The sequence below is a fragment of the Sciurus carolinensis genome, chromosome 1 (genome assembly GCF_902686445.1).
Source record: "Sciurus carolinensis chromosome 1, mSciCar1.2, whole genome shotgun sequence".
In the NCBI taxonomy this organism is placed as follows: domain Eukaryota; kingdom Metazoa; phylum Chordata; class Mammalia; order Rodentia; family Sciuridae; genus Sciurus; species Sciurus carolinensis.
Genome location: NC_062213.1, coordinates 173,639,050 through 173,779,487, shown reverse-complemented (window position 1 = coordinate 173,779,487; position 140,438 = coordinate 173,639,050). Strand labels below are relative to the sequence as shown.

General features: G+C 49.0%; 5 protein-coding genes across 12 annotated transcripts; 1 reads left to right on the top strand and 4 right to left on the bottom strand.

The window, feature by feature from the left end:
- Window positions 1-35,328: 35,328 nt before the first annotated feature.
- On the top strand, window positions 35,329-41,182 carry Dmbx1 (diencephalon/mesencephalon homeobox 1). 2 transcript variants are annotated; one of them, XM_047524595.1, is made up of 4 exons: window positions 35,329-35,491; window positions 38,978-39,156; window positions 39,437-39,785; window positions 40,728-41,182. In XM_047524595.1, exons 1-4 carry the CDS (start codon window positions 35,338-35,340, stop codon window positions 41,180-41,182), a joined length of 1,137 nt encoding a protein of 378 aa, XP_047380551.1. In that variant the 5' UTR covers window positions 35,329-35,337. The 2 variants fall into 2 exon arrangements, with proteins under 2 accessions (XP_047380551.1, XP_047380544.1); XM_047524588.1 differs by having other exon boundaries at window positions 35,338-35,489; window positions 38,961-39,156.
- A 16,612-nt stretch (window positions 41,183-57,794) lies between these two features.
- On the bottom strand, window positions 57,795-67,720 carry Tmem275 (transmembrane protein 275). Of its 2 annotated transcripts, none has more exons than XM_047520951.1 (2): window positions 67,611-67,720; window positions 57,795-59,110 (listed from the first exon to the last, which is right to left on the bottom strand). In XM_047520951.1, exon 2 carries the CDS (start codon window positions 59,046-59,048, stop codon window positions 58,503-58,505), a length of 546 nt encoding a protein of 181 aa, XP_047376907.1. In that variant the 5' UTR covers window positions 59,049-59,110; window positions 67,611-67,720; the 3' UTR covers window positions 57,795-58,502. The 2 variants fall into 2 exon arrangements, with proteins under 2 accessions (XP_047376907.1, XP_047376904.1); XM_047520948.1 differs by lacking the exon at window positions 67,611-67,720 and adding an exon at window positions 67,063-67,580.
- Window positions 67,721-70,873: 3,153 nt separating this feature from the next.
- Window positions 70,874-73,779, bottom strand: Kncn (kinocilin). Its single transcript, XM_047539814.1, has 4 exons — window positions 73,629-73,779; window positions 72,527-72,595; window positions 71,806-71,880; window positions 70,874-70,953 (listed from the first exon to the last, which is right to left on the bottom strand). The coding sequence occupies exons 1-4, from the start codon at window positions 73,777-73,779 to the stop codon at window positions 70,874-70,876; spliced, it is 375 nt and encodes a 124-aa protein (XP_047395770.1).
- Window positions 73,780-79,731: 5,952 nt separating this feature from the next.
- Mknk1 (MAPK interacting serine/threonine kinase 1) lies at window positions 79,732-119,531 on the bottom strand. Of its 4 annotated transcripts, XM_047519662.1 has the most exons (14): window positions 119,436-119,531; window positions 110,747-110,893; window positions 104,114-104,219; window positions 101,896-101,997; window positions 99,620-99,717; window positions 96,766-96,845; window positions 95,164-95,237; window positions 92,934-93,038; window positions 89,547-89,602; window positions 85,955-86,050; window positions 84,239-84,433; window positions 83,449-83,613; window positions 82,209-82,252; window positions 79,732-81,092 (listed from the first exon to the last, which is right to left on the bottom strand). In XM_047519662.1, the coding sequence occupies exons 3-14, from the start codon at window positions 104,127-104,129 to the stop codon at window positions 80,858-80,860; spliced, it is 1,266 nt and encodes a 421-aa protein (XP_047375618.1). In that variant the 5' UTR covers window positions 104,130-104,219; window positions 110,747-110,893; window positions 119,436-119,531; the 3' UTR covers window positions 79,732-80,857. The 4 variants fall into 4 exon arrangements, with proteins under 4 accessions (XP_047375618.1, XP_047375632.1, XP_047375625.1 ...); XM_047519676.1 differs by lacking the exon at window positions 84,239-84,433; XM_047519669.1 differs by lacking the exon at window positions 104,114-104,219.
- A 2,512-nt stretch (window positions 119,532-122,043) lies between these two features.
- On the bottom strand, window positions 122,044-131,059 carry Mob3c (MOB kinase activator 3C). Of its 3 annotated transcripts, none has more exons than XM_047557545.1 (4): window positions 130,718-131,059; window positions 127,081-127,548; window positions 124,611-124,813; window positions 122,044-124,320 (listed from the first exon to the last, which is right to left on the bottom strand). In XM_047557545.1, the coding sequence occupies exons 2-4, from the start codon at window positions 127,496-127,498 to the stop codon at window positions 124,291-124,293; spliced, it is 651 nt and encodes a 216-aa protein (XP_047413501.1). In that variant the 5' UTR covers window positions 127,499-127,548; window positions 130,718-131,059; the 3' UTR covers window positions 122,044-124,290. The 3 variants fall into 3 exon arrangements, with proteins under 3 accessions (XP_047413501.1, XP_047413493.1, XP_047413510.1); XM_047557537.1 differs by having other exon boundaries at window positions 130,722-130,977; XM_047557554.1 differs by lacking the exon at window positions 130,718-131,059 and adding an exon at window positions 130,574-130,592.
- Window positions 131,060-140,438: the final 9,379 nt, after the last annotated feature.

The following is a 140,438-nucleotide window of genomic DNA, read 5'->3' as shown; positions in this document are numbered from 1 at the left end:
TCCACACGTGTGCTTACTTTCAGTGTATGTCCACAGTCTGTGTATGTTCATGGTAGCATGTATGTTTTTGGACAAGGTATATTTGTGGGCAGAGGTGTTTACCCTAGCCTCACACCCCTCACACAAGTATCACAGCTGCACAGTGAACATGCATTGACCACAGATAGACACACCCTAGATGGACACTATGATACACACACTCTTCACACACACTGAGCCCCGGAAAAAGGCACTCTGGACAGACAGTGGACACTGAATTGCTGTCAGGGTGTCAGAGGGCAATTGCTATGGCATGGAGGGCACCCCACCCCATGCTAGGTGGTGATGGAGTGACCCTATGGCTGACTGGGTTGGTGTGGAGAGGGAGTCAGGGTCAAGTAGTCTTTAGCAAGCAAAGCACTGACTGCTATCCTCAGCTCCTATACTCTGAGTGTGTGTGTGCCTGTGTGCACCACACCCAACTTTTGTTGTTACTGGAAAGTATGTGAGTAGTTATTTCCAGCATCTGGGGTCTACTCTGAGGGGTCTGGACTGACCCCAGGACCTTGGTCAGTGCTGAATGGCAGGGTAAAGATATGCTCTGGAACTGGGCATAGTGGTACCCTCCTGTAATCCCGGTGGCTTGGGAGGCTAAGGCAGGAGGATCAAAAGTTCAAAGCCAGCCTCAGCAGCTTACGAAGGCCCTAAACAACTTAGCGTCTCAAAGTAAAAAAATAAAAAGGGGCGGGAATGTGGCTCAGTGGCTAAGCACCCCTGGGTTCAATCTCCAGTACTAAAAAATAAAATAAAAATAAAATAAAGGAAAGGAAAAGAAAAGAAAAAATGTGCTGTGGGTTATTTTGTGATGCTGGGGACGGTGTGAAGATGTTCTCCCTATGCTGTCATAACCAAATCCTGGCCTTATGTGGGCCTGTTCCATTATAGGCCTTTTCTGTTTTGTCCTTTCTGGTTTCGAATCCCTGGGAGAAGATGAAGGAGTCCAACCAAGGAGAGGCAATCACACTAAATGCCCTTCTCCTGGCATTCCCCACCTATGGGACAGGACTTACCAGGCAGCTCCACCCCACGCCCATCAAGGCATTCAACCCCCCATGGTGCAATCTAGGATTGATTTCATGCTCAGGAAGGGTTCCCCTGGTTGCCAATGGGGTAGATCTGTTTAGATGGCTACAGGGAATGCTTGGTCGCAATTAATCAGTGGCTAGGCTACTGGAGGAGCCAGTGCGGGCAGGAGCCACACCTCCCAGGTCCACAAGGGGAGGGATTCTCACAGCCTGTGGGGCTAGAGAGAATAAGAAGGGAAAAGTCACCTTCCCACACACCCAGGGAGCCTCCAGGTAGAGACTCAGCAGCATCTCCATGGTTTGAGCTGGGCCCTGGGCCTCCTTCCCCCAGCCCTGCCCTGGTCTAAATCCTGCTGCACTATCTAATGGATATGTACCCTTGGGCAAGATATTTAGTGTCTCTCTGCCTCAGGCTTTATTTTTAAAATAGGAATAGAATAATGCCTTCCTCCTTGAATCTGTAGAATGGAAATGTAAAGCATGAGGCAGAGTGACTGGTACAGGGTACGTGCTTGAGTTCTGGGAAATGTTGTATGGTTACTATAGTTTGTAGTTTCCAACAGGCAGACTGCAGAAAGAATCCAAGAGCCACTGAGATCTTGACACCCTCCTCCTGCAAGTGAGGGAGGCTGGGAGAAGAGAGACCCTTAGGATCCACTACAATTTCACTCTCTCCATTCAGGCTTCTCTTGGAAGGAACCCAGAGCCAGAAGGGGTTGGCCTACCCTGAGGGAGGGAGCCTGTACTCCTTCCCCTCCCTTTCCCTCTAGCCCCCAGTACAGGGGAAGGGTGGGAGTAGGTGGGGAGAGAAGAGGCTGAATCTGAAGTGGCTTAGTGGCTCAGTTGTTTCAGGCCAGAAGCCATTACCTTCCTGGAGAGAGAAACCCATGGCCCATCTGAGGCTGGGGGCAGGGGCAAGCGGGTAGAGATTGAAGTGGGACTCCAGGTCTGCCGTAGGGCCTGCATGCCTTCTCCCTTCCTCTTCTCTGGTCAGGTGAAGAGGTAAAAGTCCCTGCCCTTCTCTAGTTTGGGCAGACTCTATTACTGGCCCTGGGCATGGGGGGCACAGGGCCAGCAAAGAAAGAGAGGTCCCTGCTTACTGCACCTCCATAGATGAATGTGCCTACTGTGCTAGGCCCCAAGCTTCTGTTTACTTTGTACCCTCGACACAGCTGGAAACCAGCAGGAACCTTTTCAAGAAAGTCATCCAATTATCTAGCCTGGGGGACACTACTTAGCAGTGGAAATGGGAAGGGTTCCATATGGGGGTGTACAGGAGGCAGACTGGAGGAAGGGGGGCTTGCGACCCTGCCTGCTGGCTTTGCATAGTAAGTGTGCTGTTTTATGAAGATTGCCTGCCTCTTGGGGGGGGGGGCGGGTTCAGAACTGCTAGTGATTGGGGGAGGGCTAAAGTCCCCCCACCCCCCAGGACACTGTGGCTGGGGTCAAGCCCAGGGAAAGTAACTGCCTACCACATTCCAGGTCCAGATCCCACCTGAGCTCAAGAGGACATTCTCCTGAGTCAGCCCCAAGACAGGTAAGGAAAGTCAGGGACAAGTTCAAACCCTGGGCTTGGGCTGTGTGCACATTCTTAACCAAGAATGGGATTGTATCCAGCAGGCTCCTTCATGGCCTGTGCACAGAGCATCCTGTGAAGGGCTTCTTTTACTTCATTAATAAAAGCCTCCCAGATCTTTGACAGGTGCTTTGGACCCTTTGAGGGTGGATGGAACAGGAGCTCTTTCCAACTGATGCCATCTCATGCCCTCCTGTCTCTTGTTCCCTAGGTCTCTGCTACTCTTGGTTTCTCTGCCTTTATTTCTATCTCTCAAGTTCTCCCCATGTCCAATTATCTGTGAATCTGTCTCTCACCCTGGATCTCTCCACATCTGTCTCTATTTCTCTGTGACTCTTTTTCTGGTTTCTCCTCATTTCTCTTTGTCTCTGAATCTTGGTGTTTCTCTGTATCTCTGACTCTGTCTCAAGGCTCAGTTCTCACCATTAGTAAGCCTCTGTGTGGGTCTATGTGGTCTTTATACTCAGGTTCCAAGACTGCTGTTGCTCAAGAGCTAAATGGGGAGGGGAAACTGGCCTGTCCCCAGGCTGGGAGGCAGAGATTCCTGGATGCCTAGTGTCCGCTCTGAGATGATTTATCCTCCAGAGTCTGCACTTATGCTCATTCTGGGTCAGGGGACACCTGAAGCCTTCAAAAGCTTAGTTTCCCCCTTCAGATTGTGTTTCAAAGTCAGGGCCTGTCTCTATTCAGACAGGTAGCCCATTTTTCTGTTCCCTTCCTCCTTTTCCTTTACCTCTATGCTGGGGGATTGGACCCAGGGTCTTGCACATAATAGGTGCTCTAACATTGAGCTATATCTCCAGTTCCTTGTTTTCCACCATTTTTTATCCCATGAGAAGCAGTATAGATAGTTTATAGAGTCACACAAACCCAAGTTCATGTTCTGGACTTGCTGTTTATAAGCTTTATGGCACTAAGTTATTTGATCTCTCCTAGCCATGGATAGCCTCCTCATCTGTAAAGTGAGGATAGATATTGTCCTTATTTTTCTGTATTGTAGTGAAGATAAAGTGAGATAATGACTGGGAATCACTTAACACAGGCTGACTCAAGAACTAGAAACTATTTTTATTGCATTTTCCCATTTCTTTATTTACAGAACTTAACACAATACTAGGCTCATAGGAGTCTTGTTGAATGAATGCCAATTTCTATATTGTCTATTTCCTTTCTTTCCTTCTGGTTCCATTTTCTTCCATCTTTTTCTATCCTCATGTCTTGGAGGAAATGGGTCATGAGAACCTCTTGTACACCCTTTATGTACCCAGCCTTGAGCCCAGCTCTGCAAATGGAGACAGGCTCTGTAAACAATAATGAGACCTAAATGTGGGGTTTGGCTCTACAAATAAGGATGATCTTTGTAAAGTCATGGGCTCTGAAAATGATAGTATGTTCGGCAAATTATCATGGGGTCTGTGACAGTATCAGACTCAGAAATTAGTGATGGGGTGTACTCTCCAGATGGTAATCAACTCTGCAAACACTTATGAGCTTTGCATATGATTTCAGACTCTGCAAACAATGAAAGGCCCTGAAACAGACATGAACCTTGTAAATAGGGACAGACTCTTCCAATGGTAATGGGCTTTGCAAACAATGATGGGAAATTGTGATGAGCTCTGAGAAATAAGAATTCTAAACTGTGAAGGATGAGAGGTCTCCCCTGTAAGTCCCTAAAGAGCAAAGATCTATTTTGGATTGTGGACAGCAAGAAACTCCTCCCTTCTCTTTCAGGCCCAACTAGAGCCCCTCTGTCCATTTATTCACTGGTGTTGAGTGTGTGCTGGGGGGTGGAGGATGTAACAGAGAAATGGGACAGAAAAGAAAGAGGCTGTGTCACTATTCTCAAGGCTTTGAGATGACAACATCTAAGTAGCCAAATAGAGGGCTTGTGTCCGGCATAGTAGCAAATCTGCCCTCCCACTGCCATATTTGGGAGGTAGAAGGTATCTTTCTACATGAGAGGCTCTCATAATGTTAAAAGAGTATTTAAGTCCCTGGGGCTCCTGGGGAAACTGAGAAGTCAGCTTTGCAAAACAAATCTTGTGGGCCCCAGCTGACCTTAAATTCTAGCTGACACCTGAATAGCTTGGTAGCAATTTAAATTCTCTGTTCTTTCCACATCTGTTCACATTAATAGAGGATACGCACACTTCTAAGAGCACGGGGCCCCGGGATCATAGAAGAAAGACTCTGTTCTAAGTTGGCTGTGAAAAAAAATGCTGAAAAAGAGATGTTGGTTGAAGGTAGGCATGGTGGGACATGCTTGTAATCCCAGTGGCTTAGGAGGCTAAGGCAGGAGGAGTCCATGTTCCAGGATAGCCTCAGCAACTTAATGAGGCCCTAAGCAACTTAGAGAGACCCTGTCTCAAAAAAAAAAAAAAAAAAAAAAAAAAAAAAAAAATTAAAAAGGACTGGAGGTGTGGCTCAGTGGCTCAGTGGTTAAGCGCCCCTGGGTGTAATCCCCAGTTCTGGGAGGAAAATGTTGATTGATATTAGGGTGGGGAAAACAATCAAGGAGCTGGAGATAGCCTCGGAAGAAGTGGTGGTATTAATGTACCAATGGAGGTGTGTACAGAACTGGGGTGTTGATAATGGTGCAGGTGATGGGCAAGTGACAGTAATAGTCAAAAAGGTGGCAATGCTTGCTGTCTGCTAGCTAATAGGAGATGGTCCAGCATAGTAGCAAGGAGCACAGCCTGGTTTTGTCTTTGGATTATGTCATTTGCTGGCTGTGTGATCTTAGGCAAATTATTTAAGTGTTCTGTGCTTAGTTTCCTCATCTGTAATATAGGGATACTAATGCCTACCTCCCAGAGTTGTTTTGAGAATAAAATGTTAGTCTCTGTAAGTCCTTAGAGTAGTGCACATAGTAAATGCTGTTAGTGACAACCACTGATACCACTGAGGAAGGCAAAAGAGGCGATGCTAATGGAGATGGTGTGATAAGGTTGATAAGGGTGAGAATAGGGATAGTAATAACAATGATTTGTTGAGCATGAACTACGTGCTCAACTTTGTTGAGTCCTGTGCTGTTCTAAGCACTTTATATGCAGTGACTTGTTTAATCATTGCAACCTATGAAGTAGTTAATATTGATCTCCATGCTAAAGGTGGCAAAATTAGGCCTAGAGGGGTTAAAATATGTCACTGAAATTAACCCAGCTAGGAACTGGTGGAGCTTCTGAGTCTGCTCTTAACCACTTGCCAGGTGGTGGTGATGATGGAGCTGGGGACGGTAAGGGTAAGTGCTGGGCACATGTGGAAGCAGGGTTGCAGGTGTTGGGAGTGGCAGTGGTGATGGCAGAGGGGAGGGATGGCAGGTAATGGGGAAGGGGAAGGTGATGGGACTTGTAGGGACAGTGAAGGCCTGTGGTAAGAATATCCATTGGCTGAACTCCCAGCAGGGCTTTGTAGTTGCTGAAGGGAGGCTCTGTCAAGTTTCTTGGGCTGGGAGTGAGAATTCCTGGCCTTCTTTTAGGTTCTGCTTTGAAAGCAGGACAGCAATGCCATCACTTTCTATCCAGCAGCTGAGGGCTTTAGGTCTCAGGCAGTGAAATGGGAAGGAAACAGATCTCAGGGGCACCGTGGGGGAGAGGTGTGGATTGGGACTTCCCATTTGTCCTCCACCCCTTCCTGGGATTTGGCATCCCCTGACCCCTTAACTATCCAGTCCCTATGCTCCCTGCCAGTGCCTGATCTGTGCTAATAGAGCAGACAGCAGCAGAGGTAAGCTGCCCATCTCATCCTGGAACTCTGCTGGCCTAGCTTCCCAGTGCTGGCTCTGGGCTGCCTCTCGCTTGCTGCTGCGCTGAGCGGAAGCCTTAATAGAGAATCCGCCTCTGCGCCGCCGCTCCCCGCCCGCCAGCCCGTCCCTATTATCAGCACCATCAACGGCGGCAAATGACACTCTCGGAATCTTGACTCCAATCTGATGCCTGGTCCCCGGGGCCGCGGAGAGGCGCAGGCTGGCCAGGCTGGGGGGCTGGGGAGGGGATGTGCAGTAATAGGATGTGGCCGAGGATGGTCTATTAGCAGCGCTGCAACTGCTGATGAGCCCCCTCCCTGGCCCCTTAGCGTCCCCATTCTCACTCAGTCAGTCACAGCAAGCGGCCTGGAAGGGGGTGCAGGGAGGGGGCATCTGTGGGGTGTGGGGATGGACTAGGTCCAGACACCAGGCTCTCTTGGGGGACATGGGGGTGGGAGGGGGAAGCTGGAGAATGCTTTCTTCTGACTACGTGTCTAGGAAGAAGCAGAGTAGGCCTGCAAGGGTTCTGTTTGGTGGGGAGGTGATTTTCCCTGTTTCTACCTGGGACCCTAGGTCTGGAAGGAGCCTCAAAGAACATCCCATTCAGGCTCCCTTCTTCAACCTCTTCTTGAACTCTCTCTGCTGTGGGACGTTCAAGACCTCCATCTGTCATCTGTCTCACTGCCAAGTGCTTCCTCATTTGGAGCCCTGATTAGTCTTTCTTGGTACCAAGGTACTGAGACCCCTTAAGGTCACTTACCTGCAACCAAGTCAACCTCAGTGTTTAGAGGTATGAGGTAGGCTTCAAGTAAGCTTCCCTTGGTTCTCACTGTTCCTCTTGGCCACAGAGCTTCTGGTCTGTGTGTAATGTATGTGGAAATAGGCTGAGGACAGATGGGTAAACCCACTACAGTTTAATGAAGAGGTAAGAGAATTTGTGAGAAAAACCTTGAGTGAGGACAGTGGGCTTACCCCCTCATCAAGGGTCCTTGTTGAGAAAAGGGGATGACAAAATTCCTCAGTAGTCTGGGAAAACCAATGCTTTGGAAAGTCATGTGTTTGGGACTGGGGAATCTAGGTATAGTCTAATCAAAATCCTCTCTAAATTGGGCACTGTGGTGCATACCCGTAATCCCAGCTACTTGGGAGGCTGAGGCAGGAGGACTGCAAGTTCAAGGCCAGCCTCAGCAACTTAGTGAGACCCTCAGCAATTTATGGAGACTGTCTTAAAACATAAAAATTTAAAAAGACCTGGGAGATAGTTCTGTGGGAAAGTGCCTCTGGGTTCAGTCCTTGGTGAACATCCCATCCCCACCAAAAAAATCCCTCCACCTACACATACAGAACACTAAGGGGATGGAAGAAAATGAGGCCTAGTAGAAAATGAGTTTGGGCCTGGCTGTATGCACAGCACACCTAGGAGGGGTTGGAAGGAAGGACTCTGTCCTGACCTGAAGGGTGCCTGGCAGGTTAGAAGCCTAAGCACTTGGGCTGGCCAGACAGTTCCCTCCTGGACTTTGCAACAGGAGAGAGGGGCTGGGTCTGCCTTAGCCAGGTCTCTGGGCCAGAGAGGAATGGGAGGGAGAGGCCACAGCCCCCTGAGGTCTGGGCCTCTGACCACGTCACTGAACTCAATCTGTTCTGCCCACTGCCTCCACCATGCCCCATAGTCCACAGGCCACAGACATCCAAGCTGCTTGCCTCTGCTGAGTGACTGCCCTCAGTGCCCCCAGCAGGGGCCTGGCCATCAGTCACAGGCTTGACAGTCCTCAGGGGTGGACATGCAGCCTCTTGGGCACGGCTGGATGTGGACCAGCAGATGGCAGGCAGCTGGGGACACCAACTTCTCACCTGTGCCCCTCTGGTCTGTTTTGTCTTCCTTCATCAGATCCCTCCTCCCAGCCCCTTCATCCCCAATCTCTGGGTCACAGACACTGTGCTGGCTCTGTCTTAGCCTCTTCCTGTGATAATCTCTTCTTTCCTTCCAACCCTTTGGGACCAAAAAGTCAGGATTTAGTCTGTGAAACCATCTTCCCAACAATTACCCCTGCCTCAGCCTGGCTATCTCCTTTTCCAGCTTATGGTGGAGAATTAGGGAACCTATGGCAGGATAGCGGTTTTTTTAAACCAACTAAGGAAATCTGGAAGTGAGAAGAGGAGGCCTTGTATCATTGAGGGATTAAATATCCTGGGGTTGTGGGGCAGGGGATGGGGGAGACTCTGGGGAGAGTGCAGTTCTTAGGATCTGACAGCAGGGGGAGCCCGATCCTTAGTGACGTATAGTTTTGTCTCTAGTCTCAGAATCCATAGCTGGAATTACCCAAAAGGGGTAAATGTGGAGTAAGTTGTGGGTGGGAACTTTAGGAGGCTCTCAGTAGGGGTAAGCCTTGTTCATCCCAGTCTCAAGTTGGCCCTGGATTGTTACTTTTTAAAGAATCTCTTATTTCAAAATAACTTTATCTGAAATCTTGCAAAAAGTTAAATGAGCTGGGGGCTTTAGACCCTTCGGGCAGGAGAGAGGAAGAAGGTGCTATGGTTCCTCTGGAGAGAGTCATCTCCACTGTCCTCAACCCTCATGAAGGTGGGCCATTTTGGGGAAGATAAAGGACAAGAGTCTTCCTGCAAGCCCCCGCTCATCTATAGGCAGTGTCCTTGACCCATAGAGCTCTCACACCCACACCAAATTAAGAAGAAAGCAAATCCAAGGCAAGCCACACTCAAGGCAGCCCCTGTAGACATCCTGTTGGTCATAGAGAAAGCTCAACCCATTTTATGTGACAGTTGTGACAATGTGGCAGTGGGTGCATTCATAAATAACATGTGCATGAGTGTGCACAGGTGTGTATATGTGTGTGTGTGTGTGTGAAATACAGAGTGAGAGTGTGCCTTCCCCCCATGCTTCAGAAGAAGCTGAACCTAGGGGTGAGGTCACCAAAACTATGTGGGACATGGACTCCAACCAGGTAGAATAGACCCCAGGGTCTGAACCACCACCTTCTTTGTCCTCAGTACCTGAAGGCTCACCATTAAAGTTTTGATCCTCAAGAATAAAGGTGCTGCCCCAGATTTGAATCATATCATCATTATTATATCTCTGTGATAGTTCAGCTTAATTTCCCAGAAAGGGCTTGGAGAGGACCCAGACATCTGGAAACAGAGGTTGACAAGGGAACTTTCTGAAGAAGACTGGACTTGATGGAGAGGAGTTTTCAAATACCCCTGGGACCTGGGGTAGGCAAGAAGGATGGCCTGGGACAGTCATTTCAGGGCACTCTGACAATTTCTTGTGCCTCCCAGTATACTGGGAACTAGAACTGAGATCCTCATCCTACCATATCCCTGCACCCCCAACCCCAAGCAGGCCACAGGAGGTTGGTAAATATCCTAATCAGATTAGTAGAGTGGAGGCAGCAGAGGCGATGGTGGGAAAATGCTCTGGGCTGGTTTGGCCCCCACCGCTCTCCTGGGAATCTAACCCTCTTGCCCTGCCCACTCCCTCCCCTGTAGACTCCAAAGCCATCCTGTTTCCTCAGTAGCCTCCGCTGGCCCCGGTGGCCCCTGCCACCTGGCTCTCTCTGGGTCTGGTGGAGATTGCTACAGCCTGGGTCTCCTCAGCCTAGGAGAGAGATGGTGGCAGAGAGCCTAGCCCTAGTGGGGCTGGGGGTGTAGCTTAGTGGTAGAGTGCTTGCCTGGATAACCCAGCCCTATTGACAACCTGTCCCTAGGAAACTAGCCTTCTGGGCTGCTTTTCTCAGACTGTTGTTCCCTCCAGGGACCCCTGCCCCTCCCTCTGGCCATGATGCTGCTCACCTGTGCTGTTGGAATGGTATGTCAGTATTCCAGGGTGGTCATGGGTAGAGGGAGTGTCTGGTGGAGGCCTGGATTTTTTTTTTTTTAATTATTTTGTTAGTTGTAGATGAACACAATGCCTTTATTTATTTTCATGTGGTGCTGAGGACCTGAACCCAGTGCCTCCAACGTGCTAGGCAAGTGTTCTCCTGCTGAGCTGTGGCTCCAGCCCCAGGCCTGGGTTTAATCAGGGTTGAGTCAGTCACTTCTCTTCTTAGCTCTCTGTATGGTCAGGCTGAGTACAGGGCTGGGCACACTGGGCACAGGGAAGTTTAATTAGATGGAATGGGGGAGGGGAAGAGTGAGCCAGAGGCGTCCTGAGGAAAGACTGGGCCACTGGGCAGCCTAAGAAGGAAAGGGTAGGAAAATAGGGGCTGGTGTTCTATGAGGTTGGATGTGGGGCACTGGGGCATGAAAGCTGGAAGGAGTGAGGTGGGGTTAAGGACTGGGGACCAAGAACCCAGAGAGGCAGATTGAGTGACAGGATTGGGAGTCTGGTGGGTGAGGCTGGAATGAGAAATGAGGAGCCAGAAGACTGGAGGCCAATGGGTTTGGGTCTGGAGTACACAGGAATGGGATGATATTGGGGATGGCTGGGGATTTAAGATGTTGAGGAATTTAGAAACTGGGAGTTAAGAACTGGAATGTGGGGGAGGTTGGGTATCCAGCCTAAGAAGAGGTTGAGGTGTTTGGGGCTGAGGAACTAGGGACCAGTGGAGCTGAACACTGGAAGTGGAAGTAGAGAAACAAGTCCTCCTGCATAGAGAGAGGTGTCCATGGGTGGACAGAAGGCAGTGCCCACAAGTCCCAGGCCAGGCTTCCCCACAACCCCTGTGGCCTAGCTGGGCCATGGGGGCGGGCAGCAGGCCTCTCCTTGTCGGGTTGTCAGAGCGGGTTAGGCTTGGGGAATTGGTTCTCTGGATCATCTCCTGGGAGCCAGCCCCTCCTGGCAGCTTTGTTTGGCGAAAGCGCAGGGATTAGCAGGGCTGCCCCCACACCACCTCCCGGCCGCCAGCTCCTGGCGCTTTCATCCCTGAAGGTCGCTAAAGCCGCAGTGCTTTGAGATTAGGCCCCACAAAGGGGCCCCTTGTGCTCCAGCCAAGCCTGGGGGCAGGGAGGGGAGGGGGTCCCAAGAACTCAGTGCAGGCCTAGCCCCTGAGACAAATCCTTCTCTCCCTCCCTGGTGCATCCCAAAGATTCCCCAGGCCAAAGGCAGAAGACCTCTCCCATCCCCCTGCCCCGAGCTCAAAGACTGTCCCCAGTGGAGCCCTACAAGGCCTAACCTGCCTCCCCTGCATGGTCAACATCCACCTGTGGTCATCTCAGAGTGGAGATGGATGGGGCAGTAGGACAGGGACGGTTGGTGGAAGGGGAGTGCTGGCCCAGGGTAGAGGTAGAAGTAGGTCTAGATATAGACAGAAAGCACATCAGTCCAACTGTTCATTGAGCAAACAAGAAGACCAGCCAGGGCTTACTGAGAGGAAGGGGTTTTTCCAGAATCACACCAAGTTGCTGGCACAGCTGAGGCAGGAATGTGGTGAGCCTCCTCTTCACCAGGTGTCTGAGCCCAGGCTGGCAGTCAGCGGGGTTCTGAATGGGGAGGGAGCAATTTTGGTTTTGTGTTTCCTACATAGACTACAGTGGTAATGGCATTTCATGTTTGGATTTCATGGGCCTGCCAAAAAGTGTTTTAAATGTGGGTTCCGCATAAGTTGCCAGCTATTAATTTTGCCATATAAGGGCATAGAGGGAACACTACCAACTGCTGTCAACATCATTTCCTAAAAGAAAGGATATTTTGTGCATCAAAAAACTAGCAGAGACATAATCCCAGAATAGAGAAGATAGAGCTTCAAATTGAATTGATGCAGCTTTATGAAAAATTTCCTACCAAAAACCTTATTTTATTTTTTAGTATTTGGGTGAAATGTCTCCTGGGGCAGGAGACCTTGAAGAGGGTGCCTGCCACAAGGGGCTGAGAATCCTAGAGGTCCTATGCATCTAGGTCTCCTGGGTTGAAACTCTGCCTACCCCTTCATGCCAGGACTGGATGGGTGGGGGTAGTTTTGGAGGTCTAGCATCTAGCACTGGAAAGGTGGGGGGAAGTGGTCTGGATACTAGACTGTTGGACCTTGCAGCTGGGACTGCAGATTTGGCCTTGGACTCCCCATTGCCAAAGAGACTTAGGAGGAGGGAGAACAGGCAGGCCTGACTGCGGTCGATAGAGGGAAATTTCTTCCTGTCCTCTTGCTCATAAAATGTTTGTGGCCAACATATTGCACAACATTCCCAGAGAGGCCACAAAAGGCAGTGCTGGGCTGGCAGGGTCAAATGGAGCTCATGGAACCCAGCCCCTTTAATCAGCCCCCAGCTGGGTCACCCCTGGGGCTGGTGATATGGAGAGCTCAGGGTAATTGGGGTGATGGTAGATATATGGGATTAGTAGGAGGAACATCAAAGGTGCTCAATAAGTCCTTTGTGAGAAAGTGTCCACAGGGAGGGGACTGCTAATGAGAGATAAAAACTGATAGTATTAGCTGATATTTATGTGGCATTTACCACCTATCAGGCACTGTGCTGAATTTTAACTCATTTAGTCTCTAGAACAACCCTAGGAAGTATGGCTATTTGATTACTTCTCCCATTTTACAATAAGAAAACTGAGGCACAGAGGTTAAGTGACTTGCTTAAGGTCATGACCAGTAATAGAGCCTGAATTTGAACCTAGGCAGTCTGGTTCCAGTGTCCATGCATTATTTACTATGGTTGCTATACTGCTGTACTGTGGTCCTAAGCAAGGTTTACCTCTGAGTTCCCACTGTTACCTGGTCATGCCCTCCCCACTGCAGGAGAGTTCCAAGGTTTTCCTGGGGTTTGAAGCCATCAAGAGGTGCTCATCATCTTATAGATGTGGGGTAGAAAGGAAGTGTACCCTTGTTTCATTGTGGTGACTTAAAAAAAATATGTCCAGAAATTCTCTGGTACATCTTTTGAGAAGTGGAGCTTAATTCTCTTCTTGATTGTGGGTTGGACTTAGTGACTTATAATGAATGGATGTGATGAGATGTCACTTTTGAGAATAGATCATAAAAGATCACAGTTTCTGTAAACTACCCCCTCTCCTGCTTCCCTTTCTTTCTGCCTTTCTCTCTCTCAGATCTCAGCCACCAAAGAAGAAGTCCAGGTTATCCTGCTGGAGAGATCATATGAAGGAGAACTGAGGCACCTCAGCTGACAGCTAGCATCAACTGCCAACCATGTGAGTAGGCCTTCCTAGAAGGAGCCCTCCTGCCCCAATCAAGGCTTGAGATGATGTAGCCCTGACCAATTGCTTGATTGCAACCTCGTAAGAGACTCGAGTCAGAACCACTCAGCTAAGCTGCTCTGAATTCCTGGCCCTCAGACACTGTGAGATAAATGTTTGTTGTAAGCCTCTAAATTTTGGGGTAACTTGTTAAGTAGCAATTGACAACCTGTACACTTGGCCAGTCTGGTGTGTATGTGTGTGAGTGTGCGTGTGTGTGTGTGTGTGTGTGTGTGTGTGTGTGTGTTGCTAGGGATTAAACCCAGTACCTCATGCATGCTAGGCAAGTGCTCTACCACTGAGCTACACCCCAGCACATTCGCTAGTCTCATTGTCTGGAATCTCACCATTAGAACTTCGCCCTATTGGTGGGCTAATTATTCTTTCCCCCACAAGTGTCCTCAACCCTGAGATAAATAACAACCAAGCTACAGATCCCATCTTCAGTCCATCTCCATTCCTTTCCTGTAGTGGCCACAGCTGCATTTGGGGGAACTCTCAGTATCTTCCAACCTCTTTTCAGAGGCTCTTAGCTGACCACTGATCCTGAAGTTAACAAAATGCAACTGTGCACATCTTATGTTAGAGTGTGTACCTGTAAGTACGTGAGAACATGGAGTGGGAGATACCTGTGTTAGTGGCCTTCATGTATGTGATAGTGGTCTTCATGTCACATGCATCTTTATACCTGTGCATTTGATTTGTGTTCTTGGTGGGAAGGGGTTTATGGGCAGCTCTATTTCTGAGTGTAGACATATGAGAAGGTGGTTGTTTGCATGATAGCTTTGTTAGGGTGGGGGCCCATGAGTTTCATTTATATATCTGTGTTTTCTGCTTCTAGAATATGTGTCTGGGTTTCCATGGGCAGGCATCAGCCCTGGGAGTGCCTGAGAATGGTTTACAAAGGGTTAAGGGAAACAGGCACCGCCATAACTCTTAATCATAGCTTTGCAAGCTTAGCCAGTGCCCCTGTTGAAAAATGTTTCAAAAAGCAAAATAAATGATCTTTTAGTTACAGAAGTATTGATTTTGCCCACATCTAGTAATAAAGAGCAAGTCACCTGTAGCTAAAACTCTTGTAAAATATATTTTATACTCTAATAGTCTGCAGATAGAGTCACCCGCTGAGCACAGATGACAAATCTCCCCAGCGCGGCCTGCGCCCCCCATATTTCACGTCAGGGACGCAGTGGTGGCGCAGGCAGCGACAGAGCTGGGCCTCCCCGCGGGTGAAGACGTGGCTTGGTTGGCCAGAAGAAAAGAAAAAAGCCAGGTTCCTGGAACATAGTCCATCCCCCTACCCCCGCCCTGGGCCCTCAACATCAACCTGGGTCTTGATGGAGGCTCAACTGCCCTGTAGACAGAGTACCCCTTAGAAGGAGGCTCTCAGAACATGGCCATGTCTCTTCCCACCACTCAGTTTCAGAGGTTAGTCTGGGAATGCTGAAGCTGAATTTAAGAGAAGTGGGTGGGGATCCTTCCTGGCTGGAAGGTCAGTTACCCTAGGTGTGCACAGGTGTGTCCACATTTGTGCCTTAGTTTGGCCTCTCCAAGGCTTCCATCTACACACAAAAGGACACATGTAATCCCCAAGGTACACATGCACAGGGTAATGCCCACACACACTCAGAGGGAAACACTTGACTTCCCCCAGGTATGCATATACACACATACCACACTTGGGCCTTATGCACACACAGTTATGCACTCAATAGCTCCCCTAGCACATATCCAGTCCATTCACACAGACTGGCCTTTCATCTAAAGAACCAGGCCACATCCACTGTACCCAGAGAATTCCTTCTAGAAATAAGCTTCTGTCTGAAAGGACCAAATAGTCACTCTGGTTTGGGGATTGGAATGTGTACCATACTTTTCTCCCTCATAATGAATGTATAGATACAGCCCCAAATGGACCCATGGCACATTTACCATTCCCCACTCCTCATTGCAGGTGGGAAGGGAGCTTAGTGGGAATACCCAGGTCTCCTGGCCTCCTTTACATCCCAGAGCAGAGCGGGGTGCAGGCAGAGCTGAAGCCCAGGCTTGGGAGACCACACAGGTGTCAGTCTCTCCTTTGCTTTTACCTGCTGTGTGACGGTGAGAAAATCTCTGTGCCTCTGTCTGCACCAGGTCCAACATGTTTCCTTGGCATCGTGGCCTCCTGCCAAAGAAGGGCCACTCAATTCACTGTCCCTAATCAGGGCAGCCTTGGAGAAGCCAGGATGACCTTCTACCTTCTTCACCTCTGCACCTTCTAGCAGGCACCCTGTCATAAACTCTACTGTGAAGGATCCGCTCCACAGCCCCCATTTGGCATTGGGTAAGTAGTGGGGTGGGATGCCACCCCAGCACACCCTCTCCACCCCACAGAAAGCTTATGGTAGGCGGGCAAAGTTGCCAGAAGAAAAACAGTATGCTCAAAAGCACTGTAGGAGAACACCCCCATTAACAGGGAATAAGTAGGGGTTTCCAAGTCCTGCTGGTGGGAGGGCAGGTGGAGGAGAGAGAAGAAGAGTAAGAGCAGAAGTGGGGAGACCTGCTGGGTGTAAAGAAGTTTCGGAGGAGGTGAGCAGATAGCACAGGTAGTCTGGAGATGGAGAAGGCCTGGAGCTGTGGTGGTGGCGGGGCGGGGCAGATCTGGAGAGCCGGAGGGGTGGGAGTGGGATGGAGCAGGTAGTAGCTTGAACTCGGGGAGGAAGGAACATGCAGGCAACTAACAGGGTGTGTGTGTGTGGGGGTGTTACTTTTGGGTGGTCGGAGGGAGCCAAGAGCATGCAGGGGCATCTTTGAGTGGTGAGGGGCAGTAGCCTGCAAGAAGAGGGGACGGAGCAGGTAGCTGCCCTGCGCTGGGATTGGCGGTGGGGGTGAGGGGGTGGGGAAGGCTCTTTAAGCGGCGGCCGCGCTAATAACCTGTCCAGGAGATGGCTCGTGGCAAATTGCTTTGTTAGTCTTGTCAGCGCGGCCGGGGCCGCCGTCAGCGCGCGCCATGGATCAAGATGATGAATCGCCGCGGACGGCGCAGATGCGGGCGGCCCGCGGCCGGGCCCCAGGGTAGGGGTGGGCGGCGGAGGGGGCCGCAGGGGGCCGGCCGCAGCCATTAACTCCCGAATTAGCTCTAAGCCGCCCACCACCCAGCCACTGCGCAGAGAGCGCCAGCCATGGGTCGGGAGCGGTCGAGGCTGGGGAGAGACTCGCGCCCCCACCCTGAACCTGGACCCAGGCCTCCCAACTCCTCCAGGGCTCCTGTGGACGCCGAGGAGAGTGGACTGCCCCGGAACGGCGTAGGAGGGACAAGGTCTCCAGTGCTTTCCGTACCGCAGCTAGGTGTTCTGGCTCTTGGAGAGTATCCCATGAAGCAGAGGGTGGGGAGGACGCCTGGAGAGTGGCCCCACGTAGATGTTCTCTCACCGATGCAACCCCTGCGCTGCGAGCTGCTAGAGAGGCTTGGAGTTCTCTCGTGTGTGTGTGTGTGTGTGTGTGTGTGTGTGTGTGTGTGTGTGTGTTGTGAGTGGGTAGGGGATTTGAGTTTGGCATTGCTACTTTAAACCTAGCTCAGAGACTAGAGATGGTGGGGCTGGGACCTGCTCTGGGACCACAGGGGGACTTGGGCCCTCACTTCCCAGATCTTTCAGGGAAGTGAACTGGGACCCAGTGTCCTTGAAGTTGGTAGGTCAACTGGCACCTGTGAACACACGTTTTTCTAAGTTCTTAAATTAACCCATCCACTCTTGATCCTCTTTAGAAACATCTCCCTCCCCAAACACACATAAACATACACACACACCTAGGAATTTATAAATACAATCCACATAAGCACAGACTCTGTTCACGTTTACATACATTTAAATGCACTCATACAAAACAGTTAAACAAATATGAATATATATATATATATATATTCATAAACACATAACACAAGATAATGAATTTGAGCAAATATACAAGCACATTCAGAAATGCACTATGGCCTTCTCTCCCTACCCAACAACCTAGGATAGTGTACTGGGGGTGGATCCACAGGGGAAGCCTTTCTCTTAAGCCCTTCGAAGCTGCCCAGGGAAGGTGGGTGGGGAGCTCCAGCAGCAGTCTTGAAGGCCCCGAACGATTTCCATTTCTTAGCTCCTGTCTAGACGGTGGCATTTTCAAAGTGGTTTTGTTAAACCAGTACAACCCACCCACATTGTGGCAAACAGCTTCCTACTACTGCCCCAGGCTTCCCTAAAGGACTTGTTCCCTATCCTACTCTCCTTTCCTCCTGGGCTTTCCATTCCAGCAATTGAGCTTGCCAGGGATTTTTGTGCCCACTTCTGCTGCCCTACTCCACCCCCACCCCACAGCCTAGGAATCCACAATCAACCCAGAATCTAGTCCCTGGGCCACAATGTCTGTGGAAGTCAGTAGGAATGGAATGTGAGTGCATGACAGCATATCTCTATCCATGATATCCCCCAGTATATCCTGTGTGTCCCTTCAAAGATGGGTCTGGCCTGGTAATATGGGTTTCTCCAGGTGTTCAGGAATCTGAGTCTTTATGGTACATATAATGAGGATCAGGGGCATACTGGCTACCCAGCCATCAGTCCTAGGATAGTTAGCACTGATGGGGGCCTTGGCAGAATGAGAAAAGAGGCAAGCAAGACTAAGAGCCTATGTGGCAGACAGGTTCCTTTCAAGAACAGGTGCCTAGTTGGATCTTACCCCCTGGGGTCTTCCACCAGATGACAAAATATGTCCTATCTGCAGTCACCTGTTCCCTAGTTTGGTCAGGTCTGGCCCACCCAGGCCCAGGAGTCATCACCCTTCAGTCTGTCCACTGACTCCTGTCCTGAGGTGGAGAATTAGGGAAGGATGGGCTGGAGTTGGGTCTCTGGGCAAAGAAAGATGATGCTTGCTTCTACTGGAAGATGGGCCCCTGTAGGAGCAAGATTCCTCTTGAGGGCAGGGCCCCCCCTCTCAGCAAACCTTCCTGGCACTACCAAGTAGGGATGGCCAGGACTACACCTATGCTACAAGAAAAAGACTGTAGGGTTCTATGCCCATGTCTGTGTGTGTGATCCAATGACTGTATGTGTGTGCGGAGGGCTACAGTATTCCAGAATGATCTGTGTTTGTGCTTGTGTGTGGTGGGCAGCTGAGTTTGAGGCGCAGTGTCCTTTCCATCATATCCCCAGCTGTGGAGTTCCAGTGACAGTCTTGATCATCTAAGCCAAAGAGGCAGGCTCCCCTCTCCTCTCCTCTCCTCTCCTCTCCTCTCCTCTCCTCTCCTCTCCTCTCTTCTCCTTCCTCTCCTCTCCTCTCCTCTCCTCTCCTCTCCTCTTCTCTCCCCTTCTGTCCTCTCCCCTCCCCTCCCCTTCCTTTCCCTCTCCACCCCTCCTGCACAGGGCCAGGATCCCTGAAGAGAAATTAAAAGGTTATTTAAAGCCCCCGCCTCCGCCTTTCTTGTCCCTTTAAATCGAGCCTAAACGGTTTTGCTTTGGCAGAAGAAATCTTTTCTGGAGCTTTGGGGGTGGGGGTGGGGGATCCTGGTGGGAGAGAAGGGTCTAAGCAGCCTAATCCTCTTACCGCCCCCTCCTCTTCCCTCCCCTCCCTTCTGAGTCCCCCTCCCAATCCCTGCTTGAGGCACCCAGCCCCTAACTGGCTGAAGATCGACCCCGACCCTCAAATCTGCTGGTGGCCCCTTCTGCCCTACCCAGCCCCAAATTCCTGACCCCCTCGACCTAGCCTAGGACATGAAAGTCTGCTGGCAGTATGACCAGCCCCCAAGAAAACAGCCCAGATCCCAGGAGTTTTGCTTATAGACCAGAGGGGTGCTAAAAGCAGGGATCAGCTGTCCTAGTCCCAAGTGTGAGACTTTGTGCCTACTCTGTGTTCAGCTCCTAGGATTATAACTAGGCTTGGGCTGAAAATTGCACAAGGATTCGTTAAACACACAAAAGAAATCCCACAGTTACACACGGTCTTGGGAGCATCATTCACAAGGATACACTCCACACGTAAATCACAGTCACAGCTATCAAGGCCAAAGGCAGGTTGCACGGTGTCTTAGAGCAGGGACCCACCCCACACCCATTTGACCAAGAGCCTCTCAGACCCCCCACACATTCGCATACACAGGGCCTCCCAGACTCGACACCCTCTGGCAGTGTGAGTGCAAACCTGCCCTCTTGGACACACCTCACACACCTTTTGCAAGGCCGTGTCTGGCCTGGCTGCAGAGCAGGCTCCAGAACGTCCTCTTCCTGTGAACCGGTTGCACCTGGAGGGAGCAGGGCGCTGACAGGAACCGGAGAACCCTAGTCCGGGATTTTTCCCACGTGGGCCACTGGTGTTTGTCTGCCTCCCTTCTCCCTCTGACAGGTGAGTGTACTGTATATGAGGTCGAGTAACAAGCCTTTACCCTCCCAACCTCTCCGAGGGGCATTGTGCTGCCAGACAGGTGACCGGCTGCCAGGAGCACCGCCCTATCTGGGCCAAACGTGGGCGGTGAGTTCAGAGTGCGGGTTGTAGGGTGGGGTGGTGGCGCTGGAGGCGACTGCGTTGCTGTGGGGTGGGACCGAGAGGGAGAATGTGTGTGTGTGCGCACAGCTCTGAACCAACCTTGAAGTGACAGTGGGGTGGGAGTCACTCAGGGCGACCCCATGGACACAGCAACACACTCCAGGGGTCAAGCTCACTGGGAGACCCGGGAGGGGGAGGTTTCTCAGGGCCTCTTCTAGCCCCAGGGATCCATTTGCGGCTTCTGCAGGCGGGAAAGAGGCAGAAATCCCGGGACAGAAGCCAGGCACTGTGCGGGAGGTGATGGACTTGCGGCCGGACCCACATATCCACCGAAGGTGGGACTACAGCCGCCTAGGCCAAGAGCTGCGCTGCAGCACCGGCGGGGCGGGGCGGGGGTGGGGGGTGGGAGCGGCGTGTGATTGGCAGCCATCCGGGCCATTAGGAAACGCGCGGGCCCGCTCAGGGCGCCCGGGAAACGCTGTTTAAAACTCCAGTCCTGGCCGCGGCGCGCGTAGATGGCAGCGGCGGCGGTGGCGCGGGCCGGGGAAACCAGGTGCGAGCGGGCGGGGCTGGCGCGGCAGAGCCGGGAGAGGCGTGGGGACGGCCCCGGCGGGGAGGACGCGGACAGTGAGCTCCGGGGACCGCGTTCCCTCTTAAGGTCCTGCAGTCCCAGACTCATTGGGAGGATCGGAAAGTTTGCAGGGGACCAGAGACGTGGAGACAGACATCGCAGGGACAAGAGGAAGTGGAAGGGCAGGCAGAAAGATAGTCTGGGGAAAGACAGGGAGATACACAGGGGGAGACTAAGGGAGTGACACCCAGAGCTGATAACCGAGTCAGAGAGCTAACAGCCCCGGGAGACAGAAAAAGCTCGAAATTCCTAGGCCAAAAGAGAGGGGAGCGAGCCGTGGGCAGAAAAGCGCCGAGGCGGAGACGGAAGCCTCGGCCCGCGGAGACGCAGGCACCCGCAGAGAACGCTTCGGATCCGTCACGGTTTTGCCTCATTTGGAAGATATTACTTCGCCCCTGGAAAAAAAAATAAATACAAAAAAGGTTTGGATATTAAACGGAGACAAATCCTTCTCAGTTTGGAAGGGGCGGCGGCGGGGAGGGGGTGGCTGGGGTAATGCGGAGCAGATGCGGCCCGGGGCGTCGCAGAGCCTGGGGCCCGGGGCTGGGGAGGGGGCGAGGCCCGCAGTCCAGGTCCCCGCAGGGGGAGCACAGGGACCGCCCACACCTCCCCAGTTTCGCTGTCTTCGCGGACCATGCGGTGCCTCGGGCGTTGCTGGTGATCCTGCTCTGGTCTCGCCCGCGCGGATCCCGCTCAAATTCGGCTGCCACCGAGGGTGGCTTCTTTCCCCGGATTGCGACTCTGCAAGAATTATCCAGTTGGGGTGGTTCGTCCTACTGATAGCCTCTGCCTTCTTACATGGGGCCTCGGGCTAGGGTCCTCCAGGTGGGTGTTTAGGGCACTGAGGCCTTAGTTCCCTGGAATTCGTTTTGCCTCCCGCGGCCTCAACGGGAGTGGGTCCAGCGAACTCCAGCGGAGAACGCAGGCTAGCCAGCCGCTCTCGCTGAGTTTGGGGGCAGGGAGTAAGGAGTTGGGGGGACTGCTAGGGTCTCTCCTTTCTGGGCCTCTCATAACGGGTGGCCATAACCCAGTCCTGGACGGCGACAGTCAAGGGTCCTAAAGGGATGTCCTGGGCATCCCTGGCTGAACTTCCTTGTTGGACTAGTGAGGACTGAGATCCTGCGCAGCAGCCGCGGTGATCTTGGCGGTGCATTTAGGGAGTTTGAGAGATACTTCCCCTCCGTCAAATTCTAACCTAATCTGGGACCCCAACTTCTCCTGGATTCTGGCCTAACTCCCGGTGCGAGGCTGTGGGTTCTTCAGGCTTGTGATTTGTTGGAGAAGGTAGTCCCAGATTGGGGCGGAGAGAATTCGAAGATCCGCGGCCTTTTCGCCTTCTATCGGAGTTTGGAATCCCCGAAAAGCCGGGAACTCGCGGGGTCTGGAGCACAGAGTCAGCGCAAGTTCTGCCGGGAGTCCAGGAAGGTCTTTTTCGTTTTAGAAGACGATGGAAATCCTGAGTCTGCTGGGCCGATGCTGGTTTTCTGGAAGCTGGTTGGGTTTGGGGACGTCGGGGAAACAGGGGCGCGTTAGTGACTTGATGGGCCTTGGGGGAAAGAGTCTCTTTATTCCGCTAAGGTTGTATGGGTCGCAACCGCGGACCTTGTGCAGGTTCCCATTTGCCGTCGCAAGTGCGGGTGTGGGTGATGGTGATGGAGGCAAGTGTCCTTTTCCCTGACTAATGCTCCTGATCTTGTGCGCTGCAGGCGGGTTGGCTGGGCCAGGCGACGTTTTAGAAAGTTCCGTGACCTATTCGTTTTAGATGGGGCGAAGTTGGGATTGTTTTCGATTTTTCGGCAATGCTCGTTTCACTTCTGTGCTTCTCCCAGGCTCCTCAGAAAGGGAAAGGCACTCTGGCCTAAGGATCAGTGAATTTAGTCCCCACTTTCCCTCTCCGCCAACCAGCTGTGCTTATGTATGTGTGTAGGCGGTCAGAAAAAATCGAATTTGCTGCCTAGTGAGAGCAAATTATCCAGATAATTGGCTCAAATTTCTCTCCTCTGTGGTTGGGGTAGACGCAGTCTTTGGACAAGAAGCTAAACATCGCTACTCAGGAAAGGGGTGAACACCTTACTCCACCCCCCCCCCCCCCCCCCCCCCCCCCCCCCGGCAGACCTTTGAGGGCGGGGAAGTCATGCAAGGAGGCGGGAACCTGTCTTTGACCTCACAGACCCCGTGTGGAAAGCGGAACAGAAGGACAAAAGTGGAAAAGAAGTGGAAACCCGCCCCGGGCGAAGGCCTCAGCGAGGGCGAGCACTACCGGCCTTGGGATGGGTTGTCTCGGAAGGCAGGCTCACACGTCATCTTCATGGGCAATGGGTGAGTGCCTCGGAGACCACTGCATCCTCCTTCCTTCCATACTGCATACTATCAATCCCTGTGGTCACCAAATTGAAGCCCGTTTCTCTGATCTAAGAAGACATAACTTGCTTTGGATTGGGTCTACAACATCCATACACGCACTGCAGATCTTGAGCAGGAAACAATTTCCACCTAACCCTTGGTAAGAAATCATCCTGGTTCTTGCTGCCAGTCCCCTGAAGGCCAGACTTCTATAGAGCGACTGTTGGGATTGGACCATTGAACCTCCCAGCTAGACTGTGGGTTCTGAGGGTAAGGGGGAGAACCAGAACTAGGGATGCAATCCCCCATCTCTGAACCAATTCAGTGCTGCCAAATGCAGGGGGAAGAGGGAGTCTAGATTGATTGCCACGCAGAGTCGGATTCATGGGTTAGTCAACCTAGCCATAGATAGCACATTTAGATATGCTCAGGTAAGGAGTCACACAGTCAGATCTGCTGGACATGCACTCACAAAACTCCTTGGTAGAGTTCACACAGGTTAAAATCAAACGGACACTCAATGATACCTCATTAGTCCGAGGTGAGGCAGCCCAAGGGTCGCTCGTGTACACTTTCGTCCAAACATCTGTGGTCCCTATTCTTGCCACCATCTCGGGACCCGCTTCTCACTCTCCGTGTCGGGTCTGGTCCAGGCTGAGGCAGCCTCCATCTCTCCCACGTTCCCATTCCCCGCCCCCCTTCAGCCCCTTCCTCACGGTCCCGCTCGGCCGCCCCGCGGTGCCCATGTAAATGACAGCAATAAATATCTAATCAAGGCCCGGGGCGACGCCGCCGCCGCCCGCCAAAGCCCATTACCGAACCGGCGGGCGAGGTAGGGAGGGGTGCTGGGGGGTGATTTCGGGCGGGTCTGTTCTGGCCTGCACATTCATTCTACACTGAGTACCCCTCATCTCTGACCTTGAGCGAATCTCAATTTCCCCTTCTGTAGGAAGGGCACCGAGCTGGGATTTCTCATATCTTGTCCGATCCTCTCTCCATCCAGCGGTCGCTCTGTTTTGAAACCCGTCGCTGTTTTGTAACCCGACGGTTCTTCTGACAATTTATTTGACTCGCGTCCCACTGCTGCCTGAGGGGCGGATATCCCAGTTTACAGACCCCTAATCCTAGCTCCGGTGGCTCTGGCTCCGACTCTTATTTGGACTTTAGCTGAGTTTTGGCCATCAAAGGAAAGAGTTCCTTGGATTCTTGAGCATCAGGCCGGAGCGCCTTCCCAGATAGGGTCACATCTTCCTACCTGTCCACCGCCCGCTGTAGGCGCTGCTTCAAAGTGTGCCCCAAGGTCACTGGAGCCTACAGGGTCTCGCGGCCCCTTCCAGACTCCATGATTCCAGACGCCAGGTTTTGTTTGCGTCCTCCCATACTATCTGTACGTCTGTCAACTGTGTGCACGGTACGGGGACCTCTTTCTACGTCCACGCCGCAGACCCTCCCTCCGAGGTCCTCTGGTCTCTTGAAGGACCTGACTTGGGGGACTGGAGCATCTTCGACACAGGGACTGTACAGTCTCTGTTGTGAGGCCGGCCTCCACCAGGGTCTGGACAAGCCCAGAGCGGCCCGTCTGGTCCCTGCAGGACTCCGGACCAAGGCAAACTCTGGGGGCTGAGCTGCCTGCTCTGTCTCTGGGAGAGATCGAAAATACCCTGGTGCCCGACCTACTCCTGCTTCGTCTCAGCTAAATCCAAGTCTCATTGGTCTTCCTCTCCTGCGCTCTAGCTGCCTCTACCGAAAAGGAAGCGGAGAATCAAGCAATTACCCCGACAGCTCTACCTCCAGCCTTACGCCGGAACCCTCCGCCTCCCTTGTCACCAACTCGCTTTCAAGAACCAACGCTGGACTGGATTCGAGAAAACAACGGCAAAAACCGGCCTCTCCCATCTTCTTTCCCTCCTCTGATTACATCTCACTGCTTTTCTTTTCTTTTCTTTTTTTAAAACTAACTTCAGCTGCCTGGTTTCTTTGCATCCCCAACATTAGGGACCTCGGAAAATCGAGAACTGTAGGAAAATCCAGGACTGTAGTAGGGGGGCCCTCCCTCGGTCTCGGCCCATTAGCCTGCGGGGGGCTAATTACCCCAATTAGCGGCTGATTTATAATTAATGGCTCGGACCGAGGGATAATTGGATGTTAATGGATAACAGTTTGTGTAGGGAGCTAAGCGCCAGGGTTTCTCAAGGGGGCAGCGGGGGCGGGATCTGTCTTGAGACAACCCTTATCCTGGAGATCTCTCTGTTGGCGCCCTCCTTCATTTCTGTTAGCTGAGAGAGAAGGTGAAAAATCTCCTTTAAGGAATTTACCAACTCTAGGTACCTGTTGTGGAGTCTAGCATCCCATTTGGTCTGACCCTGGTGAAGTCACACACCTCAAGCCCACCTGCCTACTCGCCTTCACTCCAATTCCAGGACCATTCTGGAGGTCTTCAGCTGAGCCTGAAGGAGGATGACAGATTCTTCTACCTCAATGGCCCATCCCTCCCATTATGGATCAGTGTGGGGCTAATGGTAGCAATGTGGGTGTCAATGCCTATATCAAATGCCACTGGGGGTAGCATGGTTAAGGTGATAGCAGTAACCAGGACCCAGTGTGGAACCAGGTCAGGACTCAGTCTGTGGCAAGTTCAGGGCCACAGCTATGGCCAGAAGGTGGCTTGGTTTCTGGTGGGAACACTGGGATTTCTTTGCTTGGTTAGGGCTTGTAGGCAAGGTGCAGAGGAGATGCTGGTCATTGATTCACTCAGTTCTGGGCTCTGCTGCTTTTCTTACATCTCTCAGAGCTAGTCTTTCCCTATCTAGGACATCTGACTATCTGCAATTACCCTTTAATCTGAGCTTCTCAAACTGGAGCTCATGACACTACCACAAAGTCTATCACATGACAAGGAGTGGCACCATCTTTAATTGTAGAATGTCTAATGGCTTCTATTCTGAGTACTGAGTATTGAGTACTGTCTGGGGAGCCAGACCCTGCCCTGGAGGGTCTGTGGGTTAAGAGCTCTAGAGGACACTGTGTTCATACTTTGGAGTTAGACTCCCTGGATTCCATCCTGGCTCATCTGCTTAGCTGTGTGACTTTGGGCAAGTGACTTTACCTCTGTGTCTCTCAGTTTGCTTATCTGTCAAATGAAAATTGTGAGGTTGTTGTGGGAATTAAATGAAGTACTGCTTGTCAGGTTTCTATGAGAATTGTTGGTAGAAATAGTTATTATTCTATTTCTGGCAAAGGGCAAGCTACAATTTGGTGAAATAGTGTTATAAAAATTTGAAGAAGTTACCTAACCCAACCTGGGGTACCAGGTGGAGGCTTCCTGGAGAAGGGGTTGCTTAATCCTAGTGTAAAGAATCATGGGTTCTCCAAGTGATGTCATGATGTGGTGACAATATTCCCAGAGAAGGAGGAAGCACATGGTAGCTTTGGAAGATCATGCTGCATTGGTGGGTGGGAGGCTGATGGTGAGGTGGATTAGGCGGGAGGAGGAAGATAATGAATTTGGATACCCGTCTTTCAAGAAAATTTGACTTTGAAGGTACCAGAGAACTGAGAGATGAGTTCATTTGTTTCAAATGGGGGCAATAGAAACAGGTTTAAATGTGCACTGACAGAGGCAATGGAGATAAACGTTGGCAACCCAAAGGAATGGGTGGATGTGTCCCAGATTCTTCAACTCTTAGACACCCAGAAACAAGCGATGCCACAATTGTAGCCATTAGCTTATTTAAGCATCTCTCTCTCTAGAGTGTCTGCTTGGCTATCTCCTGTGGTCTTGCTGGCCTTATTGACTCACTGAATTGTTGATACCCTGCCCCTCTGCAAAGTGGGGAGACATGACTTGGGGAATCTGACCCCTGGCAAGGGGAGGAAGAGGCTGATCCCTTGACTTTCTGCATTATTGAAGCCTGATATAGACTGGAAATTTTGGGGGTTTGGCAGTGACCCAAGAATGGATTTGGGGCTCATAGGACCCCTATAAAATAAATAGCATCTGAGAAGGAATAGTGGGGATATTCTCATGTCAACCTTCACCTAGATAGTATGCCTGAGAGTTCTTGGGCAGGAAGGGCAAGGCAGGGGTCTCCACATCCCTTACCTCGTATGCTCTTTGCTGATTACTGGCAACTCAAAACTAAGGACAGATGTGGAAGTGGAAGTGGGGACACTTAGTAAGTCAGGTTCAGCTAAGCAGGTGACTCACCTTCCTTGAGTGTCAACTCCTCATCTGTAAAATGCATCAAACTGGGGAAAGATGTTAATGAAGTTACGACCAGGCACAGGGCTTCTCTTAAAATCTTGGATCCAGTAGTGCAGAGCTGGGAGACTTCTAGGTTACCTTGTGCAGCTACCAATCAGGCACAAGTAGTTGGGCCCACCCACATGCACACATGAAGGAATCCCTCCCCTTCGCCTTTCTCACAGATGACTGGCCAGCCCTGGGTTACACACTTTTCATGATGGAAGCCTGTGCCCCTCTAGGGGCAGCCCAATGGGTTGATGTCATGTTAGAGGAAGTCATAGAAAGCAGGACGCTAGCCACAGTCACGTAGCAGCCTAGAGTTGGGGCAGGAGCCCTGGCCTGATGTTCCTGAGTTCATGTATTCACATTCTTATGTCTGCCTGAGTAAAGGTACTTTTGAACTCCAAACTACTAGGTAGGCCTATAGAGGTCCTTCTCTTCAGAGGGTCACTGTAGAAACTCCAGGGCTAAAAGGTAGAAGTATTTCTCAGGGAAGGAGGTCCAGGGCAACAGGTTACCCTCAGTCCTTCTTTCTGCCATTGACACCCTGGGCTTCCCTCACTGAGGCCTATCTCTTGGCCACATGCTGGACAATAAATACCAGATAGATCCTCAGAGACTAGATTCCCATCCTGCCTCTACCACTTATAGCTATGGGATGTTGGGGAGAGCACTTATCTTTCTGAATCTCAGTTTTCTAATCCATATATTGGAGATAATACTACTTAACTCCTGGAGTTGTACTGAAACTTACTGGGTGTGATATACAGAATGAATAGAACAGGACTTGACTCATGGCAAATGTCCAATGGAAGGTAGCCATTGTTGTTCATGAAGTGCTGTACCTCACCATGCCTTGAAAACAAACAAGGAGAGAAGTCACTCAGAGACTGTTGGCTTCTTCCTTTCCTGCTTTCTTTTCTTAAGCAAAGTTGTTCTGCCTTGTTCCTCACTGTATGGGAACAAGAAGAAACTGAAGGAGAACTAAAAGTTCAGAGAAGGAGAGGGTGATGGGATTGACCTGTGGGGTGACTGAGCTGGGTGTGACTGAAGGAAGTGTCCACTTTCCTTTTAATCAAAGACGCCTTGCATATGGTTTCCTGGCAGTGCTGCTGTTAATTTATAAAAAATGTCCCCTAATAAAATTCTGCTTGATTCTTCGATTGGCTGGGCATTAGGCCGCAGCCAGCAGCGACGCGGGGACATAACGGATGCATTTGCAGATTTGGAAAATTAAAGCCATCTATATGGCGCCTGTGGCGGGAGATCCGCCGATCTGCTTGCTTAATGAAATATAAAGATTCTTTTAACCAATGTAAGCACAATTCGACAGCTTGTGAAACGCGGCCGCGCCATGATGGATGGCTCTCCTGGCTCGCCAGGAATTGCGGGGCGGCACCTTTTAAATATATAATTGATTCTGTTTGGAATGTGCAGTGGGCTGAGCCCATGCAGGACTCGGCCTGGGGCCTGGAGTGCAGGATCCCTGTTTAGAGACTCCTGTAGGCCCTTTAGGGCTTCTGCCTGGGCAGCTTCTCTGTGGAGCCCACTAGCACTCAAAACTGGATGTGGATGGGGCTCCAGCTGCTGGGCCTGACTGAAGAATCTGGGGGTGGGGGATTAGGTTTAGGTTCTCCCTGTTGCTGGGAAAGAGCACACTGGGCAGGGGTCCCACAGCACAGGCACAGAGGAGGTGGGGAGACTGGAACTCTGAGTTTCCATTCTTCCCCATGGACCATTCTGGGCTGTGGTGGCCCTGCCTCCCTCATCATTTCTTGTACTAAAATTCTTTCTCATCCATTCAATATTTCTTATTTACTAAGCACCAAATGCATACTAGGTTCTGTGTCAGGTGTTTCAGAAATTAAAAAACAGATAAGACGAAACTATTTATTTTTTGTGTTGAGCATTCTATCTCCTTGCTTTTTTCTTTCTTTTCTATTTCCCTCTTGTTCTCTCTTAGACTCTGTTCAGGTATGGAAGCATGGCACTATGTTGACCCAGCAGCAGGGATTAGGGGCCACAGGAATTCCTAGGGTAACATTTAGTGTACATTCCTCCAATCACACACACACACACACACACACACACACACACACACACACACACTTATATTAGTACACATACATGGGTTGGCAGATATGCTTACTCACAGAGACATATAAAACAGACACAGATACACACACAAACACAGACAGATGCACATACATCAGCCCTGTGGTCAATCCCAGTAGGGCTGGATTCACAAATGTCCACACATTACCACTGAACATGCAAACATGCAACTGTGTGGTACCATATGTTTGGGAAGTAACATCTCCAGATAAGAGTTCCTCTGGCCTGAGACAAGACCTGGGGCCCTGAGGTCCTGCTGGAATGAGGAGGAGGAGTTGTGAGGCTGGGGAGACAGGAGCTCATCTGGGAACTCACACACAGCCTTGTCTCCTAGCACACAGGGGCATGGGAACGTGAGCATGTAGGCCAGGGGGAGTGTGCTTTTTCTTTTCTGTCTTCCTTTTGCCTGGGATCAAACCAGAGACCATACAAGAGGGGCAACAGGATATGCCACAGAGAGATTCTGCATCCTTGGGAATCCTTGGGAATCACTAACTGGTGGGAAGAACTTTACCCTCGGAAACCTGTTCTACCACTTCCTGACTACGTGGCTTTCAGTGGACTATTCAGTTGTTCTCACCTCCCATTTCTGCATCTGTAAGATGGGGATAATAGTTCCTACCTCTTATAGATTGGAAGGATTGATGGAGATGTCTGCCTCAGGAGAGGCACTTAATAAATAGTTAATATTAATTCATTCATCTGATCCTCATTTCCAGAGTCCTGCCTCTGTGCCAGACCCTGTGATCTGGGCTGGGAGTGGAGTGTCTGGAAATACATGAGGTACAGCTTCTGCCTTTAAGGGACTCTGTCTTGTTGGGGAGATAGAAGTATCTTCACAGTACTCAGATCCAGGGACTAGATCAGAAAATCCATGTATATTTGAGATATGGTTCAGTGGTAGAACACTTGCCTGGCATGTGAAAGCCCTGGTTTCTATCCCCAGCACTGGGAAAAATAAAGAAAATTTAAAAATCCATGAGGGGTGCTTAGTGTGATGTCTGGCACAGAGTGTGTTTGGCTGTTGTTACTTTGTCATTGTTGTCACTGTCATCATCATTTCTATGGCCTGAGTGCTTACTTATTTGGAGCCTGGAGAGGAGAGATGCTTGTCAGATGTGGTTGGGGCAGACCCCTTTTCTTTCCTGTCTTATTGGTGCATTATAATCATACACAATAGTGGGATTCATTATGCCATATTCATACATGCATATAATGGTATTTGATCAATCTCATTCCCCAGTACCTTCCCTTTCTCTCCCGTCCTCTCTCCTCCCCAGGTCTTTTTTTTTTTTTTTGGTATCACAGATTGAACCCAGGGGCACTTAACCACTGAGCCACATCCCCAGTCCTTTTTTGTATTTTATTTAGAGACAGGGTCTCACTGAGTTGCTTAGGGCCTCACCAAGTTGCTGAGGCTGGCTTTGAACTCTTGAACCTCCTGCCTCAGCCTCCTGAGCTGCTGGGATTACAGGCGTGCACCACCACACCAGTCCCAGGCTTTTTTTCTGAGGAGGAATCCTGAAAGGAGGCCTTCTGAAGAGGGAAGAGTTTGTCAGTTGAAGGGAAAGAAGGAGAAAGGAGAAAGGTGTTTCAGGTCAAGGGCCCAAAAGGAGAAAGGCATGGAGGTGACAAGAAGGGGTGGGTAGTCTGTTATTCCTGGTGCTGGGAAGAGGGAGAGCTTCAGGCCAGATGGAGAGGTGGGGAGGAAGCCAGGCTGGGAAGGTCTCCAGGGTGCTGCGATGCTCGTGGTGCTGTACAAGGTATCTATCTCTCTGGCTTTGCTTAATAAAGAAGTCTTGAGCATCAAAAACTGTGGGATCAGCAATTATTAAGTCAATTAAAATGTTACCACATTAACACGAGTGAGTTTTAAAGCAACGAAGCCCAAGTTTGGTGGGGGAGGGGCATTGCAGTCACAGGGCTAGGGAAGGGGATGGATAAAATTACTTCTAAATTCTGTTCTCCCTTCTGTACTGAAGCTCGTGACACCTTTTGGAGCCTGGCTCCATCTCCACATTTGTTGCAACACACAGAAAACCTTCACCTATCCTCCCTCGAAAAAAAGCAAGGAAAGAAAGGATATAAATGTGAAAATCGCCTTTAACATTTGAGGGTACAACCTTCCAGACTTTTCCTATGCATATTTATTCACACATTTCAAAAATGGGATCACATCATGCATACTGTTTTGTTACCTATTTCTTCCATTCAACAATACATTGTGAACATCAGCATATAAACATCATCGTTTTAAACTGTACCACCATGTTCCATTGTGGACATGACTGTTCCTTCATTTACTGAACTAATCCTCTCTTGATGGACAGTTAGCTTTCCAATTGTTTTCCATCATAAGAGGTGATGTGATAAATATTCCTATACATATATCTCTGCATGCTTGAGGGATAAATTTCTAGAAATGGAATTGTTAAGTCAAAGATGATACAGTCTCTGAAGGCTTTTCATGCAGGGAATAAAAACTCTTTCGTTAGCAGGGTAGGAAAAAGACTATTTCTCACTCCCCAAGATAACTTTGGGTAATGTGTTCTTCACATTTACTAATTTGATTGGTGGAAAGTATCTTACTATTTCCACTCTTCTTTCTTTGGTTATAAGTAAAGAGGAACTTTTAGTTATTTGCCAGTTGACTATTTGTTTTTCTTAAGTTAGCCCATTTTTTATTAAGATGACCATCTTTTTATTTCTATACTAGTGTTCTTCATATATTAAGTATATTCTTTTTAAATAAGTTTTTTAAAAATATTTTTCATAGTTGTATATGGACAGCATACCTTTATTTTATTTATTTATTTTTATGTGGTGCTGAGGTTCGAACCCAGTACCTCACACATGCTAGGCAAGCACTCTGCCACTGAGCTACAGCCCCAGCTTAGTTTTTAAAAATATTTTTAGTTGTAGGTGGACACAATACCTTTATTTATTTATTTATTTTTACATGGTGCTGAGAATTGAACCTAGCCTTACACAAGCTAGACAAACACTCTATCACTGAGCCACGATCCCAGCCCTTAAGTATATCATTTTTAAGTTGTTATCATGTTCCTTTTTTTTTTTTTTCTTTTTCTTTTTTTGGGGGGAAGAGGTGCAGTATGGAGGATTGAACCCAGGGTTGCTCAATCTGTGAGCTACATTCCCAGACCTTTTTATTTTTATACTGAGTCAAGCTCTCTCTAATGTGCCCAGGCTGACCTTGAACTTGTGATCCTCCCGCTTCAGACTCCTGAGCTGCTGGAAATACAGGTGTGTGTCACTGTGCCTGGCATTGTGCTCCTTTTGTTTGTTGGTTTGTTTTTAATCAGTTTGGCTATGTCATAGATGTGGTACATTTTTTTTTTTCAGATTTGCCTTTTAGCTTTGTTTATAGTATATTCTGTCATACAGATGTTAAAATGCTTGAGCTCACCATCTGAACCCGCCTTGTTAGATTTCTGCCTCCTGGATCATGTTTATGGTACGTACAGTGGGCTTCTGTAAGAGAATGTTGTTGGAAGGTGTCAGGTGTGGGTGCTGGCTCAAATCCCTAAATCTGTCAGTTCTAGACTCATAGCCATACTGAAATGTTGCTCATATTTCACACTTGCCATGTCCCTCCAAAACCTTGATTTTCATCCTGTCCCTCTCCATACCTGCTTTTTCTTCAATGTTCCCAAATTGGGAAAAGACCCAGCTTCACTCAGTGGCTCTACTCAAAAACGTGAGTTACTCTTTTTGCCGTCTTCTCATCATATCTTGTGTCTAATTTACAAGCAATCCCATCTGTGGTACTTCCAAACTATGTCCAGAACCTGACCTTTTCTTAACACATTCCACTGCAGGGAAGACAGCTTCTGCAATGGCCTGCTGGCTTGGTCTCTCCACTTTTCTCCTTTCTCTCTGCAGTCTATTCATACAGCAGCCAAAGTGAGCTTTTAAAAACAGATCATATATGTTAATCCCCTGTTCAAAACCTGCAAGGGGCTTCCCAACACACTCAGGATAAAATCCAAACTCCTTATGAATGGTCACCAAGCCCTCCAGCAAGGGGCCCCTCCTCTCCAACCTCACTGGCTCCACTCTCTTCCCCCTCACTATGCCCTAGCAACGCTAGTTTTCTTACTGTTCTGCACACACAGGCTCGTTCATGCCTTTGTCCTCACTATTCCTTCTGCCTGGAAGCCTTCCCCCAGAGCTCCTCATGGCTTTCTTCAAGTTTCTGCTCAAATGTCAGAAAGCCCTTCCCTGAACACATGTTTTCAGTAATCTCTCCTTTCCCTCTCCTCACTCTCTTTCCCTGCCTTATTTTATCTCAGAGCACTTATTCCTGTCTGACATTATTATATACATTTTTATTTATTATATATATCTCTTCCCTAGAATGTAAATTCCATGAAGTTAGGGACTTTGGTAGGTGGGTATTTAATAAATATTTGTTGAATGAATATGTGTACTATATGAACGTATGTGGTGTGATGCTTGTGTGTAGATGTATCTGCTGCCCGGTTAGGCCTCTATGAGAACGTGGAACTGTGGGGGTAATGATGTTAAGTTTGTGGGAATGAGAAGGAGGGCTTCTGTGAATGCATCACCAACAATGTCTGTGCAGGAAATGTGCATACTTGTCTGTGATGGTGTGTGTGTGCATGCTGTGGATGTTTGGTTATGTACACCTGTATCTACTTCAGTGAGGGTGGGGAGCTGAGATACCTGGACAAATTCTTTCTCTAATTGCCCCAGTCTTCTCCTTCTACCTCCCAGAAATAGGAAACACCAGTGTATTTTTGAGCAGCTGCTGACATGGGATCACATTCCAAAAATGACATATCATGATGATGCAGGGTGGGTGCTCAGATGAGGACCACAGTGTTCAGAGGGATCTGGGGCTGATGGGACCTGGGCAGCCTTGTACTGATCCAAAACATTTCAGCAGGAAGGATGTATTCTTCAATAAATGGACGATTTTTTTTTTTTTTTTTGTAATGGCCACAAAAGAATGAGTCTGCCTCAACGTGAATGGGGTAGTCCTTGGACAGATCTTAACATGCCACTGTTCTTTCTCTAAGCCTCAGTAGACTCATCTTGCAAATGAGGTTTATTGTTCTTGGCATGCTTACTTCTTGGAGATTTGGTGAGAATAAAGGAGGTAATGACAGTGAATATATAACAATCATATCAATCTGATCTTAAGTCTGTACAGCACATTAAGGGTCCCCCGACCACATATGCCAGGGATTGAACCCAGGGCCTGTGCATGCTAGGCAAGTGCTCTATCACTGAGCCACATCCCCAGTCCCAGACGTTAGTGTTTTAGTTCATTATCTCATTATAGCAAATGCCTCAATAGAAAATTCAACTCTGGACTTCGCTCCAGTGGGTCTTGATGGGTGTCAATTGAATAAATTTGTGTGTGAGTGAATCAATGAATGAGAAACGAGTAAGAGCAATTGAACAAAGAGATGGTTGCATAAAGTAGCAAATGGATTGGGAAATCACAAAAACTAACACTTTTGAGCACACCCAGTACACAAGGTCCATTGAAAAGGCTTCTCTTAATCCTTGCAGGAACCCCAGAAGACTGGTATTACTGTCAATCCCATTATGCAGATGGGTAAACTGAGGGTCAGAGAACTTAAATGATTTGCTCAAAGTCACAACATTCCCTAAGTGGCAGAGTTGAGATTCCAGCCCAGGCAGTCTGACTTTAGAGCCCAGGGTATTGAATCCTACTCTGGTTTTCTGCTGGGTGAGTCACTGAAAGAGTGGGTAAATGAAGGAGTAATGAAGTACAGGAGCCCTCGTGTGAGCAAGTCAAGCCACTTTCTGATGGGAGGGTAAAAGCTCTGAGGGATGACGTGGGCATCCAGGCTCTGGACTGTGAGTGGGTTCTGTCCCAAGGTAGTACCCAATGGCTCTGCCTCATGTCCTCTTTCCTTCTCCCCTGTCAGCAGGCGGATGCCACTATGCAGCACTATGGGGTGAACGGCTACTCACTGCACGCTATGAACTCACTCAGCGCCATGTACAACCTGCACCAGCAGGCAGCCCAGCAAGCCCAGCATGCCCCGGACTACCGGCCATCAGTGCACGCTCTTACACTGGCTGAGCGCCTGGCTGGTAAGGGCCCCGAAGACAGGACCATGGCTCAGACCCCTGTGAGCTTGGGGAGGAGTCTCTAGAAGATGAAGAGGGGAACACTGGGAAAGCCTGTTCGGGGTGGCTCAGGTCACAAGCTCCAGGTCATAAGCCTGACATGGTGGAGCAGGTTGTAATCCCAGTTACTGAGGAGGCTGAGGCAGGAAGATTGCAAGTTTGAGGCCAGCCTGAGCAATTTAGCAAGACCCTGTCTCAAAATAAAATAAAATTTTGCTGGGGGGCTGGGGTTGTAGCTCAGTGGCAGAGTGCTTGCCTAGCACATGTGAGGCATTGGATTTGGTCCTCAGCACCACATAAAAAAAAAAAAAAAAAAAAAAAAAAACATATATATATATATATATATATATATATATATATATAAAATAAAGGTATTGTGTCAAAAAACACATTGAAAAAAAAAGTGCTGGGAATATAGCTAAGAGGTAGAATGCTCCTGGGTTCAATCCCCAGTACCAAAACAAAACAAAACAACCCCCACCATGTTCAAAACAAAAAACCAAGAGCCCCAGGTCACTTGGCAGAAAGATGATAATTCAAAATGTGGGTGTTATGCTCAGTTTGGCAGCACTTATACAAAAATCTGTGCTTGTCTATCCAGAGCAGCCCATTTTCCCACACTGTGTTGGACCTGGTGCTGGCTGATGCCTTAAAAATCCCATGGTAAGCCTGTGCAAGAGGTATCCATTAGCTATCTTGCAGATGAAGAGACCAAGGTAGAAGGGTACTGGACTGTCCAGAGTAGCTGAAAAGCAGCTGAAAGTAGCTGAAGGAGGGCTAGAGTGCCCCATGGAAAGAGGTTATTACGTTTATGGAGACTGAGACTTAAAGAGGTTACATCTGGGCACGAGTGGGGTTGGAACATGATATTACAACAAAAAACGTGAGCTGTGGGATGAGAGACTTGCAGTCAGTGCAGGGTCTTCCTATTCACTTCTGTTCTCTGAGACTCAGTTTCCCCTGGGATGGTGACAGTGCCCATCCCATAGGATGGCTGAGAGATTATTTGAGATAACACATACAAGGTGTTCAGCAGAGCCTCAGCCATGCTCAGAAGTCTTTAGTGTCTAATACCCTAGGGAAGTACCAGGAGGGAGCCTACCTGCCCCCAATTCCTGGTTCAATTGATCGTTGCCCTGATTGCCTTTCAGTGGGTATAAGAGGGACACCTTGCCCATAGGTGAGGAGCTTGGTTTCCTAGGAGGCAATGTCGCTCACCCCATCCTGTCCCAGGCCAAACTTTGTTGAATCCATGTAAGCCTAGGCCTGGGCCAGGCAGTCCTCAGGGACTTTAGGGAACTCCTGGAGAGCAGGTGCCATGGGCCATGAGACAGTATGGCAGAAGGAGTACAGGAGGGAATGGTGGGGCAGTGCGGAGCTGCAGGACCCACCAGTGTAGTCAGGGTTTTCTGCAGACCAGGGGGCAGGCACCAGGCTTTTGAAAGGCACAGCAAAAAAGGCTGAGGAGGGCTGGGGTTGTGGTTCTGTGGTACAGCGCTTGCCTAGCATGTGTGAGGCACTAGGTTTGATCCTCAGCACCACATAAAAATAAATAAGGGTATTAAAAATATATCAGCTTGAAAAAAAAAAAACGGGCTGAAGATATGGTTCAGTGGTAGAGCACTTGCATAGCATGCAGGAGTTCCTGGGTTTGATCCCCAGCACTTCCAAAAAAAAAAAAAAAAAAAAATAGAAACAAACAAATAAATAAATGGCATGGCAAGGAGGGAGGACCAGCAGGAGTCAAGGCACAGAAATGGGATGGGGTCTGAGAACCCGATCCAGGTAGGAGTGCCAGCCTGGCAGGGAGGATGTGGTGGTGGCCAGTTCCATTTCTTTAGACCCTGCCAGTCCTCCAGGCAGGACTCAGAAGATAAAATGGAGACTCCTTCTCTAGATCATCATGGAGTATCAGTGCTCGGGGTGGGGATATGGGTATGGCCCCCACTATGGTTGTTTAGAGTGAATTCCCTATGCTCAGCCTGGTGGTAACATCAGCTCCTGACAGTGTTCTGGGTCCCAAGGGCCAGAGCACAAAGAGAAGGAGTCAGGACAGAGGCTTCTGTCTCTGGTAAGGGCGAGGGACTGAGGTATTCAGCCCACCTCCCAATTCTCGAAGTCTTAAGAAGGAGGGAACGAGTTCCAGGCAGGCCTTTATATGAAGGCTGCACCTTCCAGCACGGAGTTCCATCTGTGGGGTAGAAAGTCTGGCCTCCCCTTGCCTACCCTACCCTTCGTAGCCAGAAGTAGGACAACGAACTGTTGTTCCCCTACTAGGGTGGGGATGACTAAATAGTCCCCAACACTCTGCTGTCCTAGGGTGACTAGCATGAGTTTAGGGCTTAGTCTAGAAAAGGACTTGACTTGTAAGGGATTGGGCTCCATTTAAACAGAAGTAACATTCCCAAGTCTGGGGCTTTCTGGACACCAGGTTGCCTTGTTCCCACTTAGGATGTTGTGGATGACTTCCCAATCCCTGGACTGGAAGGGGAGGAACTCTGCAGCCCTGTGCAGAGGTGGACACAACTCAGGTTCCCTTCAGCATACACAGGGCAGGATGCACCTGGGTGTGATGGGAGACAGAGGGGAGAGGCTCTAATTAAGCAGAAGACTGGAGGCTGGACACCAGCCCTAGGAAGACACTAACCTGGGTAGTTTTTGTGAACCAGACATGTGAGCGGGACTATAGTCCACTATAGAACCGATAGCCCACCAGCCTGTCTCTCCTCCAAGATTATGGTGTTGGAGTGCAGTCTCTTAGTTTTCCTGTCCATGAGGAGGCAGTCAGAATGGTCAAGACTGGCTTCTAAGGTCCCTGCCAAACTAGGCTGTCTGGTCAGGGAAGTAAGAGCAGGAACCTCTGGCCTTGCCACCAGAGACAAATGTGTCAACTGGAGGATGAGATTGAATGCAGAGGACAGAGAATGGCGTTCTCACCCAGTGAGACCTCCCTAACTAGACCTTGAGATGAATACCAGCTGACAGCCTGGCTTCTCATGCTCTGATGTCATAGAAGCCTTAGTATCCAAAATTTAAGGGCCATGGGGTAGTAGGACCACTGTGGTGTGGATTTTCAGATTATCAGCATCATGTAATTTCAAAATATTAAAGTATTCTGGGACTTTAAGAATTTTAGGGCAATACCCCCCTACCCATCCCCAGTGTCATTCAGATAAGGAAGATCCTGCTCAATTACTGCTTAACAGACATTCTTGGAGCTGAGTTGACCTCTGTGGTCCTGATAGTAGATAATGGGATGGAGAGATTTTGAAAATTTAGCCAGTGGAAAGGGGATGGATAAGTTCCAAGGGCAAAGGGCCAGTGTCCAGCTCTGACAGCTGCCTGGGTAACAGCAGCTGGAGTGGGTCAGAGAAGGCTAAGATTCAAAACCTATTTCCCATAATTAAATGGGCCCCCTCTCCTTGCCCTCCAACGGCTGTACATTTCAAGACATCATCTTGGAGGCCCGTTATGGCTCCCAGCACCGCAAACAGCGTCGCAGCCGCACAGCGTTCACAGCTCAGCAGTTGGAGGCCCTGGAAAAGACCTTCCAGAAGACTCATTACCCAGATGTGGTGATGCGTGAGAGGCTGGCCATGTGCACCAACCTGCCTGAGGCCCGGGTGCAGGTAGGGCCCAGCTCCCTGAACTAGTTCTTACAGATAAGCTCTAGTTCATCTGTCTGGCCCCTCATTGTCCAGGAGCCAGCACTTGCTCAGGCAGCGCTGGGGTGCAGCTGTTACCTCCATTGATGTCTTCATTGATAGGAGGAGCAATTTGGAAGGGATGGAGGGGGTGGGTTTCCTAGAGGTGTGGGAACAGTGTTATTACCTACATCCTGAACACCCTGCTCTCAACAACCCCATTTCTTTCCTCCTCACCTCTGATTGCTCCTCTCCCTGTCCCCAGGTATGGTTCAAGAACCGCAGGGCCAAGTTTCGCAAGAAGCAGCGCAGCCTGCAGAAAGAACAGCTCCAGAAGCAGAAGGAGGCTGAGGGCTCCCACGGGGAAGGCAAGACAGAGGCCCCAGCCCCAGACACCCAGCTGGAGATGGACCAGCCCTCCAGCCTGCCCAGTGGTGACGCCCCTGCTGAGCTTCACCTGAGCCTGTCTGAGCAGTCAGCCAGTGAGTCGGCCCCTGAGGATCAGCCAGACCGTGAGGAAGATCCCAGAGCTGGGACCGAGGATCCCAAAGCTGAGAAGAGCCCTGGGGCTGAGACCAAGGGGCTGGGCTGCAAGAGGGGCAGCCCCAAGGCAGGTGAGGCTTGGGAGATGCCGAGGTGTGCTGGGACCCCAGCTCAGGCAGAACAGCCAGGTCCAGGCTGACAGAAGCTTAGGTATATGACATGGGTCAGAGTAGGGGACAGTCAACAACTGGCACTCAGGGGCATGACCAATTAGAAAGAACTGGCCATAGCAGGCCTGTGCCAGATGTTCACTGTTTAGTTGCTGAGTCATGGGAAGGTCTACATGGTTTGGGGAGGAGGGGCAGGAGCCAGGGTGAAGCACTTAGGGAGCTCAGGGCAAGCATTTGGAGTACTCTAGTATTTTAACAACCAGCACAGATGTGCTAGTGCATATTGGGTGAATACCATATGGGACTGGGATTCCCACATGCATCAGAGACGTCTCTCCGGATTCCCTTTTATTTTAGGCCTTGGTTCCATGTTCTTTCAGCTCAGAGATTCTTTTAGCTCTAGTTCCTTAGCGACTCTTGTGGAAGAGGCACCTGCTGAGAGGGTCTCTAGGACGGATCCTTTCAGGACTGGGCATCCCCTTCCCATCTCTTTCCCACAGAGCTGCCCTGGGCTGAAGCCTCCCAGCCCTAACTGTGTTTATGGGAACAGAGCTCTGACCTGAGGCATATCTCAGACTTGGACCCCAAGCTCAGGCAGGGAGACCATAAAGACTGTGAGCTGAGTGCTGGGGGGAGGGGATGGGAGCTGAGGACAGAAGGGAAGGGAGGTGCCGGGGCTCCCCAAGGATTCAGACATGGGAGCCTGGTCTGGAACACTGGAGGTTCCCCAGGTTCCTAGGGTTCCTAGCAACACTTCTGGGGTGCCCTGGTTGAGATGGGATGGTTATGGTTTCACCCAAAGCCTGTCTTGCTAGTGCCAAGGGGATAGGAAGCCAAGGGAACCCCTACTGTTAGGCCAATCCCCTGGTCCTGAGTACTTGGTTCTTGGTTCTCTGCTTGCAGATTCCCCAGGCAGCCTGGCCATCGCTCCTGCAGCCCCAGGGGGTGGCCTTCTGGGCCCCTCCCACTCCTACTCCTCCTCCCCGCTGAGCCTCTTCCGTCTGCAGGAGCAGTTTCGCCAGCACATGGCGGCCACTAACAACCTGGTGCACTACTCGTCCTTTGAAGTGGGGGGTCCAGCTCCTGCTGCTGCTGCCGCCGCCGCTGCTGCAGTGCCCTACCTGGGCGTCAACATGGCCCCTCTGGGCTCCCTGCACTGCCAGTCCTACTACCAGTCCCTATCAGCAGCTGCTGCTGCCCACCAGGGTGTGTGGGGATCCCCACTGCTGCCTGCGCCCCCAGCAGGCCTGGCACCTGCCTCGGCGGCCCTGAACAGTAAAACCACAAGTATCGAGAACCTGCGACTCAGGGCCAAGCAGCACGCGGCCTCCCTGGGACTCGATACGCTGCCCAACTGACTGTCTGACCTCCAACCCATCCAGGGGTCTTGGGTGCCTCCCTCCCAACCCCATGGTTATCCCCAGAAGGCTCTCAGGAGTTAATTTTGGGAGCCCAGGAATCCTGGGACCTGGAGGTCTCTCCCTGTTCCCCTTCCACAGAGCCCCAGGTAAAAGCTACATCCCTCTGCATGGCCCTGCTTGGACCCCATGGAGGCCAAATGGGGAGGCTGTGAGAGGCTGGCTAGAGCCCTTCCTCAGTATGGCCTCCTCCTTCCCTTCCCTCCCTTTCTGCCCCCTAGTCAGTTGATGTGTGGAATGTGAGATATAAATATAAATATATAAAGCTATATTTTCAGGCACTGCCTGCCCCAGGTCCCCTGTCCCCTCCCATCTCTTCTCTACTGCCACCCTTGCCTCCACCTGCAGCTTCTGTACTCCAGCCTTCCCTCCTCTCTCCCTTCCTTGGACCCTCCCTTGACCTCTCTGTCCCTGCCCCTCTGTCTCACCCCCCTGGTGCTGGCTGTGTTGGTGCCATCAGTTCTCAAGCTGTGTCATGTGGTCTTTTTAGTTTTAGTGATTCTGCTTCTTCCCTGCCTGCCCCTGTCTCCTTCTTCCACCTGTACCCACTCTAGGCAGCGATTCCATTCCATGCCCAAAGAGGTAACAAGGCCTTAGCTGGAGATCTTGGAGTGGCAGGCAGGAGGTGGCCCTGGCCTCACAAACCTCCTCCCCATGTCTGTCATCTGGAAGGCTGCAAGAGCCACTTTCTCTTCTCTCTTCTCAGTTTGGAGGTCCCACCCAGGTCTAGGAGGAGGGAGTAGAGACAGTATTCAGCCCGGGTAGGCAGTTGAATAGCCAACATCCTGAGGATCCTCCAGGGCCAGAGGCCTGGTGTCAGTAGGGCTCGCCAGGGCTCTGGAATTCTCTTCGGTAAGACTGTCCCTGATCAGAGGGTGGTGTTGGGGAGGAGTGCTCTAAGAGAAAACAGGGCTGGTACTTCTCTCTCACAATCCCAACTTTCACATTCAGCAGTTTCTGTCCCTTCTGGGAGTCCATCTGAGCCAGGAAGGTTGGACTTGAGCTCCTGGTCACAGTGAATGCAAACCACACAGCAACACATAGTCTCAGGCTTCTGTTGATGCCTGTCCCAGAGCCAACTATGAAAGTAGTTCTGTCCAGCTAGTCACTGGCATGGTAAGGTATGTTCCTGTTTATGGCCGGGCCACCCAGCTCAGCTGACTTCCTCTCACAACAGCAGTGTGAGCTTGGGCAAGCCTGGAACTTCTCTGGTACCATTTCCCTGTCTGAATTAGATGATCCAGAAGATCCTGTCCTGCTCCAACATTCTCCATTCTGTGCTCACAATCTTGCGTGGCAGAAGTTCTTAGTTAAATTTAACAATAACATCCACAACAAAAAGCTCTCAGAAGCATCTTGAATTAGAAAATTACTGTTACCTTGTTGTGGAGCAATGAGTATAGTATGCACAAACCTCTCTGTGAACACTGCCTCAGATTTCCAGCAGTGTACCCAGTCCCTTCTAGTTTAGATGATCTGGACTTTTAAAAAATTTGTTCTTTTTAGATATACATGACAGTGGATGATCTGGATTTGATCCTGCTTTTCTTGAGTTCCAGTGCCAGCCTCTAGGGTCAGTCATGCCCATGGTCAGGGAGAGGGGGACGAGTTAAACAGATTCCTGGTGGTGATTCCCAAACCTTTTGTGATTCCTTCATCCCTGCTTAGAGGTTTAAAGGGTTTGTCAAGTTCCATAGCTTATCTCCCCTGCCTCCAGTGGGTGCCCTGGTAGGTTGGCTTGCAGAGTGGTCAGTGCCCACTATCTTTGGGAGGTCAGTCTGGAATGGGGCAAATGGAGAAGGCTTTGGACAGGAAAAAGTGAGAAGAGTGGTAGGCTGGGCCCGGAAAATCATTTGAATGAAACAGGAAAAGTGAAACTAAGTGGATCATGGCACGGGAAGTCTTCATGACAGGTGGGCCCAACGGGACTGGAATCTGGGCTAAAGACCCCCACCTCCCTGTGACAAGTAACAAGGTAGGCAATTGAGAGATTCTGGGAAAGGGGTGTCTTGCTGGGATTTGGAATTTGGAAAGTGAATCCAAACCCATGAGAGTATCAGAGGAGAAGAGACAAGTCAGGGGAATGGGAGGTTGGCAAAGAAGAGTCAAGAGGTGGTTTTTGGGTTGTGCCCACAGCCCATCAATTGTCCTTTGTGGTCAACTCCAGGAAGTTCTGTTTTTGAAACAAACACAAATCTCTTCTGGACCGGGCATGGGGGCTGAAGCTTTTTGTCTGTCCTTGGATGCAAGTGACTGTCATTGTGCTTTGGAATCCAGCAGCCCTCGATGTCAACACCTCCTCCAGGAAGCTTCCCCTGACCTCCTAAGGGCAAGTCCACCTGGAGTTATGTTCTGACTCCGGGAGACTGGGCCCACCCTAGGCTCATCCCAGCTCTTTGTTAATACTTCTCTCAATTCAGTTGACCCAAACCCACAAGCCCAGAAAAGTCAGGGAAGTTACATGTGGGATCTCAAGTTTAGGGCACCAGTCTCAGAAAGCAGGTGGAGCGCAAGCAGAGGGTGTCCTGATAGTGGGTAAACCTGTGTGTCCCAAGGAGTCAAAGGGCACAAGCTTGGGTGGACCCCCCCCCCCCCACCAGGCCTGTGGGGCTAACCTGAGGATCAAGAGCCTGAGGCTCAAGCCCTGATTGTCCCTTCCAGGAAAGCCTAATTCCTCTCTGCTCACCCCTATTTGTGGTCTCCCTTTTCCTGTTTCCTCACTCTCCCAGAGTGTGGTCTGGGGGCCTGGGTCCCCACCTCAACTCCAAGGCTGGCAGACTATACAGACTGCTTTCCAAACCAGCTGTTTTGTGATCATTTGTGCTTAGAGGTTGTACCAGCCCATGGCAAAAACACTGTGTACTGTATTTATTTATTCTGTTAGTTGAAGAAACAAGACTCAAACTACTTCCTTGCCCCTGCCCTGTCCCCTGCGTAGTGCAGCATGACGCTCTGTTCCGTGTATCCGTCTGTCTGTTGGTCTTACTTCCTGTGACATTGTGACCTGTTCCTTGTCCTACTTGGCTAATAAAAGAGAACCTGGCAGCACAGCTCCTGATCCATGTTCATTCCCAGAGTTGCTTGCAGGGGTGCCAGGCATTTCTAGAGGTCTGTCCAGGGCCTCTCTACTACCAGTAGGGAGGGCATACAGGCCTACCTCCTGATGACTGGCCACTTCCACGTTGGCCTTGCAGTTCTCACCATGGCCCCTACCAATCTGCAACCGGTGTGCCAATCTGGAGAGGTCACGGGGGGCGGGGGGGCAAGGATGGGGGAGAACTGTGTTCTCTGGGCTGCTTGTACCTCACCCAAGCACAGGTGGCAGGGTAGGGGGGTGGGCAGGGGACATCTGGGAATATTCAGGGTAGCCTAGGGGGATGGAGAAATCTTCATCCCTTCTGGGGCATTTCAAGTAAAAGAGGACCAGAGATAACCACCACTCAGCCCTCCTCTTCTCTGTCCGACTCCCTCTCCCTGGTTCCCCAGTATCTGCACAAGTTCCCCCCTCCTGCCCTGCTATCAGAGGGTGGGGTAAGCACCTGGTTGGGACTTGTGGGATTGAGGGCCTCTCTGAGGCCTTCCTGGTAGAAGAACCCCAGCCAGCTTGAGTAGTAGTCAAGGAGCTGTCTCCTGGGCTTCCCAGGGGCGGGTCCTGACCTCCCCACTTCCCAGGTCGCTGTGACTCCAGGAGAGCATTCCTTTCTCCCCAGTGGGACTGAGGATTAGGGCGGGGAGCATCCCCCTTCACCTGACTCCCCGCCCCCCTGGGAGGGGCTGACGGATCAAATTTCTGCCCCAGATCTTCAACTGCTCCCTCCCTCCTCTGCCCAGAGCCATCTCAAGTCTCCTACATACCTCAGCCTTGAGGGACACAACTTCCCTGGCATGGAGGGTGCCCTGATAACACCGCAATTCAAATCCCTCCTTCACTCAGCATTGACTGAGTAACCGCGGCATGCCTGGCCCTGTGCTGGGCCCTGGCATTGAAACAAGTAAGAAAAATATGCCCTGACCATTACAATATAGGGTGATTTGGGGTTCACAAGACTGGGCACTGTGGGAGCACAAACAGGGGTCCCTAGCTCAGCCTGGGAAGGGCAGAAAGGTCTCTTGGGAAGGAGACTGACCCGAGTCCCAGAGGGCAGGGTGTCCTGGGAGGGACTGACTCATCACATTCAAATTGCAGGTCAGTCACTGAGTCCCTGAGCCCTGGAAAAGCAATGAGCCTGTCTGGTAGGGCCAGAGGACAGTGGGGGTGGTGTCAGCAAAAGAGTATAGAATGGGGCCAGGACGGGGTGGGGGTGTTGGAAGTTATGCAGTGGGGAGTGGAGCAATCGGATGTGTATTTTAATAACTATGCCCCCCACCCCATCCCCATCCCCCGCCCCTGCTTTTGTTGCATGGTTGTTTGTGCAAAGGAGCTGGTGGCAGGGAAACAGGGGAGAACGCTGGTGAGAGGAAGGTGGCATCTTCTGGACTTGGTGGGGGGAGGGGATGGGGCCACACTGATGAGAGATTTAAGAGGCAAAATCACCATTGTGACTGCAGGATGGGAGACGTCAAGGGTGCTCCCTAATCTCTGGCTAAGCTACAAGGTAGATGGAGCCCTCTACTCTGTTGAGGCTGGGGTGAGTCTCTGGGAATGCTCCTGAGCTCAGGTGTTCTGTCTTGTTTGTTGCATTTGAGGAGTCTTTGATTTATTCAAGGGAAGATGTTGAGTCTGTCTCTGCTGTGGTATCGACTTAATTTGACACATATTTACATAGCACTTTCTCTTTGCCTGCTACCTTATAAATAAGTCATTTAATCTTCATGCAACTCTATGAGATAGGCACTGTTATTATCTCCATTTGACAGATGGGGAAACAGAGGCAGGGTGGTAAAATAGCTTGGCTCAAACCACACTAGTAATGGGTCAACAAAGGTATGGGCTTAGCTAACCTTGGAAACCATGCTCTTGAACTTGGTGGTTGTCAACAGTGACATGGCAAATGAAGCCACATTACTAGATGAGATCACACAGAGAGAGAAGCTTGAGGTTGGGACCTCCAGGAAATGCTGGCTGTGACACAAAGAGCATTTCACTGATGGAGTTAGGGCAAGTCAATTACCACTTACTGTTTACTGTGGGCCCCTCTCAGTGGTCCTCAGTTTTCTCTTCTGTTGAATGGGAACCATTAACTATGTCCAGCTTGCTTCCTGGGAGGCTCAAGTCAGATAAAGAGGAGATGTGGTTGGGGGAGGCCTAGAAGGTGAGTAGTAATGTGCCCAGCATGCAGCAAGTACCCAGGCAGCCCATGGTGAAATGGAAAGGCAGGAGGGCTCTCCAAATCTTCTCCTCCTTTAACTAGGCATTGGCCTCATGGTCTCTCAGCCTGGGGGGTCTGGTTCCTTAGCTGCCCTTAGGGACACCTGCTGAAAGTCCCTGGGGGATGGACCTCTTTAGGGCTGGCACCCCCTCCCCATCTCTTTCCCACAGGGCTGCCCTGAGCTGGAGCCCCCCACCCCTAATCTCTCATTCTCCTTTTGCTTCTGGGAAAGCCGATTAGGAGGCCTCCTGCCCGCCCCCCTGACAAGTTTGTCTGAACTTCCAACAAAGGCCTTCAGAGACTGCAGAGGGAGGGCTCCTGCACCCAGGAACCTGACACCACTGGCCAGGATCACCCCAGCAGCCTAGGAGGCGGCTCTGTGGCTCTGCCCACCCTATGACTGTCAGGAATGTGCCTCTAAGGGGACCTGTCCCACAAAGACCTGGGGGCCCAGGCTGGGGCAGGCTCGGGACCTCTTCACCTGGTAGCCCTTCATATCAGGGAAGGTGGCAGGGGCCATGGCCTAGGAGGGCAGGTGAGGATATATATATACATTCTCACAAACACTGACACACTCCTGATCACACACATGCACAATCCCCGTCCCTTTACAACGCACATACTGTCTTTCATCCACATGGGACATGCTGACTTCTGCACTAGACCACAAGTCCCAGGGTATCTGTCTTCCTGTCTCTCACACTCATGCACACACCCTACAAACTGTCAGACACGCAGCCCGCCACCTGCCACCTGGATGCTCCCCACCTGCCCCACCCCACACATGCATTCTTCCTGGCTTACTCACACCCCAGACAGCTAACCCAAGGCTCAGACTCACCTCTCTAGACAGGCCTCTCAAGAGGCAGGCCACCTGTGGCCTGACAGATACTCCGTGATTGCTGCCCTGTGCTTGTGAAGATATTGGTCCAAGGGCCACATAGGGTCCACTGCCACTTGAACACTCAGTGCCACTCCCATTTATCCATCTGGATGTGCTTCCCTGAGCCCAGCACCTCATACATTGTCCCTTCCCTGCCAGGGCCATCTTCATGGGCCCCACCAAGGTTTGCACAGGGTCCTGGGTTCAGAGGGTCCCATAATATTCTGAGGCCACCATCTTGAAATCTTTCATTTTTTTAACAAGGGGCCCCAAATTTCCACTTTGCACTGGGCCTCACAAATTGTGTAGCTGGTCCCACTCCCCATCATAGTCTCTTTCATCGCAGTCTCCCTCAGGCTACTCACTAGGCCTTTCTGTGACTTTCTAGAGAGCCCTGAGCTTGTCTCTCCTAACTCAGTGCCAACATTTCCTCTTCTGGCTGGGGCATCCCTCTCCAGTCCAACACTCACCAGACAGCTGAGTGTGAAGGTTCAGGGAACCACTAAGAGCATACTATACTTCTGCATACCTCCTCCTAGTGTTACTGTGGGGCTCCATATCCTATCTGTAAAATGGAACTAATGATAGTACCTACATCAGTGTTCTTTGTCACCATTAAATGAGATAACATCTATAAAACACTTAGCACAAGCTTGGCCTTTAGTAAATACTCAATAAATGATTGTTTGGTTCGGTTTGGTTTGGTTTGATACTGGAGATTGAACCCAGGGGCACTTTACTACTGAGCTACATCCAGAGTTTATTTTTTTTATTTGGAGACAGGGTCTTGCTAAATTACTTAAGTCCTTGCTAAATTGCTGAGGCTGGCCTTATACTTGCAATTCTCGTGCCTCAGCCTCCTGAGTCTCTGGGATTACATGTGTGTGCCACCACGCTGGCTCAATAAATGCTTGTTATTAGTGTTATTATTACACTCTTACAAGTGCTAACAAACAAAAATAGATTCAGCAAGTAAAACAGAGATTCCTGAAATAATTGCCTGTATGTAAGTGTAAAGTAGGGGTTGAATGAGAAGCACAAATGCCTCTGGACTCAAAGGGATTATAGCAGATGGGAGAGGCCACCTGAGGTTAGGTAGGATCAGGGAACAATCTAGGGCAAGTCACAGCTCTACTGGGGGCCAGACTTGGAGCTCTGGATGGGACCAGGGCAGAACTCAATTTGGGGCAGGACTGGGCTCCTCCCAGGGTTGATGTCAAGTCTGTTTCGTTTCTAGCACTGACTCAGAGCGGTCACTTAATAAGCTTCCATGCTTCTATGAGCCTGTTTCATCATCTGTAAAATGGGAAGATCTTCGCCGACCTTGTGGGAATTGAGTGAGCTAATAATGGAAATGAGGGATTAAGCCACTGCTGCCACTAATGACTTCAAGCCTGGCCCCCAGGGTCTCCTCTCCCTTCCAGGCCCAGGAGGGAGGCTGTGCAGCCCTTGCCCTCCTCCAGCTGCGGGACACTGCCACCTCAGCCTGGGATCCTTTCCAAGAGGAGTATGGAGATTTCACAAAGCCCTTTGAACAACAAAGGCCATAGGAGCGGTATTTCCTCCAGGAGGCCGACCGCCCAGTGGCTCCTTTATCTTGGCAACCAGGCTTGAAGAGCTGTTCTTGGAAAGAACTTGTGTGGGGCGTGTTTGGGTGTGTTTGAGTGTGAGCGTGTGTGCACAAAGCTGCTCTTTGTTGCTGTCTCCACCTGAGCATGCCGATAGACTTGTAAGCCTAGGTCCTTCACAGGTCACTCCATCCATCCCCAGGCCTCCATACAGCATGTGCTGGGGGGGAGTGGACACATTCTTTTTTACCAAGAGAGCCTCCAGAAGGAAAGAAACCCAGGAAACAGGAGCCACAATGCTTCAGAAGAATCCAGGTTAGCTGAGGTGAACACTTGACAACAGGGAAGAGATGCAAGGGGGTTTCCATTCTTTTAGAAGGGGCAGGGCATGCCTTAGCCGTGGGCCTCTCCCTGGAACACACAGCCCTCTGTGAGTAGGGCCCACGTGATGGTGTGAAAGGCTTCCCTCATTCAGGTTTTCCTTTAGTCTGCCCTTGACTGGACACCTAGAGAGACTGTGCAACCAGCAATCTTTGAGCTGTCTCTTAGACTGAGCTATTGGAAGTGTCCCTTTCTGGGCCTCAGTGCCTGTTTTAAGTCAGACTTGAACTTTGACAGCTTCTAACCCTGACTTAAGACCATGGCCTAGGTTGGTAGGAAGCTGCAGATATCCATCAGGACCTTGTACAGCTGGGCCTGTAGGAGCAGTTGTTCTGCCTGCCTTCTCACTCCCTCTGCCCCACTCTACCACCACAACCATCCTGCCAAGACCGGGGGAATAGATGGACAAGGCGAGGCTAGGGTTGCCCACTGGAGGGCCAGGCCTGTTGATGGTCTGGGGTGTCTGCTTGGGTTCTTAGGGGTCTCTAGTTCAGCCCCCATCCAGGGCAGGAGTCGCCACACCCAGCCTACACCTGAAGGGGTAAGGAGCACACTACCTTCCAGGGTAGCCAGCTCCAGTTATGTTGGGAAGTTCTTTCTCATGCTGAGCAGAAGCTTACTACCCAACAGTCTCCTTATCAGAACTGGCCTAACCTTGGGGCTGGGGGCACACAGAGCATGTCTATGCATGCTGTTCTGGGATGTGCCACCAAATTGACCAGGAGGTGCCTCACATAGTCCCTGTGCCCTTGTCCACCTGTCTTTGCTTCTACTGACCCCTCCTGCAGGGACAGCCTGTGGATTGACTCTTCAGGACCCGTCCACATGCCAGTGCCTCTAGGAAGCCTTGCTTAATTCCCTGAGGGAGGGGGGATGTTCCTTTCTCTTAATCTTTTTTTGGCCACCACATATAGTTCTCATCTACTACCAGAGGAGCTCTCTGAGTAGGACTTGGCTTGACACAGAGCCTGTCTCAGAGCTGGTGTTCATCCAATACTGAACTTGTTGAATTAAGTTGGAAGAACAAGGTGAGGGACAAACTCTGCTAAGGCCTTCAGGAAACCTGGTGCCTGTCTAGTGTTGCCATGGTTTCACTGTATGGCCTTGGGTAAGACCTGGCTTTTTCTGGGTCTCTATTTCCTGGGTAAATGTTGGACAGAGTGGTCTGTATAGGCTGCCTGCCTTGGATAGCCTTGGCTTCTGAGTATCCTGCTGGGTTTTCTCTTTTATGTGTGATAATCACCCCTAGTTTCCTCAACTATTCCATCCAGGACCACTTCCCATGCTGGGTGCTCCCAACCATGGGTGCAGATGATTCTTCAAGGCACTCATATGGTAGTGCCCAAGGAAGTGGGGTGAAAGGGTCTCCTGGGATGACATCCAAGGTGAGTGAACCTTTCTGTCCATGCAGGGCCTCTACCTTTACTGGCCTGCCTCACTCATGGCATCCTTAAGAGATGAGGCTGGGCCTGGGGCAGAGGGCATACCACAGCCTCTTCCTGAGGACAGCCCTGTCCTGGCATAGCTACTAATTTTCTCCTTTTAGTCCTGAGCACCAATGTTCAGAGTTTAGGCATCCCACCCCAGTCTTTGCATGGTAGATGGGAGGGGGATCAGTCAACTAGTATTTACTGAGCATGATCCATGTGGCAGATGCAGCTCAGACACTGGGGAGACACTGTTGAACAGGACTAAGTCCCTTCTCCTAACATACTTATTTGCAAAGGGGAAACAAACAACAAATAGACAAGCAATGAAACGTAGACATTTGGGGTGCTGATTAAAAGTTAGGAAGAAACTAAAACAGCATGAAGTCAGGGCTCAGTGCACAGGTGAGGTTAGAGCCTAGAGGAAGAGACAGAGTGCCTAGACCAGCCTGACACCAGAGGGGACCAGACAGACTGACAGCCAGGTGGATGGACAGTAAGGAAAGAGGATGGCGCTTGACAGGAGGCAGGACTGAAGGCTGGGGTGGAGGGGATGGGGAGGGAGGCAGGATCTATTAAGCTGATGACTCCAGGCCCTAATCCTGTGCCAGGCCTAGGCGGGTAGTGTGTGTAGGGGGAGGGGAGCACCCCCGCTGGGGTGTAATTTCACGCTGAAGGGCCTGATGGGGCGTCCCAGGGACTGATCCTTTCTGGATCAGAAAACTCACTTCCCTTTGTCGCATGCAGGGCGATTAGCGCCTTAACCCTTTGTGAACTGGCTCTGGGCCAGCCCCGCCCCATCTCACCTCAGCCCTTTGGGACCTCGTTGGCCCAGCCAACTCCCAACCTGGTTCTGTCTGCTGGGAGGGAGAAGCTATGACTGAGAAAATCCAGGGAATGGATTCTAAAACAACTTCTGTCCTTGATTCTGGACCTGGAACTCAGCTACCCTTGGCCCTTGTGCCCTGGAGAAGTGTGTGGTCCACCTGCATCTTTGGGCTCCTCTTATAGTTCGCCCAAATCCAGTTTCCTTCAAGAAGCCTGGGTCTAATCTAATCCGCTGCTTTGTTTGAATGCTGGAAAACCCAAATTCACAGCCTTCCTACATCTTGTGATGGGGAGCTCACTACCTCCCAGGCAACAAAGGCATAGCCTCTGAGCTCTAATGGGGAAAGAACATCGACTCCAGGTCAAGTCCCCTGAACACTCACAGGCCATGCCTCTAGTAACATCCCAGAGACATCCCTGGCAATTTTGTCCAACAGTGGCATTTCAGGACAAGGTAGGCCGCTGTCAGTCCCCTCCCTGTAGCAATGTCCTCCTTTGCTCACGTCCTCATCTCTGCGTTTCTCTGTTCAAAGACAGGTCAGGAAGTCAGCTCACCTTCTTTGGCTCTATGCACCCTATCCTGCCCACAGGGAAGGTCCCTCAGTTCTCCTCTGGCTAAACTGCAACACCTCTGGGGCCAAGCCCCAAAGGCTCTCCCTGCTAGAGCGCCCCTTGGGTGGGGAAAAAGGGCAGGGGCCAGGCTGGGCCTCCTCTAAGCTCCCCTGTCTCCCAAACCCCAGCCCCATTAAAAGAAAGCCCCTAAATGTTATTTACACTTCGGAGTCTTAAAAACCATTAACAAAAGCCACTTAATTCAATTATCTTCCCGGCTGGCTCGGTTCTCAGCGCTGAGCACCGGCCCCCCCCATGCCAACCCCTCCTTCTGCGCCCCCCCCACTGTCATTGTGTCGGGCTAATGAGGTAAACTGAAGCGAGCCCTGTCCCCCCTGACAGGTTTATGAGAATTTAATAAAGCGTGGCCGGGACCAAATGAGTTGCCTCAGCCTCGGAGAGCTCATTGTCTTCAGCGTCAGCGTTTTTGACTCCAGCCGCCCCCTCCCCCGCCCCAGCTCCTGCCTGGCTGGGCCCCACCCCCGCCCTCGGAGCCTCCCTAGGTGAGCCCCAAGGCCCATGGGCCTGGCTGAGGCCATCAGGGACCCTGCAGGGGCAGGGCACCCAGGCTGCTGATACCTGGAGAGGACAGAAATGAAATTGGTCGGGGTGCCCAGGGGATATGGGCTATGTTGTCCTTTGTGGCCCTCCCAGCCCTCACACACACAATAAGGGTACAATATTTAGAGACTTTGGGGACTTCCTAGCTGCCCTGTGTCCTTGTGTTATACCCCGTGCCAATCTGAGGTGACCGTGGGTATCATTCACTTTTTCTTGGAATGACCCATGAGCTCCCAGATTAAGGGGTCTTCTCTTCCTGCAGGACACAGGGTGAGGAAATGGGCCTCAGTCATAACTTGGTCTCACTCTTGTCATGGAGTGTAGCCTCCTTACATTTTCCCTGAAAGGGAACGAGGGGTGGACACAGCCCAGTGAGCAGAAAGAAGCTGACCAAAGTCTCAAGGCAGTCAGAGGTGCAGATGGAAGAGGCTTTCAAGCTGACTCCCCAGCTAGACCTGCAGAACATCCCCCTGCCCCCATTCCTAGGGGCAGGAATTGAGAAGTCCAGCTGTCCTTTCTCCCTAATGTCCTGAACTGTCTAGAACTGGCCTTTCTCTGCTGGCCTGTCGGGATTCCAAAGCCCAGGAATTTCTGAACCAGAGACCCAGAATTCCTTCTGTTTCCAGTAGTGGTTCCGAGAGTTACTTCCTTCTGGGGCTAAAGCTTGTCCTAACAGGACCCTCATCTGGAAGGTCCTTATATCAATGGAGAGCAAGTTTTAGAGATCAAGGCTCAATTTGTGACCATGACAAAAGTTCAGTTTTTGTCCAGAGTCAGAGTTCAGACTATGACAGGCTCAGGCTCAGGATATTATAAATCAGGGCTCAGTGAATGGATCAGGGTCAGGGTTAACTGTTCCCAAGGTCAGAGCTCAGTCTATGACCAAAATAAGAGGTAATGTGTGTCCATGATCAAGACTTAGTGTCAAGGTCAGGGTTCAATATATAGTAAAGGTTAGGGGTCAGTGTTCAGTTTGTGATTAAGGTCAGAGTATGTCTTAGAGCATGAAAAAGGTCAAGTTCTATGATCAAGGTCAGGACTCAGTATGAACTAGGGTGAGGGGGTAAGTCAAAGATCAGTATCGGGTTTAGTCTATGACCAGACTTAGGACTTATTGGTGACCTTGATAAAGGTTAAGTCTATGTCCAAATTTAGGCTCCCTTTATAATGTCAGGTTCTAGGAGTGGGTTAGTTACTTAGTAAATTTGGGTGACTTCCCCCACCTCCAAATTCCCTGCCTCTCCCATTCTTCAGGGTCCTGTGTGGCCTTCACAAGAGGAAAAGGCAAAATTTTGCGGGTCTGGTTTGGCCGAGTGGTCTCTATCCCCTGTCATGTGCTCAGGGTGCCCTCTGGTGGCAGTCCCTAGCAGTGCTGAGTTCCTCGGATTTGGTCCACCCTCAAGTCCAATGTCCATCCATGCCCATCTGGCCAGCACTACCTCTCCACAGAGAAGAGGAAAACTGAGGAAAGGGACAGGGAAACTCCCCACCACCATCCCAAAAGTAGATTTTTCCATTTCCTGTTGAGTCAGGCATCTTGATCAATCCCTATCGGGAACCTGGAGTCTCAGTCCTGTGATGAAATTCACAACTTTTACTTGATTAATTCATTCAACAGATATTACTGAGCATCTACCTTGTGCCATGAAGGTTCTGAGGATATAGTAATGAACAAGACAGAAGTCCTAACCTCTTGGGACTCACATTCCATTTTCTTCTCCTTAATCCCCAACTCCTAGTCCACAGCCCTCATCAGAAAGGCAGGTTGGATTCAGAACTGGACAGCTTGGGATCTCTTCTTCCCCTAGCTTCAGAGGTTAGACTACCCTAGGTTCTGGGCTGTCTTCCCATCTCCTCATATGCCTCCTCTGAACTCAAGGGTTAGCTACCACTCACATGCCAGAGCCCTCTCCTCTTCCTGGAACTCAGGACCATGACTCCAGCTCCTTTAGGAAAACTCTCCTGGGTTTACAGACTCTTTGCCCTACTGAGGTCAATAAGTTTTCTCTCTAAAACCTGATTCTCCACCATATACCCAGGTGCTCAAACCAAAATTCTAGCACTTCCTCTCAGATTCTTCTCTTTCTCTCCCCCAGGATATCCAAAGGGCAACCTCTTCTGTTTATCTCAGAAATGGGTGTAGTCTCTGCTCCACGGCCATCGTTCCAGTCCCAGCCCCCAGCACAGCTCTCTGAAGTAACCTCCTAACCCTCCTTGTTTTCCCTCTTGCCCCTCGACACTCTATTTTCCACATAGCAGGCAGAGTGATTTTTACAATAATAAATCAGATCATGTCACTTCCCTGCTTAAAACCCTCCAGTGGCTCCCATCTCATGGAGAATAAAATCCCAACTCCTCACCTGGGCTTACCAAGCTTTCCACGAGCTGAGAAATAACCCCCTCCCCACCTCTCCAATTTCATCTCCCGCCCCAGTTTCTATGGCCCTTCTTTCTTGTTCTGATACATAGAGGCCAAGTTCATGCTTACCTTAGGGCTTTTGCACTGGTCATTTTTGAGCCTGAAATATTCTTGTTCTAAACCTTGGCATGACTGACTCTTGTTATTAGGAGCTTAAATGCCACCTCTCAGAGAAGAACTTCCTAACCTCTTTACACCTCCCTATTGTGATTTTCTGAATAAGCACTGTTCCCTAACTAATGCTCATTGGTTTTGTTTGCTTTGTCCTCTTCCTCCTCCTCCTCCTCTTTCTCCTTCTTCTTCTTCTTCTTTTTTTTTTTTTTTTTTTTTTTTTGCCCGGGGAGGGGGGATTGAGCCCAGGGGCACTCTACCACCAAGCTATACCCTCAGTTCTTTTCTTTTTCTTAAAGTTGAGACAGAGTTGATCTTGAACTTGCAATTTTCCTGCCTCAGCCTTCCAGGAAGCTGGGATTACAGGCTTGTGCTACCACACCCAGATATGCTTATTTAATTCTTTACTATCTTTCTCAAGTAGAATGTGAACTTCATGAGAGTTCATTCACACTGTGTTCTCAGTGCTGGTCACATAGCAGGGCCTAGGAATTATTTGTTGAATTAATTCGTAAAAACTGGTTTTAACTGGCTTCCCTCCTTTCTTCTTGTGGAAAGAAAGGGAAGAGAACCCCCGTAAGAGGCTCCCTTGTCCAGGCCAGCAGTAGTTTCCTCTGGAGGCAAGGATCCCTGTACCACCCCAGAGCGCCCCCAGCCATGGGGAGTACTCAACCTTTCCGAAAGACCAGCTTTGTGTCCCCCACTGCAGCCCTGGACCCCTGAGATCAGGCCCCGATACCTTGGTTCTCAGAGTCTTGGGGCAGGAGTGGGAGTGGAGAACTTAGCTCTTATTAAGGATCCTCTGCAGCATGGCAACAGGAATTGTCAATCAGGGATGTCCCTGTACTGTCAAAATCGTGTCCTCACCTTCAACAGGGGCCCCTTCAGTGAGCCTGCCTGAGGAGAGGCCTGCAGAGGTGTGGGGACCAAGCACATCCCCCGGCTTTGCTGTGTGTAGGGGAGTGGGGTTGGGGGAGGAGAACCTAGTGTGGCAGCCTGGGGAGATGCAGGGATGCTCTTTGCTGGTGCTGACTGGGAAGTGAGTCCTGTGGCACTGGGTGGAGAGGATCCCTCCTGATGTGCCTAAGAAGTGGGAGGGGACACAGATGAGATGAATAATGACCTTTCAGCTGGTGGCAGCTGTGGGGACTCCAGGGAGCCAATGACTCCCTCTCTCTGCATCCTACTCCCGTTATTGATCTGTTCATCTGTGGCCTACTGTCTTGGATCCTTATCTGATACTTACTCTTCCTGCCCAGCAGCCAGCTCCCATGGCAAGATCTGAAAGTGGTCTTGTGGGGAAGAAGAGGAAGGTGCCCTGAGAGTGTGATTCCAGGCATCTGCCAGCAGGTGCGAGAGGGGCTTGGGCTGAGCCTATCTCTGCAGTGGTGAATCTGGAGGAGACTTCTAAGAAGGTGGTGGGAGAAGGGTGATCCAGACTACTCCATGGCAGCATCAGCAGTGGCCCCTCACTGCCTATCCTACTAAGGCAGCAGGTGGCCTCAGACAGCTGCAGACCAATGAACCAGAAGACAGGATGAGTCTGAAGAGGTGGACTCACACACACGTGGTGGGGAAGTGCTGAGAAGAGGTCATCAGCTCCAGGTGCTGGGTGCTTCGAAGGTTAGGGCACACCCACCCATTAGAACAAATGGAGATGACCTGCTTAGCACCTACTGACAGATTCGTAACACTCCAGGTTAGTGGGAGAGGGAGACAGCGGGACAAGAGGACCGAGAAGGTGTCAGAGGAAGGACAAAGCCCTCCTTGTGGGAAGCACCTGGGCTGTGGCAGAAGGGCAGCCACCTTGGAAAGGGAAACTGATAAAGCCACAAGGGCAGGGAGTCAAGGTCCCCAAAGGGGTGGTGGGCCAGTGTGTACCATGATCACTTCTTGCCTGGGTCCCTGCAGGGAGGAAGAGAGCTCAGGATTTCCCCCAAGTCCCCTTGTACTTCTTACAAGGCAGCCCCCATTTCTCTACCAGGTGCCCTCACCTGCCAGGACAGACCACAGGTTGGGCCTAAACTCTGCAAGCCCAGCCAACCCAAGAGAAAGGTTCAGACTTTACACAGCTTGTGGTCTTCTCCCCTCACCATCCCTGCTGGGTGGCCATATGTCCCCATACTCCTACAGACTGTGATATTGACAACTACCCAATATTGCACTCCTCCCTTCCTACAGGAGTCAGGCAATGGCCCCCACAGTCACACTCCTACATTCCTCCAGCTCTGGGTGTGGCCCACCTGTTCCCACAAGGCATTCACAGGCACACACTCCTTTCCCCTGGGGCCCCTCTCTAGGTCTCCAAGAGGAGCTGGTGCTAGGATGCTGAAGGGCTTGGCCACTGGCAGGCAGGGGCCCAGAACCCAAGTGCTCAGCCAGAGGCCCCACAACCTGAGGCCCCACAGCAAGCTCCCTCCAGCTTGTACACAGAAGAGGACTGACTCCAAAGGTGCTTTATTGAGGAGTGGGAACATAAGGTGTGGCACAAGGTGGCAGCACTGTTGGCAGTGAAGACCACACTGGGACCTTCAGGGGTGGAGAATCCCCCTCGGCACCCATCCTAGACAGGGCTCTTGTCTCGGCTCACACTGTGAGAGTCAGACGGAAGGGTAGGCTTCACTCGGCCCTACCCACTCATGGCTGAAGTCAGAATCCTCCCAAATGAATCCCAAAGATCATGTTGGTGTAGAGACAAGGATGTAGGGGAGGGGCAGAAGGGGGCCTAGAGGACTTTCACAGTTTGAAGGGATGGAACAAGTCCAGGCTGAATTCCTCCCTTCTCCCCCCTTGGGGGGCAAGGGCCTTGCTGGTAGCCAGCCCCCCTTGAAGTGGATACTTTCTTTCTCCACAGTGCCCAAATACTGTGGGTGGGGTCAGGTTCCAAGGTCCATAAGCCCACCTTCATCACGTCTCGGGGGTGAGGTAAAGTAGAGCGCAGAAACCCTAAAGGACCAAGGTTCTTTAGGATGTGAGCCCTGACACCATCACCACATTCTTCCCTCCAGAAGTTCTGACATGAGACAGATGAGATCACCTGTTCCCAAGACCTGTCCCTTATGGGGAAAAAAGTCTCCATGCCCACCCACCCCCTCGTTTTTGCTTAAATGACACAGGACGGAGGGAACCCAGACAGGGGAGTCGACAGGGGCCTTAGTCCGCTAGGAAGTGGACAACTCTCGGGGCAGGTTGAGCTGAGCCCCTTCTGGGCGCGGCACATAGACTGCTGGGGGTGCCGGCGCGTCCAGGCTGAAAAGGCCGGGGCCAGGGCCCGGGCTGGAGCGGCCAGAGGACGCTGCCGATGCGGCGGGGCTGAGCTGGACCGCCGTAGTGTCCTGCGCCGTGCGCTCGCTGCTTTCCATCTCCAGCGCCACTGGCCCTGCACGCCCGCCATTCTGGCTCCGGCCCGCGGTTTGCAACGAGCGCGCGCGGAGCGTTGGGCCCCGGCGGCTACACACGCAGCAGACTGCGAAGAAACTGAGCGCCAGCACCAGCAGCGCCGGCCCTAGGATCAGTGGCACATTGTACCCTGGCAGGAAGGAGGCGAAGGCACCCACCAGTGTCACGTTCACACCCGCCAGCAGCACGCACAGACCGCAGGCGCAGCACAGCGCAGGTGATGGCAGGCCGGGCAACCGGCCCTGAGCACGGCCGGTGGGCGCGGGAGACAGAGGCCCCTTGCTCTTCTTTTTCTGTGTGGGCGGCATCAGCCTGAGCACACCTGACACGCATCAAGATTCCTCCAGCCAGGGGCGAGCTCACGGTGATCCTGCGAGCACACAGAGAAGGCAAGTCAGGGGAGTGTCTCAGCTTAGTTCCCTGGCTTCATTCCGTGCCTGGGAGTGAAGAGGTCACCTTGGGCAGACCCCTGCCTCTGCTTTGATTCTGGGAAACAACCCACCTCACATGCGAAGTTGTCTATTGTTTTCTCTACCTCGTTCCTGGAGCCCCTCACCGCTAATTTTGCCAGTCGCCCTCCCTCCACCTTCTCTCCTCCAAGAAGCCTTCCTGGGCTAATTAAATTAAGAAAGTGAATAGCTGTGAAACCCTCAGCAGGGTGCTTATTAAATGATGATAATCATCATTCTCAGTAGTTATAGGTAGAGGACAGTTTGGCAGCTCTTGGGTTTTTGACAGCTCCACCTCCAAGTGAAAAAGGCCTGAGGATCATTTGATCTAACCCTTCCTTACTCAGATGAAGAAAATGGAAGTTTATCCTTACACAGTGGAGCAGGCCTGTAATCCTAGCCACTCTGGGGCTGGAGGATGCAAGTTCCAGGTTAGCCTAAGCAAATTAGTGAGACCCTAAGCAATTGAGACCCTCTCTCAAAATAAAAAATAAAAAGTGCTGGGGATATAACTCAGTGGTAAGGTGCTCCTGAGTTCAAGTTCAATCTGGAATAAACAAATAAAGAAAGAATAAGAAGAAAAAGGAGGAGGAGGAAGGAAACAATTGATGCTCAAGAGAGGTCTAGCACTTTACCCAAGATCCCAAGATCCAGGACCTAAATGGCAAATAGCCTGCTGCCTACCGCACACTAGGCTCTGGTAAGCACAGCACGACATTAATTTTCCTAAACATCAGATGAGGCCCTGGTGTGACTGGTCATGTGAGAGTGAGGAACTCTGGATGCTTCAGATGTCCAGTGAGAGGAAGCAGTCCCCATGTTGGGTGGGGTCCCTGGGACATTTCCAGACTGGGCATTCTATGGCCTACCTCCATTCTACTACCCAGTTAAATCCAGGATTCAGCAGTTGGATCTGGATTCAAAAGCCCAATATCAGTGCATGCTAGAATTCCTTTCTGGAAATCTCTAGATGTTTTTGGTTCTGGGATCTATCATTGAATGCTAGAACTTTGGAAATGCATGTAGAAGCAAGAGTAATATAACCAGAGATTAGAGATTCAGGTCTTCTATCTGAGAATTTTGAAATCATATGTAGCAAGGCCCTGAAAGGATGAGATCATGGCTCATAAGTTGTGTTAGAACTGAGAAAAAATTTCAGTGAAGGGTCCTGGGTAGGTAGGGGAGTAATCAGATGGTAGCACAAATGGGAGCAGAGCATTCAGGGTGAGGAGAACATGCAGGGAGGGTGACCTGGACAAGAGGCCCAATGTTCTGTTCTCGGAATTATCACATGTAACATTGGGTTAATAATAGAATCAGCTTCACAGGGTATAGTAATAATTAAATGCTTTAAATGAAATAAAGTTAAATAAAGTGCTTAGAACAGTGCTGATTAACCATGATTAACAGTGCTGATTAAACATTAAACATTAACCTTGCCCTTGTGGGGCTGACAGAGAAGTGAGTTATTTCCTGTCATATCTGAGAAGCTGGTTATGTCATGTGTGGAAAACATAGTAGTTGTTCTGCCTCCCAATTAGAGATGTCTTCCTGAGTGTCTCCAAAGCCTGCACACTTTGGGATTGGAAAAAGCTTGATGACTAGGTGAACGAAAATGAGAGAAAGTATCAGGAAGGGGCAGCTCAGATTCTTCACTCTGGACACAGGCTGGGCTCAACTTGGCCCAAGCAAGTCAGGGGGCTTGGAGGGCCACTTCCAGGTCTCCAGATTTGATGACTCCAGGGCTCCCCCTCCTGGCACTATGCTGAGAGGTGGCAGTTCTACTGGGACTCACTCCAACCAAGAAACATCTTGCTGCCCTACCAACCTGGCAGAAATTCCAAAATTCTGGTAAAGAAAGCATTTGTTGACCCTTGAGTTTGGTCATCTATAAATCATAGATTCCTTGAGAAGCGCCACACAGGCATGAACCATCCACTCTCTTTTAGCCTGCTGCTGCTGGTTCTGCCAGGCAGCAACAGCAACAGCTAAAGGGATACAGCCGTTTACAGTTTGCAAAGCACTTTTATAGCCATGATATCATTTAATCCCTATAATTGTGTGACACTTACTAATAACCACATTTACAACTGAGGAAATTGAAGCTCAGAGAGAATTGGGCTCTGGTAGTTGGACTAAAAGGAGGAAAAGACAACCTAAAACCAGAGTAAGAGAGCAGATACCTGGGCCACACTATACACAATATTGCTTCATTTTAAAGACAAAGGTTTGATGCTCAGAAGAGGCTCTGAGATTTCCAGATTTTCCTTTCAAACTCCTTCCTCCCCTTATTTATCAATATCTGACATTATCTGGCAAAGGTGGAAAAAAAAATTTTTTTTTTTTGTACCAGGGATTGAACCCAGGGACACTTAACTACTGAGCCACATCCCCAGCCCTTTTTAACATTTTATTAGAGGCAGGGTCTGGCTGAGTTGCTTAGGGTCTTACTAAGTTGCTGTTTGGGAGTTCAGTCTAGAAACTGTTTGCAGCAGAGGCAGGCACTTGGGGCTGGGCCTCAGGTGACAAGGGTCTTGGATTTTGATCTGGTTGGGCTACTGGAAGGGTTGGGGTCCCTCTCTAGGTCTAACTGTCTGAATGTAAAGGGGGAGATGTAAGCAGGTATTGTCCCCAGTGGAAGTCTCTCATCAATCTGCTGCCCCATCCTGAGCTATCTGTTTGTGAAGGTAGAATGGGGATCTCTTCAGAAATTACTATCAAAATATCAAAGGGTCTCATAAAAAGCTACACTGATCTGAAATATGACTGTACCTAATCATTGTTCTAAATTCTTTGCTTTGGGCTGGGACTAAGTTATTTCCCTGAGAAGTTACTGCTGCTCAGGGGTCCTGATTAGGGGGAGGGGCACACACATTGAGCAGTGACTCTGTGTTAAGCTAAGTTCCCCACATCAACTCCTTTGGTCTTCATCACAACCCTGTGAGCTGTTACAAGACCACCCCCAGTCACAGTGAGGCTCAATGAGGTGAAGGATGCTCCCTGGTTCACTTGGCTGTGTTGGGGAAAGTTCAGGTTTAAACTAGTTCTTTTGGATTGAAAAGTCCATGTTTTTCCTATACCAGAACTGCTGCTTATGGGAAGGTATAGAGATGTTTGCCTCCTAAAAGAACATAATCATTGATTATTACTATCCAGGTATCAACAAGCTTGGGCTTTGCTCCTGGGGAGGGGATCTCTGTCAGAAGCCCCTGCAGGTAAGCCTGCCTCACTTTCCCAGTCTACTTTCTGGGGTATTAGTGTTGCACAAGAGCAGCTGCCTGACCAGGGCTATCTGCCAGGATTCTTGGCTCCTGATTCTTGTTCCAGTGGCTCAAGAGCCTCTGGGTGAGGGGCCTGGGGCTTCAGTTAAAACAGCCTGTCCTCCACATGAGACCCAGTCCCTCATTGGGCCAGTCAGAGCCCTTTACACCTGACTGGGAATTCTTCTGTTTCCCCTTAATCCCTGAATTTGGGACCAGTCCTCTCCACTGGTGCCCTCACCCCATGTTCTTTCTATCCACCCCCATCCTCAGGGAACCTCCCACATCACCATTCCTCATTACTGGATAGGACTTATTCACTATCCTGCAGGTTCTCAACTTCTGCCAACTGAATTCTGCTTCCCCAGAGCCCAAAGAGCCACCATCCCCCCACCCAGCCAATCCACAGGGTCCTTCCCCCCACAGGTACATTTGAGCATATACACATGTGCATGTGTACACAAGCACACAGATGATCCCCTAAGCTAGAAACAGGTTTGAGGATGAAGCCTGAAAGTGTGGCTTTCCAGTCCCTGTCACTGGCTCCTGGGCTCCATCATCCTCATCCTTGAGTGCAAGTGCACACATGTGTACACACGTTCCACATAACCCTGAGGGATCAGATATACCAAAAAATGCAAGCACAGCTGCATTACACACATATAGGCCAACAGACAGGTGAACACACTCCCAGTTGCCTGCCTTTCTGGTGGAGATGAGCTACTACCCAGCAGAAGTATCTTGGGAGACTTCTTGCCTGGGAGTGCAGGGGAGATGCTTGACAGCAGCAGCCAGTGGGTATTCATGATGGGGCACAGGGGTATGAGTTCTGTTCAGCTGCTCTAATGATGCCCTCCTGTTTACAATGGTTCTCCAGGCCTGGAGCTGACAAGCATTTGCTGCACTCATTGATCCTCACTGGGCTGTTTCACTAGTGCTATCAGCAAAGTGGTCTAGAAGATCTCTGCAGGCCCTGCAGGTTCTGACTTTTAGCATAGTTAAGGGACACAGGGACACAGGATTCAGCAGCTTCATTAGATCAGCCTCTGTACCCATCCAGGCAAAGGTAATCCTTCTGCTCTGGGGCCTTCTGCCCACTTCTATTCCTTCCTGATACTCAGACTGGCCACTAGCTGGGGCTACCTCTGTGGGCAGATGGAATCTCCAGCCTTAGTCTGGACCTCTGCCTCTGCCCCCAGCAACTCAGTTGCCTGAAGCCAGCAGGAGGGACCAGAGCAGAGGACTTCAGACTGCTGGAGTGGAGCTGCTCTTCCTGTCTGCTTCCTTCCAAGGCTTTGGGACAAGCTCTGCTTTCTTCTCCAGCTAAGTCCTACCCCTAGGGACTGCAGCATCTTGTGCATAACCATCCAACTCTCTGCCCATTAGTTCCTTGACTCCTCCTCTCCAATGCCCAGTTCTTCCACTGCACCTCCACCATCAGTCCTCTTTATCCCCTGGGGATCTTGTCACCCTGTTGTCACCCTGAATCAATCCACCTCTGAGAAACCTGGACACCTTACTCTTGACTTTACCCCCACTGCTATGGCTATCCAAACAAATGGACAGCACCTACTTTGTGCTCAACACTATTCTAAGCTGCTATGGTTTGAGTATGGCTTGTCTCCTGGGAAACCCATGTGAACACATGTGAGTGCATTGTGTTGATGTTGAGAGGTAAGGGCCTTCAAGAGGCAGTTAGATCATTAAAAGGGGTTAATGCTTTCCTCGTGGGACTGGGTTAATTCTTGAGGTGGGAAAGTTCTCATTCTTGCTGGACTGGGTTAGTCACTGTGGGAATGGGTTATATAAAGTCAGTCTGCTCTTTGACTTTTGTCTCTTTTGCAGGTACCTGCTTACTTTCTGCTTTATGCCATGAGGTGAAACAACACAAAACCATCACCAGTAGCTGGACAAATGCCAGCATCTTTCTCTTTGGATTCCAAGTTTCCAGAATGGTGAGTTAAATAAACTTCTTTCCTTTAGAAATTATTTAGTCTTGCCAGGCACAGAGGAGCACCTCTGTAATACCAGCAACTAGGGAGGTTGAGAGAGGAGAATCACAAGTTCAAAGTTAGCCTCAGCAACTAGTGAGGCCCTAAGCAAATTAGCAAGACCCTGTCTCAACATAAAAAGTAAAAAGGACTGGGGATATGACTTGGTGGTTAAATGTCCCTGGGGTCAATCACAGTACCAAAAACCAAAACTAATACAAACAAACAAACAAAAATTACCCCAGTGTCAGGTATTCTGTTATAGCAACAGAAAATTGACTAAGACATAAGATCTTTATATAGGTTAACTTACATAAGCCCATGATAATCCTAGAGGTAGGCATTATTTATTTTTTATTATTTTGGTACTGGGGATTGAACCCAGGGGCACTCAACCACTTAGCCACATCCCCAGCCCCTTTTAAAAATATTTTATTTAGAGACAAGGTCTTGATAAGTTGCTTAGGGCCTTGATAAATCGCTGAGGCTGGCTTTGAACTCACGATCCACCTGCCTCAGCCTCCCAAGACACTGGGATTATAGGTGTGTACCACCACACCTGACAAGACAGGCATTATTGCCATCCTTATTTAACAGATAGGGAAACAGAGGCTCAAAGAGGTTCAGTTACTCACCCAAGTCCACACATATGGTAGTAATACATGATAGAGCCAGGATTCAAACCTAGGTCATATGTCTCCTAAATCCATGCAATTCACCAGGTCTGTGTACTGCCTCTTGCTACAATCCCTGGAACCCTACATTTTCTCCATGGTCTTCTTGCCTGTTTCTTTCTGCAACCACCTGAGATCCCATACTGACTGGATTCAGTTACTGTCTTGCAATACAATCTTTCTTCAACCCCAGGTTGTGATAGTCTCCAGCTAACAAATTTATTTTTATTTTGCAGAATTGGGAATTGAACCCAGGGGTGTTGTACTACTGGGCTACATTCCCAGTCCTTTTATTTTGAGACAAGTCTTGCTAAGTTGTTGAGAATGGAACTTGCGAACCTCTTGTCTCAGCCTCCCAGGTAGCTGGAATTACAGGTATGTGCCACAGTGCCTGGCTTCTTTTGGCTCCTGAAAGCACTGCCTACATTCCATACTTCACTTCCTTCTCAAGCATCATCCACTCCAATCTGGTTTTTGCTCCATTACACTTGGACTCCATGCTCACCAAGGTTACCAGCAGACAGCTTGTCGCTGAGTTCAATGAACACTATTTGAATATGCTGTTGTCCCTAGCTTCAGTCTGCTGTGCCTTCCCTCCTGGGAACACTGTGTCTCTGGGATACGGGTTCCTTCAGTGTCGCCTTCTCCCACAAAGCCTACAGCCTCAGTCAGCCCTAGCCCCTCCTATTCCCACAGGCTTCTCTCCACACATTTCCAACCCATCTCGAGTCCTGCAGATCCTCCCACCAAGTATCTCAGAGTCCATCCCCTTCTCTCTGGACTCACTGCTGTCCCTGCTCACCCACCATCTCTTCCCACTGTTAAGACCCTCCTGGGCCCCCAGTGCAGTTATTCCAACCATGACTCTTCCAGGAGATTTTTTTTTTTTTTTTTTTTTTTTTTTTTTTTGGTACTGAGTATCAAATCTAAGTGCACTCTACCTCTGAACTACATCCCCATACCTTTTTATTTTATTTTTGAGACAGGATCTCACTAAGTTGCCAAGGCTGGCCTAGAACTTGCCATCATCCTGCTTCAACTTCCCAAGTCACTGGGATTATAGTCATGTGCCACCATGCTCAGCTTCAAGTGACCCTTTTTCTTGTGAAGCTGAGCTCACTAGGGTTGATGAACTGAACTGACCAGGTATGGTAAGCTTGACTCAGCAGGTATGGTGGGCACCCAGACCCCTGTGCCTGAGCCCTGGGCTTTATCTTCAGCTGCCTTCCAGTGTAGCTGGGATACTCCTTCTTTTCTTCCTTTCCTTTCCTTTCTTTCCCTCCCTTCCTCCCTCCCTCCCTCCCTCCTTTCCTTCCTTCCTTCCTCCTCCTCCTCCCCCTAACTTGCCAACTCATGGTTCCCAGATTCTTGACTCTCTCCAGGGTGCTTGAAGTGACTCCTGTGTCCAGGTATGCATGCTCCAACTGGCTTCCTCCAGGAGCAGGATTATGTCTACCTTGCTTGCTATTGTGTCCCCCAGTGAGGTGCCTGGGTCTCCCCAGGGGCCCAGTGAATGCTGGTTAAATACATGGGAAAGCAGACATTGTACAGAGAGGCCATCCATGTCCATCTTCTGCCTTCCAGCTTCACTGGTCCCTTGGATTTGAAGTGGTTGGGGGCTCACTGCTCTCTACTTCCGGTCTTTTGGGAGGTTGTGGAGGATGCAGGGGGCTTCTAAGACAGACTCTACAGAGTTAAGAGCAGGAGGGAAAGGATAGAGCAGAAGGGGTCCAAAGCAGCCAGTTCATGGTGTGTCTCCCCTTCGCTTTCCTCCCTCTCACCTGTTTTCTGAAGGTCACAGGTTCCCGACCCCTTGTCTGGGCAGTGCTTGCCCTGCCTCCTGGGAGTTCAGGTCTGGACGCAGTTATCTCCTGCATTTCTTAAAGCGGCCCCTTCCCAGCCCTCGCCCTCCCTCCAGCTTTCCCCGGCTCCTGCAGCCTTCACTCACCTGAGTCGGTGCGTGGACACTGCCCTGTGGTCGGCTGGGCCTGAACCCTGAGCGCAGGGTGGCCAGGGAGCGCGTATGGTCAGTCTGGGGCAAGGCCGGCAGACTTCGAGGGGCTGGGTGGAGCGCCAGGCACCGGGGCTCGGTGGGGTGTCCCGCCACCCGCCAAGTTGTGAGAGGGGCTCCCGGTGGCTGGGCACACCGGGCCCAGGGCTCCTCGCCCGGCTCAGGGCGACACGCGCAGCCCCTCTCTGCCGGCTCCCGCGGAGCAGCCGAGGCGGCGACAGGTGGGAGGGGCGGCGCGCCGGCCGGGTCGGAGCCGGAGCCGGGCGCCAGGCTGTGCGGGGCCCCCCGTCACAGCCACCACCCGCGGCCCCTCTCAGCCACCTCGGCCCCGGCAGCCCTGGGGGAGCTCCCGCCTGTCGCGCGGCGCGGCCCTGCGCTTCGCTCCTCTAGGTTTCCCGGTTTGCAAGCACCCTAGCAAATAACTCCCGCCGCCCACACGGCGCGCTGCACTTTCCCAGAGCCGGTGTGGGTACAGTGCTACTCACGCTGGGGCGAAGGCTACAGGTCGCACTGGCCCTGCCTTCAGCGTCCAACTGCCTGGGGGGCCCGGCGCTGTGGCGGGCAGGGAGAGTTTTCCAGGGGTGGAGCTTCTTACCAGCACCCTTTTCTCCATCACCGGTCCTGCCCCTAAAAAGGAGTGTTGCCACGAGCCCCTACGGGTGGCTCTTTTCTCAAAACTAAAAGGCGAGAGAAGGCTCCGTCTCACAAGGACCAGTCCCGGTGGAATTTATGCTAGTTTCCCTGTGAGGGAGCGGGAGGGTGTGCTAGCCACAGGGCCCAGCTCCAGGCTGAACTGTGTTGCAGGGAGACCTGGGTGGGAGTCAGAGGTGCTGACCTTCCAGGCCCTGGAGTTGTTCAGCTGGGAGGGCATCTTGCCCACCTTCCCCTTCACACATCCGCTTATCCATTACAAGCTCCACCTAATGTGGCCGAGCCCTCCTGACCCCAGCCCTGTGAGGGGCTTCTGCAACCATCCTCCATTTGGAGGTGAGGAAACCAGGGTCAGGACCCTCGGCTTTTTGCCTCAGCTCCATGGGCCCAGGGGTGGGTTGGATGGAGGCAGACAACCAGGATGTGAGTCTTATTTTCATTCTCCCCTCCCTCAACTGGAACAGTTCTCGCCCAGATTGGTCCATCTAGGATGTGATTTCAAAGAACCACGAGGACCAGGCACTCTCCACTGTTAGTTCACGATGTGCTCTCAGTGCCCTGCCCATCCCAGGACAGCAGGGGCAGGGCACAGCCATAACCCAGGTGTTAGAACAGGGCTGTTGGGGAAAAAAAATTCCTTGACTGAACAGACTGCTAGAAGAGCATGGGCCCCCATGCTAAAACATTGGAGGGTGCTACTGCTGCTCGGAGGTGCGAGGCTCTTCCCCCTGACACTACCTACCATACCAGCCCTGCCAGGTTGGCCCACCTCCTCTTTTTTCCAAGTGTGGAATGGGAGAGAAGGCAGGTGTCTTGTGTGGATCACTCCAGTGATGGGGGTTGGAAGAGGTGAGGTGGAGACACACTTGGGGACATTCACCTGCAGGAGAGCAGGTTTCAGGAGAAACAGCAAGAGAAGAGAGGAACCAGAGGCTGGACTTTGAGAACTCCCTCCCAGCTGGGAGGGTCCTTTGAACCCTTACCAGTTTCTTCCCCAGTGGATATAACTCTTGCCTTTATTACCCCCCAGAGTAGAATACCCAGAGGTATTCTACTTCTGAGCTACATCCCCAGCCCTTTTAATATTATTTCTGAGATATCTTCTCTCTAAATTGCCCAGGATGCCCCTGAACTTTTGATCCTCCTGCCTCAGCTTCCTCAGTAGCTGGGATTACAGGAGTGCACTATTGTGCTGGAATACAGTTTTTGCCTTTTCATGTGTTCATTCCTTAATTTATTCCATCCTGATCCCCAGCATCTCTGTGCCTGGCCCTGCCAGGCATCAGGGATTCCATAGCCCACATTGGGGAGATCTTGGCTGGGAGGAGCTAATGGGGTGGGGTCACGCTTCCTGCAGTTCAGGCTCTGCCTTCCCCACTTGGACCATCTCCACCCTTGGGCATCTCTTTGGGGCACTGAAGTGAAAATTGAAGATTGATAGGGGGAAGGTTTTCTCATTGATCAAGGAGGAGCCTGAGTTATTGTTGATATTGAGGAAAAGGAGAAGGTGCAGGGAGAAGGCAGAAGGGAGCTAAAGAGGGGGGAATTTCAAGGAGAAGGAAGTTGACTTCCTCTGGGGGAACAAAGTCTCCACAACTAGCCAGAATTTGTGAAATTCATGGAGATTGTCCATCTGTGGTCAGGGAGTTGAGTCCTGTACCGTACGGAGAATGCAACCACAGGTGCACAGAGACAGAAGACCTGGATGCACAGTCTGGCTTCATGACTTTCCCTGGGAGACTCCATGAGTCCTTTTTCCTGTGGGCCCTCAGCTTTCCCATCTGTGTAGTGAGATGGGCTGTCCCACTTTGGTTTGGTTTTCCAACATGTACTGGATGCCTTCTGTGTTCCCGTCCTCTGCTCTCACTCTCAAGGGGGAGAAATAGACCAGAACCACTGAGAGCCATGGATTGGTTGTGCTGGAAGGAAACCCTGGTACTGTGAAAGTGCAGGGATGTCAGAGGAGGCTTCCAAGAAGAGAAGTCATCTGCATGAATCCTGGAAGAATGTTCCTAGCTTGTCTCCTGCTCCCCAGACAAGGACAGAGGACACTTGAGGTCAAACAATGCTTTTGGTCTAGAGGTGCAGGTGTGCAGGAAGATGGTATCTTTTACCAGGCTATGTGTACCTCAGTCTCCTTGCCCAGGTAGATGGAGCCTTGGGAGTTTTCCCATTAAATTTAAGCCACTAACATTGTTGAACACCTACTCTGTACCCTGGTGCCAAGGACAGGGAAAGGGGCAGTTGGCTTAATGATTGTTTTATGAAAAAGAAGCCTTCAAACCTGCCTGGAGGTGTCAAGAGAGGGACCCAGGCTGATGGAAGAGGATGAGAAGAGCACATGGTTCTCTGAGCTGGGCCTTTAAAGAAGGGAAGTTTTCATAGGCAGAGGGGACAAGAAGCCCTCCAGAGACAAGCCCAGGTTTGAGATGGATGTAGGTTTAGCTCGTCTGGGGAGCAGTGACAGGACAGGGGAGAGGAGGGGCAGCTAGAGGCTTGTCTGCAGCCAGAGCATACAAAACCCTGAATGTGTCTGTCCTTCTGTGAGTCTCTGTCCTCCAGAGACCAGGGGCCTTTTAAGGATATGGCCCTCTCTTGTTAAATGCTGCTCAGAGCCTGTCCCTGAGGAACTGACCAGGAGTTTGATATTCTGAAAGGAATCTGGGCCCATTCTTCCCATCTAGGCTGTGGAGACTGAGGGGCTTGGCTGGGCCCCCAATCTGTGGTTCCTGTGGGCCCGTGGTCAACTTCTGTGGCCAGGATAAAGCAAGGAATTGAGGCATCTCTGGGTGTAGTCGGGGATCCAGTCTCCAGATTCCAGAGAAGCCAGTCAGTAGATCAAAAAGGGAACAAAGCAGAGTTTCAGTCCTGAGAGAGAAGTCAGGGTAAGAGACTGAAACAAGGGAGTCCAGTGGGGCCATCAGAACGCCAGTGGCATCTGGTTTGAAGAGTCTGGGTCAGAGTCAAATGCTGGTCTGCTGTCTCCAGAGCCCGGTTCATTTCTGGGTGAATCTTCTAACCTGGACCCAGGAAGTCTCTGAGATAGGATAGTAGGCAATAAGTGGAGGACAGGGCAGGGGCACTCCTCAGCCCTGGCCTAGCCCTCCTCGGTCCCACGGCCTCCTGGCTTCAGCTTCTCCAGGGTCCTGGTCACAGTGGACAGGCTGCTGCGGGCTCCTGGAGGAGAGACCAGGACAGGGGCTGCCTGAGGACAAATACTCACAAAGCTGTTGGGTCAGAGGAACCCAAAGGGACCTGGGATTGGAGTGCCTCATGACCTCAGGGCAGAGTTGGGATAGATGGGGAGAGAGGGGAGTCCCAGTTTTGCCCAGAGAGGACAGGACAACCCATCAAGAAGACAGCAGCATGGTGTGGGAAAGGCAAGGTTCTGGAGTACTACCTGGCTTGAATTCTGACTCCACCACTTCCTGACTGTGTGACCTTGGACATGTCACTTATTCTTCCTGTGCCTCATTTGTCCCATATATAAAATGAAGCTCACTATAGTAGCTCCCTCACATGGTTCTTGTGAGAATTAAACTAGTTAACACGCAGAGTGCTTTGACAACGTTTGGCATGGGACCTTCTGCTGAGTAAGTACAAGGCATCCTGCCCCTGGTGGTGTAGACTGCAGGCCACTTGGACACACTCCTGCCCTGGGATTTTCCAGTGTGGGAGGGATGGGAAGGGGAGTCAGAAGAGTTGCGGTTTCAGGTATCAGCTCTGAGTGTTGGATTCCACCATGGAGAAGGAAGTGGGAAAACAAACTAGGGTGTGGGACCTAGGGAGAGGAAGGGGCAGTCAGGAGTCCTCTGTCCCAGTGGAGGCCAGGCAGTACAGAGAAGTTCTGAGGCCAAACAAGAGAACATCAGGTCAGCTTGGAACAAGAAGCGTTTGACTGACGTGGAGGACACCTAACTTCGTTCCTTCCCTGGTTGGGGAAGCCCCTCTGCATGCCTCTAAAGGTATCTCCAAAGCCAGGCCAGAGAGGGAAGATGAAAGATGGACTCCAGAATTTCGAAAACTTACCTTCCTTATTTCCATTGGTACTGGATCTTCCCTCCCCATGGTCTGGTCCTGGGTTGGGGTGGATTCTCAGGTTTCCTGAAGGATAAGACCACCCCAATTCCTCTGGTTACTGAGTCATTCCCATATCAAATCAAGCTCAGTTTGGGAAGGAATTCTTCCCGTTGTTCAATAGCCAACCCTGCTGCTGTCTGCTCCACTGCGTTCCTACATACTGCATTATGTATGTCTCCCACATAATCTGAGTTGATATGGATAAGGTTGGAAGCAGTGTTTTTAAAGGAGGTAGCAGATTTTTTAAGGAGGTGGGGGTCCTAGAGAGAACCAGGGATATATAAGGCCCCACAGAGCTGAGGAGTTGGGAGTCTGTACGTAAGTTGCTGAGATGTGGTGGGGACTATTCAGAGGTCCTGAGGGGAGACGGTGTTCTTAGGGGTGTGAGGGGCGGGTATTTAGAGATCTTGATGGCTTTGGGGGAATGGAAAAATCTCTCAAGGAAGATGGACTCCCTAGGTTCAGACACCTTTGTGGCAGGCAGCAGGCTGGTTTCTGCTATACTGTAGTCATGGCGACGCCTGTACAACACACACAGCAACTCCAACACAGCCAGGAGCAGCCTCACACGTGGGCTTGCTCAACCTCCCTGTCGGTCACAGACTTACACACAAAGGGTCTCACACAGTCCTTGGCAGAGTGGTCTGCAGGGAGGGGGAAGGGGACTCACCTATTGCAGGCAGGATGTGCTCCAGGTTGAACCGAGCCTTCAGGAAGGGGTAGGCAAAGATGAGGAGCCCTGAGAAGAGAGACACAGAGGGGTTCTGTGATGGGGAGGGGGCCTGGTTAATGTGAGGTGTGGGAGGATGTGGGTGGGCTGTGAGCCTGGGGGCTGGTTTTTGAGAGTGGTTGGGTGTGTGCGGGAGGAGCCCGAGTGTATAAATGGAAGCTGGTGTGTGTGCACAGGGCAGCTCCCCAACACCCTGCCTAGGTTGAAGGGACAGTGCTATGTGGAGAAGGGGCTACAGTCTGTGAAGGCCACAGGCTCTGCCTCCACCGTGCCAGGCCAAGAACAGGTTACCTTTCTCTCTTCTTAGCTGGCTGGATCTGGGACCACTGACACCAAGACCACAAACTCTCCCTCACCCTCCCCTGTGTTCACCTCACTCTCCCATGTTCACCCCTGGGGGTCCCTCTGCATGCTCCTCCCCACCCAGTCCTGGGGAGAGGTAGCCACAGAGCAGACTCTTCCCTGCCCATTCCCATTCCCTCCCTAGACCAAGTGTCTGTGCTGGAATTTGCAGCTATGGATGCCCAGAGCCCCCAGCCTAGGGCTACAGCTTCTGTTTTAGGCTCAGGGTGGTGGAATAGAGTGAGAGATGGTACTCAGCATCACTGTGGGGATGTCAGTGGGCCTTCCCCAGACAGACAAGTGGACAGAGCTGCTGCTGAGACAAACAGGGAAAGAAAAGGAAACTGTTCAACTGAGCTGTGCTGCTTTGCCAGCCCCCATCAACCCACCACAAACAGGCTGACAAATCCCACCACAAACCCAAGCCAGGGGCACAGAGCCACAGAGCCCGGGGGACAGACCAGAAGGGAGTGTGACGAGCAACCTTCCCACTCCAGTCTCCTCAGTGCCAACAGGAATCCCACCTCGAACCCCCTCTACTCCCTACACCCCTAATGGCTGCCTTGCTCGCACCTCTAGCTCCCATTCTCCCCCACTAATTCCCACGGACCCAGCTTTCCCTGCCATTTCTCCATCACCTAACCAGGCCCCTGATCCCCACAGAATTTCTTCCCCCTACTCTAGTCTAGCTCCTGCTCACCCAGCCCAGCAGCACCGAGGAAGATGCCGCCCACGGCAGCCGCAGCCTTGGACACTGAGACTCCGATGATGATGCTGCCGGCCACCAGACCCAAGGCCACACAGGCCAGCTGCAGGCAGTGGAAGTCTCTGCTGCTGATGGGGGTATCCATGTAGGCCTGCCCAGGGCACTGTCTCCAGCTGGTCCTGGGGGTCTCTTCCTCTTGGGTGTTGGAGCTCTACCTTCAGGGTGGGAGTTTGCAGGCAGTAAGTGTCTGGGCTGGTAATTCTTAAATTTATCCACAATCCTATGCTATGGCTTGTCTAGATGCCCCGAGCTGCATGTTGACCTCACCTTACTTTTACTCCCCTAAAGGCCTCATGAATTGAAGGCCACTCTTGGGACTCCTGCCATGAACACATTTCCCCATAGGCTGCCAGAGTTCTAGGGAGCTGGACCTGACCCATGGGATCCTCCCCTGTCAGCCTCCAACTGGATCCTGGGAGAGCTCAGTCCAAGCTCTCCTGCTCAGGACATCCTGCCCTGGTTCCCTGGTGCCTGCTCAATTGCCACTGAGCCTGGGCCTATTAAAGTTTAAAGCAGTGAGAGGGGTTGGGGTTGGTTCCAGGGACACAGGTTCCTCTGACTGTAGGCAGCTGGGAGGTGCTGGGTTATTCATGAAGATGCAATGTGAGCTGCTGCCTGGGTCCCAGAGGCCCAATGGGAAGTCAGCCCAGATTCCACTGTTGGTTCCTGAGCAGGAAAATAGGCCGATGGCTTCACATGGGATTCAGAAGCCAGGGATGTGAGGACACTCCCTGAACACATGTTCAATTCTCATTCTGTGATCCTCTGCCCTTTGTCTTGGAGGTGCACTTGAGGTCTCTGCATGGAGGCCCAGAGACGGACATGGAAGGAAACCTGGACAAGGCTCCAGAGGCAGGAACTGTGAGTGGGATGGGAGAGGAGAGGGAGTGGTAATCCTCCAAGGCCACTCTCTGCCCTGCCCACACCTTCCTCTTCCCACTTCCTGTCAACCTCCAGACTCCCAGGCAGGATTGAGGGGTCCTGGGTTGAAGATTGGCCTTAAAGAACCCCCTTTTCCTCGGGTGGGGTTGGTACCCACCCCCTTTTAGTTGCCAGTGGGATAAGAGGGTGAGTCTGTCATCTGTCCCCAGCTTTCTAGCCAGGAGCTGACAGGGAAGAGCAATAGCAGTGGTGGGAAGGGGTAGGGCTGGGAAGTGGAATTGGGGGTGGGGGTTGGATGTGAGTGGGACTAGAGTAGAGGCTGGGGCATGGCTGGTATCTTTAGACCTCCTTGCAATATCTAACACTCTTTATGGAGCAGGCACTCTCTAGTCCCAGAATAGGACCTGGCTCTGGTCCCCACATGGGCAGTTCCCAGAGTCCCACCCATTCTGCTTAGAGTCTTGTCACTAGCCCCATTGGCCTCTTTTTGGTCCCTCTTTTTGGTCCCTACCATGTCTGTAGTCTGGGTCAGGCTCAAGATCTGCCTCCACAGCTGCCCATGTCCCCTCTGCTCCCCTTTCCTGTTTTGCCGTCCATCCTCTGTGTCTGCCTGGTCCTTGCTGTCTGGAAAACCTCTCCTTGTCCAGTGGGACCTGCATAGTTGGCCTGCCTCTGTGCAACCTTTCTGGCCAAAACTGAGCCAGTGGACTGCCCACCACCGCCCCACAGCCCCACCTAAAGGGCCTGCTCTCTGTCTTTGTTCTGTCTACATTGTGAACCCTCGAGGGCAAGCTCAGGAGTGAGTTGCACAGAATGCTGTGGCTAGAGGGACCTGGGTTTGGTTTCTGGACATAGGACAGAGTTTAGAGAGGGCTTGTGCCTGTGTGACCACCTTGGGTCTACAAAGAGGAGGGTTCTGAGAGTGAAGTAACCCCTGACTCTCCCAAAAATCTTTCTTTGGAGGGGAGGGGTAACTAAGGCAGCAGGTCAATGGAGCTGAACTTCAGCTGTGGGAGCACACCAGGAAGCCGGAAAGGAGGGTGACCACAGGTCATGGATTGGCCATCAGGCTCTCATGAAGAGGGAGTCCCCTGAGCCAGGTGTTCGCCAGCCATGACTGCCCTGCTAACATCCCCTGTGCCTCCTTCCAGGGTGAGTTCTGATTATTCCTCTAATTAGGCATCAAATGACAGCCCGTGTCTCTGTCACATGTAATTGATCCCCCCCGACTAGTTTCAGGAGGAGCTGCCAAAATAAGTGTCCATGAAGAATGTTCCTGAGAAGTCACACTTTGAGAATCTGAGCCCCTGCCACAATGCTCCAGTCCCCACTCCCCCTTAAGTGTTGGCATTGCTCTGGGCCAGGCAGGGCCTGCCTCCTGTGGTCTAAGGAGGGTGGCTCTCCCACGTCATCAGCAAGGCCATGCTTTCTGCTGCACACTGGGCATGGAGGCCAGCCACTGCACCTCTTCCAGTGAGTGAGCTGGGGTGCAGAGGCTAGGGTCAGGGGTGCCTGTACACTGCCAGTTTCAGATGCCACAGCATTCTGACTTTCAAAAACTGGAAACCAAATACAAATTTAGAGTTTTTCTCTGACATTCTGAATCCCTTAGGACCCAAAAAGAGTCAAGGAAGGGTATGTGGAGGAGGGACAGACATAGGAAGCCCTTTATCAGTTATAGGATCACCCAACCACAAAGTCATCCCAGCTCCATCATGGCATGAATTGGGAAACGAAGACATGGGGAGGCAGAAGAGTTGACCCAGAGTTCTCAATAGAACCTGTGTGTCCAGGTTCCTGCTCAGTTGGGCAGTCCTCTAGCCTGTCTGTCTCCTAATTTTCCATATTGTTTTATTTGAGGTGGGAGGAATTAGCAAACCCATTGTATTAGTCCATTTTCTGTTGCTAAAACAAAATACCTGAGGCTGACAAAGAAAAGTGATTTATTTAGCTCACCATTCTGGAGGTTGAAAGTCCAAGATTGGGTGGCCCCATCCATGATGAGGGCCTCATGGGGGATGGCATCACAGTGGTAGGAATTATGCGTGAGGGTGTGAGATCACATGGTGAGACAAGAAGCCAGAGAGCCAGAGAGCAGGGAGGCCAGGCTTACTCTTTTATACTCTTTTATAACAACCCACTCTCACAAGTAGTAATTCACTCCACAAGACCAACATCAGTCCCTTCTTAGGCCAGCACCCCCAGTGACCTAATTACTAAGGTCACTAAGCCCCATTTCTTAAAGGTCCTATCACCTCCTTACACTGACACGTGGAGGACACATGAACCTTTGGAGGATGTACTGAAACCATATCCAAACTGTAGCACCTTCCATCAGAAGGAAGACTTTGTGGTCAAAAGAACCAGTCAGCATCCTCCCCCTGACAAGAGAACATCATTAAAGGGTTCCTGAACCAGTTACCAATGTAGAGATGGGGGCTTGTCAATTGTTTCCTCAATATGGGTTATGTAATCCCTGAAAAAGAAAATGCACCTTGTCCCTGGGCGATGTGCTTGCAGTGATAGGTAAATAAGATCAAAGGGCAATGCTGAGATGGGAGCCCAAGACCCCAGAGCCCAAGCCCCCTGAGTTCCCTACACCTCCCCAGCACAGAGCCCTCCTGGCAGGAACCTGCGTCCTCCTGCAGCCACAGGACTCAGGGTGAGGCTAGGCCACGGGCACATTGCTAGCTTCCACCACAAGTTCTCTCCCCTTTGTCTCCTGGTGAGGCAAGGGCTGAAAGGTGTCTGCCTGCGCTCTTTCCTTCTCAGTAGCACCAAGACCCAGTGTGGGGTGAAGGTGGGAAGGAAAAGTGGGCAAACAGCCCCAGTTTGGATTGGTTCTGTTTATTTTCCTTAAGGGGTGAGAACCCTGGAAAAGAGTGTGATTAATTCACTGGTCCCCCAGGGGACAGGCAGCTTTCTTGGACCATTCAGAAGCTGAAGTATGGGAAGCAGATTCCAAGGCAACTGCTACCATGGCAACAAGCGTGTCAGCCCTGGGGGGACCTTACTCTCAGCCCCCTCCAGACCTGAAGCAGCTGGAGCACTTGGCATGGGACCAAGGCACTGCTGATTACAGAGCTGGGTTTGGTAAGGGACAGTGAGCCAGGAGGCAGGAGGGGCCCCCAGAGCTCAGGCAGATGCCACATGGAGGCACGGAGGCGTAACCATTCCTGTAGCCAGATGCCCTCAGGCAGGAGTTCTCAAGGTCAGTTGAATTAGGACTGGGGCTGGAGCCAAGGTCCACTAACTGGATTTGTGGAAAGAGGTCTGAGGTCTGAGACACTCCAGCAGGCTGGGACCAGCTCTCTCCTTCTAAGGCCTAGACCAGCATGAGCCCTAAGAGTGGGGGAATTGGTTTCCATCACTGCATGTCCCAAGCTGGAGTGGGGCTCTCTCGACTCCAGAGTCTCCCTTACTGCATCTGCCATATCTGCCTCAGTGCAGCAGAGCCAGGACTTCCCAGGTTCCCCTGTCAATGGTGGCCCAGGCAAGACTAGAACTCAGGGCCTTTGGCATCCTATCACAGTTTTTCCCTGGCACAACAGCTGGATAGGGATTCCAGCCCAGGGGGGCAGAACAGACCATTAGCAGAAGAATCCCACAGAGGGCCAGAGGCTTGTCTTATCTTGAAAGTTCCAGAGGGATGTCCATTCTGCAGAGGTTCCCTGAGCTGAAGGAAGTGGGTCCCCTCACTGGCACCATGAGTTGAATAAATCTGCTCTAGGAGATACCAAAATAACAGAACCAAAACCATCATTAATATTTATGGAGGACCTACAACGTGTACCTCAATACCGCTCGACACTTACCTTGTAATGTTCACAGCCGCATCATGAGCTGAGCTCCCAGACCTACATCTGTAGCTGACTCTCAGAAACTAACTTGCCCAAGGTCCCAGACAGTAAGAAACTGAGTTGGGATTTGAACCCTGGCAGCAAGACCCTGAGTCCAAAGCCTCTCTGGAAGGGATTCTGGGTCTATCATTCCTGCTATACAGTCCTGGAAAAACTAGTTTTCCTCCCTTTTCTTGATTTTTCATGTAAAGTGGAGTAAAAATAATAGTATCTACCTCTTAGGACTGTTAAATAATGCCTGTAAACTTCTGAGAAAGCACCGTTAACTTAGAGTGTACAATGATGTTAGCAAAGCCAAAGTGGGCACGGTATCACTGATGCAGAGCCGTGGGGTGGGCTGTGTGGACTAGGACAGGGAGGCAGGTGGGAGGGCACAGTTCCAGTGCCCAATGTCACTTTCTTGTGGAGTTCACCTGGAAGAGAACTGGCTGGACTGGGGCTCGGGTCTGGGTTCCTAGAGGATCAGATTTTGTAGGTCTGATTTCCCAGCTGGCCTCACTTCTGGTTGATTAAGGGATGTGAAGGTGGTAAGGGTTATCACAAAGGGAAGACCAACACAAAGTGTGTCATCAACCATGTGCAGGCATTCATGGTGTGGGACAGCTGGTAGCCTGGGCCAAGAACTGAAGATTGAAAATTAGGGAATCCTGTCTCCCTCTCTGTTGTCCCTAGGGAGCAGAGCTGTCATCAGCACACAGTCTACTGCCCTGACATTCAGACCTCCCTCTTGTCACCTCCTTGGGACCTATGAAGTCTTTCCCAGTCTGGTCCTGGAATTATTACATGGGGCAATGTACCTGAAAGTCCTCTGCACAGTGTACGTGAAGGCTGTGCGTGGGAGGCACCGCCTTCTGTGCTGCCAACCCTGGCAGGACAAACACAGTCGGGGACAAACAGGCCCTCAACGAAGACTTAGTGATGCTTTAGACAGAAGGGAAATTTGTTCCCATGGGTCGGGTGGTACAGGGACATCTTTTGAAATCTGCTAGTGTGATGGCTGTGGACACCGCCTTGATATCTGGGTGGCGAGTCCCTAAGAAGCACTGCTAGCTTCTTACTCATCTCTGGGTCCCAGCAGAGGTGACCGATAAACGTACAATGAATTTCATTTCCTCATCTAAAAGGAAAGCAGTATCTCGCCTTGTTTTGCAGATGAAACATGGTGTTATAGTTGGAGGTCCTGACCAGGGTGCCTTCTCCCTACTTGGCTGGGCTCAGCCTCAGTGCAGAAGCCCTATCTCCTCAGGTCTGTGGGGGAAGAAAGGACCACCAAGCAGGCCACAGCCTGAGTTTAAAATAGTTTTATTAAAACAAGCACAGTCACAACGTGTGATAGTATCAGTCATGGTGTTGTGTAAACATCTGACACACGCAACCTGTTTTCCTTACGTAACTCCACAGCTTATCTGAAGGCTGCACCTTCATGCTCCCAGGCACCAGGCACTGCATGGCTCAGACCAGGGCAGCGGGGTGGCCTCCCATCTTCACCTGAGGCACAGGGCTCCGTCTAACTGCCCCAGATCTGTGCCATGCTCCATACATGATCTGGGGGACACAGCAGCAGAAGACACTGACACTATCTCTAAGGTGCTCATCACAGTAACAGCTTAAAATCAGTTAGAAGTATAGGGCACAGCTGATTAAAACCCAAGTCCATGGACATTCCACTCTAGAAAATCCCTGGGCTTGCAGTGAGAGTTTAAAGTTCCATGTGGACTGGAACAGCATGGTTAAAAACCCATTTTAAAAAAACGAAATAATACTGACTTTAGCAGCAATCACAAGGAAGAGGATGATAAATGAGGAACATATTTCGGTCACAGCAAAGAAAGATTATGTGCTTCTCCGTGCTGCACACTGGAAGACTGATCTGGCCTCCTGAAAGAGGAAGGCTTTCTCTGCCCTTCCTGAATTGAGGGGGTGGCTTTGCTCAGCCAAGGGAGAAGACCGGCAGGGAGAGGACGTCCGGAGGACGGAGGAAGGTGGAAGGACTGCCAGAGGAGGGTGGCGGTGCAGAGGGGGAGAGGCAGCCTTGGTCAGTGCTTCCTTCTCCAAGCTGGTTCCCTGCAGGCTGCTGCCCCAGCAGCACAGCCCAGTCACAGAGCAGGCTGGATCTGGGATCCGCAGGCCTGTGAGCAGGTGGAGTCCAGCAGAGATGTCCCAGCTGCAGGCGATTATGCAAAGTGACAAGTGATTGCTTTCCTTTTCAAAGACGACCCCTTTGGAAAAAGCTTTTTCCTCAAGGACTCTGGGGAAATGGGGAGGAGGGCATTGGGGGGGCCCTGCAGGGTCTTTGTAAGTGGAAAAAGCCTGACTGGAGCCCCAGAACAGGCCTCTGCCTGCTCTGCAGACATTGGCTTCACAGGTTTCCAGGGGCAATACCTGGACAGGTCGAGGCCTACGAGGTATGACTGGAACTGTTCAGAGTCCTGTAGATGTTGGGCACAGTCCTGTGTCTCCCCTGCGGCCTGCCTGGGCTAGGGCACGCCTGCGGGCCAGGCGAGATTTGGAGGGAGGGGAAAGTTTCATGGAGCAGAGGCCCTCCACCAGTGCCTCTGGCTCTTCAGCCAGTTCATTCTCCTCGTGCTGAGACAGCTGGCGGTTAAGAGCAATGGCTTCAGCTGCAAAGAGGGTCAGGTCCATAGTGCTGCTGTTCCTGTGGGGTGGGGGAAGACACAGAGAAGAGGGGTGCAGAACCTGGAGTCAGCCAGGTCAGCTCTGGGACAGGTCTACTTGACACTGGGTTTCATACTTCTGCCAGATTTTTCTGAGTTGCAGAGGCTACTCTCTCTAAAGCAGTTCTCTCCTGGGTTTGAAATCTTGCTTGACCGAGGCTAGAAAGGGCTTTGAGCTTCAGATACAGTCCTAGCACTGGACAGTCAGAGCAAATGTCTCAGAGCTCCCTCCTTTGCGCCACTGCACACAGCTCTTCTGGAGGCAGAGCCACACACTGTGCACTAAGCTCACCCATCCCCCTCTTCCCTGGCAGGGCAGGGAGTTCCTGGAGCAGATACCTTGCTGTTGATGTTTCGCCACAGCCCAGCTCAGGGCTAGCCTGTGATGGGCACTTTGGGTTGTTGAATAAATCATCTAAAGGGGATTCTCATGAGGTTTGGCACCTGAGGCACCTGGAGACAACTCCACAGAATCAGGCAGGAACCTGGCTGGGCAATAGACTCTTGGGGCAAATGAACTGGCCCACGCAGGGTAATACTTCCCTGTGTAACTCCTAAAAATTGGCCAAGAGACTGCTACCTGAAGGGTTTCCCACATAGCTTAGTCTCTGCTCACTGGGAACAGACCTAGTTGTTAAAAGGTTCTACAAACAGCCCAGGATTACTGTGCAAGGTAGACCTGGGCTGTTTGACATGGTGGCCATTATCACTACTGTCTAGTGTGACAGCTGATCCCTCTGCCTTGCAATGCTCCTCCCTTACTTTAACCAAGAGCAAAAGGACACCTAGTAGAAATAACCCACAGATCAGATCTGTCTATGGACTGTGAACAGTGGTTTCTGGTTAGGTTCAAGTGGTTATGCAAAACAGGATTTTCCCTGCAAACAAAGCAAGGAGGGGCTTAAAGGTGCTAGGGGACAAAAGAAGCAATCTAGGTGAAAGAAGAGCGGAGAGAGACAGCTCTACAGTGGAGGGAGAAGGGCACCTGAGCCTGGAGATGGGTTTCCCATCCCCCGCCTCCATCCCAACATGGCTGAGGGCTTGAAATAAAGTCCAGGTGGAGGAGAGAAGGGCACTGGGTGTGTGGGAGCATTTACCTCTGGAGGACTTGCGGCGTGGGGAGTCCCCTTTCTGGAGCTTGCTAGAATGGGAAGGACAGATTGTGGGTAAGCACTGCTCCCTCTTTCCAAGAGCTGCCCCACCCAAGCTAGCAGAGTGGGCAGGTCACTAAAGGCTGTCAGTCCAGCACAGGACTTGTCACTGCTTACCTGCAGGGCCAGGCCTTCAGAGGAGAGGACAAAAGGCTGTACTCTGAAGCCACAGCGCCTCTGCATGCACAGCCTTCTCCTCTTGACAATATCCTCACTGCCCTCTGAGACCTGGCTCAAGGGTCACTTCCTCTGTGAAACAGTTCCTGTTTCCCAACACCTCCCCATCCTAGTCCCAAGCAGAGGTGGGGTCTTGTCCCTTTGTGCCTCTAGCACTTTCCCCAAGTATTCCTCACATTGTCCCTTTCTCCCTCTCTCCACTAGACCATGAGGACAGGCTGGGCCTCACTCCTTTCTAGCCTGTGGTGGGTGTTCACTATTGGGTGACTGGGAATTAGGCACTGAGCTACTCTTGGACTGGGTCCTCATCTGTGACACAGGCAGGCAACACTTGCCTATTTCCACTGGCAGAGTGATTAAGGCCAGCGAGGGCCTGGCAGATCAAGGAGACATAGTAACTTGCAGGAGGGTCTGACAGACTCTTCAGAGCAGTGGAAGTCAGGTATTGTGACTAACCAAGGAGGATTTTAAAAAATGCTTTCCAGTTAGGACTTGGATCCTCAGCATACGGAAAACACCATTTGCCTTCCTGGCCCCCAGCACCCAGAGCTCCAGGCCCTGAGGAGAATCACGCAGCCTCAGGGCAGCCACATAAGCTGCAGGAAAGCCAGGTCTTGCTTGCTTCTGGGTGCTCTAAGTCAATGGTGTTTTTGTACAAGAGGAGGTACTGCAGGCCCTGAATGACAATACCAGGTTGCTCCTGGTCTGGGAGCTTTTGCCAATAGTGGGAGGCATGGCCTAGTCCCCCAGAGGGCTCTGTTGGGATTTAGTCTGTGGCTAAGGTTAGAGCCAAGTCTATGTTGTGCCAGGGGCTGGCCCGGGGGCTAAGGAGGAGTTGGTTCACTGTGTGCTCAAGCACTGAAGCTCCTGTACCACCTCACTTCAGCTGGGGACAGTCATCCGGGATGGGGGTCTTCACTAGCTGGTATGAGAGCTTTTTCATGGCCAAGCTGCTGTGTGGCATGACCTGGAGAGGTGACACACCACCCCTCTCCCTGGAGTCACTCACCCCCTGCACCCATGGGTGTTGCAGAACTTGGGCGGCACTGAGTCTCTGCTTTGCATCTCGAACCAGAAGCTTGGAGATGAGGTCTTTCGCCTCATTGGAGATGTGAGCCCAGTCCTTGTCAGGAAACTCATACTTGCCTTCCTGGATGCTCTCAAACAGCTTGTTCTAGGTAAAGAAGATTCCTCCTGAGGCCACACTGGCCAGGGGATGGGCAGGATGGTCTGTCACGGAGTCAATCATCCTGACTCTAATTGACCTCAGCTGCTACTCATGGCTTGGGGATGCCACAGTCATGGCACCTTCCCAGAACCCCAATTCTCCCCTAAATCACCAAACAATGTGGAATGCCCTTGGTCACTGGGATGGCTGGAGGTGTGAAGAGTGGGGAATATCACCTATAGAACAAAGCCCAAATTCTCGGCCCTTCAGAGAGGGTGCTCTGTGAACTGGCTCCTGGTGACCTCCCAGGTCTCGTCTCCCACCACCATCAACCTCCTCCCCTCGTCCCTGCAGCTGTTTCATGCTTCCATGGCATTGCCTGTGCTGTTCTTCCTTCTTATATTTCTTGGCCTTCTTTCCCTGGGCAAAACTAATCCTTTTAGGGTCTGCTCAGGCATGATCCTCTCCAACAACTCTCCCCCAAACTCCTAGCTGGGCTGGGTGCCTGACTATCTACTTCACCTCCTGGCTGCCCTGACAGAGGGCACTATAAACCCCTTCCAGATCAGGAACAATCTCCCAGCCTAGTGAGCCCCAGCAGGGTATGTGCTGTGGCCCTGGTCACACTCACCTGGCAAACCCTGCACACCTCTCCCCGGTCCCAGCCACAGTCAGCCCCACAGTGACCTACAAAGGGCGGGTAGCCACTCAGCATGATGTAGAGGACCACGCCCAGGCTCCAGAGGTCACAGCGCTTGTCATAGAAAGTGGCCTCGTCCCTGAAGACCTCCACCACCTCAGGGGCCATGTACTCTGCAGAGCCGCACTGTGGGGGCCAGGGTTGGGGAGGAGATGGCAGAGAAGAGAGTTGGATGAGTTCCAGGGAGAGAGGATGGCAAAGTGTAGAATGTAACTTGAGTAAGAGGATGGAAGGATGGAGTGACAGCAGGAGCTTATCAGGAAAGCCAGAGGGCTCAGCTGATAACATCAAGGCACTCAGAAGCTTAAACTGAGCCCGCCCTGCCCCATGGTCCACATGACCAGATCGTAAGTCTCCTTCTTATCTTTTCTAGTTCTTCTCCAGTGGGCAAAGATCTTGACCAAAAATTCCCAGGAGGCTATCCCTGACTTAGTTCTCCATTTAAATGCCTGGGAGGGAGACTTATAGAGATCTGGCTCCAACCAGCAAGGATTTCTTAAAGTGATTCTTGTCCAGTTTCCCAGCTAACTTGGAGCAAGGAAGAGTAAGGCTTTAGAATTAAGAGATCATCAAAGCTAGTCTGATGACAAGTTCAATTCCCTTGTCCCTACCATTTACAGATGGGAGAGGCAAGGCCCAGAATAGGTCAGGGAGTTCAGCAGTGGCCCACCCAGGCCCAGGATCCAGGACTTCTCCCTCCTATCCCTGCATAGAAAACTGCTGAGAAGGAGAAAGCATTCTTTTTGCTCCCCTCTTCATTATTTCAGGCTGAGAGCAGCCCTCACTCCCATCCCACAAAACTAATTTGATTAGAAGATGGTAAGTGCTCTTGAGAAAGGATATTTTCTTTGTTATTGGCAATTAGAGTTAATGACTTTGAGAACGAGGAAGTCCTGTGTGTTAAAAAGCTAATACAGAAACATTAGTAATAGTGTTGCTTAGCGTAAGAACAATATAGGCATATTTAAAGGCATGTCTTATAAAAAAAGGCTATTAGGAAAATTCACTTATGAAGCATGCAAATCTCAAAAGAGTCATCCTAATTATAGTGCGTCAAGCATGTACAAGATATGTCTTAGGAAGAAGCAGCTTCCATCTGGGCATGAAATGTGAAGTGGGAGAAGCAACAGGATAATTCAGCCAAGCAATCCTACATGTGTGTGGCCTGGAACCTCACAGTTCCCACCAGAGAGACTACTGGCTTTCTTCCATGGGCAGTGAAGCGGGAGCGGGAGACAGCTCCCATCCTCCACCACAAGTGGGGTGTGTGACTTCAGCAAAGGGAATGAACCCTCAGAGGCATTCACTTCACATGTGCAACAGGGCCAGGCTGGGAATAGTGTTTGTTTTCACCTGGGACAAGAGTCACAGCCTGTGTTTATGGAGACAATTTGTTTCTTCCTTAATAGAGAGGGCCCACCCCAAGCTAAAACTCCAATCAAAGTCAGTTTCATTAACAAGGGTGTAGGGGGCAGGCTTGGGAGCTACAAATGGGCACAGAGACAAAGGACAACTCAGGCCTGAAAGGCTACAGACACTTGATTTTCCTTCTTTAGCTCTCTGTCTGGATGCCACAACTTTGAATCAGGCACACTCCACAAACACAGTGCCCAGCAGGAAGGGCACAGGGTACTTGGCCATACGTACAGGGGTGGTCAGCTCTGGTGTGGTTATGGGTGTGCAGGAATTGTTCAGTTTCACCCCACTACCCAAGTCAAAGTCACAAATTTTCACCGGAGACACCTGCAAAGGAAAAAAAGATACCAGAGATTAGAGATCTAAGAAGCCAGCGGGCATGAGGAGAACAGCATGACCACATGGATGCAGGGATCGTATAGCTGTCACCCTGCAGCTCGGCTCTGTCTACCAGGTCATATTTACTCTGCTCGGGTTAACCAGGAGTCAGTCACCTCAGGGTTTTGTTCAGGGTGTGCTCTTCCCTATGCTCTCTTCTTACTTCCTGACTAAGAGAAAAATGGGTGAACTCTATGATGTCAGATTGCCATGAACTCAGAATAAAAAAATAGAGCTCCTGCTGGCAAACAATGGCATACGTGGCAGGACAGAAGCCAGGGAAGTTAATATGTATTTCTAAAGACAGTCGCCTTGTAGCTCACTCAGTGGAGGGCAGGGGAGCTTGGAGTCAAACCCTTGTCCATCTCAGGTGGCTTAGGGTGACCAACCTGTCCTGGTTTGCTTGCTTGGACTTTTGTCCATTAAGCACATGAAATCCTGGGAAAATGGTGATGCCATCGGTGGCATCAACTAGGCAGGTAACTGCACCAGAAGTGGATGCTGTACCTGAGACAAGAGGGTGACTTGTGTCTGCAGCACATGTGAGATGGCCAGTGCAGTGGAGGAGGAGGACAGCACAGTGAGCGAGCGGAAAATGCTGGTGAATGCGGCTCCTCCACTCCCCTGCTGTCTCAACTTTTTCTGTCCTTCCTTCCATCCCTTTTCCCCTCCCTTTCTTTCATTCTCTTTTCTTTTTCACTTAGCCTCTCTCTTTTTTTTTACTGTGGTAAGATAAAAACATGTTATTTTAGTCATTCTTAAATGTACGATCGATTCAGTGGCACTCTTCACATTTACTGTTTTGCCACCATCACCACTGTTTCCAAACCTTCCTAGAAACTCTACTCCAGCATTAACCTCCTATTTCTGCTCGCTCCCGTCCCAGGCGATTCTTTTCTCTCTCTCTCTTTTTTGTCAATAAAATAGGGATTGAACCCAATAATAGGGATTGCTCTGCCACCAAGTTACATCTCCAGCCCTTTTTTAAATTTGGGACAAGGTACTGCTTAGTTGCCCAGTTTGGTCTCAAACTTGTGATCCTCCTGCCTCAGTCCCTCAGGTTGCTGGGATTAAAGGTGTGCACCTGGCCTCTAACCTGCTTTCTGCCTTTATTAATTTACCCATTTCAGATATTTAATGTAAATGGAATTATACCATATCTGTCCTTGTTTGTCTGGCTTCTACTTTGTGTCATGTTTTCAAGGTTCATCCATGTTGTAGGATATATCAGAACTTCATTCTGTTTTAAGGCTAAATAATGTTCCACTATATAGATACTCCGCTTTTTGTTCATCCATACATCTGTTTGTGGATACATGAGTTGTTTTCACCTTGTGGCTACTGTGAATAATACTGTAATGCACACCAGTATACAAATATCTGTTCACGTCTCTGCTTTGAATTCTTTTGAGTACATACCTACCAGAAAAATTGCTGGGTCATATGGTATTTTCTTTTTCCTTTTCTTTTTTGGTCCTGGGGATTGAACCCAGGGATGCTCTGCCACTGAGCTACATTTCCAGTCCTTTAAAATTTTTGAGACAGTTGCTTAAGCTAGCGTAGAACTTGCAATCCTCCCATCTCAGCCCCTCAGTAGCTAGGATTACTGGTGTACACCAACACATCTGGCTCATATGGTATTTCTATGTTCAGCTATTTGAGGAAATTCACATTTTACATTTCTACCAGTAATGTACAAGGGTTCCAATCTCGCTAGATCCTCACGAATCTTTGTTATTTTCCATTACCAAAATTTTTAGCCATCTTAGAATGTCAACAGTGGTGTCTCCTTGTGGTTTGATTGGCAATTCCCTAATGACTAAGGATGTTAAACATCTTTTTATTGCTTGTTAGTCATTTGTATCTCTTCTTTGGGGAAATCTCTGTTCAAATCATTTGGTCATTTTAAAATTGGGTTGTCTTTTTGTTGTTGAGTTGTAGGAATTCTACATGTATTTTGGAAATTAAATCCCTATCAGATGTATGATTTGCAAATATTTCCTCCCATTCTGTAGGTTTTTCACTTTATTGACAAAGTCCTTTGACCTTCAACCTCTCTTAATTTTAATTTTCCTAATCAAGAAGGGCAACAAATCTGTGCCATGAAGAGCAGAAGAAACCAAAGACGTGAATGTTACTTGTAAGTCAGAGGCAGTAACAGGTAGTTCAGAGCCCTGTGGAGTGCTGGGGTCAATAATTTATTTTAATCTAGCTCTTCTACTTATCATCTGAATGATTTTAAGTTTCTTAACCTCTCTGAGCTTTAGTTTTCTCATCTATAAAATGAAGATGATAAAAGTATCTCTTCAAGAAACTTTATAAATACTAAATAAGACTAAGGGCCTGGCATAGTGTAAACACTTGAGAAATGTTAATTGATAATTATTATTAACAACCATAATAAGATGAGAGTAGTGGCACATGCCTGTAATCCCAGCAGCTCAGGAGGTTAAGGCAGAAGGATTGTGAGTTCAAAGCCAGCTACAGTAAAAGTGAGATGCTAAGCAACTCAGTGAGACCCTGTCTCTAAATAAAATACAAAGTCGGACTGGGGATGTGGCTCAGTGACTGAGTGTCCCTGAGTTCAATCCCTGGTACCTCACCCCTGCCCCACCCCAAAAGCCATAATAATGACAAATTATAAAGTTCTAGGTTAGAATCACTGACAGGAAGTCACAGATCTTATTTGAGCTAATATAAGAGTTGTTTGTTGCAAGCATGTTCACTCACAGCCACTCCTTGCGGATGAGCCAGGCTTCACCCACACCAAGGCATGTTGCTCTTGAATCCGCACATGCATGCACACAAAGAGTTGTGAATGTGGGCTGCCAACACTCCTAGAGCCTAAACCTCTCCTAACAAATATAGAATTTGTCAAATTCATGTGCTCTTGTGGAAACACAAACACTTCTATTTATTAGTAGATGGAATTTGGACCATGTTTGAATTAGTTGCATTTGTACAACAGCAAACAAATGTTTTCTTTTTAATGGGCACCTTTGGAAACAAAAATGGAAAGGGAAACACTTTTCAAGAACTTGCTGCCTAATTATTGCTTCTAGTGGTGGATACAGTCTGGCCTACATTTCATGCCAAAAATATTATTTATGGACAGAGGTGTACCCATGTAAGATTGAGTCATTTCTGACTCACAACTGCTCTAACAGTAGGTGCCTTGGACTAGAAAGTATTAATTTTGTGCAGGTCTTATATATTTTACAAGTTTGTGGGCTTAAGCCAATCATAAGTAATAAAGAGAAAAAAAGGGACAAGGCCTACACTTGGAATGTTGAAACATTACATACTAGGTACAATATTCTCACATGTTCCCAACAATCAGTTGACATTGGTACCTGAGGCCAAGAGAACTGCTACAATCTATATTGAGAGCAGGGTGCTTGCCTGACTAGTACAAACTGTACATCCCAAATCAGGCCTTAAGTACCTTTTCTGGAGATTCACACAATATATTTTCTGGCTTCAGATCACGGTGAGCAATGCCTGAAATGACAAGCAGCAAGGAAATGGTTAACATATGCACATAATTATCAAACATTCCACACACAATTAATTTTTTCCAAATGCTGTTGTTCGCAGATTAATTCCCAATTATGGTACATTAAAAAACCAACGAGCTGCGGGAGGCAGAAGTAACCAGAGACACAAACCAAAAGCATAGTTGATTCTGCAAGTTCTTTTGAAGCAGTGGCTTTAGAAGTCTGGCAGGGATAAGAAGAGCTAAATGAATCCCAGCCAGCCTACCTTTCAGCACTGCAGTGACAACCAAGAATTCTTACTGTGCAGCCTAACACAAAGCAGAGCAGAGAGCTCTGCAAACGGCAATGCTTGGAACAGCAATGCAGAAATAATTAGTGCCTTGTTTAAGAACATCTCGGGGGACTTTGACTGCTCTACCTCATTTCTTCTTGTGTAGCTGATTTAAAAAAATAGAGAGAAAAAGAAAGATTCCTTCAGCATGATTCCCTGAATGTTCGGAGGACCAAGTATTAGATAATCCCCATTCTGTCTAACTACGGTCTCACCTGCTCTGCAATGACAGCTTTGGCCACAGGGTGCTGTACTTCAGAGACGACACCCTGCATTTTAGCTAGATCTGCAGAGGGCTGCAAGTAGTAGCTTACCCCTTGAGGGAAGCTGCTTCCCTGCCAGGCATGGTGGCACATGTTTATAATCCCAGCAACTTGGGAGGCTGAGGCAAGAGGATCACAAATTTGAGTCCAGCCTCAACAACTTAGTGAGGCCCTAAGCAGCTTAGCGTGACCCTGTTTCAAAATAAAAAATAAAGGGCTGGGGATGTAGCTCAGTGGTTAAGTGGCCCTAGGTTTAATCCCCAGCAACTGTCCCCCACCCCCGCGGAAAAAAAAAAAAAAAGCTGCTAACCTGTCCAAGAAGGCACTTGGGATAAAGTTGTCTTTAAAAAAAAAAAAAAAAAAAAAAAAAGGACAAAGGACAAAGAACTGACAAATAGGGCTGGGGTGCCCTGGCCAAGGACAGAGAAACCTGCCCCTCCTCCTTCCTCCTGAAGTGCCCATGGCACAAGGACAGGTTGGGAACAGGTTGGGAAAGTTGAGCAAAAGTCTACTTCGAAGTTCTGGAGAGCAGGGGAGGATCTTGGGGTGGCAGTAAAAGCAGAATCAGCCTTAGTCACCTGCAATGATCAGTTGCTTGGGCAGCCCTCCCATTTCCTACTAGAGGCAAAGGCCCAGCCCACCTGAGGCACTTCACTAAGAAGAAAAAGCGGAGCTCCAGGAAGCTAAGTAACTTCATCAGTCACCTAATTGAATGAGAACCCAGAGCAACTCAGCCCAGCCTGCACAAATTGAGTCGGGCTACTGCTCACTGCACTAAAAGTGAAGGATATTTTCCATTACAGCAAGTGCTCCCACAGAAGGATCATGAGCCGCACACAGAGCCTTACTTTTCAAATAGGTACCCATGGCCCACTCATCCCCCAGCCTGAGAATGCAGAGAGCCAGGCTGTCATAATGGGCCTGCCTGTGTGAACGCACCAGCTATAGAGCCACTCCAGTTCATTTCCCAGAGGTTAAGCTACAGTGTGTCCAGTATTTAAAAGTATGGAACTTGTTTCAGGGCTACCCATTCTTGCCCAATTCATCTTCCCAGCGTGAAGTTATTTAGAAAACAGCCAAGTTCAGCTGGAAATCGTTTTTCATCCCCTCCAACTTCTGGTCACATGGGCAGCTGGCCAGCTAGATGTTAACAAGCACTTCAAAACTCCTAAGACACCACCAGCCTTCATTCCCCGTAGTGCATTCTTGTAAATAAATAAATAAATAAATAAAAAATAAAACCGCCTTTACCCCTCCTCCAAGGTATGGCTCTTGTAAAAAGCGTGACCCAGTTTTGCAATCTACAGAGGCAGCTTGGGGAGCAGTTGTAAATCTTTGTCAGGCAGGTGTTACCTACATGCATCCCAGCTTTCAGAGACAGAACGGCTGCTATTCATCATGCTGTGGAAAGTGGAGACACCCACTTCTAGGAATTTTCATCCCAGGTGCAAGTTAGGGTTCCACTGTGAACACTGTCAGTTTGCAGATCTCTTTCAGCCACTGGAGGAAACCAGGCGGAATCAATGAACCTGAACTTCTCACTACCTGTCACACCAGCCTGCACCGTGTAACTGGCATGGAGTGGGACATGTGCACAGCATGCCTACAGTTGGTCCTGAATGCTCACAACCAGCGTGGCTGACCAGGAGTCACAGACATGAAGGGAGTGGAGCTAAGTCACACGTTACTTGCTCCACCTCCACAACCCACCTTGAAGAATGCTTTACTTTAAGGGAATTAATATTAGGAGTAACTGCTTTTTGACTGCTGGGAGATGAAACTGGAAGGAACAATATCTAAGGAAGAACTAGTATGTGCCAGGAACTATGCTCCATTTATTCTATAAACGTACAATACATACAGAAAAGGCACACAACCACATAAAGGAATTCATATATATAAAAGGCTTAGAATAGTCCCCTGTTAAGTGTTAACTACTGGGGATGATGTCCTCATCTCTCCAAATCCTCACCATCACTCTAAGGGGCAGGCATCGACACTGAGAGCGCACAGTTGAAGAGAGGTGAAGCCAGAACTCATTTTTTCCCATTGTACTGCTTTTGAGCCCAAATTTTAAAAAGTATGTAATAGTCCAACAGATTTATGGAAATGTCAAAATGCTTGATTTGCAAAAATATCTCATTCACTACAAAAGTACTTAAATTATTAGTCCTAGGAAAAGGATTGCAAGTGAAGTGTAATTCAAACAGCAACTCATTAGTTACCACTGTGATGTTCAACAGTTATCTCAAACTTTCATATGAATAGAAAATGCATTTTTTATTTACTGTGGGCAAGATACATAAAACTCATATATCCTATCACACCAATGCTGAAGGCAGAGATACAGGTCATGTACTTTAAAACACTGAAAGGAATGACAAATTCATAAGAGAATGGTGGCATCATGCATGAGTTTAATGCTCTTTATCAAGAAAGGAGCATCAGCACATGTGCACACACACCTTGTTCACTGTGAAGTTCATTCTTTTCCCTCCCTCTTTTCCCTGTAGACCTACCCTGCTTAACAGCTCTGCCATCTCTCCACCACTCAGAGTGGAAGCCCAGAGCAGGTTGAAGAGTTCCCCACTCCCCTTCCAGAGGGTGAGTATGACCAAATCTCCAGCTGCCTGCCAGCCACGACATCTCCTGGACAAGCCCCCTGCCAGGCCTGTCCACTCTTCCTTGGTACTCAGAGCTGGCCAGCCCAACCCGCCCACCCAGGCGAAGGCGCGGATCACCTTTGGTATGTAGGAAGTCAAGGGCAGCAGCAACATCCCGCACCACTCGGCTGGCTTCTCGCTCATTGAAATGCTTCCGCTTCTGGATGTGGGCTAGGATGGAGCCTGGGGAGCAGAAGGGAAGGGAGGATGCCTTTGTGGGCTCTAGTAGGTATACTTTCTTAGGGGCCAATTTTCACAAGTTTGGGGTGGGGACATAACTTACTCATTGTTAAATGTCCAGCTCCAAGTGTGGGCCCTGGCACAGAGGAGGGACAAGAATATATCTGCTGAACAAAACTAGACTGCTACTTTCTGTGCCTGTTTGTGAGGAAGTCAGATGTGCGGAGAGCAATCATTTATATGGCAAAAATATTAATACCACTGGGGCTGATTTGGCTTCTGGAATCAAAAGAAACAAACAAATGCAAGTGGGGCTGAGTGGGCCTTAGAGACATTTGCTTCTCTGCATCTGAGCTCAAATCCAAACAAGTGCACAATTCTTCCAATGGAAATGCCACACCCTTTACATACGTGAAGGTCTAGAAAAGTGTGTGGCAGGAACTGCTTTACCTCCTGAACTTTCTGCTTTGTTATTATTCATTTTGTTGGCAACGATTAACATTTACTAGTAGTTACTATGTGCCAAGCACTGTGCAATGCTTTTTAAAGAAATATCTCATCTTCACCACAATTGCATTACATAGGTAATATAATTATCCCCACCTTATACATGAGGAACCTGATGCCAAAAATGGTTAAGTGACTTGCCAAAGATCATGCACTTGTAAGTGGGGGAGACAGGATTTAGGCCCAGGAATTCAGCTGCAGAGCTAGTGCAGACTTCCCCTAGGAGGACTTAAGGTCCAACTACTCGGGGGATGGACTGCCCTGAACCAAACACACCCTCTGTACCCTCTGGGTCTGGCATCAGTAGAGTGTCCATCTTAGTGATGTGGCTACAGAGGAGCCCAGCTGCCTCCAGCATTCCAAACACATAATTCAGGTCCTGGTGTGTGATGGGGACAGATTCAGGCATGAACATACAACTTGGTTTCATGTGGTCTACACCAACTACTGGAAGTCAGTACTTCTGGGCTGAAGATGTCATTTCTGTGTCCTAAAAATGGTCCATGGTTCTTATTACCTTTTTTTTTTTTTTTTTTTTTTGGTTTGGAGAAGGGCTGAGAAAAATGAGAACTGCCAAAGCTCTTTCACCTGCCAGATTAAACAGTCAAAGGATCCCAACATGCTAGACAATATTTTCAGAAAACCAGCTTCCAGCTCTGCTCTACCTTGTCCTGCTGCATTGAGTCTCATTTCTAAATTTGTTAAAAGGGTAGGCAGAAAGTAATATTCTACTTATTTCTAAGACATCCCCCAGCACACTCAGTTGTAGCCAACATTTACTGTTGCCTTAGTGCCTGCCTGGCACTGTGCTAGGCATTTCCCATGAACTATCTCATTTAATCTTCACAGCAACCTCCTGAGATGTGTGCTATCAATATCCATTTACAGATGAGAAATGGTTAAGGGACTTGCCCAAGGACATGCAGCTGGTAAGTGATGGCGCTAGACTTAAGACTAGCTTTGTTAGTTTCTAAAGTGTGCTCCTGTGACCACCAACCCCTCCGTGTATCCCTCCACTCAGCTCCATAACGTTCACCTCGCAAATGTTGTCCTAGGGTCGGGTGACGGACAGGGAGGGAAAGGGTTTCTTTATCCCCTTCACTATGTCAGGAAAGCAGCTTAACACACATCCCAATGATATGCATGTGGGTGAGAGCAGAGCGGTGGTGGGCAAGATGCATCCTCCCATCTGAAGGAGGGCACATTCTTGGCCTCCCCTGTCACAGGTCTGTATCCCAAACAATGGGGCCCTCCTCTCTTCTGCTTAGCCTTTTTAGACTTCACAATGTAAGCTAGCACTTCCACCCCATAATTAATTTAGTTAAATAGTGAATATGTCAAAACAGGGATTGATAAATTGATCACTAAATGTATCTATATATGACTCCTATTATAATGAAAAGGCATTTATAGAATGCCCACACAGGTGACATTCTAAGCTCTGCAAAATGCTAATTATCATCCTTCCCTCCGGCTTCCCTTCTCCCAAATCAAGGGCAGTTTTTAAGTCCTTCATCCTTTTTATTAGCTTGACTCATTTTAGAAGTCTCTGGATTCATGATGGATGATCACCACCCTGGGTCTTAATCCAAAGTCCAAACACATACTCAACAGAAAGTACCTCCTTGCAGTTTCTCAAAGACCAAATAAAATCTCGTGTCATCTTCAAAGAACTCAATCAGCTCCAAAATGTTCCTTAAATGGGGAAAAATGGGGGGAGGTTGTATTACATATTAAAGTCCACTTACAAATATACAAAGAAAAAATATACAACACCCTGTAGTGGGGCAGAAATCAACTTGAAATCAGAATGCTTATTAAAGACCCATGTTTGAGGAGCAGCCAATGGTGTTAGCAAGATTCAGGTCACCTTATCTTTCCATAATGTTTAGTCTCTGGTGTTTTCGCCAAGTCCGTGCTGTCAAACCCCAACCCTAAAACCCACTAGGTAGAGTTATAAAAAAGTCCCGGTCACATTAAACTGAATAAAATCTGCAGCCGACTGGAAGCAATTGCGGCTAATAACACTGAATAGTAGGTGTGTGTCCTGGAGGCAAGCAGCAAATAATTACTTGCCCTCCCTCTTGCCCATAAATCACGGGGCAGTATTTACATTGCCTGGAGAAAATGGAAACATCTGTCAAATAGACTTGGGGCCTAACGTGGGCACCGCTAGACCCTAACTGCTAAGCGCTGCTTAATGAAACGGCCGCGTTCCTGGCCACTGTAGCACTTGTGGCCTTCCCCGGTGAGCACTCTCTGTCTGCCAGAGTATTGCAGTGCTCTGCCAACAAGGTCGTCTTGTAACTCAGTAGGGAAGCCACCGGCCTGGATATTGGAGGTGTTGGGGGTTTTTTTTCTTTGGAAGAATGAAATAAACCAAGTGGAGTCTCTAATGCTGAACTAAGAAGCTGCAGGGCTGAAAATAAAAATCTGTCCCTCATAAAAAATGCCGACCACTTTGGGAGACACGAGGCTTTTACTAGTGTGAAGGCGTCCAAATAAGATGGCCAAAATGGCCTAATTTGAAAGAAGATTGTAGAGGCAGTGCCTGGAGTTAAATCAACAGCAGCCCCTGTCCTCCAAGCTTAATGACAAAGCCATCAATACCAGGCCACTGGCTCCCTGCTGACCCTGCCATGGAGGGAGAGAGGGGGAAGCCAGTCTTGGAGGTGACCCTGATTTAAAGCCACAGTGGGAGGGCCACTCATTTGGAGCAGCCTGAGATGGGGTTGGAGGTTACTGTGGCCCAGTTATCAGGCCAGGAGGTTTAGAGCTGGCTCTGGCATGGTTGGTAGTGTCTGTGCAGATTAAGGACACTAGGAACAGGGAACAGCAGCAAATATTCTTAATGTCCTCATTGTCCTCATCTTGGTATTTAGGCAGCCCTAAAGATTTCTACCAGGCGATGCTCAGTGACCCAGCTTTCAAAGGCACTTGGAAGAAATGAAACATCATCTCCCTCTCCACCCGCAAACAGACCCTGGTTCAGACTCTTCTAACTTAACCTTGACTGGTGATATTATAGCATTTCACCTAGAGAGGCTGGTTCTTGGGGGGTGGGTACTGCTGCTTCTCCTCCCTCCCTCCTTCCCTGTCTCCCACAGAAAGATGGAAGGAGTTTTATTCGAAGTGTTGGGGTTAGGGGATGGTGTGAAGTAAGCTCCTTTTCTGTGGTCAAATGTCTCCTAGAGAAGCAGCGAGTCCCCAGCACAAAACTCACTTGTTTCCTTGACACTGGTAGAGCGTCTCCACCTCTCGGAATACCCGGCTCCGACTGTGCCCTGCTTGTTTTTCGATGATCTGCGGGAAGAATAAAATCTATCACATACACCCACCTGACTTCAAAACAGCCTCTCAGCAGGAGCTCTCTGGGGAATGCAAGGCCAAACACAGTCCAAATTCAGTTTCCAGTGGAAGTGTGGAGTAGGCTGTGACGAGGGCACTGTGGCTCTGCTGGTGAAGTAGCAGATTGGCCCGAGGGCTTCCAGCCCAGCTGAGCCTGTTTGACTCTGGCCATACGCCACAGCAAGGAAAGCTGCTGCCCCCAGCTGCCCAGCAAAGACTGAGGCAGCCAGAAAGACAAAGAGCTACCTCTACTTGGCTCCCTCTCCTGAAGGGCAGCTTTCTGCCTTATGGTTAAGAAGTGATGTCCTCTACAGAGGAAATTTCTAGAGCTGGAGGAAGGGGAGGGTGAGGAGGAACTGAAGCCTCCAACTCCTGCTCAGATGCCATGCTGCAATTTCCCCAAGCAGAGGTCAGCACTTTCTCTTCTGAGAACCTGCTCTTTGGCAGTCCCTGTGTTAAATGATATAGATACCTAACCTCGGTTAACCCTTACGATAATACCAAATGTAGGAAGGTGATCCCAAAGCTGCTCCTATCTCAGACAGCTTCTTTCAGCACTTAGAGCCTCCTTCTCACCTATAAAATTGTGGGTTGCTCCCTCCATTCCTCTACCTGGAGATGCTTGCTGAATGCCAACTGCAGCAATGCATAAGCCCACAGAGTAGCAGGTGGTTTATGTGGCAACTGACTGACAAGCCCATCCACAACCCTGTGGACCCAAAAGGAGCCTGTGGGCAAGTTTTCCACAGAGCTTGGCCCTGCCTCACAGCTCAGATGATGATGTCCTGCTCTTTCCTTAAACACTGCTGGGCACACTTCAAATGTCTCCAATATGTTGTAGCACAAACATCCATGACCAATTGGAATTTTCTAAATAAGCCCACATCGGTTAGTAAACCACTTGTGGGTTCATTTTCTGAGCAGTCAGTGAGATGCAGTGCTGGGGAATAGGAGCTATTTGACTTCAAGCTATTCAATCTCATTCACCAAGCAGTTAAGGTCCAAGTCAGGGAGAACTTTCCGGCAGGCAAGCTTCGGCAACAGTATAATTTCTTGGAGGAGGTAATGGGCTCTGGCCATTGGAGATGGGGAATCAAACATGGGCAACTATTTAGGGATTCTTAGAGGAAACTTGAAGTAGATTATCTGGATATTCCATTCCGACTCTGAGGTTCATCAAGGATGCCTGTAGGAAAAGGTGTCATAAATAAAGTCTTGCAGAGCTACTCTGAGAGAAGTAGCCTATCTCTAGGGAGCTTTTAGAGAGTAGAAGTGACACAAGACATGGCAGAACTGCTGAAACCAAAGACCTACCAAGCTGGGGCCTGGTGTTTGCACAAAGTTGTCAGGGGGACATGGAGCAAGGAATAGGTTTTTCTCCTGTGACCCAACTTGGAAGAAATAGGTCTGTCATCCAGATGTATCAAACCTTTGAAGATGATTTATACTTGTAGTTTTTATCACATGCATAATTTTTAAAATTATTTGTAATTTATACCAATTTGTTTCCAAAAAGGAATGGCGGTAGCTCACTTGTTACCAGGTGAAGCAACACCCCGCAGCTTAGCAGAAGTGTTTTTCCAATCACAATTGGAACTGTGGAGAGCTGGTGGAAAACAGTGTGCCTTTGTTTTAGGAGATTTGCCCAGCTTGCCGGGAGGGGCAGCACTGTGACACGGTGGCTCAGATGGCTGCCTGGAAATCATCTTGAATTGCAGAAAGATCCTTTCTCTACCTTAGTGATTCTCAAACAGTGGGTCTCACAACCACCTGGGGAAGCTGGTGAAAACAGACTCAGGCCTTTTCCCTTACAGAGAAACCTGGCTCTCTGTGTGGTCCTCGGGTGCTCTGACACACACTGCAGTTTCAACATGCCCTCCATCAGGGTTCTTAAACTGCAGTTAGGATCTGAGTCACCTGGATGGATGGTTTATGACATTCACATGCTGGGGCCACCACTACTTTCTGATTGAGCAGATGTGGGGTAGGGACAGATCATGTGCATTTTTAACAAGCTCCCGGGTGGCACTATGCTGCTGGTCCAGGGACCTGACTTTGAGAACCACTCTTCTACCATCATCCCTCTTCCACACTGAGTGGTCAGTGGTACAGAGCACAGAACAGGAACGAGTCACTCCAAGACATGCGGCTAACTAAGCTGAGTGCTCTGGTCATTTTAGTTCTAATCTTCATTATTGTGATAATGTATATTACTTGTAGAGCACTTGGTAAAGTGTTTCTACCTCTATCAGTTCATTTTACTTTCTATCTTCATAATCACCCTATGTGAAAGAAAGGGCAGGAATTATCACCTTCATTTTAGAGATGCAGAAACTGAGTCTTATGGAGATTCCACGACTTGCCCAAAGTCAAATAGTAATAGTTTGTCAAAACAGAGTCAGGCAGGGCAATTTCAAAACTGGCGGTCCACTCCTTGAAGCTGGACTTTGGTTGCGGTAACAAGAAGCAAGCTTATTAATTTATTTAATCTTCAGAACAATTCTATATAGGTTCTATTACTATACCCATTATGTAGATGGGGAAACTGGAAGACAGGAAGGTTAGTAACTTGCCCAAATACTGGATTCAAGATTTGAATCAGTAAGTTTAGCTTTGAAGTCCTAGTTCTTACTAAGCACCATATTATAGAATATGAAATTATTTACTTTAGGATAAGCTGGGAATGAATATTTGCAAAGTAAAGCCTGGTATCCAGATGAGATACTCACTTTGACGGCATACTCTTTGCCAGTCTGCAGGCTCACGGCACCTTGAACTTTGGCATAGGCTCCCTCTCCAAGCAATTCAGAGGTCAGCTTGTACATATCTAGGGGTGAAACGGATGAGAGGAATAACAAGATTAGTCATCCTCTGCAAGCAAAGATGGGAAGAAGAGCTTCTGTTACTTGGTGTCTGGATCTGACCACCCAGGCACACCATGGCTCTTTAGCACTCAGTGATGGGCAAGGCACATGGCTTCCCAGACATCACAGGACTCAGTTTCTCAACAAGACCATATAGTGTTCCTCATTTTAGGAATGAGGTCAGAGAAAGGGTTTCAATTTAGTACTACTTCCTGAGCACTTACTGTGTGTCAGAGAGCATAGCAGGGCAGAGTGAGGAATAAAATAGAATCCCTCCTAAGGGTCACAATCCTGTGGGGAGACAGATACATACAAGAGCAGCCCCAAACCAGGTGCTGTGAGTACTATCACAGAGGGACTAGTTTGGAAAAAAGGGACAGGGGCAGGAGAAGGAGATCTGCTTGGGGAACCTGGGGATCCTCATAGAAGAGGTGTGATTTGAATAAACATTCTTGCATTTGTTCATTTGCTGAGCTCCTATTATGTGCCAAGCTCCATGCTATGCACTGGTGATACAAAGGGGAATAAACACAGTTCTGATTTATACCACAGACACTGGAGGTTTCTGAGAAATTTTCAGAAGTCACCCACAGGAAAACAGAGATAGTAGGAGGTTGCAAATGATGCCTTCAGTTTTTAGGTACTGAGTCAGAATGGTTGTAACAGAGTAAAAGGCCTGGTTGAAAGAACATTAGGGGACCTGCCCAAGTTCACAAAGTAGAACAAGTTCTCTGTGTCTCCACCACAGCCCTTGTCCCGCTGACCTCATCCTCCCTTGACTCCACTACCCAGCTCTTTTTCTATTGAGGCAACAAGACCGAGCATAAGACTTTAACCTGACATGAGATCTTATTGTTCTTAGTCATGAGAAGTACAGGACTGCACAGGCTATCCTAACAGGAAAAACTCCCTGAGCTCACTGAAAGAGCAAAAGGCCTACTGATTTGCAAACTACTCTAAAACCCTGGGGAGCAAAAGGCTGCTAACCCCTGCACTAAGTACTTCCTTGGATCCATCATAGTTTGCTCTCACAGGTGTCTGTAAGAACAGATAGCACGCTGCTGTTTGTATAAGTATTTTAGGTGACATGCTTCGCTCACGGTGCACACTTCAGCATTAGCCCTTTATACTCCACAGGATGTTAGGTGGTTGGAGTCCAATGTTCTGACTCATAAAGTGCTTATTATCAGAACCACTCTACAAAACAATCAACTTGCTGGTGTGCCTGCAAGGTTGGGAAAAGGGCCCATTAGGGGAAGCTCCTTCAGGTCTCACAGTGAAAAAAAATAGCTGAAGAGCAGCTACTGATCCTTTCAGTCCTTAGCAGACTCATCCAGTGAATTGCTTCCCCGCTCGTATGCCCAGTGATAACAGCACCAGATATGACCCTAGTGTTTGTATACAGAATGCCCCACACCCAACATCTTGTCCCCTGAACACAGCATGCACTCTTTAAAAAGGAGTCACACACATGCAGCACAAGTAGCTACACTCCTTTTCTTTTTTTCCTTGCATACTGCAGACTGAACCCAGGGACACTCTACCACTGAGCTACACCCCCGGCCCTTTTTATTTTATTTTGAGACAGGGTCTCACAAAATTGCTGAGACTGGGCTCAAACTTGTGATTCCCCCTGCCTTAGTCTCCAGAGCATCTGGGATTAAAGGCATGAGCCACTGCAACCAGTTGAGTAGCTACACTTTGTAAAAGTCCAGTTCTCCACTTAGGGAAGCCATGTCACCTGCAGCCGTGGCCCTTGGTGGTTCCTGCTTCCTCTTATATGGTTGTTCTACCTCTCAGTGGCCCTGCCAGGAACTGCTGGGAGCAGGATAACATCTGAAAAGGAGCTGGGGACACATGATGCAATCTCACTCCATGTGCAACTGATAGATTGGTCTTTCTGCCCACTGATGGGTGCTCAGACTGTTCTGGGGATGCCTGTGCATCGTCTGAGAGCTTTCCCACCCCTGTCATTCTGTCACTTCTTGTGTAAATCCACCCACCCGTCTTCTCCCATCACACAGATAACCATGGCTGGCACCAAGATGGGGCATCCTATGATCTGTACCCAGGAGCACTGGGATGCTCATCCTCTGTTTGGGGAGACACAGGCCCAGTTCTAGGAAAGCTGTGGGACCAACCTTCAAACTTTCCTGGCAGGGAGTCAGTGGCTCGGGCCTTCCGCTTCTTCTTTTTCCTCTTGTCACTGTCCGCGATAGGAAGGGGTTCACTGCTGCCCATCTCTGGGAGACAAGAGGAGATGTGAGGGAAGCGGCACTGTACTGATCAAGCTGTAAGTTCACCAGGAAGGATAAAAAAAGGTAGTGGGGGGGACCCTGGAGCTTTAAGTGATGGTTTTTAAGTATCTGTGAGGACTATTGATTCGTTTTAACCCAGGAGGCAAAACTAAAGGCAAAACCATTATAAGAGATCATTAACTGTGGCAAGGAACTCAGGCAGGCAGGCTGGATTAGAACCTACTTTAATCAAGCTCATTAGCACATGGATTTAGATCTGCCACCCGTCAAACCATAGTCCTCAAACAGAAAAGGAATCCACAAGCAGAGCCCCACCTGTGACACTCTTCAGCTCAGCACTAGAAAGGCAGGACTAGGCAAGAATTGGGGTGGGGAAGCAGGAACTGATGCAGATGAAATCAGAGGATTTGCACAGGGGTATGGTGAAGGGCATTCTGGGGGGATTGATTATGGAAAGGTAACAAGAGGGCTGGACAGGGGACTGAGAATACTCCCAAATTCTTTCATGTCCAAGAACACAGACTTGGGTGCCTGTGGAGCACAAAGCATTCCTTCCCCTCCACAGCTCTGTCCTCAGAGAGGGTGCAGGGAGCGCCCACATAGAACCTGCAGTTGACCATCTATGCCAGGCTGCTGGATAAGGTTACTTATTGCAAAAACATTACTCTCTTTCCGTGGAAGGCATCTGGTGCCCAAGTTAAAGGGAGGATGCGTTGAGGCAGACAGAAACTGGACAGCTCGGGCAGGAAAGGGTCACGACAGAAAGGAGCAGCAGGAGACTGAGACAGGAAAAGAGAAAAGGAGGAACCATGAGCCAGTGCCCAATCACAGTTCTGTCTCTGGGACACTCTAGTAAGGGGCCTTCCCCTGTTAAAGATAAATTACTTATAGAACATGTCATGCCCCTGATCCAGAGTGGAGCCTTAATACTCTTCGCCTGCAGTTAGAAATAATAAGATTTCTCCGAAGTCTCTGGGTCTAAATCCCCACCAGGGTGATTAAGCCTCTACATCCTTCTGAAATAGAGGCACTCGAGTGCTGATGGGGCACACGGTGTGAGAGACTTTAGACCAGCCTTCAATAAACACAGGCCCTGGGTGTTGAATTTTTTTTTTTTTCTGAGAGATTTTAAAATGGAAGCTGGCTTTTTGCCTGCTAAGGGGAAAGGCCTACTCCCTTCTCCAAGGATCCGCTGAACACGAATCAGAGAAATGGCAAGTCTGCCTGGAAGATTGATTAGTGCTGATGCCCGTCTCTGTGCTGTTCTCAGAGGCAAGTATATTAGGAGAAGCACACAGAATGCACCTTTCAACAGCACGATCTAGGAAGCACAGTTAAGCAGCCAAGTATCTGACAGCTCGGGTTAGGTGCTTCCTTCCTTCCATCTTTGGAATCTGATGACAGTGCATTTTAAATTCTACATTAGGATAGAGAACAGATGAACACACGGATAAAGGGAATCCACAGATGATCTCAAAATACTATTTTACCCAATAGCTTCAAGCACAAGCTACATCTGGGGACAGCAACACTGTATGAATTCAAATAATTAAACACTGGTACTAAGTCACCTACCCTCACCAAGGTATATTAGAAGGAAAATACATATATACTGAACAGAAATTGTGCAGTAATAAAATGCAGGGTCGCTTATTTTCAGGAGCTTGAGGGGACACTGGACATGGGGCAGCAGGCCAAGAAGGAGGGACCACTGTCCCTCTGGCTCTGACCTTGCATGCAGTCCGGTGTCAACTCTTGTCCCACCTATTGTCTCATCAGCGGCTCTGTAAGCCAGCTGTGGAGTGGACACATTTTGGTTTCAGCCTCTCCCCACCCGCAACACTCCAACGGGGAACCTGCTGACAAGCAAAACAGCCAACAGGCAGGTGGTGTGGAGGAGCAGCAAGAGAGCTGGCGGCATTGTGACTCACAGGGGATGCTCAGACATACTTATGGCTCTAGCTAGAAAACCCTGTTAGTGGCAATTTATACTTGCTCTTTACCACAGCAGGCTGCAAGCCTCTTGGGAAGCAGCATACCTCTGGGCATCGCTGCACACTCAATATTAGATTTTATGGCTTCACACACAAAGATAGAGTACCTGGTTTATTCTGCATGGATCTCAACGGAAGAGGGTACGCCAGAAGGACAAATGGTTAAGACTTTCCTTGCAAACACAACTTGTTGAAGAAGAGTTGTTTTTGAAACTAGGGAGAAAAAAATGTAGGAAGATGGCGAAGTGAAAGAAACATGCTTAACTTCCCTGTTTTCACAGTGGGACGTGGGGTTTGGGAGAGGTGTCATAATCTCATCGAGGGGTTGCTAGTTCCCCATCTAGAGGTGGACCACATCTCTTTATCTCAGAGAGTCATGAATCAGACCCATAAGGTCTGTGGGACCTTAATTCAGTACACATGCAATCACTAGATAAATGTTTCTTCAGGTGGAAGGTCCCACAGTCAAGCTACACCTTGGCCTGCCTGTTGCCCTTGGCCTAGGAATTCTCAACCATCAAACTAGCTCAAAGTGTTTGCCCCTTTGCAGCTCCTGATAACTCCAGATGCTTTAGGGTTTGTGCAAACACTCTGGAAATCAGTCAGGCACTAGGCAAACACCGTGGTATCACTGCACAGAACTAGTAGTGATTACACCATCCTCTGCTCCCAACCCCCTGCAAGCTGTGGTTCAGTGCTGATTTCACTATTGAGTACTCCAATGCTCCTAAAGTCACAGTTGTCCCCTGTGGAGCTCTGTCTCTAAATCATGGTATAGTGTCAGACACATATCAGCCCCTAGAAACTGCACACTGAAATGGAAATGACATGAAAAGATGCACATACCATCAGTGCAGTGTGTGTCACACAGGCTTGTTAGGTACCTACTGCACACTCTGACAGAAATGTGGCCGAGGAAGGCTACTCGCTTCTATGAATTCAGTTCAGGACTTTTATCAGTTCCCTGACACACTCGCCCTATAACACAAAATGTCCTTAACTTTCTAGCAAAAGCCCGTTTTATTATTTTAGAGGAGGAAGTGAGCACTTGTGAGTTTCCAAACAGAACCCAGCTGGTCTGGAGGCTCCCAGCATTGCAGCCTCCAGTCCTTGCCTTCCTCCTGGGCATCCTGGGCAGGCTCAGCAGCCCACATATGTGTGACTGGTGGAGGTAGAGGTAGAATAGGAGAAGCAGCACACTGCGACAGGAAGGCATGTGGGCTTGGGATCAAGGGACCAGGGCAGAAGTCCTGGTTCACATATTACAAGACAGCACTGAGGCTAAGTTACTTTGCCTTTTTGTTGTTGTTGTTGTTACTTTGCCTCTTAAGAATCTCAGTTTCTTCATCTATAGAATAGGTTTAAAAATACTCCTGCCTTGTCTACCCTACAGGGTTGCTGTGAGGATCCAGTGATATAATTAAACATATAAATATGCTTCAAAAACATATGTGCATGCACAAGTATGTATACAAACACATGAACACACAACGGAATGGAAAGTCCTGATAGAAACACACAAACAGTTAACACTACTATATATTAAAGTGTACAACTATGTGCTAGACATTGTGCTGGGGGTATTTTATATTTGTCTCATTCTTATAATAATCCCAAACGGTAAATATTTTACCATATTTCTGGTAAGGAAATAAGCTCAGAGTAGACAGTTGGTGGGCTAAATAACCTACCAATGCTGAACATCTAGTTAATGTTCTCACTGAGATTCAAACTCAATGCTGCCTTTCAAGCCCAGGCCAATTCTAATTTATAGTAGTTTCTCTGTGTGGTGGGATGATTTTTATTTTCTCCCTCATATTTTTCAGTATTCTTTAAATTGTATACAATGCAACATTATTTTTATGCTATTATTTTTTAAATCAAGTTTTATTTCTTAGTGAAATACATAATGATTTTTCTCTAATACATGTTGGAATTTAGAATCTGACTATGGTTTTTAAAATTGTAACTAGATATCTCTGTATTGAAATTCAACATTCAATGATGAAAAACTATTTTAGGACTATTGGTTTGATAAATATATTAATTTTACAATTATGAAAAGCAACAAATGAAGGAACTGGCAGTAAAGTTCAGTGATAGAGTGCTTACTTAGTGTGCCGGAGGCCCTGGGTTAGATCCCTGACACCACAAGAAAACAAAAAAACTGCTTTTATTTTTTTAAAAGAAGTTACTTTATAAAAACAGACAAAAAAATGCCCTGAACATTGGATCCTGAAAGTTGTGGCTCCCACTCCTGCCTGAACTCAGGCCAGTAGCTCAGCTTCTCTGAGAGTCAGTTTCTTTCTGGACAAAATGGGTAAGAGTAAGGCTGGGCTGTCTAAGTCATAAGGCATAGGATCAAATAAGAAACCAGACACAGAAGCACACTGATTCCACCACTGCCGTATTTCCTGGGCAGCTACTGATCCTCTAGTACTTGACAGTGAGAACACAAGGAACACATCTACCCGTGCAGCAGTGACATGTACAACAATTTTAATATGGTAGGACAAGTGCTGTGACAGGGAAGTTCCAGGTGCTGTGGAGCAGAAGAGAGGAATCTGACTAGCTGGGCACCTGAAGGGTGAGTGGGAACTGCACAGGGTGGGGCTGGCAGAGAGTTTCTCAGACTGAGGAAAAGCACCCTAAGGCCTGCAGGAGAGGTGCCATGGATGGTTAGGGCCACTGCACATCGTTCAGGCCAGCTGAAGCATGGAGTATACAGGGGGAGTGAGGTAAGATCAGATCATAAGCAAGACCAGCATCACCAATAAGAATCAGTGTTTCCATTCCTAGGCATGTTTATCTTGCTTTCTTTGTAAAATAGGGATGCATGTTTTTGTGTGCATAAGTACATTATATATTTCATTTCTTTGTGAAACTTGTTAGCCAACAAGTACTGATTGTATTGGAAGTGTAGCAGGTGTTAAGGATATGGATCCAAGATTCAACTTGGCATCTGCCCAGGGAATGGCCCAGAGAAGTTCCAGAGTGACAGGGAGGGGCAAGGAGTCCCACAGGGGTGGGAAGGTGGCAACAGCAACAGGTTCTCTCCTCAAGGCCCACCTTCTGAAACGACTGTGTCATTTCTTATAAAGCCTGATGAGCCAGCACATTTTCCCCCAAGCCACCAGATCCACACTCCATACTCTGACAAAGTCTGTACAGAACTCACCAGCTGTCACATCTAGTGGGTGATAGCAAACAGGGTTATCTGACTAACATGGCTCTGCAAACAGCTCCTGCTCCCCTACCCACCCACTTGAGCCCTTTCAAGGTCCCTGTCTGAACACTTCCTTTAGCTACAAGGGCCTTCTGGAGAAGGAAGAGTGGCGAGAACAAGCTAAAGAGTATAACCACGAGCCTGGCTGCCTCCTCAGGCATCAGCCAGCTGAGGGCCCAAACAAATGCCAAGCTGAGACAGTGGAAGGAAACCGAGGGCTGGAGATGTGGCTTAGTGGTAGAGCACTTGCCTAGCTGGTATGAGGCCCTGGGTTCAATCCCCAGCACCAAAACACAAGAACAGAAAGAAAAAAAAAAAAGGAAACTGAAGGAAATAGGACAGACACTCCAAAGAGGAGGCCACAACTAAGCCATGTGAGACAGAGGAGGCAACATGCAGGCCAGGGAGACTGACCCAGCTCATTTGTGCCTTTGAAGTGGCCGCGGTAGTTATGGTGCACTCTACCACTAGTAGCACTTACAGTGTACACAGTCACCACAGGCCAGACAATGTCTAAGAACTTTACAGACTCTATACTACATATACTCACTCATTTAATCTTCACAACTCTATGAGATAAGCATAATTATTGCCCACAATTTGCAGAAAAAGAAACAGATACAAAGAGATAGAATGATTTGCCCTTGGTCACATAAGCTAGTAAGTGGCAGAACTGGGACTTAAGATGATCTGGCTGAGAATTCAAGCTTTTAACCATTGCACCGTACTTAAACATAAATGCTGAAAGGCAGGAGGGGTAGCCAGTGAAAGCCAGCTACTAATGAGAATGCTGTTTTTTATAAACCTTGGTACAGAGCTTCCCAACTGATGTACTGTAAGATGCTTATCCCTCATCAGGCCTCCAGCCCCTGGGCTCACTGTACATGCAGTCAAACACTACCATTTTCTCCCATGTGCTCTGATGTCAAAAAGTTGGGCAGCACTGCTTTAGTTTACATAAATACAAGACATTATTACTACATCCTCTTTATTATATTAGTCTAAAGTCTAATCTAGTGGGGTGTGGTGGCACATACCTGTAATCCCAGCAAACAAGGAGGCTGAGGCAGGAGGATAGCAAGTTTGAGGCCAGCCTCAGCAATTTAGTAAGACCCTAAGCAATTTAGTGAGATCCTGTCTCAATATAAAAAGGGCTATGGCTTAGTGGTAAAATGTCCCTGGGTTAAGTCCTTGGTACAAAAAAAAAGAAAAAAAGAAAAAAGAAAGTTTAATCTATCAGAAGTTTCATCATGCTCTGAGATAGCTTTGTAGTTTGTGTTCTGTCATGTATGGAATATGAGCTACAAACCAAAGTCCAATCACATTATTTCATGGCATTCTGGGTATCAGGTGTAAGCCTACATTCTTCTCCTACCTGACCTGGTAGTTGGTTGATGTGGTTTCTGATGGCATCATTACTATATAGGAGACAAGGAAAGGGAACATTTAAGCAGAAGTCAATCAAATTTAACATGACTGGTGCAAAGAGCCACAGGTAAAATCAGCTCAATCAGAAGACCATCTGTTAAGTGAAATTCCATGGAGCTAAAGTATTCTTCCTTCTGCCCAGGAAGGTTGGGCAGCCTCATACATGATCTCACTCAGCTGTCGTGAACCCGACTGTGAGGTCTGCCTGGGGTCTGGGTGGCAATCCACAACAGGCCTCAATCAGAGGTGGGGTAGTGAGATTTCCAAAGGCCAAAGATCCATCTTCTTCTGCTCTGATTCTGAGATCACAGCAGTCTTCAGAGCTGCACTGCATTTTGTGCTGGAAGGAGTGACAAGAGGAAGGACGTGGAAGGGGGAAAACGAAGCAGCAAGAAGGACTTGGGTGAGGAATAGAGAGAAGGCAGGCTACAAAAGGTCACCCAAGCTCATTAATATACCCTACAAGACCCTTCAGCACCTGGTCCCTGTCTTCTTTCTACCCTCAACAACCAACAGTCATCCTTTCACATGAAAGTGAAAATAGAAAAAAAGAAAAAAAAGCTCCTTCAGTGTGCAACTGAAACAGTCCTATGAGTACTGGGGATTTAACCCAGTGCACTTTACCACTGAGCTGCATCTCCAGCACCCTGTCCCAACCCACTGTGAGATAGAGTCTCATTAAGTAACCCAGGCAGACCTTGAACTTGTGATCCTCCTGCCTCAGTCTCCTGAGTTGTTGGGATTACAGGCATGAATCACCATGCCCAGTCATCAAGGACATTTTTACATGAAAATGGCATTTTAAAAAAAAACTGTGAGTGTGCAGCAGTGAAGAATACAATGGCCACTAGCACAGCTCAGTGCTATTGCCTTGACTAGTGCTAAGGCACTTGCACTTCCTGTGACAACAAATAGCATCTTAGTACTATCATAAGAATCCTCTTGACCTTGCAGATCCCCTGGAAATATTTCTGCAGAGCACACTCATGGACCACTGTACTAGGCAATGGGGAGGGGGTGGGGACCATGGAGGATGTGCCTTAGGGCTATCAAACTGGCTGTGATATGTAGAACAAACTGCAGGTTGGGGACAGACAGGAGACCGAGGCCCCTGCAACAGTTCAGGGGAAGGCAAGAAAGTCCTATATCTGGGCGTGGACTGCAGGGTTAGAAAGGAAGAGAAAGTCAAGGCATGTTTCAGTGGGAGGAAGGAAACCACAGAGGCAGAACTGGTCCGTGTCCTGCCATATGACTGGACACAGTGGAGGATCAAAGGCTACTAGTCTCCTTGAAAGAGGGGACAGTGTGTTATTTCTCTCCACGTTATGGCCCAGTACAGTCAGGCACAGAGGGGGACCCTCACATATGTTTATGAATATATGCTTTTTAACCAAAATTAGGTAAACATAAGAACAGTGTTGTCAGAGAAGGGGTGAACACAGCCTGGGGATGGGGAGCAGGGGGAGACAGTGGTGCCACTGAGAAGCTTCAGATGAGATGGGTGACACAGCAGCCAAGCACTATGGAAACTCAGAGACCAGGCTAAAGCTATCTCACTCAACTCTCATTTGGCCCAAATCTACAAATGAGACAGGACTTATAACCTTCCAGGCATAACAAAACCTCAGGTCAGAGTGGAACACAGAACACTTCAAAATGTCATCTTATGTGTCATACATTAGTTTAAAAACAAACAAAAAGAAGAGATACAAAAAATTATTAACAATGGTTCCCTGGGAAGAATGAGATTGGGTGAGTACAAGAATTTCACATTTTATATTTCTGCTGTACTTGATTATGGTTCACTATGATGCAGCTAGCTGTTTTGTTCTTGTAGTTAAAAGTATACAAGTATGTTTTACTTAGTGCATGGTTTCCTTATGATCCTCTGTTATTCTGAAGAAACATGTTCCTCCTTACTAAGCACCTGTCTTAGGCACACAAGGCCACTCAGTTAAGCCAACTAAATACCAAAAACCATCAACTGCTTAGCTGATCTCGGGCCCATCCCTTCCCCTGGAAATAATCAGATAATTTCAATGCTGAGTGATCTAAAAGGATAAGTGAAATGTCCACTCAATCTTACCTATGGGTTTTCCCAACTTTTGAGCAGTGGTCCTCAGCGAACTTGAAATTCCAAGGGAAACAGTGTTGCTGTTGGATGGGTTCACAGGCTTCTGCACACAGCTGTCCTTCAGTTCTCCACCTGCTTCATCTTACCTGGCACAAAAATCTTCGAGCAGAAGAAGAAAGGATATCAAAATGCTGACTTCTCTGAGGGGACCGGAGAAGATAAGAGACCTACCCATGTGTTCCCCAGCCCTGTTAGTTACCCCAAGAAGTAGACTGGCACACAACAGTCATAGACGTCTCCAAGCTTTAAAAGCAAACACGTAAATATCTGAAAATGCTGACACTAAGCATTGGAAGATGTAGTGGGACTCCGATTAAAATTTTTCATTTTTTGTTTCCACTGTGGAATTCTAGATTCCAAAAGGTGTAACTGGCCAGGATGACAGAGTTGAACCCCTCTGTTCAGTCTGAGCAGTCTTATGCAGAAGGTAAAAGCTGACATTTCTGTGTTGCCTACTTTTTTAGAGACAAATAAACTCTGGCTTCATCTCCTAGTGGTCTGGCCCAAGTCTCACAGGCAAGAGTAATAGTACCAGAAGAAATAACAGATGCAGAGCAATAGGTGGTTTAAATGGGAACAAGGTTTTATGCCAAGTGTGTAATTTTTGCTAGTTTCCAATGTAATTACTTAATTTTCTGTATGTCCACTGCTATTTTTAATTTCATGGCTCTAGCTATCACATATTAGAAGTTGTTTTGTCAACTTCTTTCTATTAAATAAATATGCACTTCCCCTTTTCCAGGGAAAAAGTTCTGAAATTCCAGTTTAAATCTGAATTCTAGGCCTTAGTGCCAAAAACTTTAAAGAGGCTTTCTGGAATCTGGATATGTTTCAACATTTTACCTTGAACTACATGTCCCAAATTGGATGGGTCCTTAACCCCTACCCACAACTTCCTTCCTCCTGATTTCTGTTCTATGTTTGATTACCTCATTCTGCCAGTTACCCAGCCACAGGACCTTTACATCATTTCCAGTATCTCTTTCTTCTCCAACTGCATATGCTCCAAATGCTCACACTGTCAGGTTTTCCCTGAGTCTTATATTCAGCTTCTTGTAAAATAACTCCTACTCATTCTTCAAGGCCCAGGGCAATTCCAGAAAGCATTCCTGCAAATTGCAGAAGCACCCTTCACATTGTTTCTAATGCACTCAGCATTTCATGGAGACCTTAAAATTCCATTATAACACAGCAGGCTGTAAACAGGCATATGTGGCCTTCCCACCAGGTCATAAGCTCCTTAAAGGCAGGGGTATCTTTTTTACCTCTGTATTTCCAGTGTTTAACATAGTATCTGACACCAAAGGGCTCTAGTGAATCTGAATAAACTACATCATCCTCATAGTATCTCCTTATTGTTCCTTAGAGACATTAACACTTTGGGTAGTCCTGCCTACTGTGCTTTTTATTCCCAAATCTCTTGGGCCCAGTGAAATAGGTTATTCTCTCTCCTGCTGCAACCACTGCACTTCCAGGGATGGCCCTGAACACCTTTAAACTTTCTTTGTTTTTAGTCTTGCCATTTGGTCCCTTCTTGTTACCTATCGTAGGGGCTGGCTTTTTTTTTTTTTCCTACAAAGGGCCAGACAGCAAATATTTTATGTTGTGTATCATGTGATCTTTGTCACAACTGCTCAGTCTTGTCTTTGCAGAGGAAAAGCAGTCAGAGATTGTATGTAAATGAATGACTATGGCCATATGTTAATAAAACTTTATGAATACTGAACTCTGAGTTTCATATACTTTCCTTGTGTTACAAAATTTTCATTTATTGCCCCCAGTCATTTAAAAATGTAAAAAACATCCTTAGCTGACAGTTCATACAAAAACGGGGGCAAGCCAGCTGTGGACTGTGGGCCATAATTTGCCAACAACTGGTCTACAGTGAAAAAAACAAAAATGAAACTCAGAACTCCTTTATGAACTTTGTATTATTCTGCCATTTGGAGCCACACTAGAGCTGAGGTAATAAAAGCACATGGACTTTCAAGTATTAGGTCCTGGATTCTAATTCTGGCCCTACCATCTACTACCAAGGTAGTCTTGGACTTCAATGTCATCATCTATAAAATAGAAGCAATAATACACCTGTTGTGAGGATTAAATGAATTTGTGTCTATTAAGCCTACAGCACCAATGCCTGGCATCTAGGAGACACTCAGTAACCTGTAACTCTTATTCTAGCTTGTGATAAGACTTCCACAGATCAACTGTGGCTCTAGAAAGCAACCCTGCCACTCTATAAACCACACCTGGGAGAAGGAGGTAACAAAGTGATAGCCAAGCACAGAGAGACAGAAATTGGTTGTTTTCAGACATATGCTGAAGATTCTAAGGGCCCAGTTAGCCCTGACTCCTCTGCCACCATTCCTAATTCTCTTGGGCCACTTTTCCTCCTTAGCAAGAACTTCTGACTTACACAGTGCTTAACCCCTCTTAGCAAGCTTCACCAAATACCTAGGTGAGCCCTGGAACCTTTCTTCATTCCTGCCTCTCTTCCTACTTTGGTCTGGGGAAGTCAGACCAAACCCACACAGATTGACCTGCAGTTAGGTCTTAAATAGGCTGGCTGTACCTGGATGGGCACCCAATTCTCTCTCCATCCTTCATGAACTTCCTGTTGGACTGAAAATGGATTTTCTCCAGAGCTCAAGAACTAGACTTGCTATGGGAGTCTTAGAGACAAAACCCCCAAAGTATACAAACAAGGCATTATCACATTACTTTTAAGACAGAAAACATCAATGGGGCACAGAAAAGACTAAGGCTTATGGTATTTTCATTCTTGCTTCAAAACCTCTAATGGGTGCCACTGCCTCTGGAATACAGGAGCTCCACTGTGGCTTCCCCAGTGTTACTCAGACCAGCCCTCCCGAGTCCTGCTTTCCTTGCTCCTCCGGAAGTCTCCACCTACAGTCCAGCTAAAGGGGTTGCTTCTTATTACCCTAAACAATTTCCAGCCTCCTACCCCTGTACATAATTCGATCACAGTATTTAAAATGCTTTATTACACATCCTCCCCCTGGACTGAGCTAAGGAGAGGGCAGAGATTATGTCCAAGTCACCTCAGGGTTCCCTATGCCTTAGCAGAGGGCCTGGCATGGGGCAAATACTTAGAAATGCTAATGAATGAATGAAACTTCTGAAGTTATTCTCCTCTTAAACTGTTTTTGACTCTTATTAGCAGACTAGCACATTCTGGTCAGTGCCAAGAAGTAGAAAAACCAAAGAGAAAGAAAAGAAGCATAACCAATGTGATCCAAGGGATGGAAAATAGGTTTTACGGGTGATGTGAAAGCAGCCCAGGCTGTTTAGCCTGGAGAAGAGACGATGAGGCCTAACTGGATTCTAGCTTTAAGTACAGAAAAGGTTCTCATGAGAAAAATCTTGATCTTCTCTTCCCTTTATAATAGGAAGAAACTTCTCCATATTCATGGAAAAGGAAACAATAAGAACTAGCTTAAGATAAGGCCAGAGGGGTTTAAGCTGGAGAAAAGAACCAGATTAGGCATGATTTTTCCAGAGATACTGCATTGTTGTTGTTCTTTCTAGCAAGTGAACTGATGGGGTCTTGCTTAGCACTTTTGCTGAAAGCTGTGCAAAAAGAAATGAAAACGCTGTCTGGTCCTATTTACTATGGAGAGAGGTGGGAGAAAACCCAAGTCAGGTAAGATTTTCTAAAAAGCCACTGACTTTGTTTTTCAGTACTGGGGTTTGACCCTGAGGTGCTTTACACTGAGCTATATCCCAGTCCTTTTAATTTTATTTTTTATTTTGAGACAGGGTCTCACTAAGTGACCAAGGCTAGAAACTTGCAAACCTTTTACCTCAGCCTCCAGATTGCACACAGCAAGCCACACTTTTTATTGACCCTTTTCCTACAGGCACTTTGTGTTGTGTCAAGATTTGTAACCCTGTGACAGAACAATACAAAATTTCCAAGTTTCCTAACAGAGCACTGGAAAGAGAGAAGGCAGTGATGTCAGAGTAAGATGGTGGGGGAAATGGCCCTAAGAAATATACTTTCTATAAACACAGTGCTGAAATTGGCATTAATATAATTTGAATTATTATTATTAAAGTTAACATTCATTTAGCACCTACTACAGCTAGTATTCATATCCCCATTTTACAGATGAAGAAACAGACTAGGCAAAGTTAAATAACTTGCCAGTCATACAGTTGGACAGTTACAGAGGCAGGATGCAAACTGGGGCAGTCCAACTCTACAGTCTATACCCTACTTATTGTCTTCCTATAGGAATGAGAGGCTGGACCTTGAACCTTAGGATCTTGAATTCAGGTTCACATTCTCAGTCACTCCCTTAATCTTCCCCAAATCAGGGAGGGCAAAGCAATACATGACAGTAGCAGGAGACAAGTCCTCAGGAGTGAAATCCAATCCCCCCTATTACAGAGAAGGAAGCTGAGACTGAGGATTCAGATGAGGATGAGCAGGCCAGGGCTTGAATGCCAGTCTCCTCTCCAGTGTAGTGCTCTTTCCTCCATTACAGATTCTTGTTGAACTTAATGGTGAGGAAATGAAGCAACAGAACATGTCATATGAGTTGCTTCCCCAGAAGACTTCTGGAACAAACTGCCAACTGCACATCAGAACCCTTGCCTAAAATACAAGGGTGCCCTTAGCTTCTCTAAACTCATTTTAAGATTCCACTAGTTAAGGATGATAGTGCACTGATTTATGGTCCTGCAGGAGTTGCCAAAATGCTCATGTATTAACCCAATCAAGCAGACCTAGACCAGGCAGCTTCCAAACTGTGGCTCACAGTTTAAGTCTCCTTACTGATGTCCCCATTCTGGGTTCTTTGCTCCAGTCAGCCCCTGTTTCATAGTCAGAGTAAACAGCCCAAGTCATGGTACCCAGAGCCCTACAGCAAAAGGGAAAGATGGTCAGCCTTTGAATCTAACCCTCCTAGGTCAGAACCAAGCTATGCCATTTACTAGCTACTTGACCTTGGGGAAATCACTTTAATCTTCCTGAGGTCTGGTTTTTTCATCTTTAAATTGGGATATTGCAGGGATTGTGAGGATTAAATAAATTATAGAGTGTAAAGCATGTGGCACACTGCAAACCACAAAGCAGACACTGATAAATGTCAGTGTTCTTCCCACCCTTATCTACATTTTGTCCACAATCCACCGTTTCAGCTTATTTTCCCTCCTCACCAGCACTCCTCCTTTCCCCTGGCACACATAAACATGCTGTGCATCTCTACCTCTAGACCATCCCTCAAGCTGCAGCTTCTCCCACCCAGCAGAAATTCCCCACCTTCAGGAAATCTCTGGTCATGATGGGATTGATTTTTTCTTTCACTCAAACTCCCACTTTGTTTACATTCCTTACTACATTTACCACAATCAGTCTGATTTCAGTTATTTATGTACTTATCTATCTTCCCAATGACACTGAAGGGAGAAGGCTTGGAGAAGACAATTGCTTACAAAAGGCAGGAAATGTGTTGTTGTCCTCTGTGTATTATTTCTCAATAGGAGGGGCTTGTACATGGAGAACTGTTCTACTCCACTGGGTAGGAGATGACTGCCATTAAAACCATACTAAACACCAAAGTTGTGGGATCAGAAAACAGATTTGAGTAATTTCTATCTGCCTCAATTTCCTAGTCTATAAAATTGTTTAAAGTACTAAAAACAGTGTCCAGCACATAGTGAGCACTCAATAAATGTTAGATATTATAATAATAATGTACAACTGGGTGTGGTGGTACATGCCTATAATACCAACTGAGGTAGGAAGATCACTTAAATTCAGGAATTTGAGGCCAGCCTGGGCAACAAAGAGAGATTTCATCTCAAAACATTAAAAAATAAATAAATCTTAAAGATTATTTTAAAAAGCTTCAATATAGTAAATTAGAAAAAAAAAAAAAAAAAGGTCATTTAACTTCTACAACTATCTCTACCCCTTGATTTCTTGTGTAATTCCAATCAAGTCCTTTCCCATCTTTGGGCATTTCCCCATCTGTAAAATGGAAGTGGTAGAACCAGATGGTTCCCAAGCTCCTTCGACCTTAATGATGTATATTTTTTTGTTTTTGTCATTTTATATATATTTAGATGTTGACAGACCTTTATTCTATTCATTTATTTATATGTGGTACTGAGAATCAAACCCAGTGTCTCACACAAGCTAGGCAAGCACTCTACCACTGAGCCACAACCCCAGCTCCATATTTTTTAGGATCAACAAAGAACCTTTGGTTCCATATGCTGAGGCTGTTGGCAAGGAAAAATGGAATTTGTAGTTGCTGGTCCCCAGATGGGAGAGAATGCTGTTTACCAAGGCCAAGGGCAGAGCAACTGATTAGTCAGTCACCTGTGAGTTTTCCCCTGCATGAACTATAGCAACAACTCTTCAGGTCCCTGAACAGAGCATGACCTCCCTCCCAACAAAACTCACAGCAAAGGCAAGACAAGAGCCAGAAAAAACAGCAGCAATGGCTCATCCAGAATCTCTGTACTTTCAGGCCTTTGATGCCTGTAACTAGGGCATCATCAATCTAAACTAGGGCCCTCCTTAGCCACAAAGAGAAGGAAAACACAAATCCCCTTCTGAACCTGAAAGCTCATAAAACAAATACCAAAGCGAGTAAGTAGGAAATGTCACTGACTCATTTAACCACAAACATTGCAGAGGCCTACTATGTGCCAGCCCTGAACCAGGTAGAGAAGGAATGAAACAGACACAGTCCTTTGTCTGTATGGAGTGACATACCCAAGGCAGACTGTGATGAGAACTCAATCAGAAATTCAGTCTCTGCTACAGAAGAGAGGAACAGGAGCAGAAGGCTAAGAAGTTTCACGAAGGGGGTCACATGAGACATTGGTCTTGAAAGATGAGAAGGAGCAGGGAATGCAAGCAAAGGTTGGAGCAGGAACATACAGGGAGTGTTTGAGAAACAGAGACTCGTTTATTTTGACTGGGGCAAAGGGTACAGGTTTGGGGAAACAGAAACAGGGCATAAAAGAGGTTTGGGAACAGATTACGGAGAGTCTTGTTTATGAGACTGAAGAGTCTAAACCGTATAGTGACAGTGAAGTCTGCAAAGGTTTCTGAGCAGAGATATAATACAATCAGAACAGTGTCTCAGGAAGATCATATGGGCACCCATGAAGAAGATGCAAAAGAAACCACATACTGAATTATTATGGGACCACATAACAGGAGGACACACACTTTCTAAGCATGTGCTGCAATGTAACAGCTCCTATTTACAGACACTTCTCTCCCCCATGGTTGTTTCTTCATGCAATCTGAGTTGACAAGCCCCACAATGACCAAAATCTGCTAATGCACTAAAGTAACAGGACTCCCAGACAAAGTCAAGAGCCCAGCTAATCCTCTGGATTACAGAAAGAGAAAGTTGAGGTGGAAACAGGGAAGGGTGGATGGTAGAGAGAGGGTACCAAAGTCTCCAGCTGTCTCAGTTCCATATAAAAACCCAACTCTGGTCTCCTTTTCACACTGCTCCCAGTCTAGCCCTCTTTAGAGGGGCTGAAGCTAAGGATAGCTGGCTGAAAGCACCTGGCTGATGGATGGGGATCCAGTGACACACTATACACCAACTACCCAGCAGACACTTGGCACATGGGCAGTGGTCAATAAGCATTAGTTCTTTCCCCATCCTGCAAGGTCAGTTACACCTGTAAATGCCACTGAGGCTTCAAAGCTCAGGTCTTATCAACTCTTCCTCCAGAGCCTCTCTAAAGTACTCCAGACCAAAATGGCCTAGTTTACAGGAATCACATATTCAGTACTGATTGCCCGACAGGTGCTATACTAGAAGACTTACATATAATTCTATTCAGCACTCACAATGGCCTTATTATGCCCGTTTTATAGAAGAGAAACAAGCTCTGAGAAGGGAAATGACTGGACCAAGGATACATATCTAGGAAGTGGCAAAGGTGAGCTCTGAACCCAGGTCTGCCTGATCCCAAAGCCAAGAACTTTCAACAACACTTCATTTCTGTCATCTGCAAATGGCCTCTGATCTTCCACTGACAGTCCTACAGGTAGCCTGGAAGTTCTCTAAGGAGAGATACTGTACCTGTCACGACTACCTCTCCCCACTGGACAATCGTCTGCACATGGCAAGGCTTTTAAATATGGTATTGTGAAATATATGAAAACAGTTAAATTTAAAACAATGTAGTGAGCACAGTTCATAAATTTCTCATATGCAAAACTATTCATGATGTTGGACTGTCTGAGCCCTGAGCCGTGCCATAATTTTGCTCCTGATCCCTGGTTAGGACTGAGGCTAATACGGGTCATAGGTTGATCTCCAGTCCTCAGACACCGACAGTGATCTGACCTGTCACAACCCAAACCCCGACAGACCGTAGGCACAGGCAAGCCCAGATGGGACACAAACTGCGCCTTGGTCTCGCCATAGACGCAGCCCCGACAGGTCATAAATGAAGCCCTGAGGATAGTCCTAAAAGAGCGTCCCCTTCGCCTGTCCTTTCGCAGCAGAATCGGGTCGTGACCTCAAGCTGCTCTGAGGTCCTGACTGCCTCCTCCCTCCCAGAAACACAGACTCACTCCAGACCCCCGCCCCGTGTTGCTCCGAGGGACATCTCGCTGTCTCGTTTTTACCTTAGCTGACCACGGCGGGAGCGGTGACGCGCACCCCCACCTGCAGGTCTCTCTGTCGAGAACGCGGAAGAGGCGGTGCTAGACTCGGGGGGGAGGGCCCCAGCAAAGAGGGGCGTGAGGGGGCGGTGCCGCGCCTGCGCCCTAATGGCTACAGGGAGGGGGAACCTGAGTTTCTGCGCATGCGTGTCAGCAGAAGGGCGGGGAGCTCTTTGGCTAGTGGGTGGGGCTTAGCTCGTTTCCATGCTTTCTTTTCCAAGTCTCAGCATCCGGAAGCCACTGAAGCGCCAGGAGTGAGGAGGCCTGGCGGCTGCAGGTGTAATCAATATTTACCGAACTCTTCTGCATGCCTGGAAGAAATTTTTAAACGCCTTCTTTATATATGAAGAAATACTGCTGGTCTTTTCTAAAAAGGGCTAATTCTGTAAGATTTCTTTAAAGGTATGGATGTCGAGAATTTCATTTGAGTGTTCGAGTAGAACATTACCTCCATTAGTTAAAAAAACAAAAACGGGCTGGGGTTGTGATTCAGTGATAGAGCGCATGCCTAGTACATGTGAGGCACTGGGTTCGATCCTTAGCACCATATAAATAAATAGGTAAATAAAATAAAGGTATTGTGTCCATCTACAACTAAAAAAATTTTTTAAACCCAAAAAATTTTTTTACAAGTTTGTTACTTGTAGAAAAACAACTGTAAATGAACTAATACCTCAACCAGACTCACCAGGACACTTCATCAGGCTGTAGATGCCATGAGAGGACAGTGTTTACTTGAATTTAATTCAGGTTCTGATGCTTAGTGTTTCCTTCATTGTAAGATGGAAGTAAAGGTCCCGTCCCTGCCTTCCTCAGCTTGTAGTGAGGGTCTGGTGAGCCATGCTACTTAAAAGAGCTTCTTGGACTACCCATCATTCACCCCACAAACATTTGTTCCCTTTCTCCTTTTTCGGGCTTTCTTCTCACATGTATGATGGAAGGAGGTGGGGGACATTAGGGAACATTAAGAACTTTGCCCCAATCTGGGTGAAAGCTGGGGAGGTGGAGTCTTCTTCCAAGCTTCTGTATTGTTCCTGCCAGAATCCCTCAGTCCAACCTGAAAGCTCCTGTGTATCCCAGCCTCTCTCTACTGTCACTTTCTAGGCCTACCACCAAAACTTCCAAGTCCTCAGAGGCCTTGCTGGTCTGTTCCCCTTACTATCTTAATAACCAGTTGGACCAGAGTCACTCTGGCCTGTTGTGATCCACATTCTCAAAGTTGCTATGCCCCACATGGCAAACAAGTTTAGTTAACACTGGATGAGGGTGCTGAGGGGGCTCAGAGGAAGGGGGACCCTCCAAAGCAGGTGGAATTCCAGCCATTTTTGTGGTTCATTCCACCACATATTCAGCAGCTCTCTGCATAGAGTGGCAGCAGTGAGCTTAAAAGAGGCTGTAGTGTTCATAGAAGCCAAGGTTGGTGGGTCATCCTCAACAGTGGGATGCTGTACCTCAGGGTGAAGAGGATAGCTTACTCCCTTGTTCTCTGATCCAAGGATTGTTATAGATCTTGAGCCAACAGGAAAACAAAGTCCAACCTGGCTTCCCAACCAAGCTGCTATTCTACCTCTAATGCTTTGCTTCTCCTAAGTCCCTCTCCTGCTAGGTTTTGCCCTATTGCCGGAGAGGCTATTTTCTCACATCACTGAGTCCTCAGTTCTCTCTTCCTTTCTCTCTTCTGAAAGCATCCTCTCTGAATCTCTCAAAGCAATTTTTATGTCGGCTTCCTGGTATAGTAACAGACATTTCCATGTATGGTGCAAACCTTGGGCCACACAGTTCTGAGATAAATCTACCCTGTATTTCAAAATGACCATGAGCCCAGTACATGAACTTTCTAACAGCCTGATATGTCCAATGATTGAGGAGGCAGTGAGCAATCTGACATAGTGGGTGTGCAGCTAGAACCCTCTTAGAATGCTGCACTAAGGACCTCCTCTGGCGCACCAGAAGAAGGAGCAGAAGAATAAAGGGACTTTCAGATCCTGGAGCAATGAAAGGATGGAGGGATATTGGGGTCTTGGAGGGAAGCCAGGTAGCTAGCTAAAGACAAACTTGATTGAACAAACTATTATATGTCAAGCACTCAAAACGGTACCTGCAACATCATTATCTATGATGATGATGATGACGATGATGATGGATTCATAGACTAATGAAGGTGCTAAGAGATCAATCAGTCCTTCACTTCTACTTCTGATAATGAAATAGCTGAGAAATATAGGTCTAAAAGGGGAGTACTTACATGGGACTTTGAGGGCTGGGTGGGACTGGAACCCAGGTCTCTACTTCCAAGCTCCTGTATAAAGCCAGGTTGGCTCTTTTGTATGTAGAAGGGGAGCTCTAGGTGGGCCTTTGCTGACCCGATAAAACCAGCTAAATGGATAAGATGATTAACAACAACAAAAAGAACCAAGCTGTTTTTCAACTCTTATCTGGAAAGATTGTGGGTTAAGGTCAGTGGAATAAGAAGACATGAGCCAAGAGATTCAGATGTCTTCTGGGGAATAAGCTCAAGAGTTAGCCCCATGTCCTACCTCCACCATTTTGAGATCCAGCCAACAAACAAACGTCTTTCTCCTGAAAATGGTCTCCTTTCCTATAATTAAGGCTGGAACTTTATTTCCACTCTGTTAGTTTCCCTAACCCCCAGCTGAAGGGGTGAGGTCTTAGAATAGCCAATGCCAGGCGACTTGAACTAAAACAAGGAAAAATTCCTCATCAGATTGAGTTCCCCAGAGGCAAGGGTCATCCGTCCCCTTTCCAAGGGTCCTAGCCTCACCTGTTCTAGAATTCTCAGAGTCCTGGGAGAACCTTAGGACTGGAGAGTTAGACCACACATGGTCATACCAGCCAGTCCTCTACATGGCCCACATTCTCAGGGCAAAAAGCCATTCCAGCCCCATTCTGGCCTGGCTCCTTCCATGGTCTGCCAAGAGCCATGTGGCACCCAGACCACAGCTTCCCACCAGTGGATGCTTTAGTTGGCTTCTTTTACTTTACCAAAAATAACAACAATAAAGTCTTCCTTCTATTTCACAAAAATAGATTTCCCTCCCCCCACCCCATCAGCCCTTGCCATAGTCTAGAATCCACTGTGCAAGCTGCAGTCACTCTGGGGGAAGCTCCCACTCCCCTCACTCCACAGCCACAGACAGCTGCCAGGCCAGCATGCTTCCCTTGGGAACTTCTTTGGAGGCAGCAAAGGCAGAAGTCCCAGGCCCAGATGGCTGGTCCCAAGAGTCCCATCTGTTTCCCCAGTGGGCAGGCAGTTTCTAGGCTGTCAAGAGGGGCATAATTTTGGAGGCTTGGCTCAGCAGGCAACCCCAGCCAACCCAAGGGGTGGTGGGGGTCTCTGGCTAGAAATCCTTGCTCAAAGCAGGAACAGCTGTGTCCTGAAGAGGGTTTGTAAAACCCTTTTTCCATGTGCATTTCTGTGTAACAATCAGGGTCCTAAAGTGGGAGGCAGGTCCTGGGTCTTTACTCCAGATCCATGAAAGACATTTCTCCCTCTTCTCCCAGCGTCAGCATCCTCCTTTGCACATTGAGAGACAGACGAGATGATTCTCGGGTCCTTTCTGGCATTTCATCCTGGCTTCCCAGTACAAAGGCTTTGGGCGGGCAGAATCCTGTTCCTGCCTTAGTTTCTGCACCTGTGTTGTCTGGGCACAGGGCTGGGCATGGAGTTACTGAGCAGCGGAGTACTGAATGAACATCCCAGTCTCTCTGTGGATAGCTGTGCTTGGAGATCCAATCATCCAGAATGTCTCAGGGATAGGTGGGAAGGAGGATGGGGATCTCTCCATCAGCTATAAGATCCTCAGTGTCCTGGGATGGGAGAAAAGACTTCAGATTTCCCAATTCAAATCCACTGGATCCTTGGACTAGAGGATTATTTTGTGTTGGGCTTCAGATCCTAGGAGTCAGTTTTGTAGATTCTGGGAGAATGGAGTCTAAGATTCCTGGTTTAAAAGTCAGGGGACCTGTGTGAACTTTAGGGATCATTCCCAAACCCCAGGAGGCATTCTATTAATCAGGCCTTTCTGGAGGCATAGGCATCCCTGATTGAGCAAATGAGAACCCACATCTGTGGTGGGCCATGGGATTAAGGAATTCAGGGTAAGTTTCCTCCTTCCAACCCCCACCCAGCTCCCTAGGACTCGTGCTAATGGAAGATGGTAGCCTGGAAGTTTCCACCATAAAGATACATCTGTAACCACATTTCATGCACTACATGGTCAGATGCCCTGAGAGGGGACAATGCTGTCAGTACTCCTACAGTGGTCACAATCGGATGGTCCCAACCTCTTCATCCATCCATCCATCTCTCCATTCACCCAACATCTATGGAGAGCCTACTATGTGCTAGGGAGGGTCTATCTCTCACAGACAGACACCCCATAGTTAAAATCACACACATGCTCACACTGGAATCTGTGCTCACTTACACAGAGGCTACTTACTCTCTTGCTGTTACCTCAGCCACAACCACATTCATATTCCCCAGATAGGCTTGGGAATCACTATGGAAGGGTCAGAGAAGAAACCCGATAGCCCACCCCACTCCCAGACTTCATGCCAGGGGTTTGACTTCTCCTTTCCTTCTCTTTGCCCACTTGAAGCCCTCCCCTTCTCCATTCACAAGCAGTGAGGAGGACATGTAGGCAGACTTCTGAGAACCAGAAGTCCAGAGATGTTTGGTATGTGGAGGGGTCCTAGGGCCTTCAGATTCCTCTATCATCAGACTCCCAAGATCCCCTCCCCAGCCACGCTGTGTTCAGATGTTCCATCTGATGGGCAACAATGTCCAGGACTGGGCTCAGTGACAAATCCGCTCTGTCATTTCCCTCTGTAAAGATACAAAGTGAGGAGGGGTCAGTCTGAGCTTGGCCTGCCAGATAGTCCCTTCCCAAACCATAGGACCTAACCCTTCTGCCTGAGCCCGGCCCCTCCTGCCCTCGACCCCAACTCTAGGCTGCAGACTGGATTCACTGTTAAAGCATGGAATCCACTGTCAAATAAATTGCTTCGCCTAATTTATCCACTTGGTTATTTGAGTTTTGTACGTAGGCAGGCTTTGGATCTGAAAACCCCCAAACGCTAGCCTTGGCAGGGGAGGCAATGGAGACCTGGCCTCACCAGCGGCTCCAGCTCCCGCTGGTCCACCAGGCTGAACTCTCGAATGAAGTAGTAGAAGTGCTTGTAGCAGGTGTTGACGTGTGCTTCCGCCCCCATGCTGAGGATGCTGTCGAAGTGGTGGATATAGACATGGACAAAGACTCGGAAGAGGCGGGTCAGGATCTTGGTACAGACCTGCTGGAAGTTCTTGGGGAAGGGAACTCCTAGAGAGCAGAGAGGGGCAGAAAGAGAGATAAACATCCGAGTGACAAAATTCTGCCAACCCTGCCCTCCCCATATAGGCAGTTTTTGCCCAGGGTGGCTTTTTTCTCCCCAGCACACGCATCTCAGCACATTTGTCTGAGAGAGAGAGAGAGAGAGAGAGAGAGAGAGAGAGAGAGAGAGAGAGAGAGAGAAAGCGCAAGAGCAAGCCAGACATATCTTGTTTTCTCAATGTGTTTTTTTTCTTTTCTTTTCTTTTTTCCAGTGCCGGGGATTGAATCCAGAACCTTCTGCATGCTAGGCCATGCTAGACAAGTGCTCTGCCACTGAGCTCTATCCCAAGCATCTCCCATAGTTTATTTTTTAATGAAGCACAAATCTAACTGTGCCTCTCCCCTGCTGAAATGTAAATCAGCTTTCTAAGTTTTCCCATTGCCTAAAGCAGGGCTTTGTGCTCTTGTTGCTGGTGATTGATCAACCCTTCTCAGACCATGATGAAAGTTATGACCCAAACTCTCCCAGAAAGATGTGTATCTGCAGGGATGCTCATATCACACCCTTGTATATAATTCCAAGGAGGGGTGTTCATCAAGATTTGGGTCTGTTTAAAAACTCTTGTGCCTTCAGGACTAAGTCCTAACTTCCCAGTATGGCATTGCACAAGGTCTTTCATGATCTGATCCTGACCTCTCTCTACAACCCCACCCTGAATCCCTCCTCTTTTCAACATTCACACAGTAAGCCCCAGACTCCTAATGCTAAAATTTACTAATTACTAGAACCAGTTCAGGTATTCCTCATTCTTTCAAATGCAATAGCATTTGTGAGCCTGCCCCTAAGCTGGGCCTTTGAACCTTTGGCCTCTAATCCTTATAGTTTTGCTGATGGGTCTGATAACCATTCTAGATATGATAAAATGGAGGTGGTACTTAAAGATTAAGTCACTTGCCCAATGCCACATAATTATTAATTAGTACAGACTGGAGGCAGGATTCAAGCCCTCTTTGCACTATACTGCAGCAACCCTCAGAAGTAAATAATAAAGACCCTGTCCTTGGACCCATAGAAAAGATATTTGTGCACAGCCCCTATGCTCAAGGCAGAGATCTTGGTGGTTTATGTCTCTTCTCCATTGTTGCAGAGTCATCCAGGGTTAAAGGTATGGCTATCTGGGGACTCACAAGCCCAGGGATATAAGGCTAGAATGGAACAGAGCCCAGATTCAGGTCCATACCTGGCTCATCCAGTTCCACAGATCCCTTTTCTCTCTCACTTCTCTTGGTGGGGTTGAGCCCTACCCTGCTGGGAGTCCTTCCAGGTGCAGCCCAGGCCCCTCACACTTATCCTGCCCATCAAGACATTGGGTCCTGAGTCTCATGATACAATGCATGAACACCACTTCTGACTCTCTCCCAATTCAGTGCACTTTCCCTCTTGGCCTCAGTTTCCTCCTATGTAAAATGAAGGTACTACTGTTGGGCATGATAGTACAGGAAATAGCAGCCACTAGCTGGGGAGGATCTGTGGGCATTGAATTGTGACTCAGTGCCAGGCTTTCCTCAGCATTCAGACTTATCCCCTCTGGGCCTGACCACCCTGCCCCACCCATCTCTGAGTCTTATAGCCTTTGTAGAAATGAGCATGAAGCTGGGTGGAAGCAGGGGCCCAGTATACAGGTGGGGCTGCTGTGATGCACACACTGTCATGCCTGCTCAGCCCCTGGGTGGGGAAGCAGGGCCAGGGTGACATCACTCATCTCTCCTCCCCACCCTCACCCGCCCAGGCTGCACAGCTGAGATAAGAAAAGGCCCCATGGCCTGAGCCTGACAAGGGAAAATTCTGCCCTCAGAGTCTCAGTCTGAGGCAAAGATAGTATCTGGGTTTATCCAAGTTCCAACCTCTTCTCTTTCCTGGGGCCAGGAGTCAGAGGGAACTCCCAGAGGATGCAAGTGAGATCAGTCCAAGTAAGTAAACCTGTTACAAATATCTTGGGGCACCTGTTCTGGAAGATTCTGAGAATCAGTGTTTGTGGTCTTGCTGCAATGATATCTGGTGGGACACTTATGCTTGGGGAAGAGTCCCAAAAGGGAGTTAGGCAGACCTAGTTAAATATCTGACTTGAGCAAGACACTAACCCTGTCTCAACCTCTTCTTCTATGATAGGGGATGAAAGTAACCTAGTCCTCAGAGTTGCTATATCAAACTAAATGCCTCAGCTATGGATTGGGCTCCTGGTGGCTCCCTCCCTTCCTGACCAGGTGTTGCTCACCAACACGTGTGGGAAAGACATCCTCATCGTTGATGAGGCCCTCGATCCAGTCCATCAGCAATGCCATATAGCGAGGTGCAGAGAGCTTGGCAGGCCGCCGGTACTGGCGCTCATCCTGCCAGCGGTATTCATAGCGGGGCCCACCAGCCATGACTGGGCAGCTAGACTCGCTGCAGCGTTCAGCCATGGTGCCATAGATGAGGTTGATACGGTTGAAGAAGTCCACCACGTGCACGGCGATCCAGTCATCGATGTTCTCGCCGGGTGGCAGCCTCACCACACTGCGCAGGTCCAGGCCGGACTTGAGCGATGCCTGTGCCTTCTTGTACAGCTCAAAGCGTTGTGTGCCTGGTTCGAAGCGCTTCCGTGGCCGGAACGTCTTGTCCTTGGCAAACACCTGCTTCAGGCAGAGTGCCATGGCCAGGCTTGGTAGGGCCGGGTGTCCAGGGGCAGGGACCTGAGGATTCTCTGCCAAGCACAAGGGCAGGGGAGTGGTCAGGGCCTTATCACATGGGCTCTGACTTCCCAATGCAACGTTTCCATCTCACCTTTCAGCCTTGGGGTCTGTACCCTCCACCTGGAATGGAAATCCTCATCCTCTAGGTCTAGGGCCCTACCCATTTCCAGGAAACCTTAGTTCCCCTTCTAGTGCCCACATGCACCTCTTATCTTGTTTTGTTTTCTCTGCATCACAGTGGCTGGAGTTGGGCTCCAATGACAGAGACTACTGGAAGGAGGCTGGAAGAGATGACTGACCTCTGGGAGCCCCACCTGGTGCAGTGTGGGAGAGCCTAGCTGCATTGTGCTGGGGGGGAAGGGGGAGGGTCCTGGCCTCCGCTTCCTCTGGGATATCCCGTAGTCTATCCGGCCACCGGGGATTCCCAGGGAGCAGGAGGGACTTTTCTACCAAAAATGTCCTTTCCTTTTTCTTCTTTACTCTGAAAGAGGAAAGGGCCCTCACATGGCCAGCTGGGTGGCCTCTGAGTGTAGCTAACAGGCAGTGGAGGAGGGAGAGGGTGGCCAGCCTGTAAGAGCACTGCTTCCTCTGACAATGGCTGGAGGTTCTTCCTTTCAAGCCAGCCTCCTCCAGACCAAGCCATGGGCCCTCCCCCTGCACCTGACACACTGTAAACATTTCTACCACACTTATTTTGCACCTGACACTGGAGGGTAGAGAGTGCAGTTAGATTTACCCAGCTGGGTCCATCTAGAGCTCAGACACACTTGCTTTGCCCCCTATATGGAAGTATCCCAGACACAGAACAGAATTGAGAGGGAGGCAGCAATCAGCCCCAAAGATGCAGGATTCCTGGGTTCTAGTACCAGCTTCACCACTGGCTTGTTAGGTGACACCTGTAGCACAACAGATTTAACCCATTCAATTCCTGTGTCACTTTGATACAGCCAGATTTTTGAACCTCTAAGGGCATCACCTCCTCTCCCCTGTGAGAGAGTGAGCAGACCCAGGTACCTGCTGAGACTGGAACTTAGCCACAAATTGAGCACTGACCGTGGCCCCAGACTGAGCATAAGCTAAGCACTGAACTTGGGCTCCAGGCTGAACTTTGACTTGGCCCTGACCCTGGACAGTCTCAGCCCTGATTCTAGCCTCACACTGAGGCTTGAATCACAGACAAAAGCTGGTCTTGACTTCAGACTCACTGAATGACACTAGAGCATTTTCCTTTCTCACATCTCTGGTAATTGTTGGGACAAGGTTGAGGAAGGGAAGGTGGGAACGAGGTGACAATTGTTTGTAGCTAAAGGCAAGGCATATATGGGCAACAAATCAGACTAATGGAGGGGATGTTGGAACAAGGGTCCTTCTTTATACCCACAATAGGAAGGCCAGGATGGGTACAACAGACAGTTTAGAGAGTACAGTCAGGCCTCTCAGCAGGATCTTGCCCTCTTCAGGGGGGAAAAAAAAAGTTTATGTCATCCATCCTGATCCATTAATTTCTTCCTGAAGAAGTGCCAGACAGATTAGGACCTGAACTTTTTTTCTTGTCTCGTTTTTGAGGTACTAGGAATTGAACACAGATCCTTGCACACACTGGGCAAGAACTCTACCACTGAACTACAACCCCAGTTCAGGACCTGAACTTCTTGAAGCAAAGAGAAGGAGGTATCTATGCTTCAGTTGTCATCTCCATTTCAAGTTCTGTTTGAGGCAAGTGCTTCCAAAATCACTCACACTGCAATTAGGTGGAGGTGCCTAGGCACTCTGCCGTCACACAGCCCCTTTTACTGAGTTTTAGACCCTCACCCTGGCATTCACTTCCATATCCTACCTCTCTAGCCTCACCTTCCACCTCCCTACATAAATCACTTTGCTTCTTCCTGATCTTTGAACACCCCCCCCCCATTCTCCTGTCTGTGCTTTCTCCAGCTGCACCCTGCCTTACCATACTCCACCAAGTTGAATGCCACCTCCTCCTGCAGCCTTCTCTACTGAGCTTGATCTCCTCTTTATGGAGACAGCTCTTTAGCCACTCTGTCCCCACCCCACACCCAGCTGTGGTCAGGGGCTGGAACAAAATAGGTGCTCAGTTTTTAAGGGAGTCTTAGAATTAAAATAGCCCTGAGAAGTCAACTGGCCCAACCCACTTGTAAAGATGGGGAAACTGAGGTCCAGAAAGGGGACTTGAGGAAACTGTATTCACATAGCAAGTTACAGGCAGAACTGGGAATTGGGATAAAGAGAGGTTCAGCCCATGACAAGGAGCAAAGGACCATTTTCCTGCACTGGCTGGTCACTGGCCTGGTGGAGATAAGGACAGAGAGTAAGGGTGAAGGGAGAGGGGCAGCGTCTTCCCCACTAATTAGGCCAGTCTACTTCTTGCCCCCAACACACTGACAATGCCCTTGGCAACTTGGGTGTCCTGACCAGGAAGGTAGAGTCCCACCTACCTGCTGTAGAATTTCAAGGCCTGGGACTTTTACTAGGAAAATGTAAGCTGAGGGTCAGTGCAGGGTAGGTGCCGTTCCATTTATGCCCCTTATGGGCCTTTACTCTCCACCCTGCTCTCCCTGAACCACTGCCCATTCCCCCTCTTAGTCTCTATTTCCTAATGCTGGGCAAATGGTCAGTGGCTTGCTCACCTCTGGCTGTGCATCTGGACTTCCCAAATAAAGACCACAGGGTGACCCTGCCTGTTTCTGACATTTATCCCCCTGCCCGAGCCACACTTGCCCCTCCTTGGGCCTGGCCTAGGAACTCAGTCAAAGGATGGCTCCAGAGTGAACTAAGAATCCAGCACGGGGCCCCCTGCAGGACAGATATCCAAGAGAAAGTACTAGTGAAGTCTCCACACTTTCCCAGCAGCGCTCAGCCAGCCAAGCCCACCCCACCCTCCCCTGGACCCTCTAAGAACTTCTCCCCTCCCACCAGCTGTCAGGACGAGCAGGTTGTGGGACCCAGAGGAGCCAGCCTGACATTTCCGCTCCCGAAGACACGCCCCCCTCAACCACCGCCACCCCCAACCCGTACTTTCGCTGCTCTGAGCCTGGGGCTTCGGGTTCACTGTGGTCACCGTGCCTTTGGGCCAGAGTCTCCTCCGGACCTTGCCACGCCGGGACCGTGGAAGAAATGAAAGTGGAAGTAAGGCAGGGAGGCTGGGGCGCGGGCACTCACTCACGGGGTCCTCCACGACCGGAGAGCTTGAGTCTACTTGGGCTGCAGTCACATGCCGGCGCGCTGGGTCGCTCTCCTGCGGGTCTTCCTCTCCGGCCGCTCCCCTCGCCTGCCTGCCTGCCCTGCCGGGCCGCGGCCACCCTCCTGCCCGCGAGGCGACGCCAGCTCCGCCCCCGGCCCGGCCACGCCGCGGCCACGGGGCGGGGAGGGGCGGGGAAAGGGACTCCCCCACCCCAATACACAGACACTTCACTCGCGCCTTTCCGGAAAGTCCACATCGGGCTCCCAGCTTCCCGTTGAGCGGGGCACTAACTGAGGGACTGGCCCTCTGGGGGTCTCCTTGGCCCTTCAGACTGAAATGTGGACATGTCCAGCTTCTCTCTGGAGCAGACAAAAGGGCTGCTAGATAAGTGGCTTCCTGGAATTTTGGTGCCTCACTTGTCCCTGAACTCAATAAGAGAGCCTGTCTATCCTATCCACTCCCACGTTTTTAGCTCCCGGCAGAGGCAGAGACACGTAGCAGGAGCTGAAAATCCACTTCAGTGAATGAATGAACAAACGAACTGAACATCTCACTCCTGAGAGGACTGGCTTCCAACTAGTATCAAATCAACAGACTTCACCTTCCCCATCAGAGCATTGAGGCTATGGGATGGTTTCCTTTGGCTGGACTAATTCTCCTTACTCTTCACCCAAAGGCACCCATTTCCCATCGCCATACCTTTGTCCCACCTGTTCCCTCTTTGGGATACCTTTCCTTCATTCCTTCCAACCAAATCCAAATCCTTCCAGACCTGATCTGCTCTGCCTACTCCACTGCCTGGATCCTCTCCTGGGGACAGACAAGTATCTCATGTCAGTGTTCAATGTATGCTGTGACCCAGGTCCAGGAATGAGTTGCCTGGCTCTCTTTGGGATGGGAAGGAAGATTGGAGGCTTTCCAGGCTAGGAGGGCCAAGGCAGACAGTGGGCTGCAGAAGTCACCCTGGAGGAAAGTGGGAGATGAACAGGTACAGGTAGGGGAGAGCTGGAGGCCACAGATGGTACACACCATGGCTCAGATGCCCCAGTGGGCTCCTCTTAGTTCTGGAGCTGCTTTATCAATGGCATGGAAGCCCCAGATCCTTAAGGATGTTAGGGCTGGGGGTGTAGTTCAATGGTAGAGAGCTTTCTTAGCATGTGTTGAGGCCCTGTATTCAATCCCCAATCCTGGGGGAAAACATTCCAGCTCAAATATCCATTCTTTTGTTTAGCACCCATTTTTTAATTATTTAAATTTTTTTTTTTTTTGGGATTGAACTCAGGTGCACTCGACCACTGAGCCACATTCCCAGTTTTACTTTGTCTTTTATTTAGAGACAGCATCTCATTGAGTTGCTTAGTGCCTTGCTTTTGCCAAGGTTGGCTTTGAACTTGCGATCCTCCTTTCTCAGCCTCCCAAACCACTGGGATTACAGGCGTGTGCCACCTTCTGCTTGAACACCCATTTTTGCTCTGCCTAAAATTCTCTGAAGTTTTGTGTCTGGGCTTTAATTAAATGTACCCCAAGTCCCCTATAAGCAAACACTTAGGTATGAAGGGAATTCAAATCTACTCCTTTATTTGATATCCTAACCAATACCTTTTATTGAGCATGATTGTGCACAGAGATCAGGGGATTGGATGATGACGTGTATCTAGTTGCCGACTTCAGGTGCCAACAGGTCATCAGGGGGAAAACACATCCATAGATAATACAGGTCATCCAGAAGTGAGAACATGGTCAAGCACTGATAGCTGAATTCTTGGTAAGAATTGGGGTATCCAAAGGAAACATGTGGAACACCCTAACTGGGCATTTTGAGCTCTGAACAGAGTTTAATGAGTGAACTATTCATAGGTAGAGTCATGGTGTAGGGAAACCATGAGGATATGTAATATCAAAGGACTAGCAAAGGCAGTGGGTAGCTGTCAACCCCAGGCTGAAGGTTCACGGGAGGGGTAGGAGTGGGAGTTATGGGCAGGGGGCTATTGACAAGGGCGGGGGCCTCTGTGGAGGAGCATGATCAGTCCACAGCAATCATATGGGGAAGGACTGGAGATAAATAAAGGATCTCACTTCTCTCTCCCAATCCCTCCCATCTCTGGTCAGGTTCCTCATTTGAGTCTCACCCAAAGCCAAGGACAAGGGAATGGATTGCTGCAGCCAATAGGCGTCAGTCTCCTGGGCACAGGGCTGTTTGGAGGGAGGAGATCTGGAGAGGCAACATGGGGTCAGGGCTGACTTCACAGAGGAAATGAGTTAGAAACTACTTGTGCTTTCCTTATCATTCAGTTCTAAATATTTCACAAATTTCATTGTAATTTCCTCTAACTCTTGGATGATTTCAAAGTGTGTTTTTAGTTTCTCACACTATGAGAGGTTTATGTTTTTCTTGTTGACTTCTACTTATATTGCAATGTGGTCCGAGATCATGGTCTGTGAACTTCTTTGGAATTTGAAGTGACTTCCTTTGTGGCTTTGTACATGGTAATTTTCTGTGCCTCTGAGCTGGGTTTTATAGGATGGTAGGAATTTAGTGAAGAGTGAAGAGTGAAAAGCACAGAATCTCACACTGTGGGAAATAAAGGTGATCCATTTAGAAGGAACTTCAGAAGTTTCAAATTCATCTGCACAGTCCTGAGTGTGTGAGGGATGGGAGGCAGGTGGAAGTGGGGTCAGAGATAACCCAGATCCTTCAAACACCTGTCCTCCTTTCTCTTGCTCTCAGTGTGGGCTAAAGAGACTGAAGAGACTCTATTCTTCTAGGAGGCCTGTTGGAGCTGAGAAGGCCCAGATTTTGGACATCCTCGCTTTACCATGTATTCACTTGTGACCTTGGGTTAGTCTTGCCCTCTCTGATGGCATGTACCCACACAAGAGAGGCACTCTTCCCTGCCACTGTGTCCTGAGGTAAACGGTTTCAGAAGGCTCACACGAGGTCCATCTTAGCAGCTTGACAGGAGCAAATGAGGACCTAGAATACATGCCCTCTTCCACTGTAGAATCTTGGCACATGCCTCCCTGCCAGGAGCTTCAGGTGGCAGCATGGTAGTAGCAAGGGTCATGAGACCTGAACTCCTGGTCCTGGCTCTCCCACTACTCTAGTGTTTCTCTGAGAAAGCCCCTATCCCCCTTTGGCCCTCAATTTCCACATCTGCACCACAAAAACATCTTCCAGCCTAATATCAAGTACCTTAACAAAATCAGCTTCTGGTCCCTTATCCATCTGGACCTGCATCCAGTGATTCCATGGGTACAGAATGATTTCTCCTTGGGACTCCACAGCCCCTCCCATGCCAGGAAAGTACTCCATTCTTACCTCCTTTCCAGAATAATACCTCCAGTTCACCTCACCAGGTGCATGGCAACTACTATAACCTTTTAAGTCTGCCCTCTCCTCACTTGCACTTAAGAGTTGCTATTTCAGCTTCTGCCCTTTCCTGCCCAGGAGGCAGGATATTCCATCTTGGATCTCCCATCCTGGCCCATTGAGGAGACAGCATGACAGGAAGAGAAATTGAAGTGAGACTTCCTTTGGTGTGAAGAAGACAAGGTTCAAGGGACTATGGCAGAGAAAGACAAGGTTGACAAAGATGTACATTAAAATTCAGTGTGACCTTGGACAAGGCACTTGTTCTCTGAGCCTATTTCCTCTTCTCTAAAATAGAAATACCATCGTCTGCTTTGTGGAAGGGCTGTGAGGGTCAGATATGATAGTACTTGTAAATAGCAGAAGGCAGTGACTGGTCTGTTTCAGGGATGCTGCCTTCAAGCACCCAGAAAGTGTTTCTATAGAGTAGGAACTGGCCTTATTCTAGGCTCCTGGAGGCAGAGACCCAGACAATATGAGGAGACATTGGCACCTCAGAACTGTCCAATCATGCAGCCTGGACACTTGTGCTTTTTCTTGGGAGGAAAGTGTGCAACAACCCTGTGACAAGGTGTTCAGGGGGTTCAGTCCTTCTGATGTGTAGGAGGCCCCCCTTCCCTCTGAGAACCTCAGGCCCCATTGTTCTCTGCTCCAACATCTTCCTCCCTCCCAGCATATTGCCCACCCTTTAAGTTGGAGGCATTGTCCCCAGCTGTCTAGGTTTAGGGTCTTCCATCTTAGGAAGAAGACTTCTGGAGGTTGTGACAGAAGCCCAGTGTTTGTAAGTACCTTTAGGCAATTTCATGTTCCCCAAGACCTGACTTTAAACTTGGCCCTGGTAGATATTATTCCCTCCAACCACTTGGCTAGTTCCCAGCTCAGAGGGACCCCAGGAGTGGAGGTGATAGTTGGGGAATGGGTTTCACTAATGTCCCAACCTCAGCCTCCCATGGAACCTACCACAATGACTGTACAGAAAGTTTTGTCCCACCTTACTTGCTCCTCTATTGTGGCTTCTCACATTCAACCTCTGGGGCTGCCTGCCTGGAGCACCCAGTTCAAAGCCCTTTTTCTACAGGATGCTTCTTCAGACTTCCCCCGTCCCTGTGGCATTTTCTTCCTTCCTCCATAGCATCTTTTCTCCAAGAGAATTCAGTAACACTTGTCTCAGAGTCACCAGTCGGGATGGGGGTGTGACTTTATAGTCCCCAAAGGGCTAGGGTCATATCTTTTGGTAATAAGAGTAGGAAATTAGAACTTAGTTTTGATATCTTAGAGGGACAGCATGGTGACAACATTGTCATTCATTTGACAGGTATTTTCTGAGGGTCAGTTTGGCATTAGGCACAGTATCTGGACCATGTTATGTGGGTGATGACAGAGGCCTCAGTCTTTGAAGGTACTTCCACTGGTCCAGGTGTCTCACTTCCTAGCTCAGAAGACTGAGGCTGCAGAGGAGCATTAGTGAGTGACAGATCAGGGACGGGGTGACTGTTAAAGGGGAAGGGGGTGATTTTAAAGGGGAAGGGTTCTTGGATATCACTTAGTCTAAACTCTTTGAAGTACATGGGGAAAAAGGCACAGGGAGAAACAGGGATTGGCCCAGTGCTGAATCATAATAAAGCATTCTCTGAATCTTCTGTATACCTGTGATGAGATATATATTCTCATTTCTTCCTCTCAGTAACCCTGGGAAGAAGAGAAGTTTGTCTTTTGAGAGCTTTAAAGTTGTTGTCCCTTCAGAGCCAGGGATGGAGAGGCAGGAAAGAGAGATATGAAGTGGGGAGCTAGGACTGAACACGTTAGCATGAGGTCCCAAATCCTGTCGTGCCGTTCTCTCTGGGTCCTCTCCTGGCTTCACTTCCGGGAGATGGGAAGTTGTGTCTGCTGCAGCTCACAGACAGCCCTACAGGCGGGGGTGGGGCTGGCTTCCTGGTGGAGATGCATGCTGTGCTCCATGGAGTCTGGATTCCACACAAGTACAGCGCGTGACTTCCTGCAGCTGGTAGCCAGCTTGTCATAGGGCTGCATTTGGGGCCTTTTCAAGAAGTGGTTGGAGGAGCTCTACTTTGCTTAATGCTGAGTAGACTAAGGGTGTGCTCTTCTCTTGGGGAATCTTCCTGAGTGACTCTTGCTGCCTGGAACCAGCCCTCCTCAGGAGGGAGCTCTTGACACAGAAAGTTCTCAGTGCCTTTGCAGATGACTTCCTTGGTTAAGCCCATGAAGATCTTTATCTTACCCTTTCTACTGCAAACCCTTAAACATGGGGTTTTATTTATTGTACCTCCTTCCATGGAACCATATAGCAACAAATGACAGTTGTAAGAACTTTCTGGCTTAGAGTGCTTTCCTAACTCTGGTCATTTTTGAGTCCTTCTACAACTTGGGGAGGTGAATATTGACTCCAAAAGGTGAAATGATTTGACCAAGAAGCACAATCCAAAATGACAGAGCTGAGACTCAAACCCAGGCCTCTTACCTCCATTCAACAGGGCTCACCCTTCTGCTCCCACCACCTGAGTGCTTAGCAAATAAACCGTTTAAAGAGCTATCTCCAGTGAGTTAGAGAAAGATCAAAACAGTTGGGAAAGGGGATATAAACATTCTAAAGATGTCCCCCTGAGAGTGCAGATAGTGCAGGCATTTGTGTCTGGATCCATGTTAAAGCAATTAATAGCATTAAATACATGGACCATCCTCAGTAACCTTGACGCCATCAAGATTTCCAGCCTCTTTTGATACCTTTACAAAATCTGCTGGGGCAGGTTATATTCCACACATTCTACAAATGGCAACCAAGGGAGAAGGTCATTTAGTGTGAGCCATGGGTAGAAAAAGAGAGACAGATAGGAAGGATGCCAAGTACAGAGAGGAGAAAAGGGTTCAGGAAACAGAAGGCTGACTGAGGGTCGCTTGCCTCTTGGAAGAAGGCCTGAGGCAGACCACCACTAAGCTTCCCTGACCTCGAGAGCAATTCCCTCTCCACAGGGGCGCCCAGAGGACACACTGCAGGCTGCTGGTTCTGAGACAAACTGAGAAGGGCAAGAAAATTCCAGCCAATCAATCCCAGCTCCAATGGGGTGTGAGTCTCCCAATGAGCTCTGTAGCTCAGTTCCCATCAATCCCTTCACTCCCTCCATTGCTGCCTGCCAGACTCTCCATATATCATCTCTCTCTGCTCACTCACAACAGGAGAGAACAACTGCACACAGGATGAATGGAAAGCTGCTGCCTGCACAGGCAACACACAGTTCTCTGCACAGCCATGGGGCCAGGCCCATACAAGCCAGGGCTATAGCGAATCCAGCATTGGCTTCAGGGGTCTTGAGCCTATGGAAGTCTCTGGTCTTGAAATCAAACAAAGAAAATATCTGGATAATGAGTCTGGAAAGACCTTTGCTTTCCTCTATTGTCCCATTGTGGTCTTCCCTAAGACATGCTGGGAATACCTAATTTCATCCCGGAAATCTTCCCCAGAGGCAGATAATTATTCTTTGTTTTTTTTTTTTTTTTTATAATTTGTTTTTGTTTATACCCCTCAACATTTCCCAGTTGGGTTTCAAAGAAAATTTTGAAACAAAGAGTTAGAAGGAATGCTGCTACCAACACTCTGTGTAACCTTGGGGAAGTCACTTCACCTGGTTTGGGGGCTTTTTCATTAGCTGTAAAAGAAAAATAGAATCACTAACTTATTGCAGGTATTCCAAAAAAAGGCTTAGCTTCAAAATTATCTGGAGAGTTAGAAATGAAAGAAGGAAAAGAAGAAGGGAGGAAGGAAAGAAAAAGTTTCCCAGGACCCACTCCTGTTCAATGGAATCCATATCTTGATGGCAGGGCCTAAGAATCAACTGCTTCGACAAGTTCTCCAGGTGTTTCTGATGCCCAACCAGGCAGGAAGATGTCAACATTAGATGGCTTTGGTCTCTTTAACCTATAAACTGTTATGTCTGATGAGCTGATGGGGAAATAAGCAAACAGAGGTTTGTAACCAGAAGTAACTTCATCTCAGATAAGCCATCCACAAATAATGACACAGGCTTGCACCTTGGCCCAGAACCCCAGGTATTACTTGGCTCCTGACCCAGATGTCAGCTTCTAGGCTCTGGGCTGCCGCCTGCCTACTTTTTAATTCCTCACTCCCACATTACTCTTGCCTGCGTATGGGTGCTGGACCCAGCCCGCTGATGATTGATAAACAGTGCTTCCTGCATCCTGTATGATCTGGCCTGGGCTTAACCCAACCTTCCCTTCCTTTTTCCTACCCACCAACTTTTGAATCCAGCCTCAAGACTCCCAAATTCCCAATGCCTCTGCTTAAGCTTTTCGAAATTCCTAGAAAAGAATTTCTGAAAATGGCAACATGTCACAAGATAAACAGCAGAACAGAAATGTATTCCAAAAGTAGAGATCTATATTAGAAGCAGATTTATGTCCCAAAAGCAGAGATGTGTACCTTGAAAAGGTCAAGTACTTAATTTAACAGCTACCATTTTGCACTTTTATGTGTGAAGCATGGTGCTAGGCACTCTACATGTATACTGTTTTATCTTTTCTTAACTTTGGGAATAGGATTATTATTTTATTTACAGATGAGAACACAAAGGCTCAGAGTGATTAAGTAACTTGTCCAAGGTCAAACAGCCAATAAGAGGCAGAGCAGGGATTCTAACTGAAATCTGACTCAACTCTGATCTCATCTGTAAAATGGTAGTAATAGTATCCTTATAGTATTGTTGCCAAGATCAGAAAAGAAACTTCGTGGAAGAAAACATATCAGAGTCTGCTGAGAGTCAGACAGCAAGTGAGACTCAACAAAACACCTCTTTGCTCTCTCTCTGCTACAAAATCAATGTCAAAATGTAAGATGTCTTTGGTACTTCCCTACTGACCAGAGACAAGGTCAAAATGGGGGAATGAATGTAGGTTGAACCAACCAGAATTCGAGGTAGAGAATTATGCTACATTATAAATGTATGATTAATAACAAAAATGACCTGGGATCATAATGAACCACAAGTCAAGCGTAACCCAGTAGTAATGTTTCAAACCATGGCAAGGATTATTTTTTTTTGGTGGGGGAGGTAAGTGAAGAGCTTGAGGGGACAACACTTACCTACGATTATTGCCATGACAGATGTAGAAGACCAAGGAGAAATGAGAATAAGATATGTAAGCAGGGACATAAGGTTTGGAGGAACAAAGTCAAGATTCAAGATTCAAGGCAAGATGGAATGCAAACACTGAACAACTAGATTGAAACAGGCATAAGCACAGAAACCCAAAAGTCAAAAGGTCCAGGCAAGAAAAATCATGTTTGACAGATCATGGGAAGACAGGGAATGGGTGGGTGGTCAGCGAGATGACCTCAGTGAGTGGCAATATGGGAAAGTGACTTCCCAGTAGGCCATCCCAATTCCCATGGGAATGCCACCCTGAATCATCTCTGGTCACCCCACTAGGCAATCTCAGACTCAACTCCAGGCCCCAACTGTGAGGCAGACACCAGTGAGTTAGAATGGGTCTAGAGCTGGAGAGTGAAGGGCTGGGGTTTTGGGTTAAATGAGGAAATGGAAAGTTGTTAAATCTGCTGAAAAGACTTCAAGATAATTTGAGCTATCTTCACATATCACACATAAGCAGAAGACATTGTTAAGGGAAGAGGGCAGACACTTTCTGAGAGGCTGTGGTTATGGGGAGAGAGGTGAGGCTAGACTTCATTTGGAGCTGTTTCAGCATGGCACAGGTCAGTTAGCAGAGTAGAGAGCTCTTGGTCTATGGAAGTTTTCAAATTGTTGCTCAGTGGCTTGGGTATGCTATAGAGAGGGCTACTGTGGTGTTGGACTAGATCAGGGGTTGTTTTAGTCTTTCTTGGAAATTGTTTCTTCAAATGACAGCTCATAAGAAACCCAGAAAATAAAACTGATTCTCTCACTGAGCTGCGGGTTAAGGACCACACTCTCAGTGTCCCACCTGTAAGGAATTTTTGGAATTCCCTGAAGCACAGTTTGGAAATTAGTGACTGGACAGTCTATAAGTTCCCTTTTAATGTTGAGTCTTGGTAAACCAAGACAAGAACTTGAACATGCCAGACTGCTATTTTAAAATGACTGTCTTGCTCAAAAAGTTCAATCTTTGTCTTTTTGCTTACAAACTCGGAACATGGCTGCCTCCTCTGACAGCCCCTTGTCTGTTTTCCATATGAAGCCTTTACAGTAGAGCAAGCAAAATGGTCACTGACTGGGACTGGGACCTAATCACAATGTGTTTTCCGGGGCTGGATCTTATTGTGCAAGGGAAGCTTGTAGACTCAAGTGACTTGAGTTTTGGAA

What these genes read in the sequence shown, in the direction of transcription:
- Dmbx1 (XM_047524588.1), top strand. Translation starts at nt 35,338, where the DNA reads ATGCAGCACTATGGGGTGAACGGCTACTCACTGCACGCTATGAACTCA. An exon ending in ACACTGGCTGAGCGCCTGGC is followed by an intron (nt 35,490 to 38,960) that starts TGGTAAGGGCCC and finishes CTTGCCCTCCAA; the next exon opens with CGGCTGTACATTTCAAGACA. An exon ending in GAGGGGCAGCCCCAAGGCAG is followed by an intron (nt 39,786 to 40,727) that starts GTGAGGCTTGGG and finishes CTCTGCTTGCAG; the next exon opens with ATTCCCCAGGCAGCCTGGCC.
- Tmem275 (XM_047520951.1), bottom strand. Translation starts at nt 59,048, where the DNA reads ATGCCGCCCACACAGAAAAAGAAGAGCAAGGGGCCTCTGTCTCCCGCG.
- Kncn (XM_047539814.1), bottom strand. Translation starts at nt 73,779, where the DNA reads ATGGATACCCCCATCAGCAGCAGAGACTTCCACTGCCTGCAGCTGGCC. An exon ending in CCTCGGTGCTGCTGGGCTGG is followed by an intron (nt 72,596 to 73,628) that starts GTGAGCAGGAGC and finishes CTCTCTTCTCAG; the next exon opens with GGCTCCTCATCTTTGCCTAC. An exon ending in GCACATCCTGCCTGCAATAG is followed by an intron (nt 71,881 to 72,526) that starts GTGAGTCCCCTT and finishes CTTATCCTTCAG; the next exon opens with GAAACCTGAGAATCCACCCC.
- Mknk1 (XM_047519662.1), bottom strand. An exon ending in GCAAAGAGTATGCCGTCAAA is followed by an intron (nt 96,846 to 99,619) that starts GTGAGTATCTCA and finishes TTCTTCCCGCAG; the next exon opens with ATCATCGAAAAACAAGCAGG. An exon ending in TGACTTCCTACATACCAAAG is followed by an intron (nt 89,603 to 92,933) that starts GTGATCCGCGCC and finishes TTGTCATTTCAG; the next exon opens with GCATTGCTCACCGTGATCTG.
- Mob3c (XM_047557545.1), bottom strand. Translation starts at nt 127,498, where the DNA reads ATGGCACTCTGCCTGAAGCAGGTGTTTGCCAAGGACAAGACGTTCCGG. An exon ending in TGTCTTTCCCACACGTGTTG is followed by an intron (nt 124,814 to 127,080) that starts GTGAGCAACACC and finishes TCTGCTCTCTAG; the next exon opens with GAGTTCCCTTCCCCAAGAAC. An exon ending in AGCGGGAGCTGGAGCCGCTG is followed by an intron (nt 124,321 to 124,610) that starts GTGAGGCCAGGT and finishes GTATCTTTACAG; the next exon opens with AGGGAAATGACAGAGCGGAT.